This window comes from Theropithecus gelada, chromosome 15, assembly GCF_003255815.1.
Source record: "Theropithecus gelada isolate Dixy chromosome 15, Tgel_1.0, whole genome shotgun sequence".
NCBI classification, from domain to species: Eukaryota; Metazoa; Chordata; class Mammalia; order Primates; family Cercopithecidae; genus Theropithecus; species Theropithecus gelada.
In genome coordinates this window covers 107,453,196-107,597,374 of record NC_037683.1, presented here as the reverse complement: position 1 = coordinate 107,597,374, position 144,179 = coordinate 107,453,196, and the positions used below count along the sequence as shown (strand labels likewise).

General features: G+C 41.4%; 3 protein-coding genes, 1 non-coding gene and 1 pseudogene across 10 annotated transcripts in view; 4 read left to right on the top strand and 1 right to left on the bottom strand.

The window, feature by feature from the left end:
* The window catches only part of ZNF484 (zinc finger protein 484), a 32,625-nt gene extending 6,630 nt beyond the window's left edge, over positions 1-25,995 (top strand). For 2 of the 7 annotated variants that reach the window (XM_025360060.1, XM_025360059.1), the window contains exons 3-6: positions 9,216-9,241; positions 15,133-15,259; positions 15,549-15,641; positions 23,516-25,992. In XM_025360060.1, the coding sequence (XP_025215845.1) occupies positions 15,226-15,259; positions 15,549-15,641; positions 23,516-25,836 (2,448 nt within the window). In that variant the 5' untranslated portion in view covers positions 9,216-9,241; positions 15,133-15,225 and the 3' untranslated portion in view covers positions 25,837-25,992. Of the gene's footprint in view, positions 1-9,215; positions 9,242-15,132; positions 15,260-15,548; positions 15,642-17,839; positions 17,885-23,515 lie in introns of all 7 variants that reach the window. The other 5 variants (XM_025360058.1, XM_025360055.1, XM_025360057.1 and 2 more) reach the window with 4 other exon arrangements.
* Positions 25,996-33,718: 7,723 nt separating this feature from the next.
* LOC112607774 (elongation factor 1-delta-like) lies at positions 33,719-35,335 on the top strand. The gene is given in 3 exon segments (XM_025358893.1): positions 33,719-33,753; positions 34,371-35,054; positions 35,056-35,335. Coding segments are annotated over 3 exon segments (924 nt in total). The 3' UTR covers positions 35,261-35,335.
* A 21,707-nt stretch (positions 35,336-57,042) lies between these two features.
* LOC112607773 lies at positions 57,043-66,155 on the bottom strand (annotated as a pseudogene).
* Positions 66,156-68,002: 1,847 nt separating this feature from the next.
* ANKRD18A (ankyrin repeat domain 18A) lies at positions 68,003-119,146 on the top strand. Its single transcript, XM_025359519.1, has 17 exons — positions 68,003-68,110; positions 68,296-68,859; positions 72,591-72,705; positions 72,868-73,041; positions 77,545-77,651; positions 78,385-78,522; positions 81,118-81,185; positions 85,415-85,468; positions 87,433-87,506; positions 92,495-93,409; positions 94,996-95,145; positions 101,110-101,222; positions 103,433-103,562; positions 112,202-112,483; positions 113,083-113,294; positions 114,655-114,877; positions 118,445-119,146. The coding sequence occupies exons 2-17, from the start codon at positions 68,654-68,656 to the stop codon at positions 118,487-118,489; spliced, it is 3,006 nt and encodes a 1,001-aa protein (XP_025215304.1). The 5' UTR covers positions 68,003-68,110; positions 68,296-68,653; the 3' UTR covers positions 118,490-119,146.
* On the top strand, positions 79,891-79,994 carry LOC112608763. Its single transcript, XR_003116055.1, has one exon. It is a non-coding gene; the product is annotated as a U6 spliceosomal RNA (small nuclear RNA).
* Positions 119,147-144,179: the final 25,033 nt, after the last annotated feature.

The following is a 144,179-nucleotide window of genomic DNA, read 5'->3' as shown; positions in this document are numbered from 1 at the left end:
AACTCTGTTGACGGTCTGTGGGGAGAGAGACATCTCATTACTGCTAGTTGGGGTTGGCAGTTCAGGCTCCCCAGTAGACCTCTGGTGACATCACTTTGTCTGACAGGAGAGGGTACCTTGTTTCTGCTCTTCATGCTGTCTTCTCTGATATTGTTAGGTTGGATGGGGCCTCGTTACCTCTCAGAGGGATGGAGGTCTTGGATTTTCATCTGGCCTCCTCTCACACCATACCTGTGGTGATGGAAAGACTGTCGCTTTACTGCCAGGTAGGAATGGAAGTCCAGCCCTGATGTGGCTCCCACTGGCATGGCAGGAAAGCTACCCATTACCACTGTGCAGAGATGCAAGTCCCAGCTCCCCAGTTGGCTTTTTCTCGTACTACCCTATTGTAGTGGAGGGGCATCCCCGGACATCCAGGCAAATACAGGAGCCTAGGCTAACCACTGAGTCTTTGCTGATGACAGATGAATCAAGTCCACAGTTTTTTGTTGTTTTATTATCTGTGGTATTTGCTTGGAGTAGGTTTTGTCTAAAAGTTTTTTTTCTCTGTTGCCCCTTTCCTGGTCTTTTAGCTAGAGAGAGCACTTTTTTCCAGGTCTTTTTGTATGCACTTGTTGGTGTTCCTGGATTGCAGGTTTTTCGAACACCTGGTTAGGGCTATCTATATGAGGCCGAAAGACACAGAGAGCTCATTACTGTTTAGCTTCCTGGTTCCTGAGGCCCTTAGCCAGGGTGCCTATTTTTCTTTACCTTTCAGAGTCTCTGTATGTTAGTTTGATGGATAATGTCTATGGTTTGCAGATGAACTTAACAGGCTGAGTCGAGACAAGTGCATCTGCTGTATCTTTCCAGGACTGGAATCCAGTTTATTGATTTTGAACAGAGGACTTCATATATTAAGCATAGTCTTATACGTTTTGTTCAATTATAACTGCCTCTTTGTCCTTTGCATTTGAACTTTTAAAAATAAGTATTTCATTTTCAATGTCATGAACATTTTACCTATAGTTACTTAGTCAAATTGTTCTTTGTGGTTTCTTAGAATAAAACAGTTGTCATCTGCTCTCTTCACCCTCAAATTTCAGCTTCTCAAAGGTAATCACTTTGAACTCAGTTTACTGTCTTTTGCTGTTTACTTTCATATGTCTAAATAACATGTTCGTATTGGTATTTCTAGGCTTTCAGTCTTAAGCAGTTATCTACAGATAACACAATGGAAATAAGGAATTAGCTTTCTTTCAGACACTCAGGCCCTTGACACTCACGTACACATTTCTCATGTACCCTCCTTCTAATATGGGTATTTTATTTATTTATTTATTTAGTAGAGATGGGGTTTCACCATGTTGCCCAGGCTGGTCTTGAACTCCTGGGCTCAAGCGATCCGCCCACCTTAGCCTCCCAAAGTGCTGGAATTGTAGGTGTGAGCCACCGCGCCCAGCCTAATATGGGTATATCATAATTTGGTGTAAATCAGTAGGCTGCATTTTATTATGATGATGATTTTAACAATATTCACAAGTGAGCCATTTACTTTTTATGCAGTGCTTTTTGTTTTACCCGAAATTATAAGTCTCTGGCTTAATTATTTGTTTTGTTTTCCATACATACATATACAATATATATTATACATATCACTAATTCATCTCTAGTCTTCCCATGTATATAAATACCTTCTCAATATATTACAATATGTTAAATAATAACAGTAATATAAACATTAATACAGTGCTTACTATATGCTAGGCACTATAAGCATTCTCTATTAACTAATTCAGTCACAAACCCTATGAGTTATTACTGTGGTTTGGATATTTATCCTCTCCAAATCTCATGCTGAAATTTGATCCCTAGATGGTGGCTTGTGTGTAATCCCAGCTACTCAGGAAGCCAAGATAGGAGGATCACTTGAGGCCAGGAGTTTGAGATCAGCCTAGGTAATATGGCGAGACCCTGTCTCTTACAAAAATAAATAAATAAAAAGAAATTTTAAAAATAAAAGAGGGCTGGGCACAGTGGCTCATGCCTGTAATCCCAGCACTTTGGGAGGCTGAGACAGACAGATCACAAGGTCAGGAGATCGAGACCATCCTGGCTACCATGGTGAAACCCCGTCTCTACTAAAAATACAAAAAAAAAAATTAGCCGGGCATGGTGGTGGGCACCTGTAGTCCCAGCTACTCCGGAGGCTGAGGCAGGAGAATGGGGTGAACCAGGGAGGCGGAGCTTGCAGTGAGCCGAGAGTGCACCATTGCACTCCAGCCTGGGCAACAGAGCGAGACTCCATCTCAAATAAATAAATAAATAATAAAAGAGAAGTTTGATCCCAGTGTAGGAGGTAGGGCATAATGGGAAGTATTTTGGTCATGGGGACAGATCCCTCATGAATAGATTAATGCTGTCTCTGGGGAGGTGGTGAGTTCTCAATCTTATGAGTTCCATGAGAGTTGGTTGTTGAGAAGAGCCTGCTACCTCCCATTCTCTCTCTTTCTTCCTCTCTTGCCATATGATCTCTGCATACACCGGCTTCTCTTCCCCTTCTGCCATGAATGGAAGCAGCTTGAAGGCCCTCCCCAGATGCAGATGCTGATGCCATGCTTCTTGCACAGCCTGCAGAACCATGAGCCAAATAAACCTCTTTTCTTTATAAATTACCCAGGCTCAGGTAGTCCTTTATAGCAGCGGTAAACAAAGACAGCTATCAATAATAATTATTCTCATTTTACAGAGGAGGAAAACTGTTATACAGAGAAGTAATTTGCCCAAGATCACACAGCTCCTGAATGACGAAGCCAGGAAAATAAGACCCAGGCCGTTGGCTCTAGATTACATGCTATTCATTTCAGCTCTTTAAAGAAACTCCTCTTGGAGTTGTCGACCTGCTCATAGTTACTCTCTATCTGATACTCAGCTACTGGCATGGGCTGTCCCTTCCACATGATACTAGGAATTCTTATGTTTCTCAAATGTTAGATCTCTTGAGTCTCAAGAAGCTGGGTAAGACATAGAAATGGATTGTCCTGTAGAGTCTCCAGAACGAATGCAGCCCAGCAGGACCTACTTTGGACATATGACCTCCAGAACAGTGACAACTTTGTGTTATTTTAAGGCCAAAGAATACAGGTGACCTCTAGAAGCTAGAAAAATCAAGGAAATGGATATTCCCTTAGAACCTCCAGAAGCAATACAGCCCTATTGACACCCAGATACAAGCCCAAGTACAATTATTTAGGCGTCTCTAAGACTACCCTCACTTATGACAGAAACCGCAAGCTCAGGAATCTCCAAGACCACCCTCAGTTTCAATAATTCACGAGAAGGACTGACACAACTCAGGAAAGCCATTATACTCATGCTTATAGTTCATTGCAAAAAGAGGACGTGGATTAAAATCAGCCCAAGAAGAAGTGCTCTGTGCAGTATCATGGAAAGTTTCAGGTTACTGAGTTTCTCATTAGTATTGTATTTTTAATTTCAAGGACTCTTTTCTTCAGTTCTGAACGATCTTTCTAATATTAATGGGTGCGATATTTTCTTTTTTTAAAATTTTACAGGCCGGGCGCGGTGGCTCAAGCCTGTAATCCCAGCACTTTGGGAGGCCGAGACGGGCGGATCACGAGGTCAGGAGATCGAGACCATCCTGGCTAACACGGTGAAACCCCGTCTCTACTAAAAATACAAGAAAATTAGCCGGGCGAGGTGGTGGGCGCCTGTAGTCCCAGCTACTTGGGAGGCTGAGGCAGGAGAATGGCGTCAACCCGGGGGGGCGGAGCTTGCAGTGAGCCGAGATCGCGCCACTGCACTCCAGCCTGGGGCACAGAGCAAGACTCCGTCTCAAAAATAAAAAAAAAAAAAAAAAAAAATTTTACTTTAAGTTCCAGTATACATGTGCAGAACTTGCAGGTTTGTTACATAGGTATATGCGTGCCATGGTGGTTTGCTGCACCCATCAACCCATCATCTAGGCTTGTTTTTTTTTGTTATTGTTGTTTTGTTTTGTTTTGTTTTGCTTTGTTTTTTGAGATGGAGTTTCGCTCTTGTTGCCCAGGCTGGAGTGCAATGGTGCGATCTCGGTTCACCACAGCCTCCGCCTCCCAGGTTCAAGTGAATCTCCTGCTTCAGCCTCCCGAGTAGCTGGGACTACAGTCATCCGCCACCAGGCCTGGCTAATTTTTTGTGTTTTTTAGTGGAGACGGGGTTTCACCGTGTTAGCCAGGATGGTCTTTGACCTCGTGATCCACCTGCCTCGGCCTCCCAAAGTGATGAGATTACAGGTGTGAGCCACCGTGCCTGGCTAATTTTGTATTTTTAGTAGAGATGGGGTTTCTCCATGTTGGTTAGGCTGGTCTCAAACTCCCGACCTCAGGTGATCCACCAATCTTGGCCTCCCAAAGTGCTGGGATTACAGGTGTGAGCCACCACGCCCGGCCCCCATTATCTAGGTTTTAAGCCTGCTTGCATTAGCTATTTGTCCTAATGCTTTCTCTCCCCTTACCCCCCGACCCCTCGATAGGCCCTGGTGTGGCTTGTTCCCTGCCCTGTGTCTGTGTGTTCTCATTATTCAACTCCCACTTATAATAGAACATTCAGTGTTTGGATTTCTGTTCCTGTGTTAGTTTGCTGAGGATGATGGTTTCCAGCTTCATCCAGGTCCCTGCAAAGGATGTGATCTGATTCCTTTTTATGGCTACATAGTATTCCATGTTGTATATGTACCACATTTTCTTTATCCAGTCTATCATTGATGGGCATTTGGGTTGGTTCCATGTCTTTGCTATTGTAAATAGTGCTGCAATAAACATACGTGTGCATGTGTCTTTTAGTCGAATGATTTATATTCCTTTGGGTATATACCCAGTAATGGGATTGCTGGGTCAACTGGTATTTCTGGTTCTAGATCCTTGAGGAATTGCTACAGTGTCTTCCACAATGGTTGAACTAATTTACATTCCCACCAACAGTGTAAAAGCGTTCCTATTTCTCCACAGCCTCGCCAGCATCTGTTGTTTCCTGACTTTTTAATAATTGCCTTTCTGACTGGCGTGAGATGGTATCTCATTGTGGTTTTGATTTGCATTTCTCTAATGATCGGTGATGTTGAGCTTTTTTCATATAATTGTTGGCCACATAAATGTCTTCTTTTGAGAAATGTCTGCTCATATCCTTCGCCCACTTTTTGATGGGATTGTTTTTTTCTTGTAAATGTGCTTAAGTTCCCTGTAGAATCTGGATAGTAGACCTTTGTCAGATGGGTATTTTGAATAGGTAATACATGCATATGATTTAAAAGTAAGAAAATAAGTATATAGTGAAAAATCTCCCTCTTTCTTTTCCTATCAGCCCATGTCCTCAATCTGGATAACTAATTTTTTTAGTGTGTATTCAAAGTATCATTATATAGACAAAAACAAATAGGAAAAGTATTATGTTCTTTCCATAGAAGATGGTATACTGTATGTATTTCTGTACCATTATAATTTTATTTTCATTTATTTTTAAGCCTTTACTATTGAGAAATATAAAATGCATTATAAATATGCTCTTGTGAACATTTCTTTCAGAAGTTATTTCTATCCAAAGGCAAGGTCTTGCTCTGTCACCCAGGCTGAGTAGAGTGCATTGGTGTGATCCCAGCTCACTACAGCCTCAACTTTCAGGGCTTAAGTGATCCTGCTACCCCTGCCTCCCAAGTAGCTGGGACTATAGATGCGTGCCACTATGCCTGGCTAATTTTTTTTTTATTTTTGTAGAAATGGCATCTTGCTATGTTGCCCAGGCTGGTCTTGAACTCCTGGTCTCAAGCAATCCTCCTGCCTCAGCCTCCTAAAGTGCTAGGATTACAGGACTGAGCCACTGCACCTGGCCCCTCTCCAACTTTAGTATATGATGTTATACAGCTTTGCAAAGTTGTTATGCCAGTTTGTATTCCTACTAGTAGTGTGCAGATATGTTTAATACTTTGTGTCTTTACCAGTACTTGTTTTCAATCTTTACAATTTTAGCTGTCTTGGGGAGTTTGCAGATATCTCATTTTGGATTTAATTAGCATTTCCCTGGTTACTAATGTGATTGAACAGGTTTTCAGAATTTTATTGTCATGTACATTTCTTTTAAGAATTGCTTGATTCATTCCCCCCGGCTTTTTTTTAACTAAATTGTCTGTAGTTGGCAATGCTTTTTGTTGTTGTTGTTGTTTTGATTTTTTGTAGAGACAAGGTCTCACTATGTTGCTCAGTCTGGTCTCAAACTCGTGGACTCAAGCAATCCTCCTGCCTTGGCCTCCCAAAGTACTGGGATTACAGGCATGTGCCACCGCACCCAGCCTGTTTTTTAATTTATATTCTTTATACATTTTGTGTACTATCACATTGTCATTCATGTATGGTCCCCTAATATAATGATGAATATACTCTTTCTCTCTCTCTCGTTCTCTCTCTCTGTGCGTGCGTGTGTGTGTATGTGTGATTTCTATCTACATCACAAAAAGCTTATTTGTGTTGTTCAGCTATTCTGTATAATCCTTATTTTTTGACTATTGCATATTTGTTTTATGTATGAGATCTCATCTCCTTTGTAACTGGCTTGTCAATTTTCTTGCAGAAATTTTCCTATACGTGCCAAATTTTTGTTGCTCTATCTAATGATTAATGAATGTAATCTGGTTAAAATCTCCCAGAGTAGGGAGGGGGAGTCGGGAAGTCTCCCACTGTGTATGTAGATTTATCAATTTCTCCATGTAATTTTGTCAGCTTTTGTTTTATGTATTTTAGATTGTCATTCAAAATATGAATTATATTTTCCTGGAGTACTGGTCTTTTTGCTATTACATGGTACTGAAATTTTTGCTTAAAAGCTTAAGAGTCTGTAATCGCAACACAGTTTCTGTCTATTTTATTAGAATCGTTTGGCAAATTGCATTTTAGTATAACTGAAATCTAAAAATTACAGGCTTAAACACCTCAGAGTTTATTCTATCAAGCAAAAGAACTCTGAAAGTATTCATTCATGGCCTGGTGTCTTCACAAACTCATACACTGTTTTTTTCTGTTCTGTATGTCATTCTCATTTTGTGATTTTCAACCTCACATTACTTGATGGTTCCCGAGATTGGCTGTGGTGGCATTAACTGAGTCAGCGTTCCAGGCCAGCAGCATGAGGAGGTTGGGGAGGAAAGGGGCACTCACACCTTCTCCTTTAAAAAATGCCTTCTCAGAAGTATCACCTGTATCTTTGTGGCCAAAGCATAGTTTCCTGATTACATTTAAGGTAGGCTGGGAAAAGAGAGTCTTAGTGTACCCAGCTAAGAATTCATGTTCTGTTATTAGGGAAGAAAGGATGAGTGAATGTTGGAAGACAGCTAGCTATCACTGTCACATCTCCTAAATACAAAAGCCAAAATTTATTTGTTCTTTGCTTTTTTCATCTTGGCATTCAGCCCCATCAACTAATCCCCACATACATTCTAAGACGTTACTCTCTCCTGACTCTGTCTGATTTCTCAGTTTTTATTGCGGACACCTCTTCTTCAATACTGGTAATTGTTTCAGATTATTTTCTTTACGTTCTCCTTTATCAGGTGTCCTCTCAAGCAGTCTTATTTACTCAGATGATTTTAGTTATTAATTATCTACTGGTGACTTCCAAATCTTTATCTTCACTCTAGGCCTCTGCCTAACTTCCTGCCTAACTTCCTTCCTGTTAATTACAGGGATTAAACATGCCTGCCTACATGTTTAATCCCTGTAATCTCAATATGTGCAAAACGTAAGTGATTTTATCTGGTTCCCTTTCTCCAACCTTTTCCCACTCATCATCTCTACTTCAGTATATGACACCATAATCTCAGAGTATACAAAACGAATAATTGAGAATTTCACTTTAGTCCCTCCTTTTTCTTACTGCATCTATCAATTCTAATTACTATCTACACCAATTTCTTTTTCTATATTCCTGTTAAATAATATTTTCCCCCCAACTTAGGTGTTTTATTCTTTCACATGAAATATTGCCTGGACTTCCACTCTTGCTCATTCAAATGTATTTTCCATGCCATTTCTTGATAGTCTTTTTTTTATTTTTTATTTTAAGCTCTAGGGTACATGTGCGGGTTTGTTGCACAGGTAAACGTGTGTCATGATGGTTTGCTGCACCTATCAACCCATCACCTAGGTATTAAGCCCAGCATGCATTAGCTCTTTTCCCTAATGCTCTCCCACCCCCCACCCTTCCCTGATAGGCCCCAGTGAGTGTTGTTCCCCACCCTGTGTCCGTGTGTTCAGCTCCCACTTATAAGTGAGAACATCAAGTGTTTGGTTTTCTGTTCCTGCATTAGTTTGCTGAGGACAATGGCTTCCAGCTCCCTGCATATCCCTGCAAAGGACATGATCTCATTCCTTTTTACGGCTGCATAGTATTCCATGATGCATATATGCCACATTTTCTTTATCCAGTCTATCATTGATGGGCATTTGGGTTGATTCCATGTCTTTGCTATTGTGAATAGTGCCACAATGAACATATGCATGCATTTATCTTTATAATAGAATGATTTATATTTCTTTGGGTATATAACCAGTAATGGGATTGCTAGGTCAAATTCCACTTCTAAATCTTTGAGGAATCACCACACTGTCTTCCACAATGGTTGAACTAATTTACATTCCCACCAACAGTGTAAAAGCGTTCCTATTTCTCCACAACCTCACCAGCATCTTCTTGGCAGTTTTAAACACAAATTTAATCATCTTTTCTCATAAACACCTTTCCTTCACTGCATACAGACCTCTCATTATGCAGACTAATTTGTAGTTCCCTGAATTTATCATGTATTTTCCTGTCTTTATACCTTTGCTCATGCTGCTCCCTTCTAAAAATCACTTTACCCTACTCTGCTTGCATTAAACATGTCATCTCCCAAGACTAAGCTTAAGTTTCATCAACTCTACAGAACTTAGTCTTACACTCCATGTAGAATTTTCTTCTATTTGGGGTCATGCTATACTTTGCACATCTCTTATACCCTTTATAATCTCTGAGACAATTGTTGTAAGTTCTTTGATGTCTTGAAGCATATTGTGTAAAGTTGTGAAGATGTTCACAACATAAAGTTCTGAACATCTTGCTTAGTAAATATATGGCAGGTAATTCCTAAGAATTACCTAAGTAATTATGCTTCATAAATGTATGGCAGTTAATTCCTTTTTTATTTTTTTCAGACTTCTTTCTTAACTACCAATGGCAGGTAATTCCTCAGAATTAAGTTTAAGAGAATTTAAACAGAGCCTATTTTATTTTCACTGGATATTGAATTCAGTTTTGATAGCTCTTTCCCTTCAGCACTTGAAAAATATGGTGCCACTTCCTTTTGACATCTGTGGTTTTTAATGAGAAATTCACTCTTGTTCAAATTGCCCTTTCCCTACAGGTAATGTGTCATTTCTCTCTGACTGTTTTCAGGTTCTATTCTTGAATTTGGATTTTATAAATCTTACAATGTATCTAGACATGGATTTATTTGAGGTTTTCCTTTTGGAGATTTGGTCAGCTACTTGAATCTATACATTTATGCCTTTTACCAAATTTGGGAGGTTTTCAGCTATTATTTCTTCAAATCTTTTTCCGGTCTCCCATCCTACTTTTTCATTCCTTGTAGGACTGATGAAATGATTGTTGGCTGTTCTGTTATTGTCCCACTGGGTCCCTTAGGCTGAATACAGCCCAAGGGAATTGATGAAACAATCATTTCATCAATTATTTTTTCTATTGTTCAGATACGGATAATTTCTATTTATCTATCTTACAGGTAACTGAGGTAACTGATTGTTTTCTTTGGATCTCCATTCTGCTGTTGAGATCATCCAGTGAGGTTTTTAATTTCATTTATTGTATTTTTTGGTTCTAAAATTTTCATTTTGTTCTTCCTCATACCTTTTATTTCTTTGCTGATAATTTGTATATTTCTACTTGTTTCAAGACTATTTACAGCTGCTTGTTGCAACACTTTTAGTTAGCTACTTTAAATCCTTGACAAATAATTCCAACATCTGATTCATCTGAGTGTTGCTATCTGTTGATGCTCTTTTCTCATTTGAGTTGAGATTTTCTTGGTTCTTAAGATGATGAATAATTTTGGCTTTATTTAGGACATTCTAAATATCATGTTATGAGATTCTGTTTTCTCTTTAAATCCTCTATTTTAGCAGTTGTCAACACATTTAGGTTTAGAGTACCTGTCTTGGTCTATTTTTATGGGCTGTAGTTCAAATTCAACTTAAGTTTTGAAAGTCTTTGCAGTTCTACTTTGGTCTCCCTCATTTTTGTGCAACCCAGAAGACAATTTGAAACCTGGACAGTATCCCATACCCTAGTTCAGCCCTGAAAGCTTTTTCTATGTTGATTCTGATTGATTTTATACATGGGCTGCTCATAGGTGTGCCCAGGGCATCATACACATCTTTAAAGAACCCCTTTTTATAACTTTCTCCATAGTCCATCCTCCACTCTCTATTGGAAGGAGAAGGTAGGTATTTCTTTGCTGTCATTCACTTAATTTGGGGTAGGGTTAGCCAATACAGTATATATAATGCCTGCTGGAGAGGCAAGAGGGGTGCTACCTCTCTTTGAGCTAATGCAGTTGGGATGGTTGAGAGAGCTCCACCCCACCATCTTGGAGTCACATTGTTTGGTGAAGAAGGCAAAGGATGCATCTTTTGTAGTTTTCACCTCGAGTATACTGTTGTGCAGTAAAGAATTAACTTTGCCTAAAGAGAGGTTTGGCTTTTGCACTCAGCTCCTGGGAGGTAACCTCTAAATCTTTAGAATGTCTTGCAGGTCTTGCTTGGGCCATGCAAGATGGTATATAATGAAAATGCAATTACAGTGGGAGCTTTGGGCCACACTGAATATTCTATGCCAACATGTGGTTTATAGTGGGGTACCTTGGCCATGCAATATCAGCTCCAAAGGGGCTGGAGACTAAGATCAGCCACAATGGGAGTCATTCATGTCCACATGATCACGTCTCAGTAGAAACTCTGGACATCAAGACTCAAGTGAACTTCCCCAGTTGGCAATACTCCATGCATATTATCATCACACATCATCGCTGGGAGAAGTAAGTGCTGTCCATATGACTCCACTGGGAGAAAACCACTGGAAGCTCACACCTGGAACTCTCTTTGACCCTGTGTTAAGCACATCTTTCCTTGGCTGATTTTGATCTGTATCCTTTCATTGTAAAGCCACTGTATAACACCATAGCCATGAGTATAATGGCTTTTCTAATTTCTGTGAGTTCTTCCAGCGAATTATGGAAACTGAGGGTGGTCTTGGGACCCCTGACTTGGAACTGGTGTCAGAAGTACGGGTGATCCTGGGAAATCCCCCTGCTTGCAGTAGGTGTCAGAAGTGAGGGTGTTCTTGGGTACTTCTGAACTTTGCAGGTATGTGTAGTCAAAAGGGCCCATCCTGTAGTGCTGCCCTATTTCAAATTATTTGACTGGAAAATGTATGCTTTGGGGAGGCCTTTTTTGTCTGTGCTCACTGGTTCTTCCAGGCTGCAAGCTCCTCTAGTGCTCATTTTGCAGTACGTAGGAGCTCCCTCTCTCCCTCTAAGCAGTCCTAGGGAACTCACTACTGTGTTGTTTTTTAAGTCCTTAGGTTCTACTTTCTTTTCTCCACCAGTTAGTCTTCTGATAGATGCTTTATGTATTTTTCTAGATTTTAGGTAATTAGCAGGAGGAATGGGGTGGAATGCACTCTTTTTTTGTTTTGTTTTGTTTTTTAGAACCAGAAGTTTCAATCCTTGCTTTTAACTTGAATGTTTAAGGCATTTACACTTAATGTAATTACTAATGTACTTGAATTTATATATACTACCTTACTATTAGTTTTTATTTTTTAGTTTTTATTTATTTATTTATTTTTTTGAGATGGAGTCTCACTCTGTTGCCCAGGCTGGAGTGCAGTGGTGCAATCTTGGCTCACTGCAAGCTCCGCCTCCCGGGTTCACACCATTCTCCTGCCTCAGCCTCCCGAGTAGTTGGAACTACAGACGCCCACCACCACACCCGGCTAATTTTTTTGTATTTTTAGTAGAGACGGGGTTTCACCGTGTTAGCCAGGATGGTCTCGATCTACTGACCTCGTGATCCACCTGCCTCAGCCTCCCAAAGTGCTGAGATTACAGGCGTGAGCCACCGCGCCCAGCCTTTTTGATTTGAACTACCTATTTTTTCATTGCTTTCTTGACTTTTTATATTACATAATTTTGTACTCTTTAATTTTTTCCTTTGTTTACTTGTTATAATTCTTTTACTATTTATTTGTTACCCTAGATATTAAAACATCCATCTTGAGCTTACTATTTTATCTCCTTAATAATGCTAGGATACTAAAACATTTTAATTCTATTTGCTGCCTCCCACTTTTGCATTATTATTTCCATGAATTTAAATTCTGCATATATTTTAAACCTCCCAGAGAATAGTACTGTTATTGTTTTGCATAGTCAATATTTGCAGTTTTGTAAAGAGGTATTTGAAGAGCTTCTTGAATCCTAAGGGTTGATATTATTCATAGACATTACTTTCTTCAAATATTACTTCTTCCCTGCACTCTCCTCTTTAACTTCTCAGACTCTGATAGGTTATACCTTTTTACTATGTCACAAATATTCCTAATGCTCCTGTGGTTTTTTTTCTTTAAAAAAAAATCTCTGCTTCAGTTTGGATATTTTCTATTTACTTCTCTTCCATTTCAGAAATTCTGTATTTTGCTGTTAAACCTGTATAAGAACTTTTTTTTTTTTTTTTTTTTTGAGACAGAGTCTCGCTCTGCCGCCCAGGCTGGAGTGCAGTGGCCGAATCTCAGCTCACTGCAAGCTCCGCCTCCCGGGTTCATGCCATTCTCCTGCCTCACCCTCCCGAGTAGCTGGGACTACAGGCGCCCGCCACTGCGCCCGGCTAGTTTTTTGTATTTTTTAGTAGAGACGGGGTTTCACCGTGTTAGCCAGGATGGTCTCGATCTCCTGACCTCGTGATCCGCCCGTCTCGGCCTCCCAAAGTGCTGGGATTACAGGCTTGAGCCACCGCGCCCGGCCAGAACTTCTTAATTTTAGATATTAGATTTTTCAATTTTTGAATTTCCATTTGATTCTTTATTATAAAAACCAATTCTCTAAAGATAGTCATCTTTTCATCTAATTCCCGTTCTCTGTGTGACTGTTTCTATTGAATTTTTTCCTTCTCTGATTTTGGATATGTGGTCCTATCTTTTTGTTTGTTTGTTTGTTTGTTTGTTTGTTTGTTTTAAACACCGTGTATAAAAAGTTGTAGGCAGGGCTCATACCTGGGAGACTGAAGCAGGCGGATCACTTGAGCTCAAGAGTTCCAGACCAGCCTGGGCAACATGGCAAAACCTATCTCTACAAAAGATAGAGAAATTAGCTGGGCATGGTAGCATAAGCTTGTAGTCCCAGATACTTGCAGGGCTGAGACAGGAGGATTGCTTGAGCCCAGGTCGAGGCTGCAGCAAGCCGTGTTTGTGCCAGTGCACTTCAGCCTGGATGACAGAGCAAGACCCTGTCTAAGAAGAAAAAAAAGAAGAAAAGTTGAACAGGATCTGGATGGTGTTATCTTTCTCCACAGAGGATTCGTCTTTCCTTATGTCAGCAAAAGGAGGGAAGGGAGAACATGTACATCCAGTCAGGGACAGTGTTGAATCAAGGCTGGGTTGAAGCTCTGCTAAGACTCAGTTTACCTCTGGATAACCTTGGCTACTGAGAATTTTCAGCTGAGAGTCCTTTTGTCCTCTAAAGACCCTCCTCCTGATAGATGCCCAACTATTTTCTTAACAGATACTAGACTTTTGCTTTGCTCTTCAAAGGCTGTTTGCTTACAGTTTTAGTCTTCTGCCCTATATACCCTAGAATTCAGTAAATATCCTGAGGGGAAAATGGCCATGTGTTTGAGTTATGTTAGTTTCTGTGTTAACCAGCTGCAGCCTTCCACTGCATTCTCCAGTAGACAGGACAAAACGAGAATCCAGCTTTTGTCCACACCCAGAATTGGTAAATGCTCCCACTGTCCAAGTGACTGAATAAGTCAGCTTCAATCTTCAGTATTCTCTCCTCTCCAGTCTTAGCCCCTGTATTTCTTGTTACCTCAGCAGCTTTCCAGTGCTTTGAAACAGATGATTTCAAGTATTGCATCTGGCATTTACAGTTCATTCTTGAAAGAAGCACTGGACTGCCAAGCTACTGCATCCCATCTGGAAATGGCAGTGCCAAAAAAGAGCCCTCCCCTTCATACACCACACAGTTTACCATTTAAAGTGTACCATGTATTGATTTTTAGTATATTCACTCAGTTGTACAACCATCATTATAATCAATTTTAGACATTTTCTTTATCATCCTGATGGGTGTGAGGTAGTATTTGTAGTTTTAATTTGCATTTCCCTACTGATTAATGATGTTGAGCATCTTTTCATATGCTTGTTGACTATGTGTATATCTTCCTTGTAGAAATGTCTATTTAAGCTTTTTACCCATTTTTAAAATTATGTTGTTCATTGTCGTTGAGTTGTAGAGGTTCTTTATAGTATACTGTATATCACATACACTATGGAATACTTTGCAGCCATAAAAAAGGATGCGTTCATGTCCTTTGTAGGGACATAGATGAAGCTTGAAACCATCATTTTCAGCAAACTGTCACAGGGACAAAAAACCAAACACCGCATGTTCTCACTCATAGGTGGGAATTGAACAATGAGATCACTTGGACACAGGAAGGGGAACATCACAGACCGGGGCCTGTTGTGGGGTGGGGGAAGTGGGGAGGGATAGCATTAGGAGATATACCTAATGTAAATGATGAGTTAATGGGTGCAGCACACCAACATGGCACATGTATACATGTGTAACAAACCTGCATGTTGTGCACATGTACCCTAGAACTTAAAGTATAATTTAAAAAAAATAGTAAAACTAAGCTAAATGTAGAATAAAAGATATTCTAGACCTGCTCTAAAAATAAAAAAATAAAAAATAAGGTCCTGTCTTGTTTCCATTCTGTAATCTTGATCCTTCACATTGAAAGGGTTTTTTTTGTTTTTTTTTTTTTTTCACAGGAATCAGTGTCATTCAAGGACGTAACTGTAGACTTCAGTAGGGATGAGTGGCAACAATTAGACCTTGCTCAGAAAAGCCTGTACAGAGAAGTGATGCTGGAAAACTATTTCAACTTGATCTCAGTGGGTAAGCACAGCTCTGCTGGGTACACAGTAGACAGCACCTAATTGAGTATATATTTTTTTCTCAGTAGAATTGCTGAAGTCTGTGTTTTCTGAGGTATGTGGGACTTCTAAAGACTGCAGGACATCTAAAGTGTGTAATAGTTTTGTCCTTATTTTGTCCCATGTTCTTAATAATCTCTTTTGGGTCGTGTGAATATTCCTCTGTTCCCAGTGAACTTTTTTGGAAAACAAATGGAATGCTTCATTGTATGGCCTCTGAAACCAAGTCCTCTATCATCTCCTGTTAACAGGATGTCAAGTTCCCAAACCAGAAGTCATCTTCAGCTTGGAACAAGAAGAGCCATGTATGTTGGATGGTGAGATCTCCGGTCAGAGCCATCCAGGTGAGAAGGGAACCAAGAGCATGGCAGGCAGTATGACTCAGCTGTATTTGTACTGGGAGAGGCTGTGCACAACTTTGCACAACTTTGCTGTGTCATTAATATGACTTTTAGAACTGCTTGGATAGAGCAGTTATTAGACAAGGACCCTTGGATATCTAAATGCTAACCCCACTTAAGATCCCTTCTCATATCAATGCCTTCTTCTTTGCTTGGCTTTTTAGGAGGGAATGTGCTACAATTACTGGTTATTTGGATCATGTCTCACCCTACTTTCTAGGGTCCTGCTTTCTTGCTTTTTTCTCTCTTTCCCTAGAAAAGTTTTATTCTTTCTACCTCCATCAGGGTCTTAGATCATTTCCTTATGCATTCAAATACTTATAGATCTACCTTCTTAAAAAAATTACTGTGCATTACAACTTCAGTTCCTGTTGTTTCTTCTCATTTTGTCTCTTTCCCCTAAGTACCTCAGAATTGTCATCTAGAGATGGGCTTATCTGAAGTCCCCCCATGCCTCTTCTCTAACTGTTGATTTTGAGGGTACCATTGACATTTTATTCCTACTTGGCTAGTGCAACACAACACCGACTTGATCTTTCTAATTTATTTATTTTCATATCTTACAAAAAGTTTTTTTAATCTCATGTACAGGTATATCCTGTACAGAAGATTGAGTTAATAATTATAGCCTTAGTTTTTAGTCAATATCATCATCAGTGTGTTTAAGGCTCTCCTCTTATTTTATTTATTCTTTTTAATCCTCAGTCTCCATACTCATTTTTATCCTTCCAAGAGGCAACTGTTCTAATATATTTGACATGTTTTGCCATTTATCCTTAAATTTGTGGGATATTTGTAAAATCTGAGTTGTTAGCATTGTTAATTTGTAGAAATGGTAGGTACTATATTATATATCCTACTCAGTTTTTTTTTCTCAAATTGGTCCATGTTGCAATGCATTTTTCTAATTTCTACATATCATTCTGTAGTGCACATATATACCACATTTTACTTGTCCAGTTTTTCAGCTACTACAAACAGTACCGCAATACGTTTCTTCATGAATTATTCTTATTGGAAATGAGAATTTCTTTTTTTTTCCTTTTCTTTTTTTTTTTCTGAGATGGAGTCTTACTCTGACCCCCAGGCTGGAGTGCAGTGGCGCAATCTCGGCTCACTGCAAGCTCCGCCTCCCGGGTTCATACCATTCTCCTGCCTCAGCCTCCCGAGTAGCTGGGACTACAGGTGCCGCCACCACGCCTGGCTAATTTTTTGTATTTTTAGTAGAGATGGGGTTTCACCGTGTTCACCAGGATGGTCTCGATCTACTGACCTCGTGATCCGCCCACCTCGGCCTCCCAAAGTGCTGGGATTACAGGCGTGAGCCACCGCGTCCGGCCAGAAATGAGACTTTCTTAAGGAAGAGGAGTGGGATTGCTTTATCATTGGGCATACTAATACTTAATATGATGAGGTATAAGCACATTATTTTCCAGATTGGCTGTGTCACTCTGTAGTCCCTGGAACTTTGTACAAGGGTATTAGGTTTCCCACATCCCTATCCATACCTAGTGTTATCCAAATTTTTAATAATTTGGCTAATCTGATGGGTTTTAATTTCTAATTATTATTTAATTTATATTTCCTAATAAAATACTTTGAACATCTCATTCTGTATCTTTCATTTTTGATGTTCAACTGCTGACATTTTCTTTTCTTTTTTTTTTTTTAATACAGAGTCTCGCTCTGTTGCCCAGCCTGGAGTGCAGTGGTGCAGTCTCGGCTCACTGCAAGCTCTGCCTCCTGGGTGCACGCCATTCTCCTGCCTCAGCCTCCCGAGTAGCTGGGACTACAGGCGCCCGCCACCACGCCCGGCTAATTTTTTGTATTTTTAGTAGAGATGGAGTTTCACCGTGTTAGCCAGGATGGTCTCGATCTCCTGACCTTGTGATCTGCCCCCCTCGGCCTCCCAAAGTGCTGGGATTACAGGCGTGAGCCACCGCACCCAGCCTCAACTGCTGACATTTTCTAAGCCTCACCCCTCTCTCTTTTTTTCTCCCCACACCTGGACAAACTGAGAAAAAAGCCCATGTATTCTCTCCATTGGTGCTGGGAAATTCCAACTACATAAGGGAATCGTTAGCCTAGCCCCACCACCCCTGCTATAAACCCTAAGACAGTCCTTTCCTTGCTCACTCTAGCCCCATCTGGACCTGCTTGGAGCTGTCCCCAGAAAGCCTCATTATGTGAGTAATGAGTCTTTTTATACCCTCTTATTGTGTGTGTCTCATCATCACTCTTGACATCTGAACCAAGTTTGAGATGGGGTCCATTTCTCCTTGCAGGTCATTTACAGCTGGGGCAGTGAGCAGGATGTCAAGGCAATGATCACCCCCACAGGGGTCTTTCTTCTCTTCCCAACTGGTTATACTACCTGCTGGCAAGTATGCACTTTGCCTCTGTCCTATACATAACTAACCTACATTAGAAGTTATCATGGACATTTAGAGGCAGGTGTAAGGACTTTGGGTCCTCCTTAAAGTTTCCCAGGGCCATGTGTCTCAGCCCAGACCTATCTATGTCTCAGATTATGTGTCTCAGCTGCAGCATAAGCTCTGAGTGATAACTGGCTCATGGGAACAACTTTTACTCTAAAACTGTTATTTGTGTGTCTCAGTCAGGCATTGGCCCTGTTGTATACAGCACTCAGGGGAAAGACCAATACTGTCTGCATATAAGGGTCTGGCTGTTTGTGTGAAGGAAGACAAGATACAATGTAGCATGCCAAAAGCAGGTGGCTTGCCTTTCAAAATGTTGGCATCTTCTCTTGGGTTTTTACTTTTCCCTCTAATCCATCTCTCAGATAATTGATTCTGCTTTTCTAGTTATTTTTCTCATTTAGAAAAGCCTCTTTCTTACCTCCCAGTCATATCACCTACAACCATGTCTATATTTTCTCATGTCTCAATTATTCTAATCCTATTTGTGATAATCCCATTTTTTCTTTTTCACTATTTCATCTCAGATGCTGCTGATAGATTTCACTACTTAAAACATTGTGTGCTGTGTTTATCCTGTCACAGCTACATGGAACAAAACTAAAGTTACTACTTAATATCTAACATGTGACAGATTCTCCTCTCAGTAGGTTTGTAAGCTAGAGAAAGAATATGGCCTCCTATCTGCAATTCACATTTGTGCCTGTTTTCCATAACCATTTCTACCCCATGCTATTCTTTCATTCTCCGTCTTCATTGAGCCCTTTGATTATTATGTTATCTAGCTGCGTATTCAAATAATACACATATTTTGGCTGGGCACAGTGGTTCATGCCTGTAATCCCAGCACTTTGGGAGGCCGAGGTGGGTGGACCACCTGAGGTCAGGAGTTTGAGACCAATATGGCCAACATGGCGAAACCCCATCTCTACTAAAAGTGCGAAAATTAGCCAGGCAAGGTGGCAGGTGCCTATAATCCCAGCTACTCAGGAGGCTGAGGCAGGAGAATCACTTGAACCCGGGAGGTGGAGGTTGCAGTGAGCCGAGATGACGCCACTGCACTCCAGCCTGGGTGACAAGAACGACACTCCGTCTCAAAAAACAAAGCAAAAAAAGGCTTGGCGTGGGGGCTCATGCCTCTAATCCCAGCACTTTGGGAGGCCCAGGCAGGCGGATCACAAGGTCAGGAGATTGAGACCATCCTGGCTACACGGTGAAACCCCGTCTCTACTAAAAATACAAAAAAGAAAAAAAAATTAGCCGGACATAGTGGCAGGCGCCTGAAGTCCCAGCTACTCAGGAGGCTGAGGCAGGAGAATGGCGTGAACCCGGGAGGCGGAGCTTGCAGTGAGCTGAGAGCCCGCCACTGCACTCCAGCCTGGGTGACAGAGTGAGACTCCATCTCAATAATAATAATAATAATACACATATTTTGTGCTCAGCTTTCACTTACTCCTTGAATTGGACCTATTCAGAGAAACCTACATTAAATTATGTGATAACTGAGTATTTTACCCTTGTACATTAAAAAGCAAAGTTTCTGTAGAAAATAGTGAAATTAAACTCCTGAATTTGTGTTATAAGAAGAGGAGGTCGTTTTGCTCTATTTCAGAAAGACTTTAAAATTTTTCTTCTAGGAGCAATTCAAAGGGCTAGAAAAACTAATTCGAAAGAGAGGGTAACTGCATGAAATCTTGAAAATTTCAATCTTTGTGCATTACACATTTGTTAACATGCACATCTATGCCAATTCAAATATAAATATGAGCGGTTCAAAGTATCTTTTTGTTGTTTATTTTTAAGTTAAAAGAGAGCCTCTCTGGAGTTGTGGTGAAATTTGAAATTAGCGTTTAAAGCAGAGAACCCCAAATGATTAATGAAGAACAATGAATTTTGAATAGAAACAAAGGATCAGAAAAAGGAAGCTTAAATAGAGAAAACGAAAAGACTGTATGTTTGGGTTCATTGATAAAATAGACTGCAGTGACTAATGGAAAGATGTGTGTTAGTCCCTTTTCTGTGGCCATAACACTGGGCAACTCTGTTTCCATGGCCGTTCAGGAGGAAAGTTTCTAGAAAGTCATTGTACCACCATCCCCTAGGGCAAGGGCTGACAATTATTTGTAAAGGCACAAAAGTGAATAGGCTCTGTGGACCATATGGCTGCTGTCACAACAACTCATTTCTGCAGTTGTAGCCCCAAAGCAGCTATAGACAATGCATCAATGAATGGGTATGGCTGTGTTCCAATAAAAACTTTATGGACACTGAAATTTGAATTTCATATAATTTTCACGTTGTGAAGTAGTATTCTTCTTTCGATTAATTTTTTGACCATTTAAAAATGTAAAAGCTGGCCGGGCGCGGTGGCTCAAGCCTGTAATCCCAGCACTTTGGGAGGCCGAGACGGGCGGATCACGATGTCAGGAGATCGAGACCACCCTGGCTGACACGGTGAAACCCCGTCTCTACTAAAAAATACAAAAAACTAGCCGGGCGAGGTGGCGGGCGCCTGTAGTCCCCGCTACTCAGGAGGCTGAGGCAGGAGAATGGCGTAAACCTGGGAGGCGGAGCTTGCAGTGAGCCGAGATCACGCCACTGCACTCCAGCCTGGGAGACACAGCGAGACTCCGTCTCAAAAAAAAAAAAAAAAAAAAATGTAAAAGCCATTGTTAGCTTTTGGGTAGAGGCCTGGATTTGGCCCAAGGGCTTCAGTGTTCTGAACCCTGCCCTAGGGCATTGCCAGCTTCATAGAACTGGGTGCTGCCAAGTGAGAATATACTGGTGGGAAAAGAAGAGGTTTGTGGGAGACAAACCCACTTTCTTAAGACATTGGCCTTATCACTCCCACTGATTAGTGAAAAAGAGTTGCTCTGTCCCACCTAGTGACAAATGAAGCTGGACAAACCTAGTATTGTGAGGCAGCCATGTGCTTGGCTACAAGCTTGATATTGTGAAGGAAAGGCACAGGTTTGATGAACAGCTTTCAGTCTCCTCCTCTGACGTCTGGTTCTTTCCTGTTATGTCTTCTACCAGATGCATTTATCACATCAGTACCGCAAACCAGGGATGAAGAATTCAACTATAGGCCAGACACGGTGGCTCATACCTGTAAACCCAGCACTTTGGGAGGCTGAGGCGGGCAGATCACTTGAGGTCAGGAGTTTGAGACCACCCTGGCCAATATGGTGAAACCCCATCTCTACCAAAAATACAAAAATTTGTATTTCGACAAATACATGTATGGTGGCACATGCCTGTAGTCCCAGCTACTCATGTGGCTAAGGCAGGAGAATTGCTTGAACCCAGGAGGTGGAGGTTGCAGTGAGCCGAGATCGTGCCATTGCACTCCAGCCACTCCAGCCTGGGTGACAGAGTGAGGCTCCATCTCAAAAGAAAATAGACCAATTGTTACATAGAGTTGATTCAAGGCAAACACAGAGAAATGAGAGAGGCTATATAAATCTAACAAATGTATATAAATTTTACTGTTTGGCCAAGTTAGGAATACTAAGATATTGTAATTTTACTATAAACATAAACACATTGGTATTTAGGACACAGTGGATCATAGGGAAAAGAGAAAACGGGAAGATTGCGAGGATTTACGGATTAAGGATAAGAATCTAGACTCAGAAATACTTCTTTTCACAGAGTTTGTCACTTTGTTCTCCTGACACCTCACTCACCATGTAGTTCTACTACATTTGCACTGAATTGGAATCTCTTCTTCCCCAGTTACTAAACATTTGATTTGGGCAAATTACTAAACTCTTCTATGGCTCAGTGTCCTCATCTGTAAACTGGAAACAATAATAATACCAACAGCAAAGGGTTGTGATAAAGTGCTTTTTGTTTTTGTTTTTAAGAGACAGGGTCTCGGCTTGGCCTGCTGGCTCACGCCTGTAATCCCAACACTTTGGGAGGCCGAGGTGGACAGATACTTGAGGTCAGAAGTTCAAGACTAGCCTGGCCAACATGGTGAATCCCTGTCTCCACTAAAAATACAAAAATTAGCCAGGCCTGGTGGCACGTGCCTGTAGTTCCAGCCACTCATGAGGCTGAGGCATGAGAATCCCTTGAACTCAGGAGGTGGAGGTTGCAGTGAGCTCCGATCACGCCATTACACTCTAGCCTGAGCAACAGAGTGAGACTCGGTCTTAAAAAAGAAAAAAAAGAGAGAAAGACAGGGTCCCACTCTGTCACCCAGGCTGGAGTGTAATGGTGCAATCAGAGCTCACTACAGCTTCAAACACCTGGGCTCAAGTGATCCTCCTGCTTCAGCCTCCTGAGTAGCTGGGACTATAGGCATGTATCACTAGGCCCAGCTAATTTTTTTTTTTTTTTCTGTAGAGATGGGGGTCTCACTATGTTGCCTAGGCAGGTCTCAAACTCCTGCGCTCAAGCAATCCTTTCATTTTAGCCTCCTACAGTGCTGGGATTACAGGCATGAACCACTGCACCTGGCTGTGATAAAGTTTAAGTGAATTAATATAGAACTTAGAACAGCACATCTAAATGATATTGTTTATCATGTCATAAATGTAATGTATTAATGCTATTACTCTACATCATTGTATTACATATTATATACAAATGAGTTATTATACCTATATATTTATATATATTTAAAATACTTATGTATATTTGTTATATTTATATCGCCTCTCTCATTTCTCTGTGTTTGCCTTGAATCAACTGTTTTTAGTTTTTTTTGGTTTCTTTTTGGAGGTGGAGTTTCACTCTTGTTGCCCAGGCTGGAATGCAATGGCAAGCTCTCAGCTCACCGCAACCTCTGCCTCCTGGGTTCAAGTGATTCTCCTGCCTTGGCCTCCCAAGTAGCTGGGATTACAGGCATGCACCACCATGCCTGGCTAATTTTGTATTTTTAGTAGAGATGGGGTTTCTCCATGTTGGTCAGGCTGGTCTCGAACTCCCGACCTCAGGTGATCTGCCTGCTTTGGCCTCCCAAAGTGCTGGGATTACAGGCGTGAGCCACTGCACCCGGCCTGAATCAAAGGTCTATTGTATTTTTTTTTATTTATTTATTTATTTTGGAGACAGAGTCTTGCTCTGTCACCCAGAGTAGAGTGCAGTGGTGCAATTTCAGCTCACTGCAACCTCTACCTTCAAGCCATTCTCTTGCCTCAGCCACTTGAGCATGCCTGGCTAATTTTTAGTAGAGACAATATTTTTAGTGTTTTTAGCAGAGATAGAGTTTTGCTATGTTGGCCAGGCTGGTCTCAAACTCCTGGCCTCAAGTGATCTGCCCACCTCAGCCTCCCAAAGTGCTGGGATTACAGGCATGAGCCACTGCACCTGGCCTTATTTTCTGTTCATTGTTCTTTTTGTCAGTCTTATCTTTTCTTTCTTTTTTAGATGGGGACATTGGTTTTGGACCTTTACAACAGAGAATGTCTGAAGAAATTTCTTTCCAGTCTGAGATTAATATTAATCTCTTCAAAAGAGATGACCCATATTCCATTTTAGAAGAATTGTGGAAAGATGATGAACACACAAGAAAATGTGGAGAAAACCAGAACAAACCTTTAAGTCATGTTGCCTTCATTAACAAGAAAACACTAGCTAATGACAGGGTCTGTGAATATAAGGACATTGGGGAAATAGTTCATGTAAACACACACCTGGTTTCCTCAAGAAAAAGACTCCATAACTGTAACTCATTTGGAAAGAATTTGGAGCCTATTGTAACCTTATATAATAGAAACAATGCAACAGAAAATTCTGATAAGACTATTGGAGATGGTGACATTTTCACTTATATGAATTCTCATACGGAAGTGATGGCTTGTGAATGTAATCAGTGTAGGAAATCTCTGCATCATAAGCAAGCTCTCATTCAACATCAGAAAATTCATACTAGAGAGAGCCTCTATTTGTTTTCTGACTATGTAAATGTTTTCTCCCCGAAGTCACATGCCTTTGCACATGAGAGCATTTGTACTGAAGAAAAGCAGCATGAATGCCATGAACGTGAGGCAGTCTTCACTCAGAAGTCCCAGCTTGATGGCCGTCGGAGGATCTATGCAGGAATATGCACTGAATATGAGAAGGATTTTTCCCTCAAGTCAAACCATCAGAAAACTCCTGAGGGGAATTACTATAAATGCAGTGACTATGGAAGAGCCTTTATCCAGAAGTCAGATCTGTTCAGATGCCAGAGAATTCATTCTGGAGAAAAACCCTATGAGTACAGTGAATGTGAGAAAAACCTCTCTCAGAATTCAAACCTTAATATACATAAAAAAATTCATACTAGAGAGAAACACTTTGAATGTACTGAATGTGGAAAAGCTTTCACAAGGAAATCAACACTAAGTATGCATCAGAAAATCCATACAGGAGAAAAACCTTATGTGTGTACTGAATGTGGAAAGGCCTTTATCCGGAAGTCACATTTTATCACACATGAAAGAATTCATACTGGAGAAAAACCCTATGAATGCAGTGACTGTGGGAAATCCTTTATTAAAAAATCACAACTCCATGTGCATCAGCGAATTCACACAGGAGAGAATCCCTTTATATGTTCAGAATGTGGGAAGGTCTTCACTCACAAGACAAATCTCATTATACACCAGAAAATCCACACAGGAGAAAGACCCTATATATGTACTGTATGTGGTAAGGCCTTTACTGACAGGTCAAATCTCATTAAGCACCAAAAAATTCATACTGGAGAGAAACCTTATAAATGCAGCGACTGTGGAAAATCATTCACCTGGAAGTCACGGCTCAGGATACATCAGAAGTGTCATACTGGAGAGAGACATTATGAATGCAGTGAATGTGGGAAAGCCTTCATTCAGAAGTCAACACTAAGTATGCACCAGAGAATTCATAGAGGGGAAAAACCATATGTTTGCACTGAATGTGGTAAGGCCTTCTTCCACAAATCCCATTTTATTACACATGAGAGAATTCATACTGGAGAGAAACCCTATGAATGCAGTATTTGTGGGAAATCCTTCACTAAGAAATCACAACTCCATGTACATCAGCAGATTCACACAGGAGAGAAACCCTATAGATGTGCTGAGTGTGGAAAGGCTTTTACTGACAGATCAAATCTTTTTACACACCAGAAAATTCACACTGGAGAGAAACCTTATAAATGTAGTGACTGTGGGAAAGCCTTCACTCGGAAGTCCGGTCTCCACATACATCAGCAGTCCCATACTGGAGAAAGGCATTATGAGTGCAGTGAATGTGGGAAAGCCTTTGCAAGAAAATCAACACTAATTATGCATCAGAGAATTCATACCGGAGAGAAACCCTATATTTGTACTGAATGTGGGAAATCCTTCATCCAGAAGTCACACTTAAATAGACACAGGAGAATTCATACTGGAGAGAAACCCTATGAATGCAGTGACTGTGGGAAGTCTTTCATTAAGAAATCACAACTCCATGAGCATCATCGAATTCACACAGGAGAGAAACCATATATATGTGCTGAGTGTGGAAAGGCCTTCACCATCAGATCAAATCTTATTAAACACCAGAAAATTCATACTAAACAGAAACCCTATAAGTGCAGTGACTTGAGGAAAGCCTTAAACTGGAAGCCACAACTCAGTATGCCTCAGAAATCTGACACTGGGGAAGTAGAGTGCTCAATGCCACAATTATGGCGTGGGGACTCAGGAGGTGACCAAGGCCAACTTTCTTCTATCTAGTTAGAATTATGAACATCTGGATCATATAGCCGATGTGCAGTTATGCATATGGGGAGACACTTTTGAGAGTGTTTAAGCATTGTATAGTGGCCATCTTTGGTTATTTGATACTGGTGTTGTCAAGCTCCTGCAAATAATAGTAAATGTGCAAGGAGATGATTTGCAGTCTTTCTTGTTTCACTTTTTGAGCAAACAGTTTTATCAATTTAGGGCTGTTGAGTTTTTCATGTTCTGGGTACCAAAACTGTTCAATATTGACCCCAAAAAATTCATTAATGAGTAGAGTGATGAGATAATTTTACATTGTCTAAGCCGCCTAAGGACACTGAGATCAAGGCTAAAGGAGGGCAGTTCAGGTCTATAATGAAAATGAATCAGCAGTTTTTGTGAAAACACTAAAGACAGAAAGGAAGGACTCTACTTTTTAAAAATTTTCTTTGGGAAGTCACCATTATATATTGTTATATCTGTTGGCACATGCTGGGGCAGAAGTTAGCCAAGAGGTCTGAAATTACTCTTTGCCTATTTCTCAAAAGTCTATTTCCCCAGTGATGTAAGCAACAGCGCCCTAACTACTTATTACCTTAGAACTAGCGCTAAGATCATGGAACTTAGCTACAGGGACCCAGATCTAGATAGCAGCACTTTAGATCCTCAGCTTTGACCACAGAAACGTGCACTTTTTTGATGTTGTTGTTACCAACTCCTGTTTGAAAAATAGGACAAATTAAGAAAATGGATATCAAATCCTAAAATCTTTCCCACTAATTTTGTTAGTACAGTCTCTACATGTTTGTTACTTGCTAGATTACCATTTACTTAGAAGATAAAATGTAGTTGAACATTTGGAAGACTTCTCCTTTTATCTCCTCACAGTCTCTACAAACTAATCTTAATTTTGTTTTTCAAATTCTCTGTATTTGAGTAGACTATTTTTCTTCTATCAAATACTAAAAGAAGTGTGTTGTGATTTTACAAATAATTGTGAATTTGTCTCCTTTAGAGCTACTAATTTTTGCTTTATATATTTTGTCTTTGATTTTACATGCAATTTAGAATTGTTATAATCTTTGTTATAACCTTGTTATTTGTTAATTGACACATTATCATTACTAGATGTTTCTTTTTATCTCTAGTCATTTTTGCCTTAAATGTACTATGTCAGATACTAATATAATACACATACGGATTAAAAGCTAATGTAAATTAGTACTAACAACATTTCTGGACACGGGGAGAAGTTATAACATTAATTTCATTTATTTGTCTCTCATATGGTATTGATGATGTATATCTGGATTCTGTATATGGTGAACATAGCCAATCATTATTTGAGTCAATAGCCATTTAAACTAACCCACATATTTATCATTTTAATTACTTTTTTATTTTTCCTGTCCTTTAAGTTTTCCTCTAGAATTATTTTGCTTGTTACTGAAGAACACCCTTTAGTATTACTTTTACTGTGAGTTTGCTGGTGACAAATTGTTCTTTGTTTGTTGGCAGTGTTTTATTTTGCCTTCATTTTTGAAGGATACTTTTACTGAATATAGAATTCTAAGTTGAAAGTTGTTTTCTATTAGTATTTTGATGATATTTTATTTTGGTCTGTCTTTTATCGTTTTATTGAGAAGTAAGCTTTATATAATTACCTTTGCAGGCAATCTGCTTTTCTGTCTCCTTTGAAATTTATCTATTTGCCTTTGTTTTTTAACAGTTGCACATTGATATGCCTAGGTGTATTTATCTTCCTTGGGGTTTATAATATTTTTTAAATCTGTGGCTTAGTGGTTTTGGTGTGTGTGTGTGCGCGTGCGCACACACGTGCATTTGGGGAAATTCCTAGCTATTATCTATTCAAATTATGCATCTGCCTCATTCTTTTTCTCTGTTTCTTTTAGGGATAGCCTTATTACCTAGATCTCCTGTTGGCCTGTTTTCTTTTTTTTTTTTTTTTATTATTATAATTATACTTTAAGTTCTAGGGTATATGTGCATAATGTGCAGGTTTGTTACATATGTATACTTGTGCCATGTTGGTGTGCTGCACCCATCAACTCGTCAGCACCCATCAACTCGTCATTTACATCAGGTATAACTCCCAATGCAATCCCTCCCCCATCTCGGCCTGTTGTCTAATGGTTATTTTTCTTGAGTTTTGCTGATGTCGTGTGTCCTCATATGGTGATTTTTATATCACTTGCCAGACAATATATATTAAAATTGTAGAGGTAATAAGATGGTCTGGATAATATCTTCTTCCAGAGAGGATTTGCCATAGCTTCTAACATAGCTTCTTAGGCTAGGATCAGTAGTAATCCCTGATTGCCTTTATCCAGTCATATATTAAGATTATTTGAAACTGGGCTTGAGTCTCTGGAAGACTCATCTTATTATATGTTCAGAATGTGAACATATAAACGTTATTTCTAGGATACTTTTAGGACTTAGGATTTTGGGAGGTACGTCAGGCCCCTCCTCTTTGGAAAGACTTGAATTCTAGTATTTCTTCTTCGGTCACTTGAATTTGTCAAAAATTCTCTCCAGCCTCTCTTGCCCAGTATTTGCCTTCAGAATTAGCAAATACCTCTTGGTAATAAACAGTTTCAGACATTATGTCCCAAATTTCAGACATTATGTCTTATCTCCAATTTTATTCCTGCAATTTCTCATTGCCGTGGTAGCTTTCTTTATGCCTTCAGAAAATTAAATGTGTTTAATATTTTCATCCACCTTTTTTAGTTCTCAAAGGAAGTACTAGTCTGTACCACTTACTCTGCCACTGGCAGATGTTTTCAATTCGTTGAGATAGCTGTTTATATTTAAGAAGTATCAAGACCAAAAATATATTTTCTTACTTTCCAAAATTACTGACTTGTAAATGAAAATGCTTAGATGTGCAGCATTACTTTATTCCAATCTTTTTTTGCTAAAAGTCTTAAGGCATTCACTCATTTGTTAAAACCTTTACAAACTTTGATGCATAAGAGAAAATTACCTCTGGTGGTTTCAAATTTTATTTTGGTAGCTGCCAAATTTAGCAAATGGAAGAGATTCACTAAAAGCTTCTCAGATGTCTTTTTTAATACTATGGTTTTTCCTTTGTATAATTAATAGAAAATGGGGTTAATGAAGACTGGTATAGAGTCCCAGGGCTTGAAAAATTAACTTAGGAGGATTACCGAGATAGTGATTCTTAACCTTTATTCTCAAGCACATTTTTAAAAATAGAATGTTACACTCCCAAGAAAAAGAAAAAACTATAAAAGAGCTACTTGACCTTTTGTCAACAAAGTATTAATCTGTAGAAGAAAGAAAGACTTTCTTCTGTGGGATTTCTTGCATCTCAAGGGGCACTTGTGGACTGATTGAGGAATAAATGGTGGAAAACTGAGCGAATTGGGAGAGCTAAATGTTATGTAGAATTTAAAGGTCAGTATAGATTGGAGGCATGTGGAATATAGACCTTACTAGGGAGAATACTGTAGGTTCGTATCTCTTCTTTTTTTTTTTTTTTTTTTTTGAGACAGAGTCTTGCTCTGTCACCCAGGCTGGAGTGCAATGGCACGCAATCTTGGCTCACTGCAACCTCCACCTCCTAGGTTCGAGCGATTCTCATGCCTCAGCCTCCCAAGTAGCTGGGATTACAGGCATGCACCACCACGCCCAGCGAATTTTTGTATTTTTAGGCGAGACAGGGTTTCGCCATGTTGGCCAGGCTGGCCATCATGTTGGATGAAGTGATCCACCCACTTCATCCTCTCAAAGTTCTGGGATAACAGGCATGGCTCGGCCAGCCATTACCTTTTTATGCCAGCACGCTATTATAGTTCATTTGTATTTACAACAAACTATTTTAAGACAGTTTTACAGTTTGAATATTTTAATAAAAATGCATTTTATTCTATTTTATTAATTTTAATTTTTTTTTAGTGACAGGGTCTCACGCTGTCACCCCAGGTAGAGTTCAGTGGTATGATCATAGTTCACCACAGCCTTGAACTCCTTGGCTCAAGCAACCTTCCTGCCTTATCCTTCCAAGTAGCTCGGGCCACAGGCGTTTGTCAGCACACCTGGCTTTTTTTTTGTTTTTCTTGAGACAGAGTTTCCGGTTTTGTTGACCAGGCTGGAGTGCAATGGTGCAACCTTGGCTCACTGCAACCTCTGCCTCCCGGGTTCAGGCAATTCTCCTGCCTCAGCCTCCCAAGTAGCTGGGACTATAGGCATACACCACTACACCTTGCTAATTTTTTTTTGTATTTTTAGTAGAGACAGGGTTTCACCATGTTGGTCAGGCTGGTCTCGAACTCCTGACCTCAGGTGATCCGCCCGCCTCAGCCTCCCAAAGTGCTAGGATTACAGGTGTGAGCTACCGTGCCTGGCCCTTTTTTTTTTTTTTTTTTGGTAGAGATGAGGCCTCACTTTGCTTTGTTCCCCAGGCTGGTCTCAAACTCCTGGTTTCAAGCAGTCCTCCCACCTTGGCCTCCCAAGGTACTGGGATTACAGATGTGAGCCACTGCACCTAGCCAAAAATGCATTTTAAATTAATTTTTTAAAAGAGAATCATACTGTGTATTCAGAAAATAAAAGAAAACATACACTCAAACATTTACTTATGCATCAGATAATTCATAGGGGATAATAATTTTCTGTTTGTACTAAATGTGGGTAGGGTTTTCTTTACAAGTCATACTTCATTATATATCAGAAAATGAATGCTGGAGAGAAACTTTATGAATATGATGACTAGGAAGTCTTCCACCGAAAAGTTAGTGACGTGAACATACTAAATTCACACATGAGAAAAAAATAATAATTCAAATCCCATCATACACTCAAAACACCATTTGGAGAACAAAGCCTGTAAGAACACTAACTGGAAAACACTTCACCTGCAATTTATCAGAAAGTTTCTACCAGAAGGAGACAACGTTAAGAGCAAATGTGGGAGTAGCTTCACACACAAATCAGTTTTTAGTATTCTTCAGTATTTACACATGAGGGAAACTGTATTTCTTGAAAGTGAGAAAGCCTTTTCACAGAAGTCAGAACGAGTTTTAAATGACTCATACTACAGAGAAGCCCTGTGATTATTGTACATTATATATTGTATATGGAAAAATCTTTGTCCATGAGTCACACCTTACTGTATACCAGACAAGTAATTGATAAAAATACGTTTTGTAAGAATACATCATTTTATTAAATGCCATAACATTCAAGTAGAAAAGAAGCTCTATTTGTTACATTGGAAAAGGTCTTCCTATAGAAGCAGATTTTATAATAAATATAATTCATTTTGTTTACTGATTTAACTTTAAGCCCATGTCTCAAACCAGTGGAGAAAAACAAACCATGAAACACTTGCCTTTCTTTTTATTAAAATAGTTGCATACACACATATGTATATATATATAACATGGCATAAATGTGACTTTATTTACTTTAGAGACTGTTTCAATCTGTTGCCCAGGCACCCAGGTGGGAGTCCAGTGGCACAATCCTGGCTCACTGCAGCCTCGACTCCCAGGCTCAAGTGATCCTCCTGCCTTAGCCTGTTGAGTAGCTGGGAGTACAGCCACACGCCACCACACCTGCTAATTTTTCTAGTTTTTGTAGAGATGAGGTCTTGCTATGTTTCCCAGGTCAGTCTCAAACTCCTGGCCTCAAGCAGTCTTCCTGCCTAGCCTCCCAAAGTGCTGAGATTACCAGCGTGAGCCACCATGCCTGACCTAACTAACTTTTATAATGTATTTTATGTCTTCTTGATTCTTGTACTTCCATTCATAGCATTTCCAGGCACTACAACAGTCTGTCAACAGATAATGCTAATCAACTTGATATTTTTCTCTATATTCACAATCACGTACAGTCACATTAATATGTCATCTGTGTCATATATTAGTGTGTGTGACTTCATTGTCATACATAAGAGGGAGTGTATACTCATTTTTGTACCTTTTACACTTAACGATTTTTAGCTAGCTGAAAAGACTCCATGGTGTGGACGTACCATAATATTTTGACCATACTGCCATTAGTTATTCACATTTTTTCATTAGGAGAAATAATCTTTTATAACTATACTTGAGAGATTATTGGACAAGGACGGTCATGCCCTTACCTACTGGAGATTATTTTTTTCTGTAGCATCTGCTTGTAGGAGTGGGACTGATCAAATGGTATGTGTTATTTTATTTTAACAGATGTTGCCAAATTTCTTTGTCCCAAGACTAGCTTTTTATGTTTCCAGTACTAGTGTATAAATGTACCTCTTTCCCCCTACTAAAAGTAGCTGTTACTCTTTTTTTGTTTTTTGAGACCGAGTCTTGCTTTATCGCCAGACTGGAGTGCAGAGGTGCAATTTTGGCTCACTGCAACCTCTGCCTCCCGGGTTCAAGCGATTCTCGTGCCTCAGCTTCCCAAGTGGCTGGGATTACAAGCTCCTGCAACCACTTCCGGCTAATTTTTGTATTTTTAGTAGAGATGGATGTTGGCCAGGATGGTCTCAAACTCCTGACCTCAAATGATCCACCTGCCTTGGCCTCCCAAAGTGCTGGGATTACAGGCGTGAGCCACTGTGCCCAGCTATGGTTACTCTTTAACCTTGAGAAATTTTACAAGTTCCAAGTGATAACTAATTATAATTTGTATATTAATATGCCTCTAAATGTGTCTTGGCCATTTGAATTTACTATTCTATAAATTGCCTTTACAAAGCATTTGTTTATACATTTCTCTTTTTGGATTGTTTATCTTATTAACTTAAAACAGCTTTTTATGTTAAAGGGAGTAACTCTTTTTTTAAAAAACATCTATTCCTTGTCTCGACTTTGCATATGATATTATCCCATTCACATAATTTTATTTGCTACATGTTTATATGTGTATTCTTTTACAGTTTCTGAATTTTTAATCTTAAGACTTAAGCTTCACATATAATATTTTAAAGTGGTCTTCTGGATAGTTTGTGTATCTTTTGGGAAATTTTTGGAAAATGTTGCTTTGCTGAACCAGCATGCAATCCCCAAACTCCTCTCTTACGGCTTACTTTATCTGTTGTTGTTGTTGTTGTTGTTGTTTGTGAGACAGAGTCTCACTATGTCACCAGGCTGGAGTGCAGTGGCGCAATCTCGGCTCACTGCAACCTACGCCTCCCGGGTTCAAGTGATTCTCCTGCCTCAGCCTCCCAAGTAGCTGGGACTACAGGTGCCCGCCACCACGCCCGGCTAATTTTTTGTATTTTTAGTAGCGAAGGGGTTTCACCATGTTGGCCAGGATAGTCTCGATCTCTTGACCTTGTGATCTACCTGCCTCAGCCTCTCAAAGTGCTGAGATTATAGGCATGAGCCACCGCGCCCGGTCTACTTTATCTTTTTTTTTTAATTTAACTTTTAAGTTCAGTGGTACATGTGCAGGTTTGTTACACAGGTAAACCCATATCATGGGTGCTTGTTGTACAGATTATTTCATCACCCAGAACCCATCAGTTATTTTTCCTGATCCTCTCCTTCCTCCCACTCTTCACTCTCCAATAGGCCCTGGTGTGTGTTGTTTCCCTGTTGTGTGTCCATGTGTTCTCATCACTTAGCTCCTATTCATAAGTGAGAACATGTGGTGTTTGGTTATAAGTGAGAATATGTGATGTTTGGTTTTCTGTTCCTGCATTAGTTTGCTAAGGATAATGGCCATCAGCTCCATCCATATCCCTGCAAAGGACATGATCTCATTCTGTTTAGTGGCTGCATTGTATTCCATGATGTATATGTACCACATTTTCTTTATACAGTCTACTATTGATGAGCATTTAGGTTGATTCCATGTCTTTGCTATTGTGAATAGTGCTGTAACCTCATCACCTTCTGAAACTGGTAGCGGCCAAATGACCTGCCTCAGCCCAAGAGACGCAAAACACTGGTAGATGTATTCTGGGAAAACCTTTATTTCCTAAGAAAAGAGACCGACTTAGCTCTTCCTGCCTTGTACATTATGCCACCAGCAATGGTGATCTTTCAACCACCGGGGAAAGGCCAAAAGATTCACCAACACTGGTCCTGATGTTATTGACTCAAAAGTAGCAGCAACTTAACTACAGACTTTAGCTGTGTGATAAAAATAAACATGTTTGGCATAAACCATTCTATTTTATGTCTTTCTTATTGCACCCAAAACCATACCTAAACTTACTCAGGCAATGAAATTTATAAAATAATCCATCCTTTTCCTACTAAAATGAAAATATTTTAAAACATTAGTAAACTGAATACCTCACATAAACCCGAGTAAGGTAAAGAGATAAGAGCAAAATTATGTAAGATTTGTGATGAGTGAAAGGAGACATGGATATTGAATCAATTCGTAGGATCAGAAGAGAATACTACAGTAAATGGGTGATTTCCTAGTAAGATACAACTGATCAAAATTAATAAAATAAAAAAAACATAAAATAAGTTAAAAATATCGTTTTCAGAGTCATCATTTAAAATTTACCAGGACTATAGGAAAATATTTTTAAGGTAGTGCCCTTTCCTCAGGCATCCCACGTCCGCCGATTCCTCCTCCCTGGCCGCCGCATCCTTGGCTGGCGTCAGAAAACTGGCTACAAACTTCCTAGTACATGAGAAGATCTGGTTGGACAAGTTCAAACATGACGATGCAGAAAGGAGATTCTACGAGCAGATGAATGGGCCTGTGGCCGGTGCCTCCGGCCAGGAGAACTGCGCCAGCGTGATCCTCCGTGACAGTGCGAGAGCCAGAGAGAACATCCCGAAATCCCTGGCCGGAAACTCAGGCCCCGAGCCCTCCAGCGGCCCCTGCGCAGACCACAGCGAGCTCGTCGCCAGTCTGAAAGTGAAGAACCAGAGCCTGCGCGGCGTGGTACAGGAGCTGCAGCAGATCATCTCCAAGCTGCAGGCGCGGCTGAACGTGCTGGGGAAGAGCTCGCCTGGCCACCGGGCCATGGCCCCACAGACCCAGCACATGTCTTCCATGCGCCAAGTGGAGCCCCCGGCCAAGAAGCCAGCCACACCAGCAGGGGATGACGAGGATGATGCCATTGACATGTTTGGCAGCGACAATGAGGAGGGGGACAAGAAGGCGGCACAGCTGCGGGAGGAGCGGCTGCAGCAGTACGTGGAGAGGAAGGCCAAGAAGCCTGCACGGGTGGCCAAGTCCTCCATCCTGCTCGATGTCAAGCCTTGGGATGATAAGACGGACATGGCTGGAGGCCTGTGTGCGCTCCATCCAGCTGGACGGGCTGGTCTGGGGGGCCTCCAAGCTGGTGCCCGTGGGCTACGGTATCTGGAAGCTACAGATTCAGTGTGTGGTGGAGGACAAGGTGGTGACAGACTTGCTGGAGGATGAGATCACCAAGTTTGAGGAACACGTGCAAAGTGTCGATATCACAGCTTTCAACAAGATCTGAAGCCTGAGTGTGTGTGCGTGCGCGCGTGAGGCCCAGCCACAATTAAAGACTGAGACAGGCAAAAAAAAAAAAAAAGATTTTTAAGGTAGTACACGTAAATAATGAACTATAAAAGACAGAAATCATAATTTGTAATTTTCAAAATTAAAAACTCTTGTCCTTTGAAAGCACTTAAGGCGAGAAGGAAAGACTCAGAAGGGGAAGAAACAGTTGCAATAAATTTCTGACAAAAGATTTGTTTCCTGAAAATGTAAAGAAATGTATAACCGAATTGTAAAAGGACAACTTAATAAAAATGACAATATACTTCAACAGAGATAATTCATAAAATAAGATAGAAATGGTCAATAAGGCCAAGAAAGGATTTCAACATAAGCCACCAGGGAAATACAAATCAAAATCATAATGAGATACTTCTACACACTCATTAAAATTACTGAAATTAAAATGATTGACAGGACCAAGTGTGGGAAGATATTGAGCAACTGGAACTCATGTGTGGCAGGTAGGGATGTAAAACGACACAAAGACTTTGGAAAATACTTTGGCAAATTTTTAAAAAGTTAAACACATAGCTATCATACAACCCAACCATTCTACTCCAGTATTGAACCCAAGTGAAATGAAAACTTATGTCCAAACAAAGACTTGTACATGAATGTTGACAAGACCTTTATTCACAATAGCCTCAAACTGGAAACAACCTACATGTTTATCATCAAGTGAATAGACATAATGTGGTGTATCCATAACTAGAAAACTACTCAGCAATAAAAAGGAACAGACTAATGATAAATGTAACAACATGGATGAATTTCAGTCATTTTGAGTAAAAGATGCCAGACATGAAAGAGTGTTATGTACTATATGGTTGTATTTATATAAAATTCTAGAAATACAAACTAACAGTGAAGTAACAAAATTCGGATTAACAGTTGCCTGAAGCTAGGGCCAGAGACAGGGATGGCCAGCAAAGAGGTACAAGGAATCTTTTTGAGTTGATAAAAATGTTCTGTATTTTTATTGTGTTGGTAGTTTCATGGGTGCACACACTGTTAAAATGAACACTAAATAGGTACAATTATTGTATGTAAATAATATCTTGCTAAAGTTGATTTTTTAAAATACAGAAGATAAGCAGATAGATCCATATCTGAATGTAGTTCATATTTAAAGATCAGATCATTTTATTAATTGAAATCATTTCAAGTTATAGAGAAATATATACCAATATTTTATTTCTTGTAATTGCTTCATTGCAACTTTAAAATACATCATTACTCTTAGACCATCATAGTAAGTACAGGAAGAAAAAAACAAGAAATTATTGACTCGGGTCATTTATCACCACAGATGCAAAAATTCTAAATAACATTGTGGTGAATACAATATTTAAGTATATTTGAAAATTAGTAATGATTTTAATTCTAAAATTCGAAAGTGATAGACTATCAAGAAATTGAGGTTGGCCAGGCGCGGTGGCTCACACCTGTAATCCCAGCACTTTGGGAGGCCGAGGCGGGCGGATCATGAGGTCAAGAGATTGAGACCATCCTGGCTAACACAGTGAAACCCCGTCTCTACTAAGGATACAAAAAATTAGCCGGGCGTGGTGGCAGACACCTGTAGTCCCAGCTACTCGGGAGGCTGAGGCAGGAGAATGGCATGAATCTGAGAAGCGGAGCTTGCAGTGAGCCAAGATTGTGCCACTGCACTCCAGCCTGGGCGACAGAGCGAGACTCCATCTCAAAAAAAAAAACAAAAAACAAAAAACAATAAATTGAAATAATTTACTACTGTAAATTAAAAGAGAAGGTAATATATTTATATCAGTAATTACTGAAAGGTATTTTATTAATTCAGCATTCTTAATAAAATAGGCATGGTAGAAAACTACTTAAATATTATTTAAATGCAACAGCAAAATTTTTGAATTTTTTTAAATTGATGAATGACATTTGCACATATTTATGGGGAACATGTGATACTTTGTTACATACATAGAATGTATAATGATAAAGTCAGGGTATTTATGGAGTCCCTCACCTTGAATATTTATCATTTCTATGTATCGGGAACATATTAATACATGTTCTCTTCCAACAATTTTGAAATATACAATAAATTGTTGTTAAATATAGTCGCTCTACTCTGCCATTGAACATTAGAACTTATTCCTTCTAACTATATGTTTGCACTCATTAAACAATCTCCCTTCATACCTCCCCCAACCTGCACACCCTTCACATTCTCTAGTATCTCTAATTCACTCTCTACTCCATGAGATCAACTTTTTTAGCTCCTACATATGAGTGAGTATATGTGATATTTGTCTTTCTGTGTCTGACTTATTTTACTTAACATAATGACCTGTAGTTGCATTCATGTTGCTGCAAATGGCATGATTTCATTCTTTCTTATGGCCAAATAGTATTTCGTGGTAAATATATACATTTTATTTATCCATTTATCCATTGATGGACACTTAGGTTGACTCCATATCTTTGCTACTGTGAGTAGTGCTACAATAAACATGAGGATGCAGGCATCCTTTTGATACGCTGATTTCTTTTCCTTTGAATAAAACGCCATTAGTGAAACTGCAGGATGAGGGAGTCTGTCTTGCAGACCCTGACCCAATGACAGATGAATAAAGTACACTGACACACAGATATTCTGCTTTGCTACTTCAGCCTAACGTCCAGGCCACTTAGTCGCAGCCATGGCCTTTATCAGTTAGCAAGACTTGCATTTATTCAGTAAAGATTAATTGACAAAGGTCGTGAGTAAACACCACTAGAGGGTAAATGACATTGTGGACTTCCTGAATAGAAAGCAATTAAGCACCCTCAGTAGATCAAAGGTCAGTCTTAGGACCACATGAGTAAACAAGCTAGTTAGGTAAACTACTCTACCTTCCTTTGTACCCACTTTAAGCTATTTACTCAAGGTATGGATTAGGTTGCCTTCAGTCATAACCTTATCCTGAGACTTCTGCAAAAACCTTCAGGCCTTCCAAGTTTGTGGCTTATAATTTTCCCCACTGTCCTGATTAAACCCCTACAGCAGGACCGAATGTTAATTCTATTTTAGTTTACTATAGAAATCATGTTGTTTTCCTTAGTAGCTGTACTAATTTACACTGCCACCAACAGTATAAAGAGTTTCTTTTTCTCCACATCCTTGCCACATCTGCTATTTTTGTCTTTTTATTAATAGCCATTCTGGGGTAAGGTGATACCTTCTTGTGGTTTTGATTTGTATTTCCCTGATGGCTACTGGTGTTGAGCTTTTTTTTTGTTGTTTTTTTGAGATGGAGTCTCACTCTGTCACCCAGGCTGGAGTGCAGTGGCATGATCTCAGCTCACTGCAACCTCTGCCTCCTGAGTTCAAGCGATTCTCCTGCCTCAGCCTCCTGAGTAGCTGGAATTACAGGCATGCACCACCACACCCGGCTAATTTTAGTATTTTTAGTAGAGATGGAGTTTCACCAGGTTGGCTAGGCTGATTTCAAACTCCTGACCTCATGTGATTTGCCTGCCTTGGCCTCCCAAAGTGCTGGGATTACAGGCATGAGCCACCACACATGGAACTTTTTTTTTTTTGAGGTGCAGTTTCGCTCTTGTTGCCCAGGTTGGGGGGCAATGGCACAATCTCAGCTCACCACAACCTCCCCATCCTGGGTTCAAGTGATTCTCCTGTCTCAGCCTCCCTAGTAGCTGGGATTGCAGGCATGCACCACCATGCCTGGCTAATTTTTTATTTTTAGTAGAGACGGGATTTCTCCATGTTGGTCAGGCTGGTCTTAAATTCCCAACCTCAGGTGATCCGCCCACCTCGGCCTCCCAAAGTGCTGGGATTACAGGTGTGAGCCACCACGCCTGGCCTGAGCATTTTTGTTTCCTGTACTTTGAGGTCTTTGCCATTAAGTATTTGCCTAGGCCAAAATGTCCTGAAGTTTTTCTCCTGCGTTTTTTCTAGTAGTTTTACAGTTTCAGTTCTTAGACCCCCTTAAGTCTTTAATCCATTTTGATTTGATTTTTGTGTATGGTGAGAGATAGCAGCTAGTTTCATTCTTCTCCATATAGTTATTCAGTTTTTGCAGCACCGTTTATTGAAGATACTCTCCTTTCCCCCATGTATGTTCTTGGAGCCTTTCTTGAAAATGAGTTGGCTCTGAATATGAGGATTTATTTCTGGGTTCTCTATTCTATTCCACTGATCTTTTTGTCTGTTTTTATATCAATACCACGCTATTTTGGATACTCTAGCATTGTAATATGTTTTGAAGGTAAGTAGTGTGATGCCTCCAGCTTTGTTCTTTTTGTGCAAAATTGCTTTGGCTATTTGGGCTCTTTATTGGTTCCATACAAATTTTAGTAATTTTCCTATTTTAGTGAAAAAAAATACATTAGTATTTTTATAGAAATGGCATTGAATTTGTAGATTGCTTTGGGCAGTACAGTCATTGTAATAATATTAGTTCTTCCAATCCATGAGCATGGGATGTTTTTCCATTTGTTTGTGTCCTCTTCAATTTATTTTATCGGTGTCTTGTAGTTTTCCTTGCAGAGTCTTTAACCTCATTAGTTAAACTTATTCCTAGGTATTTTGTTTTTTGTATCTATTTGAAATGGGATTGCCTTCTTTATTTATTTCTGATCTATTTCATTGTTGGTGTATAGAAAGGCAACTGGTTTTTGTATGTTAATTTTATATCCTGCAACTTTACTAAATTTACTGATGTGATATAAGAGATTTTTGGTGGAGTCTTTAGATTTTTATAAATATAAGATCATATCATCTGCAAAAAAGGACAATTTGACTTCCTCATTTATTTTCAGTAACAGCAGATGTAAGCAGGTGGCTGGGGGATACATGTGTCAGCTCTAGGTGGTGGCTGCAGGTGGGGTAGCCAGCAGGGCACTTGTAAATCTGTGGTGACCCTGCTGCTTGTGGGTGTCAGGATTGCTGCTCGTAGCTTGCACTTCAGCTCTGATAGCAGTAGCCAGCAGTGGTAATGGCTGTAGACATGGGAGGTCAATAGATCTCTGGAGATGTGAAAATGCAGGGACTGTTGGACTCCAGAGCAGGATGCAGTCTGGTGATGGCTGGACTCTCAAAATGGCTCCTTAGAGCTCAGGAGATACATGCAATGCAGCGTGGGCTCCCTCTCCGGAGCAATGCCATCACACAGTCTCCAGGCAGCTCCCTATGTAAGTCTTAGGGCCCACGAGGGTCAAGGGGCTCTCCTGTGGCTAGAATTGCAGGAGTTTGTGGTGGGAGTGTAGACCAATGGGGGTCTCTTACTTACCTTTTTCCCACATTGTGGAGTCTCTTTGAAGTTCCCAGCCAACCGTAGCCAAGCAGGCTACCTGTCTTCCCCTCTCGTTCCTTGCCTGAGGTGTTTCCTGTTACTTCTCTGTTGAATTCCAGTGTTCTTTTTTAGATTATCTATTTGAAGTGTGATTACGCACTATTTTATTAAGGAAGTGAATCTGCTGAATTTTATGCCTGTTTTGCTTGATTCAGTTACCAATGTGGATTATTTCTTTCCAATGGGAAGCTATTTGAGTGCACATAATTACTACACCACATTTCTTATGTGGCCTCAGGCAATTTTCATCAGGAACAGCATTAAGCTAGTGAAGAGATAACAGTGTTCTTTTCATTGCCTTCCTCTGGGTAAACCGATTTGCTCGTGACTAAATGGTTTTCACTGGTTTCTCTATACAGACACTTTTCTACAAATTATGCATGATGCTAGGTATAGTCCAAAACCAGACAAAAGCAGCAGGCTATAATTTGTTCACTCATAATTTGCATTTCACTGCATAAAGTGATTTTAACTGCATCAACATTTTTTCATTCAGAGTGAACAACTAGATTCTCAAAGTTGAAATGCCTGAGCCCCTGACTCCAAGGAAATTTAACACCATTTCTTCAAGTTTCAATATTTTGACTTTTTTTGTCCTTAAGTCTTAAATAGCAACTTGATATGCTACAAAATAAGTGTTTGAAATGTATACCCACCAAAAACATACTGAAAGTATCTGAATTATGTCCAGTCTTTCTCCTCCACCCCTCATTTTCTATACCAAGGTAGCAACGTAAGGTGAGACTTTAAAGAACAAAAGAAATTGGACCAAGAAGAAAAGAAAAGGAAGCTGAATGCTTGAGTTTACTGTTTGTAAACCACATGTTACCCTAATTTGGTATTTGGCAAAAGCACATCGAAAGCCCATTTCATTTGGCTTTTTCCTTCCCTTGGTGCGTGGATAAGTCCACTTCCACCCGCAGGCTTTCTGTGTGTGTGTGCACGTGTGTGCACATGTGCTGGAACTTTGGCTTTTTTCTCTCTTTTGACTGATTTTTCTCTTCCTACTCTATTCATAACTTTTACTTCTTACAATTTTTAGTTCAGACACTAACAGAATAAGAAATCCTTGAAGATCTCTTAACTCAACCTTTTCATTTTGAAGATGAAAATATTGAATATTATTGACATGCCTGACTCAGTGAGAAATTTTCTTGATTTTTTTTCTAAAAGGCCAGTATCTGAAATGCTGCTCTGAATAGTACATTTCTCCCCTCATTGATTCACGAAGCTCCCTTTATCAAATATCCTAGTCTGTTTTAAAACTCTCCATCATGTTTTAATAAATTATCTATCTATCCTTGTTCCTTATCATACTGTTTTAACAATAACATTTTAATCACAGGAATCTTTTCCTCCAATCTTATCTGTGCAATTTATGCTTGCTGTTTACCTGGTGGTATATTTTCAAGTCAATTTTTCAAGTAGTGAAAAAAAGTCCAATTGAAATTATTATTGGAATCAAAATTACACATGTTTTTTTAAAGAAATTCAATATGGTCAGGCACGGTGGTGCATGCCTGTAATCCCAGCACTTTGGGAGGCTGAGGCAGACGATCACTTGAGGTCAGAAGTTCAAGACCAGCCTGCCCAACATGGTGAAACCCCGTCTCCACTAAAAATACAAAAATTAAGGCTTGGTGATGCATACCTGTAAACTCAGCTACTAGGGAAGTTAAGGTAGGAGAATTGCTTGAGCCCAGGAGGCAGAGTTTGCAGTGAGCAGAGATCATGCCACTGCACTCCAGCCTGGGTGACAGAGCGAGACTCCAGCTTAAAAAAAAAAAAAATCAATCTTTGCCATGTTTAGTTAGTTAGTGCTGAACTCTGGGGAAGGCAGACTCACATTTCCTCAAGGTTTTCTATTTGTCCCAGATGAACTCAGTGTCAAATATGAAAAGGTATCTTTCCAAGGGCTGTTAAGAGAGTCTCGTTTACTGTGTAAACAAGGACAGAAGGCATCAAAGCCAGAATGCCATTATTCCTTGGCTTCTGAACGTTGGAGTGGAACTGCTTGCCCCATGATTACTATTAGCATTAAAATATTGGTTGGATTGTCCCATGGACATGAAAGTTTACAGCAAAGAGTGATTTTTCCAGAAGAGGAGCTGCAACAGTATTTGAGTTCGGCTTCTACCTCCTTAATTTTCTGAGGTTTCCTCAGGGAAGACCCCAGTGATTGGCAGAGTGGGTGGGATTTAGAAGGCTTTTTCAGGGTTTTGATTAGTCTGAATTTTTTTTCCAGCTCCCTCAGAGATTTATTTTGAAGTGTCCCTGCCATGACTTTTCTGACTGCCTGTGTGGCTTTCAAAGCTGCCCACCAAGTGTTTAGGGGTGAGTCATTTCCCCACGGGTAGGAGGGTAAGAAGAGTCTCCAGCCCCCACGAGGAGGGTCAAGAGAGCGAACACGAGAGAGGACTTGGTCCTTACCAGAGGTGGCCTCCAGAAAAGTGAGGTGTTCCAGTGATCATTCCCTGACCGATGACTTCCTGAGCTAGCTATTTTCTCCAGTAAACAAAGTCTACATGAGATATCATAGGAAATGAATTTCAGACTTTCTTCCACCAAACATTTCTTTTATTGTTTTCCAGGAACATTTGCATTGTTTTACCCTGATCTCATCTGTTCACTATTTGTGATTTTTTTTCAAGCCTCAGTTCACCTTTTTTTTTTTTTGAATGGAGTCTCATTCTGCAGCCCAGGCTGGAGTGCAGTGTTGTGATCTCGGCTCACTGCAAACTCCGCCTCCCGGGTTCAAGCGATTGACCTGCCTCAGCCTCCTGAGAAGCTGGGATTACACCCGGCTAATTTTTGTATTTTTAGTAGAGACTAGGTTCCACCATGTTGGCCAGGCTGGTCTCGAATTCCTGACCTTGTGATCCGCCCACCTCGGCCTCCCAAAGTGTTGGGATTATAGGCATGAGCCACCATGCCTGGCCCACCATTTTTTCATGTCCCCTTCTAGTCCTTTGAGATAATGCTTTCAGAATTTTGCCATTCTGCTGTGAGACCTGTTGTCTATTTGCATGAGAATAATTCCATGTGGAGGAGGTGACGGCCCAGTTGTTTGGTTTGGAGAAGCCCATGACTGCTCATTCTTCTGAGGCCCTGCCTGCACCAGGTGTATGGAATACCTTCATGTGACATGTACAGCTCTTCCAGCTGAGCATAAAAGCAGGCACCTCACCCTTTTATCAAATAATCGACTCAGAACTTTAATCAAGACAGATACAAGTATCTTAAGACCTGAATTTATTTTCTTTAATTTATTAGGTGTTGTGTTTTGTTTTGTGTACTAATTGCAATGTATAATTAAGGAACAGCGTAGGGTTGGCTAACATAGAAGGTGGTTAAACTCTCGTGCAGAATACCCTCTCAGTAAACTTTTAAAGGGCATGGGTTGTTGTTGAGCGATATAGAGAAAAGTCCTGACCTTTGATTCCTATTACTGCTTCTCATCTCTTGCTCTTATTTACTGTTTTGGGCTCTTCATGAAAGGGATTTTTTTCTAGTCCTCCCCAACTCTTGCTCATGGATAATTCAATAATAGTTAAGTCCGAAATGTCTTAAATGAGAAAAGTTTATTCCTATTTAGATTTCTAATTACTCCACAGAATTTGAATTCCACATAATTTGAGATTGCTTTAAGAGTTCACTAATATCCAGTGCTGGAGTGCTCTCTCATCACTAGTTATAGGGCACTAAATGTCAAATGTTCATCTGGTAATTTATGTTCTTATTTCACAACTTTCCTTAATTGCTTTTTACATAAATCAGAGAAATGGTGATTAAAGTATTGCAGGCTTTGGCACATATCATCAGCTTGTAATATCTTCTGATACAGCGTTAAGTGCTTGGCTAACAGACCTACATCTGCATAGAGGTCTATGATAAATTTAAATTTTTCCAATACTCTTGATTTTTAAAGATTTCTTGGTGAATATTGACGCTTAGCTACAGGATATTTTAGCAACACTTTGTCCAATCATGCTCTCCCAATCCGATGGGGCTTTGATTTGAATTTAATCTTATTATAACGTCTTGCAACTTATTCAAGTCTACTTTTATTGGTGTCTGTAAAGGTTTATGGTTTATGTCATGAAAGCTCCTGTATTTTTTTTCTTTTGGATTTTTAGTTACTGTACTATTGCAAATGGGATTCACCACCAGCAGCATCTTGGTTTTTTAACCTGGCTTTGCTGTGACCAGCATCTAGTTATAGACATACAATAACGTATAAAAACCACGACCTGTTTCTATGTTTGAAACTTCTGTTTAAGCAATCAGCAAGCCAGAAAGTACCATGACTACTATTTGCTAAGAATCCTGTGCTAGGAGCAATGCCCAACATTTAAAACTTCCCTAAGGACACACTGAATCGAGGCTTAAGATCCCTGTTATCTCGCCCCAAGACCCCAAGAGCCATTGTCACATATGTGGGTCCTCCTGGAAAAGCAACCCAGGAAGGCAGTGAAAACCTGTCCAGTGGTTCCAGCCTGCCACTGACCATGACAGAGCTGCTTTCACCTTTACAGATCCCATGTGGTTACCCTAAACATGCAACTAGGAAACCATATGAATTCCTTGCTCACCAGGTACTTCATGCATGATCAGAACAGTCCAGCCGGCCAACTTGCTGCCCCTCCAACACAGGGAGAGAGAAATGAACAGAAATCTAGGCAAGAATCCGTGGCCACTCTTTTCTTTGGCTGGAGCCATGACAATATTGATAGTTTTGCTATAGCCATCAGGAAGGAGAAAAATTGCTTTAGCTTGTCCCCAGGTCGTAGCATGGAAAATAAAATAATTTTGAACCACAGAGGAGTGGACCGATTCAGGTCCTCACAATCTTTTACAGGTCAACATTTTCTTAAGAGGGAGACTCCTTCACTCATTTTTTTTTTTTTTTTTTTTTTTTGAGATGGTGTCTCACTCTGTCACCCAAGCTGGAGTGCAGTGGAATGATCTTAGCTAACTGCAACCTCTGTCTTCTGAGTTCAAGCGATTCTCCTGCCTCAGCTTCCTGAGTAGCTGGAATTACAGGCATGGGCCACCACACTGGGCGAATTTTTTTGTATTTTTGGTAGAGACGGGGTTTCACCATGTTGACCAGGCTGGTCTCAAACTCCTGACCTCAAGTGATCTGCCTGCCTTGATCTCCCAAAGTGCTGGGATTACAGGCATGAGCCACTGTGCCCAGCCCCTTCACTCATTCTTGAAATAAGACTATGGATTTCAGAATGGTCAGGCTCCTTCAGCAGTGTGAGAACTAGGCCTACGGGATGTCACTAGTCTCTTATTCTTCTGACTGGAACTATGAATGAGCCTGATGTTCTCATCAACCCCACAGCAAGTTCCACATAGATTTAGCTAGCAGGAAGAGCCATTTTATTCTGAAGGGGCTGGTCCAGTTTGCAAGTGTTTCCAAGCTTTCCAAAATTATCCTGTTTTACACTTATTACAGAAAACACTTCAAATGTTATTTATATATTGTTTTCTATTTCTGCAAATTTTCATACATACAGAAGCTTTTTAACACTGTTGACCAGTACCTGCACTCAGGGATTTTATTCGTAACTGTGTTTTTTAGTGACAAGTTTCCATCTCTTAACAAGGACCTCAAAGGAGGCAGAAAGAACCACTCCCCACTGACCTGAGGGACAAAAGGGAAAGAGAGAGAGAGAGAGGGAGGGAAATGACTCACAAAAAGCATGCTGGTGTCTCTTCACAACTATGTCTAAGCTCAACCATGTGGCTTTGCCTTTTTTTCTCGTAACAGTTTCTTTCACAGAGCAGAAGTTTTAATTTCGATTAAGTCCAGCTTACCTATTTTCTCCCCTCATGGATTATGCTTTCAATGTAGCATCAAAAACTCATCGTCAAATCAAATCCAAAATCATGTAAATTTTCCCCTATGTTATCTTCTGGAAGTTTTTTACTGTTATGTTTTACATTTAGATCTATGACCCATTTTGAGTTCAGTTTGTGAAGGGTGTAAGGTCTTTGTCTAGATCCTTTTTTTTTTTTTCATTTGCATGTGATATCCAGTTGTTCCACCACCATTTGTTAAAAAGACTGTACCTTTGGGCCAGGCACAGTGGCTCACACTTGCAATCCCAGCACTTTGGGAGGCCGAGGCGGGCTGATCACCTGAGGTCATGAGTTTAAGACAAGCCTGGCCAACAAGGTGAAACCCTATGTCTACTAAAAATACAAAAATTAGCCAGACATGGTGGCAGGAACCTGTAATTCCAGCTACTCAGGAGGCTGAGGCAGGAGAATTGTTCAAACCTGGAAGGTAGAGGTTGTAGTAACCTGAGACCATGCCATTGCACTATGGCCTGGGCAATAAGAGCAAAACTACATCTAAAAAAAAAAGAAAAGGAAAAAGAAAAAAAAGACTGTCCCTTTATCCATTGAACTGCGTTTCTTCTTTGTCAAAAATCAGGTGACTAGGCCAGATGTGGTGACTCACACCTGTAATCCCAGCAGTTTGGGTGGCTGAGGCAGGTGTATCCCGAGGTCAAGAGATCAAGACCATCCTGGCCAACATGGTGAAACCCCATCTCTACTAAAAATGCAAAAATTAGCTGGGCATGGTGGTGCATGCCTGTAATCCCAGCTACTCAAGAGGCTGAGATAGAAGAATTGCTTGAACCAGGGAGGCAGAGATTGCAGTGAGCCAAGATCATGCCACTACACTCCAGCCTGGTGATAGACTGAGACTGTGTCTCAAAAAAAAAAAAAAAAGAAAAGAAAAGAAGAAGAAAAAGTACATAATGTGCCTAGAAACAAAATGAGCACAAATAAATGTTAGTGCCTGCCCCTCATGGTAACGATATTTTTGGTGTGACAAATACTGGGGTGATTATGGGGACATTAGAGCAGTCTCCTTGAAGTCAAGGCTATTCTGGAATACTGGGGTCTCTGCAAACCCTTTCTGCTTTCTCCTCTCTCTGCTCTCAAGCTCTCTCTACAACACGAATAGCTTGATTTCTTTTACGTGCATAATTTCAAAATGTATTTCATTTCTCTACCTGCTCTGTTTGTTAGAGCCTTTTGCAAATGTAATCAACTTAAAAGAGGTCTGGCATGTGTCATCCTGGGCTGTATCCCATACAAATAACTCTCTTTGTGAAACTGTGAGCACCTCCAATCACCTGAATCTTATTCTCATGATCATCCTTTTAAACGCCCTGGCTGTGCTGCTGAAAATTGCAGCTCTGAAAGACATACTCAAAATCCCTGCCCAAGAAAACAGTGCATCATTGGGCTTGCACAAAATAAAATCTTTGGGTGCTGAACCCTTGCACTTAATATTCCTCAATAGCTGGCTGAAGGGAACACACCCAGAGGTAATTTGCATTTACCTCCTGAATAAACTTTCTAATCAAAAGTACTTTGGAATGAAGCATGTTGAAATACGCTGCATTTGCAGTGGGTGGGGTTGATTTATTCATCTTCCCATGCAGTGTATGTTGCTTATGCAGTGCTTTATGGCAATCACAGGTTTGACTGTTCTATTTTTCTCTAACCAATGCTCTAGTGGGCTGCTTGCTTTTTATTATCACAGTGCTCAGAGCTGCAGGGTTCACTGTTTCTATGATTGCTGTCTTGGGGATTAGAATGGCTTTTCTTTTGGTTATTAGTATTGCAGAAGAAACCAATTATCAAATATGAAGTAATCTTGTGGTGATCTTCTCAAATGCCAACCTCATGAAGACCTCAACTAGGAGGTCATTCCTAACACCACATGCAGATTTCCTCAACCTTTACCACTCAGAGGACCCATGACTCACACAACAGAGCATTGACTCATATGGGAGTGTGCTCTAAAGGCAGATTCACACGCCCCACCCAGGGCGACTGAAGTACAAGGTACATTTTACAGGATCTGCAGCTGCTTTGTGCACATTAATGCCCGAGTGGCACCATCCTCAGCCACCCTGGGGTTTGGGAGTCTTTTGAGGCCTTACTCCAGTGCTTCCACAAACAGGATCCCATTCAATACAGCAACCTAGTGGCAGCTGCTATCCTCATCTCACATGGTGGGAAAAGAAGGCTCAGCAAACCCATGTGAATGGTGGAGTTTGTTGGGAACAGGCCCCCCAGAATCTGGCCATTAACTGGCCCCAAACTGGCCATAAACAAAATCCCTGCAACACTGTGACATGTTCATGATGGCCATAATGCCCATGCTGGAAGGTTGTGGGTTTACTGGAATGAGGGCAAGGGACACCTGACCCACGCAGGGTGGAAAACCGCTTAAAGGTGTTCTTAAACCACAAACGATAGCATGAGCACTCTGTGCCTTAAGGACATGTTCCTCCTACAGATAACTAGCCAGAGCCTATTGCTTTATTTCAGCCCATCCCTTGGTTTCCCATAAGGGATACTTTTAGTTAATCTAATATCTAAAGAAACAATGCTAATGACTGACTTGCTGTTAATAAATATGTGGGTAAATCTCTGTTCGGAGCTCTCAGCTCTGAAGGCTGAGACCCCTGATTTCCCACTTCACACCTCTATATTTCTGTGTATGTGTCTTTAATTCCTCTAGCACTGCTGGGTTGGGGTCTCCCCAACTGAGCTGGTCTCAGCAAGTGGCGCCCAATGTGGGTCTCAAATCCAGGTAGAAGGGTTGCCATAGTGACAGTTGGAGAACTTGGAACTAAGCTGGAGGACACCCGAGTACTCTTAAAGCAATCCCTGTGTTGAGTAAGAGGGGGAGTTTGGAAGCATCAGGGTAACAACGGGACAAGTGTGGGTTCTGGTTTGTTCCACCTTGGAACTTTTTCACACTAATGATGAGGGGTAAGGAGAGTATAACAAAATAACAGAAGAGGTTACAGAGCAGGTTTATTTGCCAGCTAAAGCTAAAGCAGCAAAGGAGGGAGAGGTTCATCCCTACCCTTCTGCACCCCCTCATTATTATTTTGAAAAAAAAAAAAGAGTGGCCTGACCCTCCAGATCTTTCTTTTCTGGAGGACACTGGGGAAAAGTAGTGGCCCCAGTGACTGTTCAAGCAGTGCCTCAAGTGACTGCTCTCAGTTCTATTCAGGCAGGAATTCAGCAAGCTAGACACGAGGATGATTTAGAGGCTTGGCAGTTCACTGTTAGACTACACCCCCCAGATCAACAGGGACATGTTATAGCTACATTTGAGCCTTTTCCTTTTAAATTACTCAAAGAATTTAAACAAGCTATTAATCAGTATGGACAAGATTCTCCTTTTGTAATGGGACTGTTAAAGAATGTTGCTGTTTCCAGTTGGATGATTCCTACTGACTGGGATGCTCCTACTTGAGCTTGTCTAACTCCTTCTCGGTTTTTACAATTTAAAACTTGGTGGGCAGATGAAGCTTCCATTCAGGCTGCTTGCAATACCCAGGCCCAACCTCAAATTAATATAACTGCAAACCAACTTTTGGGGGTTGGTGGCTGGGCTGGTTTAGATGCACAAGTGGTCATGCAGGATGATGCCATAGAACAGCTTAGAGGAGTGTGCATTAGAGCTTGGGAAAAAATCACTTCATGTGGAGAACAATATCCTTCCTTTAGTGCTATAAATCAGAGACCAAAAGAGCCATACATGGATTTTATAGCTTGGTTACAGGAGTCTCTTAAAAAGGTGATTGCAGATTCGGCTGCTCAGGATATAGTATTGCAGTTATTAGCTTTCAACAATGCTAATCCTGATTGCCAGGCTGCTCTGCAACCTATCAGAGGGAAAGCACATTTAGTTGATTATATCAAGGCCTGTGATGGTATTGGAGATAATCTGCATAAGGCTACTCTGCTAGCACAGGCAATGGCAGGACTGAGAGTGGATAAAGGAAATACTCCATTACCTGGAGCTTGTTTTAACTGTGGGAAGCATGGTCATACTAAAAAAGAGTGTAGAAAAAAATCAGTGAGTCAGGCCGCCAGATAGGGGAGAAAAGAAAACTGCTGAGTCCGAAATATGTCCAATTTGTAAAAAAGGAAAACACTGGGCTAATCAGTGTCACTCTAAGTTTGATCAAGGTGGGGACCCAATTTCAGGAAATGCCATGAGGGATGTGTCCCAGGCCCCATTCCAAACAGGGGCATTTCCAGCTCAGACCATTCCCTCACCCCTGTACAATGTCTGTCCCCTGCCACAGTCAGTAGTGCCGCATCAGATTTATGTTGTGCAAAAACTGTGAGTCTTCTGCCTGGGGAACCTCCACGAAAGGTCCCAACAGGAGTCTGTGGACCCTTGCCAGTAGGGATGATAGGATTACTTTTAAGAAGGTCTAATTTAACTTTAAAAGAGGTACAAATACATACAGGAGTCATTGATTCAGATTATAATGGGGAAATTCGAATTGTTGTATCTACTTCTGTTCCCTGGAAGGCAGAGCCAGGAGAGCACATAGCACAGCTCCTGATTGTGCCATTATGTGGAAATGGGAAAAAGTGAAATTAAATGAACAGGAGGATTTGGAAGCACAAATAAACAAGACAAAGCAGCTTATCGGGTAAGTCAAACTACTGATAAATGTCCTACCTGTGAAATAACTATTCAGGGAAAGAAATTTAAAGGTTTGGTAGATATAGGAGCAGACATTTAGATCATTTCTCTATAGCACTAACCTTCTGCATGGCCAATTCAACCTGCTTAATTTAACATAGCTGGAGTTGGTAAAGCCCCTGAAGTATATCAAAGTAGCTATATTTTGCATTGTGAAGGGCCTGATAGACAACCTGGGACTCTTCAACCAATTATAACTTCTGTATCTATGAATTTATGGGGGAGAGATTTATTACAATAGTGGGGAGTACAAGTTCTAGTTCCAGAACAATTATATAGCCCTCAAAGTCAACATATAATGCATGAAATGGGGTATGTCCCTGGTATAGGACTAGAAAAAAATTTGCAAGCTTTGAAAGAACTGCCTCAAGCAGAAAGACAAAGTTCCTGCCAAAGATTAGAGTATCATTTTTGGTGGTGGCCATTGTTAAGCCTCCAGAACCTATACCTTTAAAATGGTTAACAGATAAGCCAATTTGGATAGAACAATGGCCACTAAGTAAAGAGAAACTGGAGGCTTTAGAGAAATTATTTCCTGAACAATTAGAAAATGGGCACATAGCTCCAACGTTTTCCCCTTGGAATTCTCCAGTTTTCATAATTAAGAAAAAAGTCAGGTAAATGGATAATGTTAACTGACTTAAAAGCCATCAATTCAGTTATAGAATCTATGGGAGCATTACAGCCAGGATTGCCTTCTCCTGCTATAATTCCAAAAAATTGGCCTTTAATAGTCATAGATTTAAAAGATTGTTTCTTTACTATCTCCTTAGTTGAGCAAGACTGTGAACGGTTTGCATTTACAATTCCTGTGGTAAACAACCTGCAGTCTGCTAAGCATTTTCATTGTTTTACAGATGGGTCTAGTAATGGTAAAGCTTCTTATTCTGCTTCGAAAGGTAAAGTTTTCCAGATGCCCTATACTTCAGCTCCAAAAGCAGAACTTGTAGCTGTAATTGAGGTATTGACTGCTTTTGATATGCCTTTTAATGTGATTTCTGATTCTTCATATGTGGTTCATTCCACACAGTTAATTTAAAATGCTCAGTTACTATTTCATACAGATAAATAACTAATGACAAAAACAAAAAAGGGGGAGAATAGGGATTATGGGACAGCCCATACACAACTGAATCTAGCATTATTAACTTTAAATTTTTTGAGCCTGCCCAAAGGCCAGATGTTATCAGCAGCTGAACAGCATCTACAGAAACCAGCTGCAAAGACAGAAGCAGAACAACTGGGTTGGTGGAGAGATCCGATAACAAAAAGTTGGGAAATAGGTAAAATAATAACTTGGGGTAGAGGTTATGCTTGTTTCTCCAGGCCAAAATCAACAACCAATTTGGATATCATCAAGACACCTGAAACCTTATTATGAGCCAGATGCTGAGGAAGAGATTCCAGGAGGATCCCAAGGACCCCCTGGTTGAAGCCATGTTGAGACTGATGCTGAGGAGGACCCCAACTGCCACGACCAACACCCATTGAACACAGCCACCCACCTGGGGTCAGATCAAGAAGCTATCACAGATGGCAGAAGAAAACCTGAGGAAAGCGGGACAACCAGTCACAATGAGTAATTGAATGGTAGCTATGATAGCGGTGATCACCACTGCCATGAGTATTCCTTCAACAAGGGCTGACACAGAGAGCAATGATACTCGTTGGGCATATTTATCAATCTTGGCTGGTAATAATGCCTGGATGTAATCACTCTATGACACAGTTACACATGTTTTCCGATCTCAGTATGTACTATAACAAATCTGCTCCTATAATTGAGGCATACCACCCTCAAAAACCTATTTGTAAACAAAATTGAACCTGGCCAGAAAGAATGAACATATTTGTTTAGGAGGATTGCATTGCAGAACAGGCAGAGGTGCTGCACAATGATTCCTATGGAATCATTAATTGATCCCCTAAGGGGATGGTTAGCTTGAATTGCACCTCTCAGTCTGCATGCCATGGCCACACTATGTTCAGATGATCTGAACAAAACGGTCAGATGGTAGAAATGATAAGAAGTACGGCAAGAGTTCCTATTATCTGGAACTACGGAGCTATAGTGGCACCTCAACCTCAAATGATATGGCCCGCTCTAGAAGCTAAACACAAGGATTTGTAGAAACTATTAATAGTTCTTAATAAGATCAAAATTCGGGAAAGAATAAAAAAGCATCTAGAAAGACACTCTACAAACTTGTTTTTGGATATTGCAAAATTAAAAGAACAAATATTTAAAGCATCCCAGGCACACCTGACTTTAATGCCAGGGACTGGAGTGCTTAAAAGAGCTGCAGACAGATTAGCAGCTAGTAACCCAGTAAAATGGATAAACACACTTGGAAGTTCTGTGATTTCAATGATGATTGTGCTTTTAATCTGTGTTGTCTTTGTATAGTCTGCAGATGCAGATCCTGACTCCTGCGAGAAGTAGCTCACTATGACAAAGCTGCCTTTGCTTTTATCACTTTGAAAATCAAAGAAGAGGGAGGAGTTCATTGGCTTTGGTCAAAGACTAGGATCACCTACAAAAGGCGGACCCCTTGCCGCTGGATTAACATGGTTCCATTGTGACATGTTTTCAGAATCCTGCACATTGCCATTATGGAGGGTTGCTGTGTCTATCACTGCGAGAATTTGGTTACCATCTTTCTCCCCAACCATACTAGAACCCTATGAGCCCCAGGGTTCAAACTCCAGGGTGGCTGAGAACCCTAGCCGTACGGGGTGGCAGCACTGACTCTGGGAGGAATCGGAATTCAGCCCAGGCCTCTGAGGGACTCTCCATCCTGCCTGTGCACCAGAAAAAAAAAAACCCTGATTGTTTTAAATCAGTTGCTTAGTTCCCTTTGACCCACTGACTTAGAATCTCCTGGGCCCACGGTCCTGGTGCCTGTTTTGTTATAAAGTTCCCAGCCTTATGCAGCCAGGCTAGGGGCCTGCGTGCAAAACAGTCACCCCATCCAGCCACTCACTGGGCCCTAGGAAAAAATGAGATGTCAAGCAGCTGCTAACGTTGATTTGGCAGCTAACACTGTGGCTGTGCTCTGTAAGTGTCTTAGGTTGCTTGTGCATGATTTCAATGCCAGTCCCTTCAAGATGGAACCCCTGATCTTTCCCCATTAACCTGATCCTCGTCTCATGGTCCTTGACTCTGCAAATGGCACCAGCCTATGCAGTGTGGAAGACAGACACCTAAGAATGCTCTGTAATGTTCTCTTCCTTTTCTCTCATATTCAACCCATCTCTAAGCTACTACCTGTCAATTTTACCTCCTAAGTGTCTCTCCAACATATCCACCTGGTGTCCATCATCACCATAGCTACTGACCTCTTCCAGGCTACAATCTACAATCCTCTTGTTTGGACTCCTGCAGGAGCCTTTGAATTCTCTCTACATTCATTCTGACCCCTCCAATCCATTCTCCACACTGCGGTAGGCAGCATCTCCGCTGGCACCCAGACATTCCCACCCCCTGGCATTCACTCCCTGGTACAATCTCCTCCTGAGTGTGGGCCGCATCAGGTGACTTGTTTCTATGAATAGAATATTGTAAAAGTGACAGAATGCCACATTTCAGATTAGGTTACAAAAAGAATGTTTTCTCTCTCTCCTGCCTTCCCCATTCTGGGGGAATCAAATTGCCATGTTGTGAGAAGCCTTAGGGAGAGGCCCATGAGACAATGAAGAAATGCCTCCAGCTGGCAGTGAGCAAAGGCCTGAGGTCTGCCAACAGCCACTTGGTGACCTTGGATATGAATCCTCTCCCCAGGCAATCCTTGAGATAGCTGCAGCTCCCACTGACACTGGATTGTAACCTTGTGGGAGACCGAGAGTCAGAGGACCCAGCTAAGCCATGACCAAGTTCCTAGCCCAAAGAACCGTGAGATGATAATATAAGTTGTTCTATGCCACTACCCTTTGGGGTAATTTGTTACACAGCAATAGAGAACTGATACACCTATTATACCACACTCTTCTTTACTTCAAGACCACCCAGCCTTTAAGAATAAAGACTAAAACCCTTGACACCTAAGGGCCTTTGTGACCTGGACTCTGCTGACCTCTGCACCTCACCTGGCACAAGGCTCCCCTACTTTCAGGGTTCCAGACATCTCATCTTCTGGCAGGTCCTTGAAGAAGTTTAGCTTCCTCTGGACAGAGGGCCTTTGCACAGGTCCCTCTGCTTCAGATCCCTTCGACCCAATTTCAGGAAACGCCATGAGGGGTGTGTCCCAGGCCCCATTCCAAACAGGGCCATTTCCAGCTCAGACCATTCCCTCACCCCTGTACAGTGTCTGTCCACTGCCACAGTCAGTAGTGCCGCATCAGATTTATGCTGTGCAAAAACTGTGAGTCTTCTGCCTGGGGAACTTCCACAAAAGGTCCCAACAGGAGTCTGTGGACCCTTGCCAGCAGGGACGATAGGATTACTTTTAAGAAGGTTAATTTAACTTTAAAAGAGGTACAAATACATACAGGAGTCATTGATTCAGATTATAATGGGGAAGACCCTGTCTCAAAAATAAATAAATAATAAATAATAAAAACCCCAAGCTAGGAAGAACCTGGAGACTGAATACTCCTCAAGTGAAACACAATCTCTACAGAACATTCTTCTTCTTCTTCTTCTTTTTTTTTTTTTGGAGACAAGGTATTGCAATGTTGCCCATGCGGGAGTGCAGTGGCTATTCACAGGTGCGACCACAGGACACTATGGCTTTAAACTCCTGGGCTCAGGTGATCCTCCTGCCTCAGCCTCCCAAGTATTTGGAACAACAGGCATGCACCACCATGCCTGACTCAGAACCTTATTCTTAAAGGTATTATCCAGGAATATGGGGCAAAGACATGTGGGGGAAGGGACTTCTGTGCTATAATGAGGGTGGCTAACACTCAGTAAATCCTGTGTATCCGCTGGGGTTCTGAGCAATTTGTATGCATTATCTCATTAAACTCCTCCAGATATATATGTGTGTGTGTGTGTGTGTATGTATATATATGTGTGTATGTGTGTATATATATGTGTATGTGTATATATACATATATGCCAGGAAACAGACAAGAACATTCCTAAAACACACAGCATTTTTTTTAGCTCAGTGTTAACAATGAAAAATAATTCCACTATTGAGGCACAAGTTGCAAATCAGTAACATATTCCTATTGCTGTAGAAAAGGGGGTTAAGTCAGGTGTGTCATATGAGCACTAGAACTTTTCATGGTGTCACAAGCCAGTTGTCTGTCACAAAGAGTTTCAACTTCAGGATTTGCATTTCCTCAGAGGAAGACGCTGTGGACGTTTGTGGTCATGAACTTTTGAGTGGCAATAGCCCAAACAGGTCCAGTGTCTGTAAGCTCTTAACAGGCAGCATCACTGTGAATTATCATTAAACCTGAATGCCAAATGCGGGTGTCTCACTCCACATCCCAGCAACACAACACAACCTCTATAACTTTCTGTACAACTTTACAATGGAATTGTATTTCAGTGACTATTTTGATACTGGATTAAACTTTGCAAAGAGTTACACAACATTCAGGTCTATTTTTCCTATCAGAAAGAATTATGCTGAATTTCAAAACCCATCACCACAGTGTTCAGCTTTAAGAAAATTAAACACACAGTAATCTTGCCAACGTCAATCAAAACCAAAACTTCAGAATGCCGTGGTGTTTATGCAGCCAATCTGGGTTTTAGATACCAATGCCAGCTGTTTATCCCACGAACCATTCTTGCTAGGCTGAGGCTGTGAAAAATCACAAGATGATGTACAATTGTTTTTTTTCTTAATCTCACAAAGGGATTTATGTGGATGGTACAGGGTGACACTGAACAGATCACGAGGCATGGCAGACATAGTCCTGTCCCTCCCCAGCATCTCCCGTGTCTCCCTGGTTTCCCAATGTCCACAGTGAGACTGTCCCAAAGTCACTGCATGATGGGAGTGCTGTCTTTATAAGACACTTCACTCAGTGTATCCAACTCAGGAATTGCTTCATCAAATGCCGTGTTTACCAGGCTGCAGGCCTTTTCAGGAGAGTTTAGAATCCCATAGCAAAAGGCTGAGAAATTAAGTGCCAGGCCTAGTCGAATTGGGTGTGTGGGCTGCATATATTTCTTACTAATTTCAGATGCTTCCTGGTAAGCCTGCTGGGAGTTTATCGGGAGAACCCGCTCCCGATGTGTAACATGGGTTTTTTTCTATTTCCTAAGTGTCTCGGCTCGGTTGAGAAATGAAGGAAAAGAGCACAAGAGAGAGAAATTTAAAGCTGGGTGTCCGGGGGAGACATCACATGTCGGCAGGATCCGTGATGTTCCCTGAGCCGTAAAACCAGCAAGTTTTTATTAGTGATTTTCAAAAGGGGAGGGAGTGCACGAATAGAGTGTGGGTCACAGAGATCACATACTTCACAAGGTAATAAAATATCACAAAGCAAATGGAGGCAGGGCGAGATCACAGGACCACCGGATGAGGAAAAATTAAAATTGCTAATGAAGTTTTGGGCACGCATTGTCATTGATAACATCTTATCAGGAAATAGTGTTTGAGAGCAGGTAACCTGTATGACCACAATTTATTAGGTGGGAATTTTCCCATCCTAGTAAGCCTGGGAGCACTATAGGAGACCAGGGCTTGTTTCATCCCATCGGCTTCGACCATAAAAGACAGGATGCCTTAAAAAGGGGCCATCTATAGGCTTACCTTCAGGGCGCATTCTCTTTCTCAGGGATGTTCCTTGCTGAGAGAAAGAATGCAGTGATATTTCTCCTATTTGCTTATGAAAGAGGAGGAATATAGCTCTGTTCCGTCCGGCTCACCGGCGGCCAGTTCAAAGTTACCTCTCTTGTTCCTTGAACATCGCTGTTATCCTGTTCTTTTTTAAAGATACCCAGATTTCATATTCAAACACACATGCTGTACAAACAATTTGTGCAGTTGACACAATCACAGGGTCCTGAGGCAACATTCATCCTCCTCAGCTTACAAAGAAGATGACGGGATTAAGAGATTAAAGTAAAGACGGGCATAGGAAATCGCAAGGATATTCACTGGGGAAGTGATAAGTGTCCATGAAATCTTCATAATTTATGTTCAGAGATTACAGTAAAGACAGGTGTAAGAAATTATAAAAGTATTAATTTGGGGAACTAATAAATGTCCATGAAATCTTCACAATTTATGTTCTTCTGCCGTGGCTTTGGCTGGTCCCTCCGTTTGGGGTCCCTGACTTCCCACAACAGGAGTTCAACAGAGCGGTTTGTTTATTGTCTCCAGACGACACCCAGAAAGATACCTGCAATGATCTCCTTTCATTTCCAAGCAGAACACCTTGCTTTCAGGGTGCGTAGCATGGGGAGTGAGAGACCTGCCCAACCGCTCTGGAACCTCATTGCCGATGTCCAGCAGCTCTGTCTCTGTCTTCCACGGTACTCTTTGCCCATTTGCTGCTTCTCATTCCTCCCTGTTCCCTGCTCAGTGCTGGAGATGAGAATCCAGGAAGAACGGTGGGCACCCGCCATGTTCCTGTAGGCGGCAGAGGGCAGATTGCTGTCTTCAGTTGGGGGTGCATGCCCTTGTGGCATGGCTGCCTTCCCAGCTGCAGCCGCATCATCACCGCACTCAGCCTGCTCAGCGGTCTTGGCTTTCTGTACCAGCACACTGTTTGTCACTTCCAAGCACAGCTCTGAGCATGGTGACCACCACCTTCCCAAACTGACTCCTTAGGCCGCTGCAGTGGCGGTGGCAGTGGTAGCTACCCCAGCTCCAAAACCAGCGGCAGCTGTTCCACTTCCCCAAAACAGCCTCTCTTTGATGAGCTACTATCATGTCCTGCCTGGATCACAACACCTGTAAAAAAACTAAATAAAAATGAGCAGAAATAAATGAGCCCCAAGTTGCCAACTCTCTGGAAAATTCTGAAGACTGCCAGCAGGTGTAATTTCCAGGTGTGAGAAAAATAGAGGTGTCTGAAAAAGGACAGGGTGCAGCAATGAGGATGGTGAACTCAAAGGGAGCCAAGGTTTGCCAGAGCGGCCGGTAGCCATCGCAGGGCGAGAGTGTGGATGGTTCCTGTGTTCCTCTGAGTCCCTGTCTCACCAACAGACCACACAGGATGGTCTACCTCCAAATTTTAATCTCGAGGTGACCAGAGTGGCATTCGGATATCAGAGCATCGATGGTGGGCTGTTTTCTGCAAGCCCCACTCACCCCTACATCCAACAAGCCCCATGGCTCTGGGCTGATGGTCATTCCTGAGAGTGATCCCAGCTCACCACAGGGAAGGGGTCCACACTCCATCTGTCCTGGAATAGCTGCCATCTCTTGGGCAGCCCAGGCTGGGAACACTCCGCCAGAGTGGGCATGTCTGACTGTATCATAGTTTGTCATAGTAGGAATAATTGAACTAGCTTTCCTTGGGCCTTTTTTGGATTTTCAGAAAGGTTAGGACATTCCAAGTTTTTATTTCCTCCTTTCCCATTTCTTGCATCTGAAATTCAATTCTCCACCCCATGCAGTGTGAATCGTATAATGCAAGCCAATAGCCCCATCTAGTGTACTCGTCTCCAACTTCCGCAAAATGACTCTGTGGCCAGTCCTCCCGGACAAGGAGAGGTGCCAGATGTGTGCTTTTATCCCCCTGTCAATCAGACATAAGAAATGTGAGGGGAGACGGGAGGATCGCTTGAGCCAAGGAGGTCAAGGCTGCAGTAAGCCATGATTATGCCATTGCACTCCAGCCTGGACGACAGAGTGAGACCTTGCCTGGAAAAAAAAGAAAAGAAAGAAGAGAAGCATGAGGACCTAATTCATTTTTCAGTGTTAGAATAAATTACATTTATTTTCTGATAAAATTGCACATAACCCTTGACCTATACATGCCCCATGTACCCTTTGTTTCCACAGTTATCACAAGCGGTGGCGGACCGTGCCTGTTCCGTCCTGAGGCACATCAGGCATTCCCCAGAGCCCCCAGTTCCAGGAGGTGGGTCACAGGGGCCATGCGCAAGGTCTGAGCTCTGAGAGAGAAAATCCCCCTGGGGAAGATCATGATTGACCCAAATCCCCATCGCGCTCAGCTCAGAATACGTTTGAGAGTTCAAGGAGGCACTTTGGGCTAAAGTGAAAGATCCACACTGGAGCCGGATCAAGTCGAAGAGGGACTTTTGTGTCAAGATCCAAGCATGCCTCACTGGGCCTGGCGATACTGCTCTGAAGTTATGCTCACTTTCTTATCTCCATGTGCTGGCTTTACTTCTCTTTCTTTGTCTCTTGGCTGGCAGAATTTCTGTGCTTCCTGGGCCACAAAGGAGAGCTGGCTTTTCACAGCTCCGGGGTTCCCCAGGGCTCTGTTCTAGGACGTGAACCCAGGGGCACGAGCAGGGAGATAATAGCAAAGGCACGATGTTAGGTAGCCAGAGCACTGCGGAACTCAGCAGAGTGCTAGTCCGGTCTGTTTTCTCTCTCCTTTCACCCCTTAGAGACTCCCACTCCTGGGAACATCACACACCAGGGCCTGTCAGGGGGTAGGAAAAAGGGGGAAAGAGAGCATTAAGACGAATACCTAATGCCTGTGGGGCTAAAACCTAGATGATGGGTTGACAGGTACAGCAAACCACCATGGCACATGTATACCTATGTAACAAACCTGCATGTTCAGCACATGTATCCCAGAACTTAAAGGAAAAAAAAGAAAAAATAAAATAAAAAAAGACCAGCTCCTGCCATAAAGAGTTCCTGCAGTCCACAGGCATGTAAAGTCGGTGCTTCCTCGGTCCTCTGAGTTTTCCTTTCCTCAGTACCGACTTCATTTATTCCTAAGGCCACTGGGCTTCCCCATCAGAGGGGAAGGTGACCACTCTGATGCCAGATCCAACGCCTCCAAACTCTTGAACCCCCGCAGAAAGGAAAGATGGCCAGAAGGCAAGTGGAAAGCAGGCTTCTTTGGATGCGCTTCAGTTTTACAGAAATCTTTTTGTTTTTTCTTTTTCTTTTCTTTTTTTTTTTTTTTTTTTTTTTTTTTTTTTTTTTTTTTTTTTTTTTTGAGATGGAGTCTCCCTCTGTCGCCCAGGCTGGAGTGCAGTGGCTTTGATCTCAGCTCAGTGCAAGCTCCGCCTCCCAGGTTCACACCATTCTTCTGCCTCAGACTCCTGAGTAGTTGGGACTACAGGTGCCCACCACCATGCCTCGCTAATTTTTTGTATTTTTAGTAGAGACAGGGTTTCACCATGTTAGCCAGAGTGGTCTCCATCTCCTGACCTCATGATCCCCCCGCCTCTGGCCTCCCAAAGTGCTGGGATCACAGGCGTGAGACACTGCACCCAGCCCAGAAATCTTATTTTTAAATAATATTTCACATTAATCTGAAAGCATAGACTTATACAGCATCAGGAGAATCATAAGATTTTTCTTACTTTGAAAACTAAAAACAGGCAACATACAAAACTGGCCAATCAGAGGAGGCTTAAAGAAACTAAATACATCCTGGCTACAGACAAAAAGAATCCCCAAAGTATCTCTCTCTTTCTGGTCTGAGGGGAAGGAAAATGAGCCCCTACAGGTGAGAAAGAGGAGGATGAATTCCCTACTCTCTTTCTGCTTTCCTTTCTTTATAACCTAAGCAATACTGTGGTGGTGATTCAGTGGTTGCAGCTGGGCTAAGAGCAACAGCTACCAACAGGAAGCACCTTCAACTCTGAAGGAAGGAAACTCTTCTCTCTAACCCAAGAATCTGTGGTTCCAGGAGTTCGGAGTGAATCTTCACTGCTCGCTTTCTCTGTGTGCTTGTGCCACATGGCTCTGAACCAACAATAGAACTACAGCCCATTGGAGGAATTTGCGTATTGAATCTGACCTAGCTGATTGCCGTTTAAAACAACAGCAAAGCACATTGTCCTGATGTTTTAAACAAAACCCAGAGTCTCATAAGATGATATCCAAAATATCCAAGATATACTCCAAAATGATTCAGCATATAACGAACAAGGAAAATCTCAACCTGCAAATGAAAAGACAGTTATGCTTCAGAACTAAAAATACAAACACTGAAATTAAAAATTCACAAGATGACCTCAACAGCAGAATAGAAATGACAAAGGAAAAAGTCCACGAACTTAAAGATAGATCAATAAGAAGTATTCAATATAAACAATAGAGAAGAAAAATGATTGAAGAAAAATGAGCATAGCCTTAAGGATCTGTGTAACAATACAAAAAAGCCTAACATTTGTGTCACTGAAGTTCTTTAGAGAGAAGCATAAGAACAGAGTAAAAATATGAAGCCATGCATCTCTTAATGACAGTACTACATTCTGAGACATGTGTCATTACGCAATTTCATCACTGTGTGAACCACAGAGTGCACTTCCTCAAACCTAGATGATAAAGCCTACTACACACCTATGCTACATGGTATATCCTGTAGCTCTGAGGCCACATGCCTGTATAGCATGTTACTATACAGAATACTTCTGGCAATTGTATTACAATGGTAAGTGCTTGTATATCCAAACAGAGAAAAGGTGTAGTAAAAATACGGTAGAAAAGACAAAAAATGGTACACCTACATAGGGCACTTACCATGAATGGAGCTTGCAGGACTGGAAGTTGCTCTGGGTGAGCCAGTGTGTGAGTGGTGAGTAAATATGAAGGCCTAGGACATTAATGTACACTATTGCTGACTTTATAAACACAGTACCCTTGGACTACACTGAATTTATTTTATTTTATTTTTTTATTCAGGCTGGGTTAAAAAAATTGACAAAACCATTAATGGAGGTCCCCAAGTACTGGGAAAGTGTTTCAGGAAGTGCAAGCATATGATAGTTAAAAGATATGGTAGTGTGGACAGAAAGATGGGTTAAGTGCCTAAGATTTTTATGATAAAGTGTAAGAAGTTGCAAGATATGACCAGTGATTTCATGACTTGCACCTTGATGTTATACCTTGCAGTGGAGTGGAGAGAAAAGTTATTGGGTTAAAAAAAGTCGAAGACCCATGAGTCACTTTCCAAGAATTATCAGCCTGCCCATGGGGAGCAGTGATTAGAAGCCGGCGACTACAGGAAGGGAAAGGACTATGATGGACATCGGTAGAGTCATGTTGCGTGGTGGCAGGAGTCTCAAAGTCAAAGGCGTGTAACAAGGGAGAAGCGAGTGGAAGTGGAGAACACAGATCAGAAGGGCACTGACACCACCAATAAGCTCGAAAGGAGAAAGGAAAAGGACAGTCTTTCCCTAATTCCACATGTGACCCAGGTGCCACATATACATTACCATGTAGGGAAAAATCAATGGCTATGCACACCTTCTTCTTTAACTGTATAATAAAACAATACGTTTTCTTTTCTTTTCTTTTTGTCTTTTTTTTTAGACAGACTCTCGCTCTGTCACCCAGGCTAGAGTGCAGTGGGATGATGTGGGCTCACTGCAACCTCCGCCTCCCAGGTTCAAGACAGTCTTCTGCTTCAGCTTCCCAAGTATCTGGGACTATAGGCACATGCCACCATGCCTGGATAGTTTTTGTACTTTTAGTAGAGACGGGGTTTCACCATATTGGCCAGGCTGGTCTCGAACTCCTAACCTGGAGATCTGCCCGCCTTGGCCTCCCAAAGTGCTGGGATTACAGGTGTGAGCATTTTACCAGCGAATTGTATGAAACATTTAAGGAAGAAAAGATAACAATTATTCACAATCGCTACCAGAAAACAGAAGCAAAAGGAAAATATCCCAATTCATTCTATGAAGTTCTTATACTAAAAGCAGAAAAAGACATTTAAAGAAAAACAAATATTCAGACAAATATCTCTCATCAAAAATTCTCAACAAAATATTAGCATGCTAAATCTAACAATACATTGTTGAATTACACACCAAGAGCAAGTGAGATTTATTCCAGGTATGCAAGCCTGCCTTAACACAAAATAGTTAAGGCAATCTATCACATAACTAGCTAAAGAAGAAAAGTTATTTGATTGTATTAATAGATCAAGAAAGCATTTTATAGAATCCAAAGCCCATTCATGGTTAAAACTCTCAGCAAATTAGAAATAGAAGGGAAATTCCTCAACTGATAAAGAACATATACCAAAAGAACACCCCACAGACAATATCATACATAATGTGAAAAATGGGATGTTTTACACAAAAGATAAGAAGCAAGGAAAGGTTATCCTCTCTCACTGCTCCTATTCAACATCATACTAAAATCCTAGCTAATGCAACAAGACAAGAAAATAAAATAAAAAGCATACAGATTGGAAAGGGAGCATTAAAATGCCCTTTACTCGCTGATAAATTGATTTTCTATGTAGAAAATCTCAAAAGTATCAGCCAAAAACCCTTCTGGATTATAGCAAGGTTGCACAGTATAAGGTTAATATACAAAATCAATTGCTGTCCTACATCCAGCAATGAACAACAAGAATTTGAAATTAAAAGCCCAATATCATTTTCATTAACATCAAGAAAATGAAACAGACACAATCTAGCAAAATGTGGCAGGCTCTATGTGAGGAAAACTATAAAATCTGTTGAAAGGAATTAAAGATCTAAATAAATGAAGAGATATTGTGTTCACAAAATAAGACTCAGTGTTGTTAAGATGTCAGTTCTCTTCAATGTGATTTATAAATTCAATACAACTCTGGTGAAAACATGAACAAATTATTGTGTGGAAATTGACAAACCAATTCTAAAGTTTATATAGAAAGACAAACTAACCAGAATAGCCAACAATATTGTAGGGGAGGAACAAAGTTCAAGGACTTGCAAAGTGATCAATGGAACAGAATAGAGAAATAAGAGCCCACAAACACAGTCAATTGATCTTTTACAAAAAGTTAAAGGCAGTTCAAAGGAGAAAGGGTAGCTTTTTCAAAACCAGTGATGAATCCATTGCATGTATGTATATATACGTATATGCAAAAAAAAAAAAAAAAAAAAAAGAATTGAGACACAGACCTTGCTCCTCAAAAATTAACTCAGAGGACTCGTTTAAGTTAATAATGTTTGAAATTGTCAAACCATAATCGCATACATTTATGGGGTACAGTGTGATGCTTGGATATGTGTATAAAACAAGAATGACTACATCGAGGATAAAATATCCATCACCTCAATTTTATTTTCTGTGGTTAGACATTTGAAATTTACTTTTTGTTATTTTGAAATATACAGTACATTATTATTGACTATAGTCATACTGCTGTGCAATAGATTTCAAAATGAATTTCTCCTGCTTAACTGAATCTTTGCACGTGTGAACAACTTCCCATTTTCTCTCCAGCAACACAGCCTCTGGTAATCATCATTCGACTCCTACTTTTATGAGTTCAATTTGTAGACCTAAATTTAAATCCAAAAGCTGTAAAACTTCTGTAAAATAACAAAAGGAATAGATATTTAGGTAACTTTGGGTTTGGCAATTACTTTGTAGATACATCACTACAGTACATAAAAGACAAATTTCTACCATGAAAGAAGATATTGGAAAAGAAAGAAAGAAAGAAGATATTGATATGACTTCGTGCTCTGGGAAAGAAAATATTAAGAGAATGGAGAAACAAGCCACAGACAGGGAGAAAATATTTGCCAAATACCTGTCTGGCATCCAGACCATTAAAAACCACTTACAACTCAACAATAAGAAATCAAACAACCCAATTAGTAAATGGACAAAAGATCTAAAAAGGCTCCCATCAGAGATGGCATATAGAAGGGAAAAGCTTATGAAAAGATGTTCGCCTTCCCAGGGCGTTTCCCTCCCTGCGTCCGTTTCTCCCCTACACACCCTCCGCTGCAGCGAGAGTGGGAGCGGGTCAGGGTCGCTGAGCTGTGACGATGACGTGCTGTCACTCTGGCGAGGCGTGAGATTTAAGCGCATTACAAGCCGTGGGTCCCGGGGAATCCCGAGAGGCTGCGCTTGGAGCCCAGACTGACCCGCCTCTCTCATGGTCCCGGCCCGCTGCCCTGCAGAACCCGCCTTACTCTTCCTCTCTTCAGGCCTACTAGCCGCGGCAGGCCTTGGCTCCCCGGATCCTGGTGGACCCACAAGGAGCTGCGTCCAGGAGGAGCCGCTGCCAGGGAACAAGCTGCCCGCGGGCCCTGGGGAGAATCGCCCCTCCGATGAGCTCGGCTGAGCGTGCACGCAGTGTCGAAATCAAGGACGCCTGGATGCTTTTCGTGGCAGAGTGACAAAGGTTTAACAACAAGAAGAGGAGCAGGGGCCAAGACAAGAAGCTGAAGTTCTGCCTGCCAGGACCCCCGGGTCCCAGCATCCCACCTGAGGCGCTGCTGCAGGAATTCCAGCTGCTGCTGAAAGGTGCGGTGCCGCAGGGCCAGCGTGCGGGACCCTGAGCCCAGGATGCCAGTCCTCGCGGGGCCGATCGCTGCGAGCCTCGCTCAAGTCCAGTCGCCTCCAGGGAGGACTAATGTCCACGAGACGCGGGGGGTGAGGGCGGTGCTGGCAGCACCCCTGGTCCTGGGGCCGCAGGAGCCGTGCGAGGAGGCCGCCTTCCACTGCCGCCTGCGCCGGGACGGGTTGCTGCAGGGGTGCAGCTGCAGGAGCTCCGCGCCTGCTGCTTCTCCGACGCCAGGGCGCCACCAGGATGGCAGGTGCAGGCGGCTGCGGCTGTGGGCAGATGCGGCTTCCAGCCCCAGGTCCCGGCGGCCCCTGGCTTCCCAGCCCGCTGTCCTGCGGGCAAGAAGATGAAGAAAGCCACCACATCAGCAGGTCAGCTGCCCCGCCTGGCAGCACAGCCGGACAAAGGCAACCCGAAGTTCATCCTCTCTGAGGTGACTTCATGCGGGCAGCGGACCCGCGCCCAGGATGCTGGGGAGCCCTGTGCGCCGGAGGCCGGCCCCTGGGGCCCAGAGGCGTCACAGGGCGAGAAGGCACCCGCCTCCCAGCGATTTCACCCTCCGGCCCGCCCGGCCCGCGAGGTGTCCCAGAGGCTGCGGACAAGCCAGGCATTCTGCTCGGCGGCGGCTGCACAGGGGCGAGAACTGAGAACCCCCGATCAACCCCAATCGGGGTGACTGCCAAGTGCCCATGCCAGCGACCCCGATCTCCCTCCTGTGGAGGAGTGGGGCGGGAGGCATGGCCGGGGGCCTCAGGCTGGGCGCGCTGGCGATCCCGAGGCAGACCAGGTCATGCACCTCCAGCCCGCCTGGGCACCCAAGCTACAGCCGGCTTCTGTGTGCAGGCAGCAGGCTCCAGGCAATCCCCGAGCCCGCCCGCACTCCCCATATCTCAGAACCGGGGCCAGACGTCCCAGTGGCTGTGGCCAAGCCAGGCGGTCTGCCCTGCAGCGGCAGCACAGGGGCGGGAACCGGCCCTCAGCCCCATCCCCGGTGGCTGCAGAGGGCCCCCGGCTAGAGGTCCCGAGCTCCGGCAGAGCAGGAGCTGGCGGGGGCAGGGCCTGGCAGGCTCTCAGGCCAGGTGCACTCGCGATCCAGAGGCCGCCCAGGCCATGCTCCACCACCTGGGCGCCCAAGCTGCAGGCGCCCTCTACCTGCTGGCGACAGCTGCCTGGCAACTCCCAAGCTGGTTGGCGCTCCCAGCCTCGCAGAACCGGGGCTAGATGTCGCCTTGTCTGCTGCCAAGTCAGGCGGTTTGCCCGGCGGCCGCTGCACCAGGGCGGGAATCGGATCCCAGCCCCATCCCTGGTGGCTGCGGAGGGCTCCCGTCAGCTGCCGCGATCTCTCTTCGGAGGAGGAGCCGGCGGGAGTCACGGCCACACGGACCCTCAGGCCCGACGGGCTTCGCGCCTGCGATTCCGGGACGTCCAGCGCGAGCCTAGGAGAACCCGCAAGCCAGCGGCGCCTGAGCTCAAGCTGCAGCCGCCCCCTTCCGGTCACGCGGACTTGGGAGAGGCTTCCGGAGTCCCGGCGGGCGCTGAGCTGCAGGTGCGCGCGTAACGCTTGGCGGGACTCACTCGGTCTGAGAGGTCTGAACGCTGAACTGCAGGCGGGTGCCTAACGGCTTCGTGGGGCTCCCGCGGTCTGAGAGGTCGGAGCGCTAAGTTGCAGGCACGCGCCTAACTGCTTCGCGGGGCTCGCTCGGTCTGAGAGGTCGGAGCGCGGAGCTGCAGGCACGCGCCTAACGGCTTCGCAGGGCTCACGCGGTCTGAGAGGTCGGAGGGCTGAACTGCAGGCGCGCGCGTAACCGCTTCGCGGGGCTCACTCGGTCTGAGAGGTCGGAGGCTGCGAGTGTCGCTGCTGAAGGCTGTGGTGGACCGGGCTGGATCGCGGATTCTGAGCTACATCGCGGGTTTGGGGACGGATCTTGGATTTGGGGGTGGATCGCGGGTTTGGGGGTGGATCTTGGATTTGGGGGTGGATCGCGGGTTTGGGGGTGGATCGCGGATTTGGGACTGGGTGGGGGTGGAAAGGCCACGAGGGGCCGCGGCGGCTCAGGAGCGGGTTGTGGGCGTCTGAGAAGTCGCCACCATGAGGAAGCTCTTCAGCTTCGGGAGACGCCTGGGCCAGGCGCTCCTGAGCTCCAGGGACAAAGAGTACGCGGGTCCCGGGTACCACATCCGGGACTGGGAACTGCGGAAGATCCACAGGGCGGCCATCAAGGGCGACGCCGCGGAGGTGGAGCGCTGCCTGAAGCGCAGATTCTGGGACGTGGACGCCCGCGACAGAAAGGACAGGTAGCGGGGGCTCAGCCCGCGGTGGGAGGGGGGCCCCAGGCCTGGTTTCACCGCAGCCCCTGAGGCGGGGGCCTTGGAGGGCGCCGGCACCCTCGGAGCCGAGGAGCCAAACGGAGCCTCAGCTGCTTTCCGTCGCTGGCAATTCCCTTACTGCAGCGCGTGGTGGAGAATTTGAGTGATTTAACTCACGAAGTTAAGCATATACACGTTTAAAACATGGGGTCATATACATGATAGGGAGATGCCTAATGAGAACTCATTCGCATGTCAAAAATACCAGGAGCCATTTTCAGTAGGCGAAGAGTTCTCAGATAAAACCCTATGTCGGTTGGTTTTACATCCGAATCCACCTAGGTAGATAGGTTCTTTACTGTGGCTTCTTAGAGGGACACTTGGAAGTGGGACGTGGGTTCCTTGAATGGGAAGACTCAGTTTTCTCAAAATGTGAGCTCTTTCTATGTTTATCAGTTTTACATAAACCGAATGAAAATATCGAGATTTTATGATTTGTGCATGACACTTGCTGTCTGTCTTACTATTGTGATGACTTTTAAAAATGTTTATAATGGAGTAAAAAGACTTGCTCCTCTAGATACCAAAATGTGCTATTAATTCCCACAATTAATTATTTACTAACAGCTGTAAACACAAATAAATGGAACAGAATAGGAAATCCAAAAACTCTGAAATATATGCAAGATACATGCATAGGGATTGATAATGGTAACCTTTCAGATGAGTAGGAAAGGATGTTATTAATAATATGCCTGCTGTGTGAAGAAAACTAATGAAACTTTATGTCACAAAAGTGAGTTCCTGATGGAATTTAGACTGAAATTTTTACATATGCAAAATGAGAAAAGTACCAGAACAAAACACAAAGACTTATTTATACAGGTACGTTTTATGGTAACAAAGGCCTTCCTAAGAATGACCTCGCAAGCAGGCTTTCTGAAAGTTGATTTAGCAAACTAAAAATTAAAATCCCCTGTGTATCAGAGAAAAATTAACAAAAGATAACACACTTGAAAAAATTTACTGTATATATTTTTACTAATATATAAAAATATATATTCAACTGAAAAGTGTATCTTCATCCTACAGGGAATTTATTCTTTATAATATGATATTTAATGATTATATATAAAACATTTACTGATTTTATATATATAACAAATTGTATATATTACTAATATAATATGTTATATATATAGATCAGTTATATATATACAGATAAAAAAACACATCTTTATTTTACAGGGAATTCTTTCCAATCAAATCCACAAGAAAAGAACTCTAAAAGTGAGCAAAGTACTTTTTTGCAGATCCACAAGTTACTTATGTACATAGGAAAAAATCCTTAGTGTTTCTCATAAGAGAATTTAAGTTGAAAGAGGAATGCGACTGTTTTCTATCCACAATGTTTGTGAGAATAAAGAGCAGTGGTACTTATACTGCTGCTTGAAGTTTAAGTTGCTGATGACTTTTCAAGTGGTAATTTGGAGATAATTACCACATTTTAAAAATGTATATGCCCTTTACCCATCAATTCCATTGCATTAAAATACCTTTAGAAAATAGAGATACATGCACTTTGTTTTTCTCAGCATTTATATTAAGAACCGATAGAATGGATATGTGGCCATTGAAGGTGGCAGTAGGTCAAGAAGTATGTTGATGTGTGAAGATGTATTTTGTTATAGCCAGTGAGGAAAAAAAAATCAGTTTGCTTGCACATACACACAAACATACTATGGTCTTGTGTTAGCCAAAATTATGTACAAAATAGGATAAAATTTGTAACTTCTGAGCATTTGTATTTTAAAGTCTTTTGTTCCTTTTTCTTACCTTTGATTTCTGAAGTGAGCATTTAAGAAACTTCTAGTAAAAATTTATTATTAATGGAATAATATTTGGGAAGAGAGAAATATGAATCTTGTATAGATAAAAATAATTTCTCACTGTTTTATATTATTATTGAGAGTTATCTTGTTTGAACTTTTAGCTTCAGAAATAAAAAGGGAATCTTTTTATCTGTGCTTGCAGATTTTATTATGTATATATTTTTATGTATATATGTTTTTCTTATGTATAGATTCATTACATATGTGCATATGCAAACAATGATAGATTAATCATTTCATTATAGTTGTAGTCTTATAAAAATAACAAACAGCAAATATTATTACTATCACGAAAATATTGGTTTATAGAAGTTGTATTTAAAAATACTGGGATCCCCAACTGTATTCTATCAATCCATTTATTCATCAAACATAACCTGAAAACCTGTTATGTAGCAGACATTTTGCACTATCTCTCAGGACCCTTCCATACTTAAAACCTTTATGTTTACCTGTTCTACCTGAGCAAGATGAGAGATTTAAAATGGGAATAGTAGGACTTAATCTCACTGAAGCTTTTCCTCCCACCTTTCAAGCAAAAGCATTTCTGAAGGTAGAAAACAGTAAGAGATAACCTTTAACTGCCCTTTTGAAAATTTATCAGTCTTAAATTCTATTATTAATAATTGGAAAGTCTGATTTGCATATATTCTGTAAATCTAAGTGTTGACTAAAATGAGCCATACCTGTTCATCTCAATCATTAGTTTTCTTTAGCTTCATGTTTTTAAAAATCAAAGTAAGAAGTAATTTGTTTAAAAAATATGTTGTTACTTCAGTGATCGTTCCCCATGGTACTTTTACGAATTAAAATGTATTTAAGTGTCAATTAGATGCCTAGAACTGCCCTAGACCTGCTGTGTATACCGTATTCTACTTAATGTAAGGCCTCATGGATTGTGTAATACCCTACTATTTTCTATATTAATAAGATGATTTTTTAAATGCTACCAATTATAAAAAATTATGAATTATAAATGCCATTCCAATATCAGATATGCTAAAATATGACCTAACCTTTAAATCATCCTGCAAAATAGCAATAATTGTATCATTTTACTTAATTAAAATGTTTTTGTTAAGTAGTAGTAATAGTAATAATTATAACATCTGGCTGGGTGTGTGGCTCACACCTGTCATTCCAGAACTTTGGAAGCCTGAGGTGGGAAGTTCCCATGATGCCAGGAGTTTGAGACCAGACTGGGCAACAAAGTGACATTCCTACTCTACACAAAATTTTTAAAAATTTGCTGATTATGCTGGTGCGCTCCTGTGGTCCCAGCTACTCAGGAGGCTAGGACAGGAGGATTGCTTGAGCCTACGAATTTCAGGCTGCAGTGAGGCATAAATACACCATTGCACTCCAGCCTGGACAACAGGGCAAGACCCTGTCTCAACAAACAAAAATCTAACAGTTATTGAGTTGTTGCTTGTTCTGGAAATGGTTCTAAATGCTTTACATAGATTTTCATTTAAGCATCATAATGGTGTCCTGTGAGCTAGCTACTGTTGTCGTCTTTATTTTATTAATGTGGAAATTGAGGCACAGAAAGGTTAAGCAATAGCTGGTATGTGACCGAGTTCAAAGTAGAACTCAAGCCCTAGTTGAACTGAATCCAAGCACCAAGCTCATTCTATCCAAATAGGCTGCTGTTTCATTAAGGTAGGGAGCAGTAAGAGCTAATAAATACTGTACTTTCTTCAAAAGAAAATTATTTGTTTTGAAGGCAGAGGAATAACTGCCATTCATTGTTTACAATTACATGAACCATTGTAGGTTTTGAGATATTGCACTACAATTTCCTGAAATCTCCTCTTACTCTCCTAGGACTGTTCTACATTTGGCCTGTGCCCATGGCCGTGTGGAAGTGGTCACTCTCTTGCTGAGCAGAAGTTGCCAGATCGACATCTGTGACAGACTAAACAGGACACCGTTAATGAAGGTATGTAGTAGCCAACTCTTTCAGCATGAAATGAATTTGATTTAAATACATAGAGTTAAAATTAATTTATCTCATTTAAATATAACTAGTTGGTGAAACCTGTGGAATACGTATTTTGAATTCTTAGAATTTATAGTCTAATTTTTTACCTAACACGAATAGGCTGTACATTGCCAGGAAGAGGCTTGTGCAATTATTCTCCTGGAACATGGCGCCAATCCAAACATTAAGGATATCTACGGCAACACTGCTCTCCATTATGCTATGTATAACAAGGGGACTTCGCTGGCAGAAAAACTGCTTTCCCACCGTGCAAATATTGAAGCACTAAATGAGGTATAGATCGATCAACTTTCTTTTCAAAATGTTTGTTTTAACATTGACATAGGTAAGAGTCAGTTTTTCATATTTGGAACTCAAGTATTTCTGAATAAAAATATTTTGAAATAATTGTCTAAAATTTTATTTTAAATATACTTTTAAAGAAGCATTAGAGGGCACAGCTTTTTTAGTGCACTTATGGGAAATATTTGTGAATTTGTTAAGGTAAAACTTCTTTTCAAATATTTGTTTCCTACCCCAGGTGTGTTTTTTTTTTCTAATTAGTATTTTAAAAATCACAGGAAAAAAATTACCCTGGAAACAGGTTTTATCTTAAAACTCAAAGCTAAAGCAACTTACAATAAATGTAAATCTTGCTGCTGCTGACAGTTTTCTAAAAAAAAGGATGTATCTTTCATTGGTAAGGTTTAAGAGGGAAAAATGGGAAGGGAAAAGGGGAGCAATCAAAAACATGCAGGTCACTTGGAAATTAGGTAATGAGGGAAAATGCCAAGAAGAGGTTTTGTTTTTCAGTTTGTTGTTTTCCCAGTTGATGTATTGAGACAAAGTGCTCTTCAGCTTTGGGGTAATCGTTTTTGGTTTGGTAAATAGAGTGATTGAAACTTGCCTAAAGATTAATTTTTAGAGGACTCTGAGGAAACCAGATTGGCAGTGAGTAGATGGTGATGAGGTGAGAAACACTTCAGCAAAGGGTGGAACAAATTAGTAACTGACTTATTACCCATCCTGGCAAAAACAGTCACTTAGATAAGAGTCTAAACTCTCAAATCTAGAATATCTTGGTGGGAAGGTGGGAGATGAGGAACTTATAAATAGCAAAATCAACTGGGATTTTGAGTTTACTTGTCCCTGTTATACCCACACCCAGGAAAATTAACTGGAGTTTTAACAAAAAACTCTATCTCATACTGTTCTCTTTCTGGCCACATCCCAACTGGTAAAGGATACTGGCCGTGTGGGTGAGAGATGAAACGGAAGTGATTGTCTGCTGCAGTAATTCTCAGCTAGAATTGCGCATTACAGTGACCTGGGGAAATTTTGTTAAAAATCTACAGGTGTAGGCTTTCCCCTGATGTTTTTGATGTAATAGATCTAATAAGTTCTGAACATGTATGGTTAATAATATTTTCTTGAAGTCATACACAATGACATGTACCTGCAGTCCCAGCTACTTAGGAGGCTGAGGGGGGAGGATTGCTTCAGCCCAGGAGTTTGAGTCCAGCCTGAGAAACATAGTAATTTTTGTTTGTTTGTTTTGAGACAGAGTCTCACCTTGTTGCCCAGGCTGGAGTGCAGTGGCATGATCTCCCCTCAATGCAAGCTCCACCTCCCAGGTTTACACCATTCTCCTGCCTCAGCCTCCCAAGTAGCTGGGACTACAGGTGCCCGCCACCATACCTGGCTAATTTTTTGTATTTTTAGTAGAGTCAGGGTTTTACCATGTTAGCCAGGATGGTCTGGATCTCCTGATCTCGTGATCCGCCTGCCCCTTAGAATCTATAGTCTAATTTTTTTATCTTACACGAATAGGCTGTACATTGCCAGGAAGAGGCTTGTGCAATTATTCTCCTGTAACATGGCGCCAATCCAAAAATCTTGTCTTTTACAACAAGAGCAAAAACAAATACCTCAGCATTCAAATACACTCCTGATGAAGAAGCACAGAATAGATAAGTGCAGTATATAAATTCCCATATCTCAAAGACATAAGAAATCTCTAAAAGAGTTGGCATTTGATAGGTGCTACTTTCTTCAAAGGTCTCCTTTCCAATAACATTAGCCTGACTTATCTGTCTTTCTCTACGTTTGTGACTGGGAAGTGAAAGGAAATATCATTGGCAACAGCTCTCAGCTTACAAAATAACACCCTTTCCTTCCCACCATGAATCATTCACTGTCATTCAGAGAGTCTTCAGCAATTTGCTTGTGGGTAATCTTTCGATAAGTAGAGGCTGACCCTTTCACAATTTCATGTTCCTCTGTCACCATTCTAGTGATTATGTGTCAACAAATGTTCATTACAAGTGAGATTTTCTCAATTAGATTAGTAGCTAATCCTGAACCTTTTTTTTTTCAGTTGAAGTTGTGTTAGGGACTATCTCAGTGTGTCTGTTAAGTTTATAGAGCTTTGGCATAATCAGGATGTCAGTTTTAAACACTGAAATCCTTGAAGTCAGTGAGAATACAATAGAAATTCTTTTAATAATTCAGTTTCCGCAGTCCTATGAACTAATTATCTATTTGGTTAACAATCTGGGAAAATGATATACACATAGATTGCAAATGAATAAATGTTGGGAAAATTCTTGAGGTGGGTATTATGAGTCTTAACAGCAATTTTTATTATGTATATTTCAGGGCCTGAGTTTTTTTATTAAACATATGATACTAGAGAAGGAAAAAGTTCCACATGCAAATACTTGGTTTATACACAATTTAGTAACACATTCATAGCAAATATAAAAACACAAGGGTTATAGTCTACATGTGGCACATAGATTTGTTCTTTGCCTCTTTAAATTGAGTCAACATGTAAAATTTAGTAGACTCCTGCAGAAATCTGTACCTCAGGCTTAAGAATCAAATCTAGTGTCCCCTGAACTGCATCAGTGCTTAGTCTGCTGTGCAGAGGTTGCCCTGTGTAGGAGGCACATATTCTCCAGTTTGCTACTGTGCACACCTGAGTACTTCGCTTACTTAGGTAACCTCCTTCATCCTTACAAGTATTTGAGTTTACAACTCCTTTTTTATAGTATATTTTCATAAAGATATCAAGTTTTTCAAGACAGCATATATTGGTTCATAATATATAGTCTATAGTTTATATAAATCCCTCAATTATAGAGTTGGATTTTAGAATTCAGACGTTTAACTCTTTTTTTATATCTATACCACAAATAGTCATCTTCTCATAAGAATGCCTAGAAGCCTTTTTTTAGGTTATGCCTGCTGAGAAGTGGATAGATTATGAATATTGCAGACATTATATCTTTCTTCTCAGCAATGTCCCTTAAAAATGCAAGTGACGACTGGGCACGGTGGCTCACACCTGTAATCCCAGCACTTTGGGAGGCCGAGGCAGGTAGATCACGAGGTCAGGAGATCCAGACCATCCTGGCTAACATGGTGAAACCCTGTCTCTACTAAAAATACAAAAAATTAGCTGGCAACTGTAGTCCCAGCTACTTGGGAGGCTGAGGCAGGAGAATGGCGTGAACCCAGGAGGCAGAGCTTGCATTGAGGGGAGATCATGCCACCACTGCACTGCAGCCTGGGCGACAGGGTGAGACTCCGTCTCAAAACAAACAACAAAAAAGCAAGTAACTTACTGGCTTTTGTTATGCTAGAAATAAGCCCTATACATCAGCATTAGAACTTTTATTGAGAAGCCATTGTATTTTTATTTCTGATTCATATTTTGCCTAAAGTAAAAAAATAATGTTAAATAGCAATTTAAATGGAAACCAATACAAATGGATTTAAAAAGTAAAGTTGCATTAGCATCCCAGGATTATCATTATAATTGAGAATAAAATTTCTTACTGAGCTTTGCTTTTTAATATTTATTTTCAAAAATTTTTAACTGGTCTGTATTACACAGAACATACTGAACTTTCTAAGTTAAGATAAAAATCTATCCTCTTGTATTAGGAAAAATCCCATGCACTATTTAATAGTAAGGAAAATAAGTGCATTTGAAGCCAATCTCTCTTAATTCAGAGCTCATTTCTTTAGTAGCCCCTTTGCATCAGGAGTGCCTGACATTGACATCCTGACACCATTGATGCAAGTGAATCAAGCAAGTTTGTACCACCCAGAGGAAACCTACACTTGTATTGCAAAGCTCTGACAACTGTGTCCCTGAAACTCTAGTTCCTAAAGTGTTAATGTTTGCCACAAAAAGTATTGTCAAATTGAGATTAGGCAAAGTTCAAGGGATTTCTAGATTTTTGGCCATGTAATACAGTTTTGTAATACTTCTCAAATGCAGATGATCATGGAACCTTTTCGTTGGGGTACAGTTCTTCTGGTAAAACAAATATTCTTTGAAATGTAGTTTAAGAAACACTGCTCTAGAGATAATTTAAATCATTAATTTATTTTAAAAACTTAAAGCATTTGCTATTATGTCTTAGGTTTTAGGGTTATAGAGAAAAAAGATAGAGCCCTTGCCCTCAAGAAGCTCTTGGTTTCAGTGGGAAACAATGAAATAATTACAATATACTGTGCTAAATGCTGAGATAGAAGCAAGGATTTTTGGGACTGGTAAATAAAGTGAGTTTTGGAGATGACCGAAGTTAATGTGGGGAGGCAGAGGAGGGGTGTTTGCAAGGCAGTGTGTGGGAAAGCACAGAGGAGTGAAAAGGAAGGGACTGCTTTGCATTTACTTTCTTTCTATATTGTAAGTTTAAGTTCATAGCATCTTATAGAAGATTTTTAGTTCAGTTGAGAAATATGTAATTTTGTGAATTATAAATTGTTTTTGCTTTCTTACAGGAGGGAAACACTCCACTTTTGTTTGCTATAAATTCTAGGAGACAGCAAATGGTGGAATTTTTGTTGAAGAACCAGGCAAATATACATGCCGTTGACAATTTCAGAAGGTGCAATAGTTTTTGGGTTTTTTTGTTGTTTTTTGTTTATTTCCTAAAAACCTGAGTGTTCTGGAGTAGTAACTCAAGTAAGAAATGTTAATAAGATTCACTTATAATTATTGACATATAGTAAAAAATAATACAAATAATCAGTTAGGTAGAAAAGCAGTTATTTGGACTGAGCAACATCAAAAACAGTATATAGTAGGATTCATCTTTTCTTATAGACTGTTATTTGTAATCTGATGTTTTTGGTCCTGTAATCATAATAACTAAAGGGGTTTTGTATTTTCTTAATTTTATAAAGCATAGACTTTAACTTTCAGTTTACAACAACTACTATCACTATTATTGTTGTTGTTGCTGTTGTTTTCAGCCTGCAGATAGCTCTTACTTGTTTGATCCCTAGCTGACTTTGAATTACAATATATCAGACTAGGAAAGCAATGGGGAAATCTTCATCTGAATCTTTGCCTACTTTAGATAAGTGACCTTAGCACAGTTTCTTGGCCATCAAAGGATTATAAATTAAGAGCTTGTATTATGTCATATCCCAGTGGGACAAGAAGCTTCCTTGTTGTCCCTGCCTTCTAGAGATGCTTATACACATAAGCTAGTACATGTAAATGGTTATTATGTCTATCCTGAGAGGCAAGATATGAAATCGGTAAAGTGTATCCAATTTGCTAATTAAATATCTTTATTAAAGTTCTTGAGTGCTGTTATTTCTTTGTTATTTTAGAACAGCCCTCATGCTTGCTGTGCAGCATAGCTCATCAAGTATCGTCAGCCTCCTCCTTCAGCAAAATATAAATATCTTTTCTCAAGACATGTTTGGCCAAACTGCTGAGGATTATGCTGTTTGTTGTGATTTGAGAAGGTATATGCTTATATTAGGTTAATACTACATTAAGGTTTAAAATAATTACAAATATTGCATCTTATACATTAGGTGAGAGTTCATAGTTTGGTTGAAGTAGTTTGGAATGGCAACAAGTTAGTCCACTTTTTAGCCAGAAATCAAACAGAAAGCTAGACTAGTTAGAAGTAGCAATGAGTGCAAGATTCTTTCAGAATCTTTGAAGACCTTTATCCCTAGGGATCTCAGTGTTGTTCATTTCATTCCAAGTATTACCCTTGTATGTGAGACATAAATAATGTCACATCTTTTACTTTCTTTTTTTCTTTCTTCTTTCTTCTTCTTTTTTTTAAACAAAGTCTCACTATGTTGCCCATGTTCCTGAGCTCAAGTGATTCTCCTGCCTCGGCCTCGCAAAGGCCACCGTGGCTGGCCTGACTTTCCAAATTAGTTGTTGGGTCTTGAAATGTCCAGTTTAGCAGAAAATCTTGTATTTATTCCCTGGGGCTATCTCTTATGCCTTCCTGCTTTGGATTTTTCAAAAAGCTAAGGGGTTCCCTAAGTCCAAGGAAGACAATCTTGCTTTACAAGTCAGAAGAAGGGGGGAAAAGGCCATTCTAGTCATTCTGTTGTTTCCATTGATTCACTTCCTGTATTGCTGCCATTGTAACTTGTCCTGCAATCTGGTAATGATTGACTTTTGGCACCAGGATGCCCTTACTGATTCAGATCCCTCTGTCTTCATGATGACTCATACACAGTGTCCACAGCTACAGTGTTTTTTAGTTCATGTACATAGATAGGCTCAGCCATTGTTCCCAGCACCCTGCTCTGGCAGAAAGGCCTCCTAGCTTTACCCACACACGTAGTGAGTAAATTGACCTTCTCCCTAATACTAAAAGCCTTATTTGTAGCCCACGTCTTAGCTTGGCCTAGCCTATACCTTCATGGTATGTTATCCTTTGAGACCAGTGTCCATCTGTTCTCTAGCAAACATTAGTTGGATTGTACTCAACAGTCAGGGATGTTCAAATAATGTTGCAGGAAGAGAGCAGAGGTCCCTTTGCCTTTTGTTGTCACATCTGTACCTTGAACCTTTTTTCTGTCCCGTGTAGCCTTTTGTTAGATAGCAGAATGTTCCACATTATCCTTCAATAGAGTAATGAGCACCAACTTGGAGTTGGCCCCTCAAGTAATGTGTTTCCATAATAATGAAAACCTGTCAGGCTCTTTGCATCTCCACCTCAAGTTTTTAAAATATTTTAAAATTCTACCTCACAGGAAGTCATTCAACAGAATTCTCTGTATCTAAAGTAGGTAATTTGGATTTAACAGAGCTAAGCCTCATCCATGACTTTTGAGTATCCGTGTATAAAACAGGGCTTTATACTGGTTTCAGCAGCACATATTCTAAAATTGGATCAATACAGAACAGATAAGCATGCCTGCTGCCTAAGGATGGCACACAAATTCAGAAAGCATTCCACATGTTGCATGGTCCCCAGAAGGTCATTTGACTATTTGTTAACTAGCTTCAAGGAAATGTGAGTCAAACCAAAACAGGAGTCACCCAATATGGAAATTGTTATTATGATCATTATAGAAGTATTCATGTAAGGTGATCTGTGAAATGAGAGCAGAGGTGAGTGGCATATGGGATGTTACATGCAAATATGTTGTTAGTACATGACTTGGAAATGAAGAAACATCAACTTGCATCTCTTTCATGGAACTGAAAAACAATACAAGCAAGGCTTTGTCTTGTGTGTCAGTCGGAGAGGACCCAGAAGATGCAGCCTCTGACACAGACCTGCTGGCTCTGAGTTTGAGGAGGTAGAGAAGGAATGGTAGTTGTCCCAGCCAGGTTTTGACATCTATTAGTTTTCTGCCCTTGGTGTGATTGATGAGCTCAGTAATAGGGGACAATTAGGTTATATGTTTTAATGAGACAATAATATATTTATATATAAATTTAGTTATAAGTTATGAGCTAGCTAAAATGCTCTGAACTATAAGCCACAATGAATAGAACTAATAACCAAAATTAACACTTAATAATAATCTCTGAAAACTGTGACATTCAAGTATTAGAACCTATGAAAAAACACTCATCAGGTTTTATTTGAGATTCCAAAATTGTTCCAGCAATGCAGCTCAAGAATAAATTTTCCCATTGCTTTACTATTTCTCTGAACATTTAAACATTTTACCTCATTACATCCTCCTAACAACCTAGTGAAGTCAAGTAGTAAAATCTTTGTTTTTTAGAAGAAGCCGTGGAGCCTAAGAGAAGCAACTGGTCTGAAAACAAAATACCTATTGGTCACAGAGCGAGGACTTACTCTGAGTGCAGGACAGTTTCCAGGCTGTTAAGCTAACTAGAATTAACTTACTGAGCTATGTTTTTCTCAGTTTATGAGTACTTCCTGTTTTTCTTCTTTAATTAGAAGCTTAATAAGTTTATACAGCTTAAAATTTTAAAGTGTATTGGACATTAGAGTTCTGATATTAGCTCTGATATTGTCTGAAATGCTTTAAGAATTTAATATGTTTGGTAAATATTTTTCATATCACTATTAAAATACTAATTTCATTTATTACATTTATTATGCATAGCATTCAACAACAAATTTTGGAACATAAAAATAAGATGCTTAAAAATCATCTTCGAAATGACAATCAAGGTAAGACTTCTGATAGTAAATTTCTCATTTCTCTTGGTGGTCTTACTGATTTTAAAAAGCAAAATTACAGGCCAGGCGTGGTGGCTCAAACATGTAATCCCAGCTCTTTGGGAGGCCAAGGCGGGTGGATCACCTGAGGTCAGGATTTTGAGACCAGCCTGGCTAACATGGTGAAACCCCATCTCTACTAAAAATACAAAAATTAGCTGGGCATGGTGGCGGGCGCCTGTAATCCCAGCTACTTGGGAGGCTGAGGCAGGAGAATCACTTGAACCCAGGAAGTGGAGGTTGCAGTGAGCTGAGATGGCACCACTGCACTCTAGCCTGGATGAAAGAGCGAGACTCTATCTCCAAAAAAAACCAAAAAAAGTCAGATTACGTATTTTTAATCATAAAAGAGCAGTTTAAAATATGTATATTTATGTATAAATTAATTTTTTAAATTTCTTTAGTTTAGAATTCAGTTATTTAAGAAGTTAGTTCTCAATCTCAAACAGTATTCTCTGAAAAAAATTCGTTTATGATCCCTGAAATTCTACATTATATTTCTGTATTAATATAAATAAGAAATTAGATTTTTAAGTTAACATGTTGCATTTTCCTCTATAATTACATTGTTACAAATTGCACTTGTTATGCAAATGGATCTTCTATTTAACTTTTATAGTAAATGGTTTATATTTAGTAAATAAATGTTAATTACAGTTGATTCTTGAATGTTGTGGGGGTTAGGGACTCTGATCCCTGTGCAGTTGAAAATCTGAGTATAACTTTGACTCCTTCCAAACATAACTACTAATAGCCTACCATTGACTGGAAACTTTACTGATAACATAAACAGTCGATGAACACATAGTTGGTATGTGTTGCATTATTATATACTATGCTTTTAGAATAAAATAAGCTAGAGAAATGAAGCTGTTACAAAGAAAATCATAGAAAAGAAAAAAACATACCTACTATTCATAAACATAAGTGAATCCTCCCAAAGGTCTTCATCTTCATCATCTTCAGGTTAATTAGGCTGAGGAGGAAGAAAATGGTTGGTTTTGCTGTCTCTTGGTTGCAGAAGCAGAAGAAAAATCTGCATATAAGTGGACCCCTGCAGTTCAAACTCTTATTGTTCAGGGTCAAGTGTATTACACAGGAATTTGTGTCACTAAGAAAGTAACTGTCTTTAGAACTGGGAATTCAACAATCCCTTTCTGATACCATAAACTAAATGGCAATAAGAACCATAAAACTGAGCCATTGTGCACCTATACAAATAGGAGATTATTTCTGAAGATACCTACTGAATGCAGAAGACAGAAAAGTAATTCCTTCCCAAGAAGCAGAAATTATGTTACATATTCTTATACAAACAAGGTCTACTTTTAATTTATTCACCATAAGTTGGAACCTCATGAGATAAATTCACTTCTTAGAACAAGCTATGTTGTTTTATGTGCTGGTTAATTATCATAATAATAGTAATTTTGTTGGAACAAGATAATCTGTTACCAGGCTGGGCGTGGTGGCTCATGCATGTAATCCCAGCACATGGGAGGCCAAGGAAGGCAAATCACTTGAGGTCAGGATTTTGAGGCCAGGCTGGCCAACATGGTGAAACCCTATCTCTACTAAAAGTACAAAAATTAGCCAGGCATGGGGGTGGGCACCTGTTATCCCAACTACTCAGAAGGCTGAGGCAGGAGAATTGCTTGAACCCAGGAGGTGGAGATTGCAGTGAGCCAAGAATGTGCCACTGCACTCCAGCCTGGGTGACAGAGCAAGATTCTATCTCAAAAAAAAGAAAAGATTAGATACTCTGTTAACCATTAGGCAAGGGATGATCATAATAAATATTCCAATAGCCAAACTCTAGGCTCAAAAAATTATAATAAAATTATAAAAATGGTTCACAATAACACAAATATAACACCTAATGCATTGTACAATCTGAACTGTATAAAGACACTGTTAATTTCATACATGTTTATCAAACCACTTCTATAAGTTAGGTTTGGCAAATTGCAGGAGACAAAGATGGAATTGACATAGTTTTTGTCTTTAAGGTGCTCATAATAGAATATAGATAACTAGTTAATTTTTGTGTTTTTTCAACAGAATTTTAAAAATATTTTAATTCATTCATATACTTATCCACTTAAAAAATAACTATCATTTATCTTTTCTAGACTAAGCATTTTTCCAATGTTACAAAATACATTTAAAAAATACAGTTAGGAGATTGTTATTACCACTGTTATTTATTTACCACCTTAAATAGTGCTTACTGTATGTCCAATGTCACCTGGGAGCTTATAGTTATTATTTATTACATATGTATCATGTTCAGTATGTGCCAAGCACGTTTATGTTTGTGGTAATGAATGCAAGCTTCTAAAATGTGGGTAGGATTTCGGGGAAGCATGCAGAGTGGGTGGAACTTTGCCAGGTAAGGAGGCAGAGGGATGATGCTTGACAGAAGGAGTATCTAACGAGCTTGCATGTTTGACAGAAGCAGCAGCCACGAGGAATGAAAGTTTTAAAACACGAGGAGCAAGTTCAAAAGATAGGACACTTGAGTGAACTTTGTAGAGTTTATGAGCAGCTCAAATTTACTAGTGCAAAAAAATATATATGGAGAGCTTGTTAATGAGGTGAAAATAGCTTACAGTTATTATTTATTACGTATTTATCGTGTTTAGTATGTGTCAGTGAAGGCAGGCTTAGGAGAGACTTTGTTGTTGGTTTACCTGTGTCTAGAAACAAGTCCAGTAAAAGAGTTTTAATAGTATAGAACTGAGTAGATCTTATCCTGTAGGCCAGGGGAAACTTCTGAGGTAGAATGCTTTTGGCTGCAGATACTAGAGGACATAACAGTGGCCAAACCATAAGAACCAGACTTGTTTTGGTTGTCTGGTGATATTATTGGATCCCACTTGTTCCTCTTTCAGCTATGCTGTTGACAGTGTCTTGTTCATGTCTCCTTTCATGGTTGGCTACTTAGCAACAGCTCCAAACATCATGTTCTCACAAGACAGTATCTAAAGGCTGGAAGGGCTGCTTTTCTTCACATGTGTCTTTTAAATTGGGAGAAAACTCAGAACCTTGCAGGGGACTTTTTGTAATTTTTTTTTTTTTTGGCGGGGGGATGTAGTCTCTCTCTGTCGCCAGTCTGGAGTCCAGTGGCACGATCTCGGCTCACTGCAGCCTCCACCTCCCAAGGTCAAGCAATTCTCCTGCCTCAGCCTCCCGAGGAGCTGGGACAACAGGCACGTGTAACCAAGCCCAGGTAATTTTTCTATGTTTAGTAGAGACGGGGTTTCACCTTGTTGTCTAGGATGGTCTCGGTCTCTTGACCTTGTGATCCGCCTGTCTCGGCCACCCAAAGTGCTGGGGTTACAGGCATGAGCCACCGTGCTCAGCCCTTTTTGTAAAATTTTATTAGCTGGATCACACCACATACTCATTCCTAAACCAGGCACTGGGAAAGCAAATGTGGTTATGTGATTAGCTTTGAATAATCACTTACCTTTTGAAGCTGGAGAGGAGTATTGAGATAATAAATATCCAAATAGATTTGTGATTCTCCAGCAAGAAACGACAAGGAACTGCTCTTGGGTAGGGAGCCAGCAGTGTTTGCTCTAGAAATTCATTGGAAAATTGTGAGCAGGGGAGGCATTAGATTCAATTTGAGAATTAGGGCATTCTGTTCAGGGTATAAAGCAGGGATTGGCAAACTTTTTCTGTAAAGGGCCAAATAGGAAATATTTTAGGCCATGTGGTCTCTCTTTCTCTCTCTCTCTCTCTTTCAAGAACGATTTAAGCAGCTGAAGGCCATGTGATCTCTGTCGTAGCTACTCAACCCTGCCATTGTAGTGTGAAAGCAGTCATAGGCAGCATGTCAGTGAATAGGCATGACTGTACTCTCATAAAACTTTACTGAGAAAAAACTTACGGTAGGCAGGATTTGGCGTGTGGTCTGCAGTGTGCTGACCCATTTTGTAGAGGGTAGATGGAGGATAGGTGTCACCTGGGAGCATATAGTTATTATTTACTAGAAATTTATTATGTTCATTAGATGCCATGCACTTTTAAATTTGTGGTGATGACTGCAAGCTTCTAAAAAAATGGGTAGGATTTAGGGGAAGCATGCAGAATGAGTGAAACTTTGCCAGGTAAGGAGGCAGAGGGATGATGTTTTCTAGAAGGAATATCTAACAAGCTTGCATGTTTGGCAGAAACAGCAGCTGTGAAGCCTGCACATTTGAAAAAAAGGAAAGAAGGTGCAAAAGGTAAGACACTTGAGTGTCTCTGCTCTTAACCATGTGAAGAGACTGGGAGACAAGGGAAGCTTCAGCCATAGTTAATGCTATAGTTTCCTTGTCACAAATCCATGGAGTCCATGAGTCTATTACAAGGTTTTCACCCATCCATGATAAAATAAAATGATGGAGCTCCAGTTTATTCATTTGAAAGTATTGGTGTTGCCAGGGATGGTGGCTCCTCCCTGTGATCTTGTCAGTGTTGGAGGCTGAGATAGAAGCATCCCTTGAGGCTAGGAGGTCCAGCAGCCTGGGCAACATCGCCAAATCTTGTGTCTATTTTTTAAAAATCTGTAGCTGGGTGTGGTGTTCTGCCCCTGTGATCTCAGTTACTTGGGAGGCTAAAGCAGGAAAATTACTTGAGCCTAGAAGTTTGATCCTGCAGTTAGTTATGATAGCAACCTTACACTGTAGCCTAGGTGGCAGAGTGAGACCCCATCTCTAAGAAAAATCAAGTCAAATAGGATAAGATACAATAAAGTAAAATGTTGGTCTTTTTCTTGGAATTATGCGTTTCTAATTTGTTTTGCTTTTTTTATAAATTTAAGAAACAACAGTAATAGTTGGTTTATATAAGGCTTTCAGAAACTGGCTTCTGCCCAAATCTCCATCTGCAGCCCTTTCTCTGTCTGCCTCTTTTTCTGGCATTACTGAGCTGCTGGTGATGCCCCCGTCACCATCCCTCTCATGTAGACAAATACATACACTCTAGGAAACTTCTCTCCCTCTCTTGCCACTGCCTGGCATGTACTATCTTTCCTGCCCTCTGCCTCTTTTAATCTGGTGAACCTCACTGTCTAAGTCTCAGCCCATGCATGATCTCTAGAAAAACCATCCCTGACAGCTTTTATTCTCATTCTTTAAACCCCAGTGCCTACCACTTAGCAGGAACTCAATTAAACATTTAGTAAAATAAAGACTTTATACAAAGATGATTGCTACAGTCTAGCAACAAAGGGGATAGACGTGCAAAAACATGATGCGCAGTTCAGATGGTGAAGTGACACTAGAAAAATGGACACTAGAAAAATGGACTAAGGGAGCCCCAAGGACAGAGAGCCTGTGTATGTGGAGAAAGATAGCCAGATTCAAGGAGGACTTCATATAGCATTTTGAGCCTTTTTTCCTTTTTTCTTTTTCTGTTTTTGGAAACAAGTTCTTACTGTGTCATCCAGGGTAGAGTGCAGTGGCATGATCGAGACTCACTGCAAACTGAAACTCCTGGGCTTAAGGGATCCTCTTGCCTCAACCTCTTGAGTAGCTGGGACTACAGGCACACACCACCATACCTGGCAAATTTTCTGTAGAGTCAGGATTTCACTATGGTCTCCAGACTGGCCTTAAACTCCTGGCTTTAAGCAGTTATCCCACCTGGACCTTCCAAAGTGATGGGATTACAGGTGTGAGCTACTGTGCCCAGCCTACATTCTGAGTCTTACAACACAAAAATACATTTATCAGAATAGTAGAGGAAAACATTTCAGATGTAAAAAACAGGGTGTACATTATAAAGGTGTAACAGTAACAAAAATTTTGCAAATTATTAGTAAATAACAACTTAGCATGTTGTTTAAAAGATACTATTATGAAGTAGAGAATGGTAAAGTGTTACTTTATATGTTTTCACTGTATTTTAAAATTTTGTTTTGTTTCCAGCAGTTTTGTTTATTTACATTGGGTGGAATAATTTGTGGGTGACCCTGAGACTTTTGCATGTCTTGAACCTGCTGATATCTAGTGTCTCCCCAAGTGGTTTGTTAAAGTTTTAGGTAATTAGAAGTGCTTCTTAAAAATGTAAATATTCCAATAAACATTTAGCTTCATTTAAACTCTCAATTTATAAAATAAAAGTATGTTATTTTGTATCCATTTTAATAAAGATTATAGTCTTTATTCTAAGTCATTCATTTTAACTGAACATATGGATTTGTCAGCAGAACACAACTTAAAAGTGGCTTCAGAGGAAAAGCAAGAAAGGCTTGAAAGAAGTGGAAATAAACAGCCACAGGTATATAGCAATTTAAATTTCTGGTTTACTATTGGTTTGTTTGTTTGTTTTTCTTTAATACCATAGCATAGTCCAAATGAAGTGACCTTATAGGCTATCCTTTTAGAATCCAACAGAGCGTAATTTCATATTGAATTTTAAAACATTTTAGCCAGTTATAAAATTTAAAATATTCTTACAGTCTGTAGTAACTCATAGCTATCTGTACCCTTGGAATTGAGGCCAGAAATTTCCAGAAGTCGCTTTGCTCTTTTATTTTTATAACCTTCTTCATGATAAAGAAGGTAACATCAGAAATGGAGTTGTATTACTAAGCAAGAGAAATTATGAACAATTGGACAGTGATGGCCCCTGAGTTCACCTCATGTTAAAGGAGTGGTTCCCAGTGGTTCGAACTTTGCAGTTTTATGTTGCTGGTCACCAGTGCTGAGGTTAAAGACTTCGTCTGTTTTTTGGTTTCTGGTTGCCTTCAGTGTCTATGTTTAGGGAGAGGATGGGTTCATAAAATCAGCCCAACTGCCTATTGAGAGAATCATGCCTTCCAGAAAGGGACTTTGGTGTCAAGGTACAAACAATAACTTTCTTGTTTTAACATAAATAGAAAATGCCATTAAAATTTTTTAACCCACTGTCACTAGTGGAGCTTAGAATATATTAGACCTGGATATAAGCAGATAACTTTCTAGATAACACTGTCATATTACAGTACAATATTTGAAGTAGAATCTAAAAATTTTCTTGTCTTTCTGATTGGTATTCATTTTGGCTTCTAATAATTTAGCATTTGCCAACTCTTTAGTTAATCCTCAGAGATATTAATTCACTGTAGGGGTTCACTATTTAGGGTATGCTGAGGTAAAAATCCTTTGAAGAGAGAAAGCCTGTGGAATACTACATATCATCTGTGAACCCATTTCTGTCAGATTTAATTCATAATGAATTAAGTTTATTCCAAACAAACAGAGTTAAGCTTCCTGACTCATGTTTTTCTCCTATATTAAGCCAAGGCAAATTATTTTTTACTTCTTAGTTATAATCCAGTAACTTAGGGGTAGTAAAACATAGATTAAGTTTCACAGTTCAATTTTAATTATTTTCTATTTTTTCTTTGTTCATACTTAATTGAGACTAGAGTTAATTTTAAAACATGCACCCTGTCAGAAAAGACATCTGAGAAACAAAAGAAGCAAATTAATTTTCACTTTTGCACCTGCAAAAAAAAAAAAAAGTCTCAAGAACCAGAACTGGGTAAAAATTGTAATAAAGACGATATATCTGTATATTCAGGACTTCCTTTAAAATTCATTACAAAGACTCACACCTGTAATGCCAGCACTGTGGGAGGCCTAGGCGGGCGGATCACCTGAGGTTGAGAGTTTGAGACCAGCCTGACCAACGTGGAGAAACCCCGTCTCTACTAACAATACAAAATTAGCCAGATGTGGTGGCACATGCCTGCAATCCCAGCTACTCGGGAGGCTGAGGCAGGAGAATCGCTTGAACCTGGGAGGCAGAGGTTGTGTTGAGCCAAGATCATGCCATTGCACTCCAGCCTGGGCAACAAGAGTGAAAGTCCATCTCAAAAAAAAAATTCATTACAAAAAAGTTCAACTGAAGATTGTTGAAAGTTTTGAAAAATCCAAAATTACTGTTTGTCCTGAGGAAGAGCTTTTACATTGTAAACCTAAAGAGGGACAAAGTTAAAGGGAGTGCCCTGTAATCTGATGAATCATATCCCTGATAATATCCCTGAGGAAGCAGATACACCTGGAGTGTCTTAACTCTCTAGTATTCCAGGCATTGCCTGAACAGAACGAGTCCATCTCACTCAGGTCTTGTCATTGCATTTACACTCGGAGTCCCTGAAACACACTTGCCAGTCGTCTTCTAAGCTTTATTCAAATGAAAATAAATCAGACTGTAAAAACTGTAACAAACCAGACGTCGCCATTTCTCACAGAGATGAAGAAGAAAGAGAATTGTTGTAATGATACAGAAATTGAAAAATTAAGGAACCCAGTAGTTATGGCTGAAATGAAAGAAGACCAAGAGTTTGATATTCAAATGACAAGAAAATACAACCCAAAATACCACAGATTGGAAATTAGACATTAGACATTGGCCTCAGTCTAGAGATGCAAAAAGTCTTTTTGGTTTGTGGTTTGCTCACTTCAAAGAATTGAAGCATGTAATATGGATAGAAAGCTACAGTATTTCTGCTGTTACAGACACTTACAAAAACCGAAAACCAATACAGCGCTTGTTCCACAAGCCATATGGAACTTAGAAGCTCTTCTAAAGCTTAGAAGATGACTGGCAAGTGTGTTTCAGGGACCCACATGTGACAGTCCCACTGCTAATATCTATAAAAGCATGAAACCCGAATTAGAAAATGTGAGTTATTCTCCACCACATAGTGACAGAACATCAAAAGCATATCTAGAAGAAGACTTACAGCAAGATATGCAAAGGCTTAAGCATGAGGTGAGCTTGTTACAAGTAGAGGTCCTGGCTTTGAAGAAAAGAAGTTCAACTATAAAAAGAAAGAGGTTCCCTTGCTGCTTCTCTTATTATAAGTTATCTGATTCTTTCTGGTTCTCTACTCAAGAAAATCTCATGTATATAGTTACAGTGGGGTTATCTAAATGTGTAGTTACGTGTCAAAGTAGATTAGTGCGGCTATCTAAATAACAGTTCTGGAAAAAATTCCCATAATCTTTGCTCATTCATCAACTTAAGTCTCACTATGAGTCTTCCAAGTGGCATATGCGCTGGGAAAATTATTTAACCATATACCATGTGACCTTCTGAACTAGATAAGCATAAGGGAAATTGCTAAAGAAATAATGTCTAGATTCTTTTTTCTATATTCATTTTAATATGAGTTACATTTATTTAAATGATAAAATGGTAATACAATGGGAGGGAAGCAATGACTGAGAAGAGACATGAAAATGTGTCTGACCTTGAGAGTTGCAACAAATATTTCCAGCCAAAGACGTCTGTTTAACGTGCTTCATGCATGCAGGTTTATCTGTTTGACTCAAACTGTTTAAACTTATAATTCCATCATGGCCACTTTAAATAATTTCGGAAACAAATATATATACTTTCACATATTTAAAAAAATCATCACTCTCCAATGTTTCTGTTGAATCAGACTTTTACATGATGTTGTTTCATAAAATATGGTAGGTTTTGAGATGTATGATTTTATCATAAGTACCATAACTCCTCAGCCAAAAATTTAGCATTTGACTCTGTAGTAGAAGGCTGAGTTCTGTACATTGTGTTCTAAAGATAGACAAAAATCTAGAGATTTTCTTTCAAAGTAAAAGCAGATGAGGCCTCCCACCACCCTCTGAGCCATTAAATTGCTTTGCCAAAGTCACACCTTTAATTTATTTGATGAATTTAATGCATTTATCTGGTAATTTATGTAATTCAGCAACATGTAATTGTATCTTCCCTTTTGGTGCCACGAAATGCTAGGTAATGCCACCTTAGGAGCGTTGAGTGAGTTACTTAATATTTCTTGGTTTTACTTCCCTTATCAAGTAGATAATGGGGCTAGAGTGGACAACTATACTGTATATCTTCCAGCTATAAACTTTTGTGGTAAGTGAATGTAAATTTGAGGAACATCTCATTTTCCAGGATTCCGCACTAGCAACTCAGCAGTTTGACTCGGCTCCTTGTGTTGTGGCAAACTTTGGTTCCTCATTTCAGTGAGCACCTTCACTTTTTTGGTATCCCAGGATCCAAATGAAAAAATAAGGAGAACAAGCAGTGGGGAAAAGAATAGCTTAGTGCTGAAAAGGGAAAGCTTCTTTTCTGTTTCTGAAGCCCTACATGTCACATCCTCTCAATCTGGCTATTTCATGGAGAATCCAGGTGACAAAGACAGAAGACACATTTTATGCCTGTGTCTTTTTGTTTCTGTTTTTGTGTTGATACATTTACACCACAGAAGTACCTGTGATCTGATGGAGAACTAGAAGTAGAATCAGAAGCCCTGAGGAAAATCCTGCAGCTTGCTTATATTTTTAACCTCTCTTCTTTAAGGATTGTGATGATTAAATAAGTTCATCAATGTTTGTATGTAGAAGTGCTTAGTACAATGTCTAGATTTATGATTTAGTAAATGTAATTCTTACAACTGACTAAAAAATGTTGAGTCAAATCACAATAGAATATGATCAGAGAAACAGAACTTTTAAAACTTTGAGAGATTTTATCTGTCCAAATAGATGTGGAGGTAAAGCTCTTGGGTTAGATATCAGAGTATAAATGCAATTTTCTTTTTTCAAGATTTTAGTCAAAATTTTTAACATTTAACTTTATGCTTTGAGTTTGTTGTAATTCAGAGAAAGGTTTTTCCAATTCTGATATTCTTAAAAATTCTCTAGAGTGTGTGTGTGTGTGTGTGTGTGTGTGTGTGTGTGTGTGTGTTTTATGGATTCATTGACATCAAATAAATTTAATTTTTTTTTTTTTTTTTTTTTTTTTGAGACGGAGTCTCGCTCTGCCGCCCAGGCTGGAGTGCAGTGGCCGAATCTCAGCTCACTGCAAGCTCCGCCTCCCGGGTTCACGCCATTCTCCTGCCTCACCCTCCCGAGTAGCTGGGACTACAGGCGCCCACCACTGCGCCCGGCTAGTTTTTTGTATTTTTTAGTAGAGACGGGGTTTCACCGTGTTCACCAGGATGGTCTCAATCTCCTGACCTCGTGATCCGCCCATCTCAGCCTCCCAAAGTGCTGGGATTACAGGCTTGAGCCACCGCGCCCGGCCTGACATCAAATAAATTTTTGAACTTTTTGAAATGTATGCTAAGGTTCAAGGTTTTACTTCAACTTTTTCTCCAGTTTGATATCCACTTACAGCAACTTTTAATTCCATGAATGTACAGGTTGTTCTTTCACTTCAGAAATAACCATGATATGTTATTTTGTTGAGTGCTAGCTAAAAATTTGTTTTGTTTTATTTAGGATTCTCAAAGTTATGGAAGAAAGAAGGATGTGATGTATGGAAATTACATGTTGAAGAGAGACATTGCCATGCTCAAACAGGAATTATACACAATAAAAAATGACAGTCTCAGAAAGGAAAAAGAATATATTCAGGAAATTAAAAGTATTACAGAAATGAATGCTAACTTTGAAAAGAGTGTAAGACTCAATGACGAAATGATAACAACAACGGCCCAGTATTCGCAACAGCTTAATGAACTGAAAGCTGAGAATACAAGGCTGAATTCAAAATTGGAGAAGGAAAAACACAGCAAAGAAAGACTAGAAGCTGAAGTTGAATCCCTCCATTCTAGCCTGGCCACTGCTATAAATGAGTACAATGAAATTTTGGAAAGAAAAGACCTGGAACTAGTTTTATGGAGAGCAGATTATGTTTCTGTACATGAAAAAATGGATTCCAATATTTCTCAATTAACAGATAAGAATGAGTTGCTTACCAAACAACTTTCTAAAGCTCGGGTGAAGTTCAATACCTTAGAAGGTAAGCTTCATGAGACAAGAGATGCTCTCAGGGAAAAGACACTGGCTTTAGAAAGTGTACAGATGGACCTAAAGCAAGCGCAGTATCGATTAAAGGAAATGAAGCAGATGCATCCAAATGAGGAAGCTAAAGAAAGTCAATCCTTTGGAAAGCAGAACTCTTTAGAGGAGAGAATACATCAACAAGAACTTGAAAATCTATTGCTTGAACAACAACTAAAGGATGCTTATAAGGAAGGCAATAATAAAGAGATAGTCATTAATATCCAAGAAGACTGTCTTGAGAATGGAAAGGAAGATCTTACAGAAGAAAAAAATATGGAATTAATGAATGAATATAATTATTTAAAAGAAAAACTGTTTCAGTATGAAAAAGAAGAAGCAGAAGGAGAAGTAAGTATGAAGAAAACTGTTTTTAACCTTCTGGAAAGAAATTTAAGCATTTCATTTTGGCTGTATGTTGAACCTAGTTCAATATAAAAATAAATAGATGAAAATGTGTTTACCATACTGTATAATTCCATTTACATGAATCATCCAGGAAATACATGTATAGGAACAGAAAGAAGATTAATGTTTGTGTAGGGCTGGGGCTGGAAATGGGTGGTGACTGCTAATGGGCATGAGGGATTGTCCTGGAGTGATGAAAATGTTCTAAAGTTGGATTGTAGAGATGGTTGCACGACACAGTAAATTTACTAAAAATCTTTGAACTGTTTGTTAAAACAGATAAATTCTATAAATCATATTTCAACAAAGCTGTTTTAATAAAAATCATATTTCCACAAAGCTGTTTTAATACAAAACCAAAAAAATATGTTTACTGTATCAGCTTGGAAACATACTTTGTTTCCAGAAAATAAAAGGTAGAACTGGCAGATGCTTTCCTTTGAGTAAAGACATTATGTCACCTATGAAATTTTAGTAGATACAGAGCAATGTTGATAAGGGAGGTAGTCTTATACTACTGAAATAATAAATTTAATGTCTTTATATTGCCACATTCTAAGACCATAATGAAGCAGGTAAATGGAAATGCTTGTACCTGAAATGTGTATTTTGAAATTAAGATTCAATTAAGTGAGCCGCTTTGACACTTTTAATTCTAGATTTCCCAGATGAAGTGAAGTTTGTTGCTGTGTCTTGTGATGCTTTTCCTTTAGTGACTCTCTCTTTTATGTATTTTGGTTGGTATAACTTTGTTTTGATTCATACCAATGTGACTTAAGTCTAAAAATATGTCAGTCTCACATTATGTGTTTTTCTGACCACTTAGAATTTTAAAGACATCTACTTGTTATAAAATCACAATTTGGAATAAATGTCACAAATTTTAGCAAAAAAAATTCGATATAGTGTTCCCACTGGTAGGTATTTATAATTTATTGTGAATATTTTATGAATAATTAGCTCATAATTTACATTTTAAGTCTCAATGGCTATCATTTAGATATAACTCTTTCCCGTACAAGGATACTTGTAGCTGTCTGTGATTTATGAGTTTGACATTGAATCCCCATTTTCAGACTAATAAGGAGTGGCAGAGTTCATGGAGAATGGGATGGAAGTGAGTACGGGACACAGATGTAGGAGCTGAGGTCAGGGAGGGAGTTAGAGGCCATGTTACCTAGCGCCTTGAAGGCTATTGGAATTTTACTTTTATTCTGAGATAGGAATCTGTTGGAAGGATTTCAATAGGTGACTGAATATGTGAGGAACTCAGGTTGAGTTGAGGATCTAAGATGAATGAATAGTGGGCTAAATCCATCTGTCATGTAAGAGAATGATTTGGCAGGAAGATAACACCTTCTGTGCCCCTCACTGAATTCAGTAATAAAGAAGAATGTGTACATATGAGGAAAAGAAAGTGAATCTGTGTGTGTGGTAATAATTTTCAAAGCATGTATGCTAGAGTTAAATATTAACATAATTTAATAATAAGGCACTTTATAAAATTGGTAACAAAAATATTTTATCAGGTGATTGTGAGACAACTTCAAGAAGAACTGGCTGATCACCTTAACAAATTTTCTATGTCAGAATCTCCACTGGAAGGTACATCACATTGTCATATTAATTTGGATGACACACGGGCTTCAAAGAAGAAATTATTTCAAGTAGGAAGTCAAGTATGTATGGAATTTAACATGTAGACCATTAATCTGTAGCTGGTTGAATAATATAAAGTGTTTTAGGATACTAATTTCAGTGGACAGCCTGTTTTTGTAATTTCATTATAATTGATTATTACCATTTTATTATCTTTATAACGTACTTATTTCTTCAACTCTGGCCCTTGTTCTGACATTTTGAAAAATAGTTGCATATGTTTTCTCTTACAATGTTTACTCTTGGGAAAGTTGAGAATGATAAATCACTCCTCACAGAAAATTGACTTTTTTCCTGTTAAACAGTATTTTTAGATAATTTCCTTATTGTCTTGGTGAGGCAAGCCAGATTGAGTCAGAGGAGAATGTTTTTTTTTTTTTTTTTGAGACTGAGTCTGGCTCTGTCGCCCAGGCTGGAGTGCAGTGGCCGGATCTCAGCTCACTGCAAGCTCCGCCTCCCGGGTTCACGCCATTCTCCTGCCTCAGCCTCCCGAGTAGCTGGGACCACAGGCGCCCGCCACTTCGCCCGGCTAGTTTTTGTATTTTTTAGTAGAGACGGGGTTTCACCGTGTTAGCCAGGATGGTCTCGATCTCCTGACCTCGTGATCCGCCCGTCTCGGCCTCCCAAAGTGCTGGGATTACAGGCTTGAGCCACCGCGCCCGGCCAGGAGAATGTTTAATGGAATATTGTAGAAAGTTGTCTTATTTCTTCACTTTTGTGAATGGACACAGAAGCTGTGCCTATTCATTTCATGGATTCTAGGTTAACTTGTACAGAAAGGTCATCATACTGTTCTTTGAAATGCACACGTTTTAGATTAATTCACAAACTACTTGAAAAGTTAGGCATTGCCTTCATCTTCCTTTCATTTAAAATATACTGTAATGGCATAAAAATATTCAGATCTGATAGAGCATATACATCCAAAATAGAGAGCTGAGAAAATTATCTTGATCCTACCATGAGATTTTTAAAACAATTTCACTGAGAGATAATTCACATGTCAGACAGTTCAACCATTTAAAATGTACAACTCGGCCGGGCGCGGTGGCTCAAGCCTGTAATCCCAGCACTTTGGGAGGCCGAGGCGGGTGGATCACGAGGTCAGGAGATCGAGACCATCCTGGCTAACATGGTGAAACCCCGTCTCTACTAAAAATACAAAAAACTAGCCGGGCGCGGTAGCGGGCGCCTGTAGTCCCAGCTACTCGGAGGCTGAGGCGGGAGAATGGCCTGAACCCGGGAGGCGGAGCTTGCAGTGAGCCGAGATCGCGCCACTGCACTCCAGCCTGGGCGACAGAGCGAGACTCCGTCTCAAAAAAAAAAAAAAATAAAATAAAAATAAAAATAAAATGTACAACTCAGTGTCTGTTAGTATATTCGCAGCATTGTGTAATCATCAGCACAATCAATGCTAGAACATTTTCGCCACTCTGAAAAGCAACCCCACATCTCTTAGCCATGACTGCAACCCCTCTCCACGTCTCTCCACCTACCCCTACCCCATGTCTCTCCACCTACCCCAGTTATAGGCAACCACTGTCCACTTTTGTCTCCATAGATGTGTATGGTCTGCATATTTTATATACACAGAGTCATACAATATGAAGTCCTTTCTGACTGGCTCTTTCACTTAGCAGAATGTTTTCAGAATTTTATCCATGTTGTAGCACGTATCAGTAGTTTATTCCTTCTTATTGTCTCATAATAGTCTATTTCATGGCTATACGAGTTTTCCATTCATTTGTCAGCTGATGGACCTTTAGGTTGTTTCCACTTTTTGGCTATTATGAAAACAGCTGTTGTGAACATTCATTTACAGGTTATTGTATGGATGTATGTTTTTATTTCTCTGCCATTGGACTTTATCCTAGCGTTAATTGGGCAGATGTCAGCCCCAGTTTTACCCATGCTGTCCTTCCTGCCTTCTCAGTTCCTGCTCATCTAGCCTCATTCATTCAGACCTGGCAGGCAATTTCCTCTTCATGAAGCTTTCTCTGACTGTTCTTATTCTCACTGACCTTACATCTCAGCACTTGTTGCCCAGTCTGCAGAATAACTTAGCCCTTAATTTGACATGGCTTTTATTTTTAATGGAAGATAATTTTGTCTCATCATAAATTTGCTTAAAGGGAAAATAATATCTGACATGCATGTCACCTATCCTTGTATAAATTGAAAATATTTTAGCTTGGCAGCTTTTAGCATAGAACAAAATATACCATACCAGTTATTTCTTCTTTGAGACATTAACACAGTAAGTCTTTTATTCTAAGTGTATTTTTAGCAATTAAATATGAAATTAAAACCAATTAGTCTAATAAAGGAGAATTGTTCAATCAAATGCTCATGTTTTTCTCAGTATGAAAAAAGAATCTAAATTTGCCTTCCTTCACTATGTAGCCAAAACTGTATTTCTGGATGGTTGCCAGTTTGTCAGCTGAACAGTTCTGGCTGCAGCTTGTCTGATGAATGATAGCACAGCCCCTTAATCCGAGCGCTCAGCGGAGTACTCGTGAAAGCAGTGCCACAGCAACAGCTTCTGGGAGGGAATTGATTCAGAAGCCTTGATTTAGCAATAGAGTCCAGGGTTTTCAGCTCCGTGGCTCAGCCTGTCTCTGCTGCTCATGTCGGTTATGTACTACTCAATCCAGGAGGTGCTGTTTACATTGTACTACGTACATGACTGTTGCCCACTGAGTCATATGGAGAGAAAAGTAAGCTATAAATTATGCGCTCCCCATTTGCTGCCACTTTCAGTGGTGTGAAGAATGATTCAGTGCAGCTATAGGAGACTACTCCCATTGGAATGCCACCTGCCTAACGTGTACAATTGTCAAGATATAAAAAAGTAAAAATTACCATGCTAATAGCAAATCTTATCTGTAGTTCACTATGTACATGGACTCTTCTAAGTGCTTCTAAGCAAATCTTATCTGTAGCTCGCCATGCACCATGTACTCTTCTAAGTGCTTCATGTCAGTCCCCGGTTTAATCTTCCCAACATCCCAGTGAAGTAGATGGTATTATTCTCTCCATTTCATAGATAAAGAACCAGAGACACAGAAAATTAATTTTCTCAAGTTCACACAGCTAGTATCTGGTAGAGCTGGGATTCAGACCCAGGCCTTCTGGCTTCTGTGTAGAACTGCTTCTCAAACCATTGCATGGAACACCTGGTTGGTGAGGTGGTTAATGCCAGTAATTCTAGCACTTTGGGAGGCTAAGGCAAGAACAGTGCTTGAGCCCAGGAATTTGAGACTAGCCAGAGCAATATAAGTGAGACCCTGACTCTACCAAAAAAAATTTTTTTTAACAGATGAGGCATGGTGGTGCATGCCTGTAATCCCAGCTACATTGGAAGGCTGTGGTGGGCGGATCGCTTGAGCTCAGAATATCAAGGCTGCAGTGAGCGGTAATCAAGCCATCGCACTCCAGCCTGGGTAGCAGAGCAAGACTCTGTCTCATAAATAAAATGTTTTTTATAGATTCGCATAGAGTTGATTTAGACATCAGGCATAGAATTATTAGCCACTGTGATGTCTGCCTTGGGAGTAAAACATATAATAAGGGACAGCTTTAAACCATCTCAGTCAATAGCTTCTAACTTCTCCAGAAGGTTCTTACTTCATGAGTTCCTAAGCAAGAGACTACCTGGATAAGACATTTGATGGACACCATTTTGAGATGAAGAATCTCGATTAGGAAGAAGGGAGATCTCTACTTGACTGGAGCTTCCCAATGATATAGTTGAGTGTCCCCAGAAAGAAACTGTAGAACAAGATGTTCATCATGCCATATCTCTATGGAAAAGGAAATTCTTTAGAAGGAAACAAAGGCAAACAATTGATAATCTGATTCTCATGGGAAAGTTTTATTATACAAGAAAAAAAGGGCTGGGTGCCATGGCTCATGCCTGTAATCCCAACACTTTGGGAGACTGAGGTGGGTGGATTGCCTGAGGCCGGAAGTACAAGAACAGCCTGGCCAACATGGCAAACCCCTGTCTCTACTGAAAATACAAAAATTAGCTTGGTGTAGTGGTGTGCAACTGTAGTCCCAGCTACTTAGGAGGCTGAGGCAGGAGAATCATTTGAACCCAGGAGATGGAAGTTGCAGTGAGCCGACGTGACACCACTGCACTCCAGCCTGGATAAGAGACTGTGACTCTATCTCAACAAAAAAGAAAGAAAAAGAAAAAAAGGACAAAGTATAGTGGTCAAAAAAAGAAGAAAGAGATATGAAAGAAAGAGAAGGAAGGAAGGAAGGAAGGAAAGAAGGAAGGAAGAAGAAAGAAAGGAAAGAAAGAAAGGAAAGAAAGAAAAAGGGAAAGAAAGAAAGAGAAAAGAAAGGAAGGAAGGAAGGACAAAGTATACTGGTCAATATCCAAAGAAAAAGGAAAAAAAAAGAAAAGAAAAGAAGGAAAAAGTACAAAGTATACTGGTCAATATCCTCAGGGTGAGACAGCCCCCCTTCAAGATTAGAAAATAATACTATATTCAAAGTAACATCAATAAGAATCAACATAAAACAGACAAGATTCACTATCTACAAAAGTAATCTGCACCAGGTAGCAATGTATGAGTGTGTGGTTGAAAATATTGTCTACAATATGTGTACTAGAAGGAAGAAGCCTCAGTAAAAAGGTCAGAGTTGGAAATATATATTAGGGAATCCAGGTTAACCTTTGGAGATTTTAGGAGTTCTGAGAGAATTTAAAAAGAGGAGTAGCAGCCGGGCATGGTGGCTCATGCCTGTAATCCCAGCACTTTGAGAGACCGAGGTGGGCGGATCATGAGGTCAGGAGTTCAAGACCTGCCTGGCCAACATAGTGAAACCCCATCTCTACTAAAAATACAAACAATTAGCTGGGTGAGGTGGTGGGCACCTGTAATCCCAGCTACTCGGGAGGCTGAGACAGGATAATCACGTGAACCCGAGAGGTGGAGGTTGCAGTGAGTGGAGATTGCGCTGTTGTGGAATCAGGAGGACCAGAGACAGACTTTGAGGTATATACGGGAGGATATCTTTATTGAGTGTATTCAGGTCCAGTGGACTCAACTTTTGACAAACTGGGCCCAGAACAAAGACAGCACTTGACTTTTTTTATGCACACTTCAAAAAGAGGGTGGGCTAGCTTGAAGCAGGCTTACAGTTAGAGTGGTGTGAAAGCACGGATACAGAGCAGAACAATTAATTAAATTGTGACAGGTTCATAACTCAGGATTACACATGACGTTTGCCAAGCAACCCAGATGTCTGTTATCTAGGTTTTGCTCTAAAGAGCCATACACTGGTTTATCTCAAGTTTCAGTATACAAAGTGATGAAAAGTAGATCTCTGGATGAGACCATGTGTCATAGAGTCCAATGGAAGGGGAGAAACAGGATAATAGAAAAGCCACAAAAACTAGACAAAAGTTATTGTTTATTATAGAAAAAATAAACTTTGTTTAAAGAGAAATGGTAAAGAGACATGGAAAGACTAAAACCCACAGGTGAATACGTACAGAGGATGACAGTATTTAGCTTAGCCTGAAGATAGATGAGGATCAAAAATGTAATGGGAACTAGTAAGAGTTTTCTAAAAATCATCTTAATAAGATGTAATTTAACTTGGAATATCTTAAACTATTAATGACAATGTTTCTAGAGCATCTTTAAAAACTAAAATGTAAATATAGCTACCTTTATTTTTTTTTTTACTAACCCTTAGTATTTTATGTGTAAAAATTCTCATTTTTAACAAACATTTTTGGCAGTTTAAATTTCAGAAAAGATAATGATGAAAGTGTGAATCATTTTTAGCTGTTTTAAGAAAATGACTATTTTTGAAATCTGTCCTTATTGGCATCAGGTTTATAAAACGCACTTTATATACCTGCCTAAATACATATTATTCGTCAACTTATGAGAAATAATATTTTTAAGATAAAAGAGGGGTCTAGATTTTGCAAAAATAATTTTAACCCCTTTGTTTTCAAGCCTGAAGAAAAACATGAAGAATTCAGAAAACTTTTTGAGTTAATATCATCACTGTACTATAATGTGGATCAAATAAGAAAGAAAAATCATAAATTAGAAGAAGAGACAACTGGGTATGGTTTTCATATTGTAGGACATTTTAACCATTTATTAATTGATTTAACTCTAACTTTACTTGACTAAAACCTAGATACAAATTCATTTTATGTCTGCATTTTCATAATTAAACGAATTGTATTTTAAAATGTATTTCAGAAACTTACAACACAACTTTATAGGCATGTGAGCAGGGGTCCATGACCCTTGCACTTTTTTGTTGGAATTATTAAAAAATCAAATTTCAGTATAAAAACACAATAACTGATGAAAAATAGATCTCTGGATGAGACCATGTGTCACAGAGTCCAATGGAAGGGGAGAAACGGGGCAGAAGTCAGCTAAGTGCTATGGCGAAGTTGGGATGAAAACATTCATATTAAAAATATGTGAAAAAAAAGAAACAATGCAATCTCCAAATTTTTTTGAATGCCGAAACATTACACTTATTTATTTATTTATTTTTTGAGACAGAGTCGGGCTCTGTCACCCAGGCTGGAGTGCAATGACACGATCTCGGCTCACTGCAACCTCCACCTCCTGGGTTCAAGTGATTCTCTTGCCCGAGCCTCCTGAGTAGCTGTGATTACAGGAGTGCACCACCCTGCCCGGCGAATTTTTATATTTTTAGTAGAGACAGTGTTTCACCATGTTGGTCACGCTGGTCTCGAACTCCTAACCTCATGATCCACCTGCCTCGGCCTCCCAAAGTGAGGCATGAGCCATTGTGCTTGGCAACGTATTCTTTAATGGTTTTGAAAACAATAATGACAATGCTTTGGGCATGTGATGTCAAGTGCACTCTTCATGACCTAGTTTGAATTTTTATTTCTGAAGATATTTTTGCTGTATTTGGTCATCTTTTCTTCCTTTTACAGTGTTCTTCTCTGCTACATTCAAATTTTTTTAAGACCTATTTGTGTCATTCTTTAACATCAAAATTTATCTTGATATATAGCTTGTATTTGGTTTCTGCTTCTTTCTTTTGCTTTTAGATATAAAACATATCATGGAAATTTACTCATTTTACATGCGTACCTCCATTGTATACATGAAGTATACATCTTATTAAACTTTTGTTTTACAGAAATAAATTATACATATGTATAAATATATGTATAACCTAAAGAAAAAGAGTAAAAGAGCATTCATGTTTTGATCACAGATTTAAAAAAAAAAAATGGAATGTGTCTTTGAAGTCCTGAACACAGCTAGTTTTCTATTTATTTACTGAGCACTTAAGTTGGTTCTCTGATTCTATTCAACATTTTTCTGTCATTGCCTTTCTCTACATGGTTTTGTATCTCTTTCATTTTGTTGGATTATGTCAGTAAAGATCTCTAGATCTCTTCTTCAAAATCTTTAAATCATCACATATCTGTCTCCACCTTTCCTTTTTTCTAAAACTGCCTGTTTTCTTTTTCTCCTCAACTCAGATATTAAAGATGTTTCCTTACTTCTCTTTCTCTACATTGAATGACCTTCTTGATGCTTTTTGTGTGTACTTTTTTTTCTTGTTATAGACTGTGGTCAACAGATATCAAAATGTATTTTTGTGTCTTTTTCAAACATGTATGTGTTTTACTTTTTTTTATCTTGGTTACTCATCTCTGGGTTATGGCGTATATTTACTAATAGGTCATTTTATCTTAGCATACCAAAATGGATGTGAATAGTTTATTTATAAAAAACTGTATGGTTAGGCCAGGTGTGGTGGCTCATGCCTGTAATCCCAGCAATTTGGGAGGCCAAGGCAGGTAGATCATTTGAGGTCAGGAGTCCAAAACCAGCCTGACCAAAATGGTGAACCTCATCTCTACTAAAAATACAAAATTAGCCAGGGATGGTGGCACATGCCTGTAATCCCAGCTACTTGGGAGGCTGAGACAAGAGAATCACTTGAACCTAGGAAGCAGAAGTTGCAGTGAGCCGTCATCACGCCATCGCACTTCAGCCTGAGCAACAAGAGTGAAATTCCATCTCAAAAAAAACTATGGCTATTGTATCACTTTACCTGCTATGTATGCCATAAAATTGTTGTTCATATTATTTATCTAAGATTATAATTTCATATAGAATATTTTCAAACTATGTTCAGTTGAAACTGAGAGGATCATAGTTTATAGATTTGTTTCTTTGATATGCCATAACATAATATCTGTTTAAACAATTATTAAATATTTACTCTTACAAATACTTGACTTACTACTTCTGTACATTTCTGCAGATATAAGAAATGCCTAGAAATGACAATAAATATGTTAAATGTATTTGGAAATGAAGACTTCAGTTGCCATGGAGACTTAAATACAGATCAACTGAAAATGGATATTCTGTTTAAGAAGCTAAAACAGAAGGTAATTAAAAATAATTATTTTATCTTAAGGTCTAGATTACATGTGCGAGACGTGCAGGTTTGTTACATAGGTAAACGTGTGCCATGATGGTTTGCTGCACCTATCAATCCATCACCTATGTATTAAGCCCCGCAGGTGTTAGCTATTAATATTGATGCTCTCCCTCCTGACCCAAACAGGCCCAGGTGTTTGTTGTTCCCCACCCCAAGTGCATGTGTTCTCATCATTCAGCTCCTACTTATAAGTGAGAGGATGAAGTGTTTGGTTTTTTGTTCCTGAGTTAGTTTGCTGAGGATAACAGCTTCAAGTTCATCCATGTCTTGCAAGGAGCATGATCTCATTTGTATGGCTCCATAGTATTCCATAACGTATATATACCACATTTTTTTTATCCTGTCTATCATTGATGGACATCTGGGTTGACTCCATGTCTTTGCTATTGTGAATAGTGCTGCAATGAACATACAAATACATGTATCTTTGTAATAGGATAATTTATATTCCAACATAAGGTAATTTTAAATCAGTTTGGGGATTAAAATTATGTAATTTGGGGAAATATTAATGATGGATAAACCCAAATTCAGCCATAATATGTTTAAGGAGGTTGATTCTGAGCCAATATGGTGACTGTGGCCCTGGATTACTGAATCTCAAGAGCTCTTGAGAATGTTTCATGAGACAGTCAGATTACAGTTTGGTTTTGGTTTTGTACATTTCCAGCAGACAGAAGGTATAGGGAAAATCATAAATCAATATGAGGAAGGCAGACATTGGCTCAGCCTAAAAGTGGGACATCAAAAAGGAGGGGCTAACAAGTCATAGGTGGGTTTTGGGGATTCTTTAGGTGACAATTGGTAAAGAAAATCTGTTGTCTAAAACTGGAAATAGGTAGAAAGGAAGGCCTTAATTAAGATAAGGTGGTTACGGAGGTTAAGGTTCTTATTATGTAGACAAAGCCTCATAGCTGGCAGCCCTCAGAGAAAATAGAGGGTAAAAATATCTTTTCAGACTTTAAATGCATCAGGCTCTTAGTTAATCTTCCCTAGATCTGGGAAGACCTAGAACGGGAGAGATTGGACTACATTAATGAAGACTTCTTACAGATGCAGTTTCCCCCACAGAAGACAGCTTTGTACGGTCATTTCAATTTCTTGGTCCTGCAATAGCCATTTCAAAATATGTCAAAAATATATATATCTGGGGGTAAAATACTTTGATTTTTTTCAGCTTCTTCTCTCTGTGATGCTGTACCAGAATCACGTTAGAAAGTAAGCCACATCATAAGAGTTAATAAAACCTGTCTGATGAGATTTGATAATTTGAAGGGTGTGATTCCCAGACCCTTTAGATAGAAACTGGGGCAAAAGAATACAAGGTCTTTCTCCTCAATATAAATCTCTCAGTGCTTTAAGCAGTGAAAGATTTTTCATTTAATTTTACAGACTTGATGCTAATAAAAAGGATACTTTAAAATATATATATATATATATATATTCTATACATCTTATAAGACATGCTGTTGATTCTCTTATGTCTTGAACCCTGGCCAGTGATCTGAAACCAAGCAGCCCATGTCTCCAGATCACTAGTATCAAATAAATTTTGGGGTGCAACAGGTTTATTGAGAAATAATTAACACACCGTGCAATTCACTCATTTAAAATATACAAGTCATTGACTTTTCGTATTTTCAGAGAGTTATGCAATCATCATTACAATCAATTTTAGAACATTTTCATCACCTTAAAAACAAACCCCACATCATTTAGCCATCTTCTCTAGTTTTCCCTTCCTCCTTCAGCCCTAGGGAACAACCCACCTTCTTTGTATAGATTTGCCTATAAGCCTCTGAAATAAAAAGCAAGTGGTCTACTGTGACTGGCTTATTTCACTCAGCATAATTTTTCATGATGCATCTGTGCTATAGCAGGTATTGATGCAGGGTTTTTGCTCCTTAATTCAGCTAAATCTGGGTTCTTCTCTCATGATCAGGAAAAATTAGGCACGTGGACACATTGAAGGGTGAGGAGGACAGAATTTATTAAGTGAAAGGGAAGCTCTCAGCAAAGAGAAGGGTCCTGCAATCAGATTTCCACCTCACAGTTGAATACCAGGACCAGCACACATGAGCTGAAAAGGCCAGGCTCCTCCTCTGCATAAGGCGTGAATTCCTGGTGGCTCCACCCCAACCCCCCAGTGCATGTGGGCCTCTGGTCCGCTGCTGGCATGTCCAGGCAAAACCCTGTGCAGGTTCCCTTATCTGCACCAAATGTTTTGTCTGGTGTAGACACTTGTGGGCCTGGTTGGAGATTCTCTGGGGACTGTGCTGTATCTGCCTAGGCATTTTGCTGTCTCCTGCTTCTATCAGTATCAGTACTTAATTTCTTCTTATTGCTGAGTAATATTCCACTGTATGGATACATTAAACATTTTATGTATCCATTCATGAGGTGATGGACCTTTGGGTTCTTTCCACTTCTTGACTTTATTAATAATGCTGCTGTATAAGTTTTTGTGCTTGCATATGTTTTTATTTTTCTGGAGTATATAATTAATGACTGGAATTTCTGGGTCATATGATAACTTCATGCTTAACTTTTTGAGGAGCTACCAGTTTTCCAAAGTGACTGCACCACTTTACATTCCCAGCAGCATTGGATAAGGGTTTTAATTTCTTTACATTTTTCCTAACACTTATTTTCTCTTTTTTATTGAACAAAGATTTCATCCTGTGGTGTGAAGTGGTACCACAAGGTGGTTGTGATTTACATTTTCCTAATGACTAATTACATTAAGCATCTATTAATGTGCTTATTATCCATCTTTATATCTTCTTTGCAGAAATATCTATTCAAAATCTTTGCCCATTTTTAAAATTGGGTTATTTTATTATTTATGAATTCTATATCCTATATATGTAAGTCCCTTATTAGATATATGCTTTTCAAATACTTTCTTCTACTCAGTGTCTTACCTTTTCACTTCTTGATACTGTCTTCTCAGGCCCAGCAGTTTTCAATTTTGAAGTCCATTGAATCCATTTTTGCTTTGGAGTCAAGGCTAAGAAAACTGCCAAATGCAGTCACAAAGATTTATACCAATGTTTTTTTCTGAGAGTTTTACAGTTTTAGCTGTTACAGTTAACTGTTTTATTTTGAGTTAATTTTTAGATACGGTATTAGGTGAGAGTCCAACTTTATATATATATTTTTTGCACATGTATACCCAGTTGTTCCAACACCATTTATTGAAAAGACTATTCTTTTCCCATTCTGTTTTTTTGTTAACCTTGTATAAAATCAATTGTAAATGTGCAGGCTTATTTTTAGATTATCAATTCTTAGTTTGTTTATGTCTATTCTTATACTAGGACCAAATCAAATTTAATGAAAAGGTTTTTTTCAATCATGTTGCATATTACCAGTTGTCTTATAATAAAAATTAAATGTAGTGAAATATCTTTAACTTCACCTTTTGTGTCTCAAAGGAGTCTGTGGTCAGCTTATACCTTACTTACTCTAAGACACAATGGCAAGTCAGGCTTACAAGACACACTTTCTTTCTTTTTTTTCTCCATTTAAACCTTTAGTCTCTTATCCAGTGCCTCCCTCTATAGTTTCGTTTTCAGTAAATTTTGGTCACAGGATCTGCAGACATAGTCTACTGTTTAGTGCATTATGTTTTACTAATTCATTATAATTCATAGAATCATCCATAGATATTTACCATCCAGGAAGGAGAAGTTTAAGTCTGAGCTGCCAGCTTTCCTCAGTGGAAACCAAGTGAAGTCATCATCTTCCAGTTCGCAGATCCTCTTGCCACGTGGTAGCTGGTTCTCTTGAGTAGCACTGTGGCTAATCCTTTTCTTGGTGCAGATCTTGCATTCTCAGAAACCACAGTTTCTGTATTGACCTCCTTTGACTGAAACAGAGATGCACAGCTCTGCTTTCTAGCTTACTAGAGGATTCTTGGAATAAAAAGTTTAACTCATTCCAAGAAAAGTTTTAGGAGCACAGCAGTTAAAAATCAGGTAATATTCAGCAATTTATCAGAGACAAATGGTAGATTGGTATTTTGAATTTCAAAATATCAGAGCCAAGTTGTGTGCTATAGAGAAGCATTGTGGTATAACATAGAGATGGGATTGTCTTAACTTCTCCGTACAAACAAGCTTGGAGTAAGGTAAAGGAGAAATTGCATTTGATGTCTTAACACTCAAACCTCACTATGTTTATTTTACTTCTGTGAAGTCTAAAAATCATTCCATAATGTTCTCCTTATTTCCTCCTCATTGAGAAAAAGGAAAATGAAAATTGAATACTAGATTGATTAATAAATACTCAAAGCTTCTTCTCTTTTTTGTTTTTTCTTTTTTTTTTTTTTAGATGGAGCCCTGCTCTGTCACCCAGGCTGGAGTGCAATGGCGCCATCTCGGCTCACTGCAAGCTCCGCCTCCCGGGTTTGCGCCATTCTCCTGCCTCAGCCTCCTGAGTAGCTGGGACTACAGGCGCCCGCCACCACGCCCGGCTAATGTTTTGTATTTTTAGTAGAGATGGGGTTTGACCCTGTTAGCCAGGATGGTCTTGATCTCCTGACCTCGTGATCCGCCCGCCTTGGCCTCCCAAGCTGGGATTACAGGCGTGAGCCACCGTGCCCGGATCAAAGCTTCTTTTAGAACTTTCGTTAATTGAAATCACATAAATATCTGATTTTGGTTATGTAACCAGGTATTTCTAGTTGTTTTTCAAATCATATGTCTTCTTGCTTCGCAGTCTATAACTTGAGGGGAAATTGTAAGGAGACACCCTTGCCTTATTATCAGAGTTCGTAATTGAAGGGGGTTTTAGGAAAAGTTCCTCTTCAGCAGCTTATGTCTCTTTCCTGGTAATCTGCTGCTTCTCAATAATGTTTGTCATCAATAAATTAATCTCAACATTTATTAGATCCTACTTTAAAGGAGAGTCTTTTCTGCTGTATAAGTTATGTTTCTTGTTGTCTTTTTTAAAAACTTACTTTTCTAACAATTACCCAGAGATTTTTAGCTTAAAAGAAAAACATTTATTTAGTTCATGAACCTGTGGTTTGGAAAAAGCTTGGCTGGGACAGCTTGCCTCTGCTCCCCTCAGCTTCCCTAGGAACAGCTGATCATTTGGGGAAATGGCATCATCTGAAGCTTTGCTCACCCATGCGTTTGATGGTTGATGCTGGCCATTTGCTGGAACCTTGCTTGGGGCAGGCAGCATGAACACTGACACTGGCACTCCCAGGCTGTCTTTGTGGTCTGATCTCTCTCACAATCTGGGGGCTGAGTTTGAAGGGAAAGCAGTCTGAGATAGGGAAGCCACATGGTATCCCTTTTACTGCATTCTATTCATTAGAAGGAAGTCAGTAAGGATGGCCCATATTCTATTCTTTTGATGGGATAAATATAGCTTCTCTTTTGTTTTAATTGACATGTATATACATAATTTTGGGCTATAGAGTGACATTTTGATACACGTATATAGTGCGTAATGATCAAGCCAACTAGCATATTTACTACTTCAACCATTTCTCATTTCTTTGAATTGTGAACATTCAAAATCTTCTAGCTTTTTAAAAATATACAATAAATCATAGTTAACCATATTTGCCTACAATGCCACAGACCACCAGAACTCATTCCTCTTATCTAACTGTAATTCTGTATCCATTAACCAGACTCCCATCCCCTATCTTTATGAGCTTTTTTATTGTTGTTAAGAGACGAGGTCTTGCTAGTGAAGTCTGGTCTCCGGGCAACTGTAGTCACCCAGACTAGAGACAGTGATTTGATCATAGCTCACTGCAGCCTCAAACTCTTGGGCTCATGTGATCCTCCCACCTCAGCCTCCTGAGCAGCTAGGATTGTGGACATGCACCATTGCACTTGTCTGATTTTTCACTTTGTAGAGATGTCTCTCTGTGTTACTCAGCCTGCTCTGGAGCTTTTGGTCTCCAGTGATTCTCCTGCCTTGGTCTTTCAAAGTGCTAGGAAATTACAGGCATCAGCCGTGTCGCCCAGCCCTCAATTATTCTTTTCTTTTTTTTTTTGAGATGGAGTTTTGCTCTGTTGCCCAGGCTGGAGTGCAGTGGTGCGATCACAGCTCACTGCAAACTCCACCTCCTGGGTTTGCGCCGTTCTCCTGCCTCAGCCTCCCGAGTAGCTGGGACTACAGGCGCCCGCCACCACGCCCAGCTAATTTTTTGTATTTTTAGTAGAGACGGGGTTTCACCATGTTAGCCAGGATGGTCTTGATTTCCTGACCTCATGATCCACCTGCCTCAGCCTCCCAAAGTGCTGGGATTACAGGTGTGAGCCACCATGCCCAGCCTCAATTTTTCTTTAGCTTCCACACATGAGTGCGAATGTACGGTATGTATCTTTCTGTGTCTGCACTTAATATAATATCCTCCAGACTGATCCAAATGGCCACAAATAAGAGGATTTCATTTTTTTACATGGTGAATAGTGTTCCATTGTGTATGTGTACCACGATTTTTGGTCCATTCATTTGTTGATAGACATGCAGGTTGATTTATTACATCAGTTGTTGTGAATAGTGCTACAATGAACATATGAGGACAGGTATCTTTGTGATCTATTGGTTTTTTTCTATTGCCTGAATACCCGGTAGTGGGGTTGCTGGATCCCTCGACAGTTCCATTATTAGTTTTTTGAGAAATCCTCATGTTGTTTTCTAAGTGGCTTCACTAATTTACCTTCCCACCAACACCATGTAAGAGTTTACTGTTCTCTGAAACCTCACCAGCATTTGTTATTTTTTGTCTTTTCTATGATAGCCATTTATTCGAAATGGAGCAAGAGTATATCACATTTTAGGTTTGATTTGTATTTCCCTGATGATTAGTGATACTGAACATTTTAAAATGTATTTATTGGCCATTTGTATTTCTTTTTTTCTTAAAAAAAGAAAAGCTAATCAGATCTTTTGCGCAGTTTTGAACTCAGATTATTTTTTATACTGTGAGGGTGTTTGAGTTCCTTGTATATTTTGGATATTTACCTTTTATTAGATGAATAGCTTGAAAATATTTTCTTCCATTCTATAGGTTTTCACTTCACTCAGTTGTAGTACTGTTTGTCTATCGTTTGTTTTTTGCCTGGGCTTCTGATGTCTTACCCATAGAAATCTTTGTGCAGACTAATGTCCTGAAGCATTTTCCCTATCTTTACTTATAGTAGTTTGATAATTTTCCCTATCTTTACTTATAGTAGTTTGATAATTTTGGGCCTTACACTTCAGTCATCAATTGATTCTGAGTTTATTTTGCTATATGGTGCTAGATAGGAAGCTAGTGTCATTCTCCATATGGATAGTTTTCCCAGTGCCTTTCATTTGAAGAGGGTGTCCTTTCCCTAATGTATGTTCGTGGCGCCTTAGTCCAAAATCAGTTGGCTGTAAATATGTGGATTTATTTCTAGGTGCTGTATTCTATGGCCTTTACCCCAAGAATCATTACCTCTTAAAATGCAATTCAAATTAGCATGAAATATTTGCAGTTTAGGAAAAGGCTTATGGCATCAGAATCCTTATTTACAGGATTCATTATTTTGTGGTTTTTTGAGATATGGTCTTTGTCTGTCATCCAGACAGAAGTGCAGGGATGTGTTCATAATTCACTGCAGCCCTGAACTCTGAGTACAAGCCATCCTTTTGCCTCAGGCTCCCAACTAGCTGGGTCTACAGGCCTGAGCCACCATGCCTGGCTAATTTTAAAAAATTGTTTTGTAGAGATGAGTGTCTCACTATGTTGCTCTGGCTGATCTCAAATTCCTGGCCTCCAGTGATCTTTCTGCCACAGCCTCCTAAAGTGCTAGGATTACAGGCATGAGCCACCAGGCCTAGCCTAGAGTATCATATTATTTTCAAAGTCTTATTCTGAGAGCAATTTATTGACTTTGGCCTAAATAACTCAATGTGATAGCTCTGAAACTTTTTTTGACAAATTTTGGGGAGTGGCTGTGAGGGAAGGGGTTAGACACTTTTCACTAGGAGATCACTTTGGCCTAAATAACAATGTGATAGCTCTGAAACTTTTTTTGACAAATTTTGGGGAGTGGCCATGAGGGAAGGGGTTGGACACTTTTCACTAGGGGATCACTTTGGCCTAAATAACAATGTGATAGCTCTGAAACTTTTTTTGACAAATTTTGGGGAGTGGCCGTGACGGAAGGGGTTGGACACTTTTCACTAAGAAACCACTTTGGCCTAAATAACGATGTGATAGCTCTGAAACTTTTCTTGACAAATTTTGGGGAGTGGCCGTGAGGAAGGGGTTGGACACTTCACTGAGAGACCCACTCAGTGCCGTTTCAGGAGGAACAAAAACAAATCGTCGGAAAAATGAAAAGATCAAGCGCAGGCGTTCTGTGGCAAAGATGATGATAGTAGAGCGTGTATTTTTGTGACTCATGGTAGCTTTAACTTCGCTCTTAAAATTCTGAGTAATTTAAGGGTTCACATTTGAAGACTGTGCTACATTATTGATAACATGTTATTGCAAGTAAATGCATTTCAAAATTTGTTACTGGTTTTGTATTAGATTATTCGCAGCCTGCTTCACTATCAAGCTCTATTATTTTATTCATGCAGTTTGATGATCTTACGGCCGAGAAGGAAGCTGTGTCTTCAAAATGTGTCAATTTGGCTAAAGACAATCAAGTTCTTCAACAGGAGTTTTTATCTATGAGAAAAATACAAGAGAAATGTGAAAAACTTGAGGAAGATAAAAAGATGTTGGAAGAAGAAGTATTAACTCTTAAGACACATATGGAAAACAATATGGTAGAACTTGGTAAAGTACAAGAATATAAATCAGAGCTAGATGAAAGGACAATGCAGATAATAGAAAAATTAGAAGAAATCCATTTACAGGTTAGTTTTTAAAGTCAGGTAAGTTTATCTGTACTGTGCTTTCATTTGTTTCACTGCAAATTATATTTTGGATATGTATATATTGTGTTTCCTCTGCCTCCCTTAGAGCAATTTGCTTTGTAGAATTCTAGAAAACAAGTGGCATCTTTTTTTTCTTTTAAATATTTAAATTTACATTATTATTATAACAAAATCAGTATTTCAAAGTAATGATTCTCACTATAGAGTCATTTGATGATTAAGACCAACTGGCATAAGATAAAACTGTGATTTACAAATTATGTGATACTTTTGGATTGGTCTTAAGCTACGTTGTTCATTGTTCACTTTTTAAAATTATAAATGGATTCTATTACTTTTTATAGGACCAGATTATATTAATACTAACATAATTATGATTTCAAATTTTTATAAATCAGATTTAATTCTGAATTCAGTTATTAGTTTTGTTGATATTGCTGATAAATATTTTAAGTTTCAGCCTCTTTTTAACATATTCAAAATTGCTCTTTGAATCACTGACTCAAAATGAAAGGCAGCAAACATATGGTAATTAGGTTATAATTGTTTTAAAAGTGTATTCTTTTCATTTGTTTTAGGAACAAGCAAAATATGAAAAACAATTAGAGCAGTTAAACAAGGATAATACAGCTTCACTGAATAAGAAGGAACTCACACTTACAGATGTGGAATGTAAATTCTCCGAAATGAAAACTGCTTATGAAGAGGTTATAACCGAATTAGCAGAATATAAGGAAGCCTTTGCAGTAGCATTGAAAGCTAACAATTCCATGTCAAAAAATTTAATGAAGTAAGTCAAAACACACTAACAGAAAATGAATTAAGCTCATTAATTTGTTTTGAAAGTATAATTTTTAGTGAGATGGCTTCAGGAGATCAGTAGGAAGTGACTGCTAATCTGATAATGTAATTTTGGAAAACAATGTTAGTAAATAATCTTACCTTTAAAATGTTCTTCAAGGATAGTTTCTGTCTCTATGCTCTCTCTCTTTTTTTTTTTTTTTTTTTTTGCTTTTGATGGCTTTTTTCCCCGAAGTCTCATGTAGTTAACCTGACCTGTTAGTTTTTTTCACTAAGTATTTTTGAAGCTTTATAATTAATAAAGTGATCTTGTTATAAAATTGCCAGAATTTCCCTAAATAGAAATATTAAAGAGTTTATTTTTTGGTAGATCACAACCTAAACCCAAAGTGTCGAGTTGTGCTTCTACTCTGGGCACATACTGGCACTGAGGCAAGAACTGTTTTTGATTGTGATCTTTAGTATTATCACTAGAGGGTGCCTCAAGAAAGACTATTTGTGTAACATTTTCAAGGAGTTACAGCAAGTTGTCCTTGTGAAATAGGGAATAATTATCACAGGAATGAAAAGAAGTGTAATCCACAAGGTGGTTAAAAGAAAAACACCATGTTCAGCCTGAAGGGGTATGTGGAAGGCAGAAAGAACAAGCCCCACCTGCAGTGCCTTGGTCACAGTGCTGGGGGCTAATTGCCTTCAGAGATGCTTTAGTTCTCTTTGATCACCAACCAACCAATCTGGTTCTCCCCCAGGAGTTGTTGCTCTGAGTTATTCCTCAGTGCCAAATACTTAAGTGTTCTTGGATAATGGGTGAAATGTACAAGGGTGAAACCTGAAACTGGTTTACAAAACACAAGTATTTCTAGATTATTTTTGTTCATTTTAGTTTTCTTAATCTACATTCTTTAAGGAGTACAACATGATGTTTTGATATAATTATTTATAGTGAAGTCGTTCTTATAGTCAAGCAAATTAACATATTCATTTTCCCATATAGTTACCCTTCAAATACAAGTATTTCTAAAGGAATCTGTAGAATCTTACAAGTAGAGCTATTTTAGAAGGCAGCTGGGTTACCTGTTGAGCTGTACATCGCTGATAACCATTTCTCTTCCCTGTCGACTTTGAACTTCTTGCTCAGTAGAAATCACTTTAGAAGCAATATACTTATTTAGAATGATTTTAAAATTAAAGTTGCTTACAAGAGGTAGGCTCTCACACATCTTCTTGTGAAAACAGTGTTTAGTGGGTAATTTGGTTTACTCTCGGGCAACTGTTTTAAAAATGCAAGTCGTTAAGAATCATTCAAGGAAAAATGAAATACTAAGCATTTGTCTTTGCTGTCTTTACAGATCGAATAAGAAAATAGCAGTGATCAGCACGAAGCTCCTTATGGAGAAAGAGCGGATGAAATATTTTCTCAGCACTCTTCCTGTAAGGCCAGACCCAGAGTTACCTTGTATTGAAAATCTTAATAGTATAGGACTCAACAGAAAAGATATTTCCAAAACACCCGTAAGAATTCCTACTTCAAACCCACAGACTTCAAATAACTGCGAGAACTCCTTGACTGAGGTTAGTTATATGACCATTTCTCTTTTGGGTTTCATTTCTTTAATATAATTCTTGTTTATAATTTGGTAAAATACTGAGTTGTTCTGTTGACTTATGCATGTTAAGTGAAGATTATAATTACCTGTGTTCACACAGAAAGGAAATGGGAACTTTACATTTTTTAATTCCCTGGAGCTCTCATTTTCAAGAGATACCCATTTGCTAAGTTTATTCAATAAATGTGACTAAACTGACACATTTAAAATTTCTTTAAAAGCTGCATTTAAGTTAGGTTTTAGAAATTGCATGTTATTGCCTACTAACTGACGGTATACTTTGAGATGCTTTGTCTTACTCTACTTGATTGTAGTTTGTCTGTGGTTCACATCACCCTTTTTTTTTTTTTTTTTTTTTTGAGAAGGAATCTTGCTCTGTTGCCTAGGCTAGAGTGCAGTGGCATGATCTCAGCTCATTGCAACCTCCGCCTCCCGGGTTCAAGTGACTCTCCTGCCTCAGCCTCCCGAGTAGCTGGGACTACAGGTGCCCACCACCACACCTAGCTAATTTTTGTATTTTTAGTAAGGATGGGATTTCACCATATTGGCCAGGCTGATCTCAAGCTCCTGACCTTGTGCTCCACCCACCTCAGCCTCCCAAAGTGCTGGGATTACAGGGTGAGCCACCATGCCCAGCCCATACCACTTTTAAAGTTTCTTTGCACCATCTTAACTCTTCCCACCCATAATCACAAGTGAATGACTGGCAACCAAACACTTAACCAAACATAGATATTTATTATTTAATAGAATCCAAAATAAGTGCATTTTATGAATTAAATAAGACACTGAAAGATTCATTTCCATTTTTCTGTTAAAAGATTTGTGCTTGGCCAGGTGCGGTGGCTCACGCCTGTAATCCCAGCATTTTGGGAGGCCGAGGCAGATGGATCACCTGAAACCAGGAGTTTGAGACCAGCCTGGCCAACATGATGAAACCCTGTCTCTACTAAAACTATAAAAATTAGCCAGGCGTGGTGGCAGGCACATGTAATCCCACATGCAGCAACCCCATTACTATACTAGGGGTATACCTGAAGGAAAATAAATCATTGTAACAAAAAGATGCATGCACCTGTATGTTCATTGCAGCACTGTTCACAATAGAAAGACATGGAGTCAATCCAGGTGCACCCAAGGATTGGGTGATTGAAAATCCAAGGTAGATTGGAAAATTCCATATACATCATGGATTACTATGCAGTCATGAAAAGAACAAAGTCATGTCCTTTGCAGCAACATGGATACAGCTGGAATCCACTATCCTGAGGAAACTAAGGCAGAAACAGAAACCGAATATCTTGTTTTCACTCATATGTGGGAGCTACACATTAGGTGCACATTGGCGTGAACATGGGAACAGTAGACACTGGGAAATAAGAACGGGGAGGGACAGAGTGGGCCAGGATTGAAAAACTACTTCTTGGGTCCTATGCTCACTACCTGTGTGATGGGTTCAATTGTACTCCAAACCTCAGCATCCCTCAATATACCTTTGGAAGAAACTTACACCGGTACCACTTTAATTTAGCATACAAACTAGAAAAAAAAAAAAAAGCAAGAAAAATTTACTATAAAAATTTTTTTCTATAAGTAAAGAATATAAATTTCTTTTTAAGAAAAAATTTATTGAAGTAAAAAATTGGATTGAACTTTTATAAAGGACAGAGTTTTGCTAAGAATTTCAAAGCAATGCGTTCATTGCAAAATATGACTTTAATTGTTTAACTTTTTTTCCTTTCTTTTTTGAGATGGAGTCTCGCTGTGTCACTAGGCTGGAGTGCAGTGGCACGATCTCGGCTCACTGCAACCTCCGCCTCCTGGGTTCAAACGATTTTCCTGCCTCAGCCTCCCAAGTAGCTGGGATTATAGGCACGTACCACCATGCCCAGCTAATTTTTGTATTTTTAGTAGAAATAGGGTTTCACCATGTTGGCCAGGATGGGTCTTGATCTCTTGACCTTGTGATCTGCCCACCTTTGTCTCCCAAAGTGCTGGGATTACAGGCATGAGCTGTCATGCCCTGCCATTGTTTAACCTTTGTACTAATAAAACACCACCTTTCTAAAATTATGTATATCCAACAGACCAATATTATCTATTTTTGTCAGATTACTCTAAACAGCATTACACAGATACATCCCCTATTATCTAAACTTAAGTAGAAATTTTACTTTATTATGTGATTATTTTTCTATTTAAGCAAACTTCTTGTTATGTCTAGTCACTAAAAATACTAAAGGCCACATTTTGTAAGTGATTTATTATTCTCATGATACTGTCTCTTGTTTAATTTAAACATTTTTTTTTTTTACTTATTTTAGGTGGAGCCGGACTGTGTAGAACAAATAATTAGAGAAACAAAGAAAAGTATGTTGCCAAAATTTATTAATTAAATTTAGGTTTATTTTAGTAATAAAGTGTAAATAGCAGATGGCATTCCTTTTCATTGTGGGTTAGTAGATACTATGTTCAGTATCTTTTTCTTACACACATCTAATGAAAGATGTGAAAACAAAAACTTTCACAGTGAAGAGTATACTTATGCACCATTAATTCATCATGTTCCATAGCTTAAAAAATTCCCAAGAAGTATATCCATCTTTTTTTCACTGACTCTACAATTTCTTCACTTTTGCCATCCTCATGGAACTGTCAGCCAGCACACTGAAAGGATTCTCCGAAAACAAAGGCATCATCAAGTTCTCAGGGTTTTGGTGGAGATTGAAGGCCAACAGACCTCAGACTCATTTAGAAATACTTAACTGAGCAATAACCCTTCATAAGCAGTCGCTTGACAGGTGATATTTTAAATCTCCTGTCGTTTACTGTGTCATTGACTTACATCTGTTCTCAAGAAAAGTTCCAAAATTTTCACCATGAAATAAAAACACCCATGTCAATGTAATTCTTGTCAAGTTACTCAGCCTTGTCTCTCACCACTTACCGCACTCTGCCCTTTGCTCTAGCACCAAAGTGGATGGAGTAGAACTCCACCGGGCTGTTGGTCACCTCAGGCTCTTTGCCTTTGCCTTTTCCCTCTATCTGGCAAGCTTTTCCTTGTCCTTTAGGCATCAACCTATGGATCTCCTCCACCAGAAAGCCCATGATATTGACACAAAAGTGGGATAGGTGTCCCTTCTGTGTGTTCCAGTAGTGCCCTGCTGTATACCTGTCATGGTGTCTGTGACTCTATATGGACATTGCCTGCCTGTTTTTTAAGTTATAGCATATGACTGTTGAGAGGTGGACCATGCCATCTTCATCTTGTAATTCCAGTGCTAGTTTCAGTACCTTAGAACGTGGCTGTTGAGTACATGAATGAAGAATGAAAAAGCTGTGATATTTAACCACAGTTAGAATTTATGCTATGTGTAGATTATTTAGTAGTAATTTTGGATTGTAATTGTACATACATATTTCTCATTCTTATTAACTCTGATAATGTTCTCAACTCTTTACATTTTAAACTCACACTTAGTTAACTGAAATGTATTAGGTAAAGAACATAATTCTTTCTTTTTCTTTCCAGCTTTTGCTGTGTTGGGCACTTGCTCCCATCTACTTTCTTCTCTAGAATCCACTGGTAAGCCACATCTAATGAAGAGAATATTTAACCAGAAAATCTTAAGGAAAAGTTGTATGATTTAAAAGATAATAAAACTTTATTACTGGGCTATTTACATGAAATTTTAATTGTTTCTCATAAAATATATAACATCACAATCTTTACTAAATTTTTCAGGTACTAGAATATTTCTGTGTCATATGTATGTTGAAAATTTATATGGTATTTTAAATGACATTTTTTAGCCTTCTTAAGTTTTAAGTGGATCTTGCAAATGAACACCAGTATTATTGGGTTGGGCATACTCAAATTGCCCAAATGTCAGCTGTTTAAACAGCCAAACAACCAAGTCATCATTGATACTTTAGTAAAGGTCATCAAAGGCTTATTTGCATTTTACAGTTTTTATTACTCTATATAGTAGGAGACTTAAAGAGTACCTGCCAGGTTTGTCCATACTAATGTTATGATTTTCAATGTGTAGTTCAACCATATTTTGTGTGGAAATACTTTGAGGCTCTGTAAATATCTGGTTACTCCTCAAAACCCATTAGATTTAGCATTTCGTGGGTGACTTGTGTTTGAACAAGTATTACTATGATGGTTGCCAGATGATTTTCTTGTTCTCTTCTTTGTTCTACATGGAGAAATAACACCAATAAATAAGACCGGGTGCAGTGGCTCACAACTGTGATCCCAGCACTTTGGGAGGCCAAGCCAGGCAGATCACGAGGTCAGGAGATCGAGACCATCCTGGCTAACAAAGTGAAACCCCGTCTCTTACTAAAAATACAAAAATTAGCCAGGCATGGTGGCGGACGCCTGTAGTCCCAGCTACTCGGGAGGCTGAGGCAGGAGAATGGCGTGAACCTGGGAGGTGGAGCTTGCAGTGAGCCGAGATTGTGCCATTGTACTCCAGCCTGGGCAACAGAGCGAGACTCCATCTCAAAAACAAACAAAAACAATAAATAAAGGAGAAGGGAAAGCTTGTGATTCTTGTGCTCCAATTCCCCAAGATTAGGTCAGTAGTAGACATTTCAAGCTGACTTTGTGTCTTTTTGATTTGTCCCTGTTACTCTGTCAGCACTTTTTAACTTTCTGGCATAAAATGTTCTAAGCTAATCTTGTATTTTCTCTGCCCCAGGGCCGGAATGAGTGATTTTTCTTAGAAGCAGAGTTGGAGCCACCGAGGAAACACAGGTGAGCGCTCCCCAGCACACACTTACCAGTCCCCAACAGAAGAACCACTGCTGCATCCACTGAGGTACCAAGAAACTAGCGAAGGGCCTTCTAGCTGTCTGGGGACAATCCTCATGTGGTCTCTGGCTCAGCCTCAAGGGTTCTGGATTAGTCTCTCTGCAACCTCTGTGCTGTGTCTCTAGATCGGGGCTCTGCGGGAAGGGCCTGGGAGACCCAGAAGAACAGGGTGTCTTTCCTGCCAAATGTCCCTTCCTTCTTCCCACTCTGACACTCAGGAATAGGCTACATGGCATGTTCAGGCAGTGCCAGGCCATCTCACTATCTCCTTTGAGATGGGCCCAGAGGGCCTTGGGGGGCAAGTGTGAAGCTCGGTACCTGGAGCCTGAGGCTGACTGTCCCTCCCTGTGTCTTGGAGGAGAGGCCTTGGGGCCCAAGAAAACCCCCAAGGCCTGACTTCTGGGCACACATGCAGGGAGGGAGGGTCTGTGGGCTGATGGGGGCATTGTAATGAGACTTTGAGCACCACTGCTCAGGGGCCTCATCAGTGGACCATGGTCAGAGATGACCTGGTCATCAGGACCTGGTCAGTTGGGACCTGATCAGCAGGGACCTGGTTAGCAGTGGCCTCCTCAGTGAAGGCCTCACCAGTGGGGATCTGGTGACCTAGTCATTGGAAGCCTAGCCAGTAGAGACCTGGTCAGTGGTGGCCTTATTAGTGGGGCCTGATCGGTTGAAACATAAACTATAAAAAACTGGTTGGTGGGGTCAACTCAGTATATTAGGGGCCTGGTCAGTGTGGGGCCTTAGTGGCTTGGAGCCTGGTCAGTGAGCGCCTGGTCAGAGAGGGCTTGGTCAGCTGGGCACTGATCCATGGAGAGCTGTTCAGTGGGGTTGGGGTGAGCGGCAACCTGGTAAATTGTGGTCTTGTCAGTGGGAACCCAGTCAATGGGGACCAGATCAGTGGGAAATTGGTCAGTGGGGTCTGGTCCATGAGGCCTATTAATGGGGGCCTAGTTAGAGAGACATGGTCAGTGGGGACTTGGTCAGTGGGACCTGGTCAATGGAGAAGTGGTCATTAGGGGCCTCATCATTGGGGACCTGGTTGGGGGCACCTGGTCAGTAGGAACCTGGCCAGTTGGCCGTTGTGTGACCTCAGGCAGGGGGTTTGTCTGTGGAGCCTTCTTGCCTCCATCTGTAGGGAAGCTGAGTTAGGACACCCTGGAGGGTTGCTGGAAAGAGAATGTGAGAAGATGTGTTGAATACAGACAGACCTACAACTTTACACACGACCTGGGTTCCACCTAGAGAGGGTGCCAGCCCTCTCTGCTCTGCCCGGTGCCCTTCCTCTGTCTGCATCCCCAGGACAACCCTCAGTGGGGAGGGTAGAGTTTGGGGAGCACCTGTGGAGGCTCTAATCCTGGCCCTGGGCCCTGGTAGTGACAGTGATGAGGACGTGGGTGCACCTGTGAGTGGAGCAGCTAGGCCTGGCCAGAGAAGCAAGACAAACAAACACACCCATATGTACACACACACACAGATGCACAAACACATTGCATGCACACATGTCAGTTCAGTGGATAGAGGACACTGACTCTGGGCCCTCTTGACCCAAGCAGGCTCCAGTTGTGGTGGGTTGTGTCACCCCACGATGTCACTGTTGCTGAGCCCCCATTGCCTCTGTGTTGTGGAGCAGTTAGAGACACACAGCAGTATCCGTGAGTGGCTCTGCATGAAGAACTGTTTTCTAGGTGAAAGGCACATCTAAGCACAGCTGACTGATCAGACTCAGGTGAGTGGAACCTGCTCTGTTCTCTTCCTCCTGGCTTAGGGACAGTAGCTATCAGGTGGGTGGTTTTGGCCTCTGGGCAGCTACTGAGGGTAATCCCTGAGCACTCACCAGGTGCCTGTTCTGTGCTGACAGTCATCTTATTTATCCTCACAGCAATTCCATTCTGCATCTCCTCTGGACCCCCCCCCCCCAAGGACCACCAGGACAACCCCATCAGGGCCCTATCACCAGGCCCAGTCTGGCTCCATGATAGCCAAGAAGCAGATCCAGAGACAACTGCCCTGCATGGTGCCTGCATCTGACCCCCCTTGATGGGTAGTGATGAGCACAACATGGAAGAAGCCAGGGCAGCATGTGGACAGCTGCCCTGCAGCCCCAGATGGCACCTGGGCCTTGGGAAGTCATTCTCAAAGGGGAAGCTGGAAACTTTGATGTCCCTGGAGGAAAGGGTAAACGTGGCCTCCCAACAACCCTAGCAGCCAGCAGCATGCCATACATCTTCTCACCCAACCTGTGGGACAGAGGCCCCCTCCTAGAGAACAAGATCCATATCTAAGGGGTCTTGACCCAGTTGGGCCTCATCCTGGGCCCTGGGAGGGGAGAGGCACTGTGGGCCCTCCAGCAGCAGCCAGGATTACCACCCAGGGGACTCAGCCTTCTGTGGCCCTGGCCAGACTTAGAATTTGGCACAAGACAGGACAAGCTCACTCAGCGCAGCTTGTTAATACCCAGGGCCTGTGCATGCCAGGCAAGGCCAAGCTGACTCAAAGAGCAACCAGCCACCTCTGCAAGGGTGTGCCTGGAGCAGGTAGACCAGCCACCAGCCTCACCCACTCAAGGAAGCAGGGGTGGCCAGGTCCCGCAGCCTGAGTAGCTGCCACCTGATGGCTGATGGAGCAGAGGCCTGAGGAAAAGCAGATGGCACTGGGGCCCTACCTCCAGGGCAGAATTACTGATTTACCCTGAGGGCAGCGAGTGAGGTTGGTGGCTGGTCCACCTGCTCCTGGCATATCCTTGCAGAGGTGGCTGGTTGCTCTTTGAGCCAGTTTGGCCTTGCCTGGCATGCACAGGCCTCAGTGCAACAACTGTGCTACAAATGGAGCCACATAGAGAAAATGAGCAGCAGGCTCAGGAGCAGGGTGTGTGCTGTCCTTGGGGCCCCAGTCCATGCTTCAGGGCTCCTACAGCACTGTGGGCTTCTTGGGTGCCAAGAGGCAGACCACAGGCCATCTTGAGGAGGACTCTGCTCAAGTACAGAAAGGGCCCAATCTAGTGGATGAACCGCACGGCCAGCTTCTGGGTGTGGGCACAGTGCCACATCTTCCATCACTTCCTGATGTGCCCCACCAGCACTGAAGAGCCTGGAGACAGGGCAAGAGGTAGGCTGAGAAGGATGAGATGGTGAATTCCAGCTTCTTCCTGACCCTGAGCCCACCCCCAGGATGACCCTTAACCTTTAGAAGTGGGAGAGCAGGATTGACAGCTTCGAGTGATTCACCAAGAAGATGGACAGCAGGACGCTCAGCTCAACTTCACAGCCAGTGAGTTGACATGCAAGCAGATGACAGTGACAGGCTTTAAGAAAGAGCATCAGAAGGCAGCCAGTTCTTCAGCCTCGGCCAGGTCTTGGAGCTGGAACAGGCCATCATTTCACCAGAGATGCCTTCAACACCGTCAGTGAGCTCTTTGCCAGTCAACCCAGGCAGGACCTGGACCCAGTCATGGACCTGTTAGGGCTGTCTCAGGGACACCAGGCCAACATCCTAGACATCATCCACATACACAAGGAAGCTTTTCCAATGTCACGAAAAGCAGGCAATGTGGGGCAGAAGGGAAGACAGAGGTGCAGAGGCCGATGACATCAGAATCACAGGAACAGGATTTCTTGGGACACTGTGGCTGAAATTCACCACTTTCATCCAATTTGAGTGAGAAACATGGACTCACAGATGCAGCATTTCTTGCAACAAGAGATACTATTTTTTCAAAAAGTCACCCAGGAATTGATAGTGTTAAATGACTAGATACTCCTTTGTGGACTGTTTCCAGTTCAAGGATACTTTCTACAGCAGAATAATAACACTAAAAAAGAGCTAATGCCAGCTGTTCGTGGTAGGACAAGGATGCTTTTGTTCTCAGTTGAAACTCAGCTGAATATAGAATTGTGTAGGAAACAGTTAATATGGTGATAGAATAGAAAAAGTAGCAAAGATGAACTAAATCATGCTATGATTGCCTACACTACCAGTGTAACTTTTGGAAGAAAGATACCACTTACTTTATTGCTTTTTAAAGTATGAATATTTTAGTATATATGCTGTAGACTTCAAACCGTGTGAAGAGTCTCAAAGAAGCTGGCTGTATAAAGCCTGATGTGGATGTCTTTATACTCAAAGACTGATGATGCAATTCGAATATATGTCCCCACCAAATCTCATGTTGAATTATATTTCCTAATGTTGAAGGTAGATCCTGGTCTAAGGTGATTGAATCCTGAAGGCAAATTTCTCATGAATGGTTTAGCACCATCCTCTTGCTACTGTCCTCACAATCATGAGTGACTTCTCATAAGACCTGGTCATTGAAAACTCTATGTCACCTCCCTACTCTGCATGTTTTCCTCTTGCCATGTGAGACAATTCTCTTTCTTCACCTTGCACGAAGATTGAAAGATTTCTGAGGCCTCCCAGAAGCAGAAGCCAGTGTGCTTCCTGTCCACCCTGCAGAACCATAAGCCAATTAAACCTCTTTTTCAAAATGAATCATACAGAAAATGGCAAATAAGGACTGGAGCATTGCTATAAAGATACCTGAAAATGTGGAAGCAGCTTTGGAACTAGGTAATGGACAGACATTTAAAGAGTTTGGAGGGCTCAAAAGAAGACAGATAGATGAGAAAATGTTTGGACCATCTTAGAGACTGGTTAAATGGTTGTGACAAAAATCCTGACAGAAACATGGACCGTGAAGGCCAGGCTGAGGAGGCCTCAGATAGAAATAAGAAGCTTTCTGGGAAATGTCTTCCTTTTGGATATGGAAAGCTTACACAATGCCTGTACCATCATTGTACCTTAGAAGCAGTGAGCTTGCTTTTTATTTCAGAGACTCATAGGAAAAAAGAGACTGGAGCCTTAACTTAGATGAGACTTTGGACTTTGTAACTTTGAGTTAATGCTGAAATGAGTTAAGACTCATGCTGGCAAGGCATGATTGTATTTTGCAATGTGAGAAGGACATGAAGTTCGTAGGGTCAGGGACAGAATAATATGGTTTGTCGCTATGTCCCTTTCAAAACTCATGTGGAATTATACTCCCTAATGTTAGAGGTGGGGCCTAGGTGGAAAAAGATTTAGTCCTAAAATGGTGCGGGTAGATCCTTCACGAATGATACAGGACCATCCCCTTGATGCTGTCCTGATAGTGAGTTCTCATGTGATCTGGTTGTTTAACAGGCTGTGGAACCTCTTTCCTCTGTCTTGCTCCTACTTCTGCCATGGGAGACAGCTCATTGTTCCTTGGCCTTCTGGTATAATTAGGAGGCTTCCTGACTCCTCCCTGAAACAAAAGACACTATGCTTCCTTCACAGCCTGCAGAATCCCGAGTCAGTTAAACCTCTTTTATTTACGATAATACAGAAAATTAGAACTGCAGAGAGGAGCTGTGAAATGTCTTGAAGGCCTTTTTCCATTTGTCTTGGCTAATTTGCACAGGGCTTTTGTATATGCAAGTTTCTGAAGTCTTGAATTTTCCCCCCTTATATCAGGTTTTGTGTTATTACTACATAGCCAACCCCACTCTAGAGATACCTGAAAAAGTAGAAGCAGGTGCCAAGTGGGTAACAAACAAAGACTGAGAGGGTTTGGAGGGATTGGAGAATGACAGAAGGAAGAGGGCCTGGCGGGAGTGATTTAATCATGGATGGGAGGCAGGTCGGGTGGAAGGAAAAAGGGGTGGGTAGGGTGAGGAGGAGTAGGCTGGCTGTAGGCTGGTGGAAGGGTGGGGTGTATTGGGAGTAGGGAGTCGCCTGCTGCAGAGGCACAGCCTCATGGACAACCTCTACTAGGGCAGTGCACCTGTGACTTTGCAAGTTTTAGCCCCCGTGGCTGCTCTTATGGACTGGCCTAGTGTTGAGTGCCTGCAGCTTTTCCACACTGAGGGTGCAAGCTGTTGTTGGGTCTATGAATCTGGTTCTGCCTGTGCAGCAGGCTTCTGCCTGGAGACAGTGGGAAGTGGAGGTGGAGGTGGGGATAGAGGGGTGGATCCTTCACCAGTGGTTACGCACCATCTTCTTGATGCTGACCTTGTGATATGGAGTTCTCATGAGATCTGGTTGTATAATAGGGTGTGGCACCTCTTCTCTCAGTCTTGCCCCTACTCCTGCCATATGAAGCATCTCGGTGCCCCTTGGCCTTCTGATATGATTGGGAGGCTTCCTGAGTCCTCCTAGAAGCAGAAGCCACTATGCTTCCTTTACAGCCTGCAGAACCGTGAGCCAATTAAACCTCTTTTCTTTATGATTATACACAAAATTAGTGCTGTGAAGTGGAGCTATGAAATGCCTTCAAGGCCTTTTCCCCACTGTCTTGGCAACCAGCACCCACATTCTTTTCATGAAAATATCTGAAAGCCTTCGTGAATTTTCCCCTGAAAATGGACTTTTCTTCTTTTACCACATTACCAGGCTGTGACAAAGATAGCTGAGAATGTAGAAGCAGGTTCAGAAGTGGGTAAAAGACAGAGGTCGGGAGAGTTGGGAACGCGTAGAAGACAGCAAGATGAGGAAAAGTTTGGACCACTGAAAAGAATTGTTAAATACTTGTGATGAGAAGGCTGACAGAAGGATGGACAGCGAAGGCTGGACTTAAAAGGTCTCAGATGAAAATGAGGAATTTCCTGTGAACAGGAGCCAAGGTTACATTTGATTGGCGTTAGCCCTGGAGATCTGTGAAACTATAAACATGGGGGTGATGATTTAGGATGTATCTGGTGGAATGAACATCTTGGCAGCATAGCTCAAGAGGTGTCCTCTTCGTTCAACAGCCTGTATTCTTATGTGCAACCTAAGAAATGACCTCAAGTTGCAACTTCTATTTAAATGGGAAGTGGAGCTCAAAAATTTGAAGAATTTGCAGCCTAGCCAAGTGGTCACAAAGAGAAGCTGATTTTCAGGGGGAAAAATTCAAGAACACTTAGAGTATTTGCATAAAAAAGAGCCGAGTGCAAATAGCCAAGACTATGGGGAAAAAACCTTGATGGCATTTCAGAGACCTTTGCAACAGCCCTTGCTGTCACAGGCCCTGGGGCCTAGGAGAGAATGGTTTCCTGGGCCAGCTCCATGGCCTCGCTGCTGTGTGCATCCTCAGGACACTGCTGCCTGCATCCCTGCAGCTCCAGCTCCAGCCATGGCTGAAAGATAGATACACAGGTACAGCTTGGGTCACTACTTCAGCGGTGGCTCCAAGCCTTGATGGCTTCCACATAGTGTTAAGCCAGGAGGTGCACAGAGCAAGAGACTAGAGGCTTGGGAGCCTCCGTCTATAGTCCAGAGGATGTACAGAAAAGCCTGGGTGTCCAGGGAGAAGCCTTTCCAAGACGCAGAGCCTCATGGGAAACCTTTACTAGGGCAGGAAAGAAGGGATATATCAAGTTGAAGCCCTCACACAGGGAGGCAACATCCTTCAAATCCCAGATTCATGGACCCACCAACAGCTTGCCCCCTCAGTGTGGAAAAGCTACAGGCACTCAACACCAGCCCTGTCCATGAGGGCAGCCCCAGGAGCTGATCACTGCAAACCCACAGGTGGAGATCTGCCCAAAGCCTTGGGAGCCCAGCCCTTACACCCCTCTGCCGTGGATGTGGGACAAGTATTCCAAAAGGATGATTTTGGAGCTGTAGGATTAAATGACTGGCCTGCTGGGTTTTGGAGGTTCATGTATCCTGTGAATCCCATCGGTGTTTTGTTTTTCTTTCTAACAATTTTTCTTCTGTTGGCTGGGAATGCTTACCTGTTGCCTGTATAATCATTGTACCTTGGAAATAGTTAACTTGTTTTATAATTCAGAGGCTCATGGGCAGAAGGGACTGTATCCTTGTCTCAGATGAAACTTTGGGCTTTACACATTTGAGTAAATGCTGGAATGAGTTAAGATTTGGGGGACTGTAGGGAAGGCATCATTGTATTTTGCAATGTGAGAAAGACATGAGATTGGTGGGGGCAGGGACAGAATAATATGATTTGGTTCTGTGTCCCACTGATGTGGAATTGTCATGGGAGATGTTAAAGGTAGGGGCTGGTGGAAGGTGATTTAATCATGGTGGAGAGTGGAGGTTGGAAGGTAGGGGTGGTGGGGAGAATTGGGGGGAATTATGGTGGGAAAAGGCAGGGGTTGGGGGCAGATCCTTCACAAATGGTTAAACACCATAATGCTGTCCTTCTGATAGTTCTCTTCATGATTTTGTAGCTGTGAGTTTGAATGAATACTGGTCTGCTGGGTTTTGGATGTGCATTGGGCCTGTGGTCCCATTTGTGATATTTTTCTGGGAAATTTCTTCCCTTTGGATTGAGAAAGCTTACCCAATACCTGTATCATCATTGTACCTTTGAAGAAAAGCACTCCGTTTTAACTTCAGGGGGTCATAGGCAGAAGAGACTGTAGCCTTGTCTTGGATGAGACTTTGAACTTTTTATATTTGAGTTAATGCTAGAATGAGTTAAGGCTTTTGGAAACTTTTGAAAAGGCATGATTGTATTTTACCCTGTGAGAAGGACATGAGATTTAGAAGGGTCAAGGTCGGAATAATATGGTTAGGCTGTTTTTCCCTAGAAAAACTCATATGGAACTGTAATCCCAAATTTTGGAGGTGAAGGCTGGTGGGAGGTGATTTAATCATGGATGGGAGGAGGGTGGGGGAGTAAGGAAAAAGGGGTGGGGAGGAGTAGACTGGCCATAGGGTGGTGGGAGGGTGGTGGGTAGTAGGAGGGAGGAGTAGCCTGCTGCAGAGGCAGAGGCTCATGGAAAACTACTAAGGCAGTGCACCTGTGGCTTTGCAGGCTTTAGCCCCGTGGCTGCTCTCATGGGCTGGGCTGGTGTTGAGTACCTGTAGCTTTTCCATATTGAGGGTGTGGGCTGTTGGTTGGTCTATGAATCTGGGGTCTGGAGGATGGTGGTATCCTGCATGGGGACTCCAAGCCCATATTTTCCTTCTGCACTGCCCTAGTAGGGGTTTTCCAAGAGGCTCTGCCTCTGCATCAGGCTTCTGCCTGGAAACAGTAGGGGGTGGAGGTGTGTTGCGGGGTAGATCCTTCACCAATGGTTAAGTTCCATCTTCTTGATGCTGACCTTGTGATACTGAGTTCTCATGAGATCTGGTTGTATAACAGGATGTGACACCTCTTTCCTCTCTGTGTTGCTCCTACTCCTGCCATATGCAACATTTTATTGCTGCTTGTCCTTCTGGTATAATTGAGAGGCTTCCTGAGTCCTCCTAGAAGCAGAAGTTACTATGCTTTCTTTACAGCCTACAGAACCATGAGCCCCTTTTTGTTATGATCATACAGAAATTTAGTACTGCAAAATGAAGCTATGAAATACCTTCAATGACTTTTCCCTTTTCCCCATTGTATTGGCTATTAGCACTGGTCTTTTTAATGCAAAGATCTGCAGCCTTCTTGAAGTTTGCCCTGAAAATTGACTTTTTTTTTCCTTCTACATTGCCAGGCTGTGAAAAAGATAGCTGAAAATGTAAAAGCAGGTTCAAAGTGGCTAACAGCAAGAGGTTGGAGAGTTTGGAGGACTTGAAAGAAGACAGGAAGATGAGGGAAAGTTTGGACCATTGTAGAGACTTGTTAAATAGTTGTGATTAAAATGCTGACAGAAGGAGAGACAGTGAAGGCCAGGCTTATGAGGTCTCAGATGAAAATGAGGAACTTACTGGGAACAGGAGCCAAGAGCCAAGGTTACTTTTGTTTTGCTGTAGGAAAGAACATGGCTGCAGGGTGACCTTGCCCTAGAGATCTGTGAAACTTGGAACTTGAGAGTGATGATTCAGTGAGGGTGATGATATCTGGTGGAATGAACTTCTAGGCAGCAAATCTCAAGAGGTGTCCTGTCTGTGTCAAACAGCCTGTGCTCTTTTGTGTGACCGAGGAAATGACCTTAAGTTGGAACTTATATTTAAATGACAAGCAGAGCTCAAAAGTTTGGAATATTTGCAGCCTGGCCAAGTGGTCAAAACAAAAGCTGATTTTCAGAGGGAAAATTCATGATGGCTTCAAAAATTTGCATAAAATGAAGGCCAGTGCTAATAGCCAAGACAATGGGGGAGAAAGCCTTGGAGGCATTTCAGAGATGTTTGCAGCAGCCCTTGCTGTCACAGGCCCTGGGGAGAAAAGAATGGTTTCCTGGGCCAGCCTCATGGTCCTGCTGCTGTGTGCAGCAGGGATGCAGGCAGCACTGTAGCTCCCTGCAGCTCCAGCTCCTGCTCTGGCCTTGTCTCAAAGATGCAAAGGTACAGCTTGGGTCACTGCTTCAGAGGGTGCAAGCTATGAGCCTTGGTGGCTTCCACATAGTGTTAAGCCACTGGGTGCACAAAGCACTAGTCCAGAGGCTTGAGATCCTCCACACACATTTCAGAAGATGTATGAAAGTGCCTGGTGTCCAGTCAGAAGGCTGCCAAAAAGGCAGAGCCTCATGAGAAACCTCTACTAGAGCAGTGCAGAAGGAAAATATGGTGTTAGAGCCCCCACAATGGAGGCCACCATCATGCAGACCCCAGATTCATAGACCCACCAAGTTCTTTGTACCCTTTATGGGTAAAAACTACAGACACTCAACACCAGCACAGCCCATGAGGGCAGCTGCGGGGGCTGAACACTGCAAAGCCACAGGTGCAGAGCTTCCCAAGGCCTTGGGAGCCCAGCCCTCACACCCTTGTGCCCTGGATGTGGGACAAGGATTAAAAAAGGGTGACTTTGGAGCTGTGGGTTTGAATAATTGGCCTGCTGGGTTTTGGACTTTAATGGGACCTGTAAGTCCCATTTGTGTTTTGTTCTTCTCTCTGGCAAAAATGCTCCTTTTGGCTGAGAATTCTTACTCAATGCCTGGACAATCATTATACCTTGGAGGTAGTTAACTTGTTTGTATTTCAGAGGCTCAGGGGCAGAAGAGACTGCCTTGTCTCACATACAACTTTGGACTTCGGACATTTGAGTAAATGCTGGAATGAGTTAAGACCACGGGGACTGTAGGTAAGGCATTGTTGTATTTTGCAAATTGAGAAGGACTTGAGATTGGGGGAGGCAGGGACAGAATAAGATTCGGCTGTGTGTCCCTACAGAAACTTAGGTGGAACTATAATCAGAAACGTTAGAAGTGGGACAGGTGGAAGGTGATTTAATCATGGAGAGCAGTGGGTGTTGGAAGGTGAGAATTGGGGAGAATGAGGGGATTATGGTGGGGGTGAGGGGTAAAAGGTGGGTGTTGGGGGAGGATCTCGCACAAATGGTTAAACACCATCTCCTTAATGCTTTCCTCATGATGGTGAGTTCTCGTGATGATTCTGGAGCTGTAAGATTAAACGGATACCGTCCTGCTGGGTTTTGGACTTGCACTGGGCCTGTGATCCCATTTGTGTTATTTTCCTGACAAATCTCTTCCCTTTGGATTGAGAAAACTTATCCAATGTCTGTACCATCATTGTACCTTGAAAGAAAAGAACTCCCTTTTAAATTCAGGGACTCACAGGCAAAAGGGACTGTAGCCTTTTCTCAGATGAGATGTTGAACCTTTTACATTTGTGTTAATGCTGGAATGAGTTAAGACTTTTGGCACCTTTTGAAAAGGCATGAATGTATTTTACTCAGTGAGAAGGATACGCTATTCGGGGAATCAGGGTCAGAATAATATGGTTTGGCTCTGTGTCCCTACCAAAACACATGGGAAACTGTAATTCCAAATGTAGCAGGTGGGGCCTGGTGGAAGGTGATTTATTCATGTACTTGAGAGGGGTGGTGTTGGAAGTAAAAAGAAGTGGGTAAGGTGGGGAGGAGTAGGCTGGCAGTACAGTGGTGCAAGGGCGGTGGGTAGTAGGAATGGGGAGTAACCTGCTACAGAAGCAGAGGCTCATGGAAAACCTCTACTAGGGCAGTGCACCTGTGGCTTTGCAGGCTTTAGCCCCCATGGCTGCTTTCATGGGCTGGGCTGCTGTTGAGTGCCTGTAGCTTTTCCACACTGAGTGTGGGAGCTTTTGGTGGGTCTATGATTCTGGAGTCTGGAGGATGGTGGTATCCTGTATGGGGGCTCCAGGCCCATATTTTCCTTCTGTACTGCCCTAGTAGAGGTTTTCCAAGAGGCTCTGCCTCTGCCTCAGGTTTCTGTTTGGAAACAGTACAGGGTGGGTGAAGGGTATTGGGTGGATCCTTCACCGATAGTTAAGCATCACCTTCTTGATGCTGATCTCCTGACACTTGAGTTCTCAGGAGATCTTGTTGTGTAAGAGGATGTGGTGTTATGCCGAGACCGTTTGTTCCCCAAAGAAGACCACCAGAGTCCAGAGTCAAAGCCAAGCGGCAAGGATCTTTTACTGCAAGTTCGAACTTGGTCCCTCCATTCCACAGCATCCGAACAATGCGAGTGCTTGCCTTTTTATAGCCTGATGTAAACAGGATATGTAAAGTTACAGAGGAACAAGGGAATTCTTTTGGTTACAGCCCTATAATTGGTTAACACTATGCATTTAGCATTTTTTATTGATTCCCGCTGTGTCCTTATCGGAGATTTCCCAGTTGTTTTTCTAAAGTTGAGAGACATATGGAGGAATGTGTTTGTGCTGGGCTCAGGGAGTTGGGAGATATATGGAGGAATGTGTTTGTGCTGGGCTCAGGGAGTTGGGAGATATATGGAGGAATGTGTCTGGTTTCTTTCATTCCCCCCTTTTCTTAGGTACCTCTAGAGCCAATCTTGGGTCTTATAAGTCTGATTCTGTTTCAGCGTTTACAGGTTGGTATTGGGCTCTGAGGACCATGAGCTGTACGGTGTCAAATCTTTCCCTGACAAATTGTAAAATTCTGTTAACAACACAAGGTCCTACGGTAAACAGAAATAGTAGACTTAGCAGGGGTCCAAGGAAGGGGGCTAACAGGGAAAACACAGAGGAATTCCACCATTGGTCTGCAGCTGAAGCAAACTGCCGTGTTTTTACTTCTGTGCTTAGCTTGCGTAACTGTTGGACCCAGTCCTCTACAAGCCCTGATTCATTTATGTAGAAACAACAGTCTTCTTTTAGAAACATACATGTACCACCTTTTTCAGCAGTGAGTAGGTCTAGGGCCCTCCGGTTCAGCAAGGTTACCTGAGCTAGGGACGTGAGCTGCCGCTGAAGGGAGGCAAGGGACTCAGCCGACTCCTCCATAGCAACGGCAAATTGTTGGTACAACTTGTTGCTTTCTATGAGGGTGTGACCTAGGGCTCCCCCCGCCAGTCCGGCTGCAATGAGGGATGCGGTGAGGGAGATTCCCGCAATGAGGGGGAGAAATATGGCTCGTGCAGGTCTCGGTCTAGGGACTGGGTGAATAGCAGTACTAGTCCAGTTACCGGTGTACCCTAGGAACTCGCCGGCAGTTAGTAGAGCCAACCGGGGAACTAATGTGACAGGAAGACACAGTAGGTTGGTAACAGAGGGACTAGATAGGTTCTTAGATAATGTTCCATTACACCAGAAGAATATGCCCGGCGGAGCCCTTAGGGTGATATTAGGGGGCATTGCAGTGATGCTGCAGAGGCTGGAATTGGTTCCTGAGAAACAGTAGGGAAACTTCTCCTGACTGGGGTTTAGGTATAGGGGTACGTTAAGGATAGGGGCATATGAGAGGTTTCGGAGGTTGTTAGCTTGGGCAGAGGTAGAGGATCCCCATGGCAGAGGGACAGCGGTTAGCGGTGGACGCCCTAGAGTGGCACACAGAAAGCAGCCAGACAGGCTGTGAAGTCCTGTAAGGTTAGCAAGTTCTAGTCCTTCTTGTAATAATTTTAACCAGGAGAAAGGACGTAAGTCTTGTGTTAGTCTGTTTTCTTGTCGTTGGATATTTCCATGGACCAGAGGCAGTACCTGCACTAGACCTCGCCACAGATAGAGGTGACTGCTAGGCCATGTGGAGGAGGGGGAGTAGTATACAGCCCCATGTTGAGGCGTGGTCCAGTGGGAGTTCCAGGGGTCTCTAACTATCCATGTATATGAAAAGTCTCCATCCCGTCTACGATGGAAGGGCCACTTAGGGTCTAACTGTTCTTTCTCTCCCCAGTAATGGGATCTATGGATGTTACAATAGTTATAAGGACAGCCGGCATTTTGGTGCCACTAATAGTGTTTACAATTGTATTTAGTCTGATCAAACTCAAAGCATATTATTGGTGTCATAGGTTTGGCTATTTGAAAACCAGTAAAATTTAGTAGAATTGGGCTATTGTACCCTGAGGAGGGGCAATCAGCACTGGCCAATAATTTCCCGGGCTTTTGAGGTTGCCCAGGGTGGGTTCGGTTTTCATAAAGCCAGAATCTCCAGACAAAGGGATTAAGAGCTGGTTTTGTGATTTCCCCAGCAGCCACTAGGGCGACTAACGTTGGGGTTAGACTACCTAACTGCATGTTTGCAGTGAGCTATGCTGCCGGCGCAGGGTGAGTTTTAAGGGGTTGTTCTTAGCTCTGTCCACAATCCACGTGGCCGGTGCTTCAGCCGCCACCGTGATTGGTCCCAGAAGGTCGGAGGTTGGGTCCACTGGCTTGACGTGGGTGTAGTGGATCCACGACGCGATGCCTTCTACCTTCAGGGCGGTGGGTGTGGTTAGGAGTACCTGGAGTGGTCCCTTCCAACTGGGTTCTAGGGTCTTTTGTCGGTGTCGCTTAACCAGGACCCAGTCTCCTGGCTGGTACGGATGGGGTGTCGGCAGGGGACCAGTCTCATATAGTTCCTTCAGCTTGGGCCAGATTTCTTGATGAATTTTCTGCAAGGCTTGTAGGGAAAATAAGAGTTCAGAGACATTTTCTGTTTCAGACTTGAGCAGATCATCTTTTAGGCTGGGAACCAGGGGTGGGGGTTTGCCACACATGATTTCATAAGGGGTAAGGCCCAGTCTGTAAGGGGTATTACAGGCCCGGAAGAGAGCGTAGGGGAGAAGGACCACCCAATTAGTGCCAGTCTCCATAGTCAATTTAGTTAAGGTCTCCTTTAAGGTCCGATTCATCCTCTCTACCTGTCCTGAACTCTGGGGCCTGTAAGCGCAATGTAGTTTCTAATTTGCCCCAAGGATGGAAGCCAAATCCTGACTTACCTTAGCGACGAAGGCCGGCCCATTATCTGACCCTATCTGGACGGGGAAGCCATACCTGGGGAGGATATCTTCCAGGATTTTCTTTGCTACAACCTGAGCAGTTTCCCTTTTGGTTGGGAATGCTTTAGTCCATCCTGAAAAAGTATCTACAAAGACAAGTAAGTACCGATACCCGTACTTTCCTGGCTTTATTTCAGTAAAATCTACTTCCCAGTAGATACCGGGCCTGGTTCCCCTGAGCCTTGTTCCCGTTGCAGCCTGGGATTGGGGGTAGGCGTTGTTAAGCTGGCAGACTTTGCAACTTGTCACGTTGCTGCTGGCCGTCTCGGCTATATGTCTGATTTTGAGCTTGGAGCGTCTGATCAGGTCTATCATCCGCTGGGCACCCAGGTGGGTGGTTCGGTGGATGTGTTCTAACACTTGGTGTCCTAATTTTTCTGGTAGGATGGTTTGGTCATTATTATCAGTCCACCACCCATTCTGGATCTGTTTCAGGGGAAGTTTGTCGATCCACTGGAGATCTTGTTCTGAATAATCAGGGAGATATGGCAAGTCCTGGGGGCCCGGATCAGGGAGCTGGAGTGCAAGGAGTTGGCTGGGAGCCTTTGCCACACTCCTTGCAGTTTGGTCTGCCAGAAAGTTGCCTTGAGCAATTGGAGTGGTTGGTTTCTGATGCCCTGGGCAATGTACAATGGCCAATTTTTCTGGTCTCCACAGGGCTGTTAACAGGGCTAGGATCTCTTGCTTGTTTTTTTATCTCTTTTCCTTCAGCCGTTAGTAACCCTTGCTCCCTGTAAATGGCCCCATGTATGTGCACCGTAGCAAAAGCATATCGGCTGTCTGTGTATACTGTCAGTTTCCCTGCCCCTAAGGTAAGAGCTTGGGTGAGCGCTATCAGTTTGGCCTTCTGGGCCGATGTTCCCGGGGGCAGGGGTTCCGCCCAGATTACCTCAGTCTCTGAAGTCACCACCGCTCCAGCGTACCTCTGGCCTTGGTGTACGAAGCTGCTCCCATCAGTGAACCAGACTAGGTCAGCGTCAGGAAGTGGGCGGTCCTGCAGGTCCTCTCGAACTCCGTGCACCTGAGCTAGTATCTCGGTGCAATCATGGAGCGGGGCGTCCAGGTCTGGGTTGGGCAGCAGCGAGGCAGGGTTTAAGGTTGTTGGGGGCAGGAAAGTTATCCTGAGAGGATTCAGTAGTAGTCCTTAGTAGTGGGTGAGCCGGGCGTTACTTATCCATCGATTAGGTGGCTGTTTGAGTACACCCTCGATGGCATGTGGGGTAACGACCCGTAATTCTTGACCCATGACAAATTTATCAGCATCTTGTACCATCAGGGCCGTGGCCGCAATCATTCAGAGACAAGGGGGCCACCCGGCAGCCACTGGGTCTAATTTCTTTGACAGGTAGGCAACCGGCCTCCGCCAGGGGCCAAGTTCTGAGTTATTACCGCCTTGGCGACACCCTTGCTCTCGTCCACGTATAAGTGGAAGGGCTTGGTGACATCAGGTAGTCCCAGTGCAGGCGCAGAGAGTAGGGCGGTTTTGATCTGTTGGAAAGCCGACTCGGCTTCCTCTGTCCAATTAAATGGCTGCTGCCCCCGCGTTGCCTGATATAAGGGTTTAGCCAGTTCTGCGAACCCAGGTATCCATAGTCTACAAAATCCTGCCGACCCCAGGAATTCCCTTACTTGTCGGGTGGATTGTGGCCTGGGGATCTGCAGGACAGTCTGCTTCCGGGCATCTGTTAACCAGCGCTGCCCTCCTTTTAGCAGGTACCCCAGATATGTTACTTCTGGTTTACAGATTTGAGCTTTCTTTGCCGAGGCTCGGTAGCCTAGGTTCCCTAGAGTTTGTAAGAGACTCTTGGTCCCTTGAGTATAAGCTTCCTGGGTCTCAGCAGCAATCAGGAGATCATCAACATACTGTAGTAAGGTTATTTCAGGGTGTTTGTGTCGGTACTCACCTAGGTCTTCATGGAGGGCTTCATCGAACAGGGTAGGAGAGATTTTGAATCCCTGCAGCAGCCTGGTCCATGTCAGTTGGCCACTTATGCCCCTCCCAGGGTCAGTCCACTCGAAGGCAAAGAGCTTTTGGCTCTGAGGGGCTAAAGGCAAACTGGAGAAAGCATCTTTCAAATCTAAAACAGTGTACCATTGATGTTTAGGATTTAAGGTACTCAGGAGGGTGTACGGGTTAGGCACAGTTGGATGTATGTCCATAACCCTCGTATTGACTTCTCTCAAGTCTTGTACAGGTCTGTATTCTCCGCTACTAGGTTTTCGTACCGGCAACAATGGAGTATTCCAGGGCGAGTGACATAGGCGAAGGACCCCTTGGTTGAGGAGCCGGCGAATATGTGGCGCAATCCCTTCTTTGGCCTCTAGGGGCATCGGGTATTGGCGTACCCGAACGGGGTCTGTCCCAGGCTTGAGTTCAACAAACAAGGCAGGACGGTGTTTTGCTAGTCCTAAGCCCCCCGTTTCCGCCCAAGCTCCTGGATATTGCTGGAGCAAGGTTGCTATGTCCTGGTCAGGGGCCGCTCGCTCCTGGTGGAGCCGGTACTCATCTTCTAGGGTTATAGTCAGGACGGACATGGGCTGATTTTGGGAGTTGGTCACGACGGGCCCCTCGGGGAGGAAATGGATCTGTGCTCCCATTTTAGTTAGCAGGTCTCTCCCTAATAGGGGACAGGGTCTCTCAGGGATGACCAGGAAGGAATGGGTTACATTCCTGGTTCCGAGGTTTAATGTTCTTTGTGTTGTCCAGGGGTATTTCTTAATTCCTGTGGCCCCTTGTACCCACGAGGACTTGGAGGATAATTTTCCCTTAGTTTTAACTAGGACTGAGTGCTGTGCTCCCATATCGACCAAGAACTGGACTGGGGACCCCTCCACTTGCAAAGTTACCCTAGGTTCGGGGAGGGGGTCCAAACCCCGTCTTCCCTAGTCTTCGTCTTGAGTGACTAGTATGGGTGTAGACCTAGGGGGTCCCTGTCCTCGTTGTTTCTTTTTGGGGCAGTCTCTTACCCAGTGGCCAGCTTCCTTACAGTATGCGCATTGGTCTTTGCTCAGATTATCATGTCTGGGGGACCGCCTAGGTTGGGTGTTCTCTGGCTGTAGATGCTCTTTCTGTACTACTGCTGCCAGGACCTTGGTCATTTTTTCAGTGGCCTTAAATTGCCTTTCTTCTGGAGTATCTCTGTTATTGTAAACCCGCTGGGCTATCTGAAGGAGGTCCTGAATCTGCTTTCCCTCTAAGTCTTCTAATTTCTGGAGTTTCCTTTTAATGTCTGGGGCTGCCTGATTTACAAAAGACATTACAACAGCTGCCTGACTTCCTGGAGCCTCTGGGTCTATGGGGGTGTACTGTCTAAAAGCTTCCATTAATCTTTCTAAGTAGGTAGCTGGGCTTTCTGCCTTCCCCTGCAGAACAGAGTATACTTTAGCCAAATTAGTGGGCTTGCGAGCAGCTGCCCGGAGACCCGCCATTAGAGTCTGGCGATAAAGGTGTAGCCGTCCCCTACCTTCTGCCGTGTTGTAGTCCCACACCGGCCTGGTCAGAGGAAAAGTCGCATTTATGAGGTCAGGGTTGGCAGTCGGTTGACCGTCGTCCCCCGGGACCAGCTTTCTACCTTCTACCTGTATTCTCTCTCGCTCCTCCATTGTGAACAAGATTCGGAGGAGCTGCTGGCAATCATCCCAAATGGGCTGGTGGGTGAACATGACACTATCCAGTAAAGCCATTAAATCTTTGGGGTTGTCTGAGAACCGAGCACTCTGAGTCTTCCAGTTATACAGATCACTGGTGGAGAATGGCCAATACTGGAGCCTGGGGATTCCCGTGTCATCTGGGGGTCCTATTTCCCAAAGGGGTAGAGCCACTGTGGAGTCAGGCGGCTGGGGGGAGCTAGCCCGCAAAGTGCGCCCTCGCGTCCGCCCCGCCGGCCCTTCAAAGTTACTTTCACTTTCAGCGGGTCCGGGTGTGTCGGCCGCCTCCCGTCCGCCTGCTCCTTCCCGCGGCTCAGCCCGGGGGGCTGGGGCCTGGGGCCCGGAGGGGTACGGAGGGGGTTCTGTGGACAGTGGGTTCCCGCTATCAGGTAGAACAGGATGGGGGGGGCCGGTCGGTTGCTTGGGTTTTAGCGGCCAAGCAACCAGCGCCTTACAGGGTTCAGGGGGGCTAATTGGAAAGGGGACAGCCAAGGAGGCGGGTTCTCAACAAGGTCCTGCCATATGAGGATATATGGGATTTGATCCGAGTGGCCCACACGCCCAGGTAGGAAAATCTTGGACTTTACTCTAGTGGTGACAGGAAGTCAGAACGTCCCTTCAGGTGGCCACCCCACATCAAAGGCAGGCCATTCGGAGCAGCACAGAGTAATTAGCTTTCCCTTCCTGATTTCCATACTAAGATCATGGCTCCTTGCTCTATCATCCTTGAAATTACTTGTAAGGAGAGATAGGGGAGTACTCTGGGTATTACCCATCCTGTATTAATTTGTAGTCTCTTCCTGCAAAAGAATATGGGTTAGAATTCCTGTAAAGGAAATCTGGCATATTAATAATATCTAGCCGCAAGCGCGCTCCAGAAACCCGGGTCAGAATCAGTTCAGATAAAAACCTAGATCAGACGAGAGCCAGGGGACGTCTCCCATCGGTCTCCGCTGGCCATCCTATAGCGCGTCCGCCAGGACTACGTCAGCTTCAGTTTCAGACCTCGCGAGTCACAGATACAGGTTCAGAACAGACACAGACAGACAAACAGAGATGAGCCGGCTCACCTATCAGCAGATCGATCCTGGTAGATCCATTGACCAGGGGTCTGGTGGGCTTGGGAAATCCCGGACGAGCCCCCAGATGTTACGCCCAGACCGTTTGTTCCCCAAAGAAGACCACCAGAGTCCAGAGTCAAAGCCAAGCGGCAAGGATCTTTTACTGCAAGTTCGAACTTGGTCCCTCCATTCCACAGCATACAAGAGGGCCCCGAACAATGCGAGTGCTTGCCTTTTTATAGCCTGATATAAACAGGATATGTAAAGTTACAGAGGAACAAGGGAATTCTTTTGGTTACAGCCCTATAATTGGTTAACACTATGCATTTAGCATTTTTTAATTGATTCCCGCTGTGTCCTTATCGGAGATTTCCCAGGTGTTGTTTTTCTAAAGTTGAGAGACATATGGAGGAATGTGTTTGTGCTGGGCTCAGGGAGTTGGGAGATATATGGAGGAATGTGTCTGGTTTCTTTCAGTGGCACCTCTTTCCTCTCTCTGTCTTGCTTCTACTCCTGGAATATGAAACATTTCATTGCCACTTGGCCTTCTGGTATAAATGGGAGGCTTCTGGAGTCCTCCTAAAAGCAGAAACCACTATGCTTTCCTTACAGCCTGCAGAATTGTGAGTCAATTAAACCTCTTTTCTTTCTGTACAAACAGAAAATACTGCAAAGTGAAGCTATGAAATACCTTCAAGGCTTTCCCCAATCTCTTGGTTGTTAGCACTGGGCTTTTTTAATGCAAATATCTAAAACCTTCTTGAAGTACCCCCATAATGGACTTTTCTCCTTTTACCACATTGACAGGCTGTGACAAAGATAGCTGAAAATGTAGAAGCAGGTTCAGAATTGGGTAATGGTCAGAGGTTAGAGAGTTTGGAGAGCTTGGAAGACGACAGGAAGATGAGGGAAAGTTTGGACCATTGTAATGACTTGTTAAATAGTTGTGATTAAAAGGCTGACAGAAGGATGGACAGTGAATGCCAGGCTTAGACGGTCTCAGATGAAAATGAGGAACTTACTGGAAACAAGAGCCAAGGTTTTTTTGTTTTGCCTTAGCAAAGAATTTATCTGCACAGTGTCCTTGCTCTGGAGATCTCTGAAACTTTGAACTTGAGGCTGAAGATTTAGGGTGTATCTGGCGGAATGAACTTCTAAGCAGCAAAGCTCAAGAGTTGTCCTGCCTACGTCGAACAGCTTTGTGGGTATTATGTGTGACCAAAGAAATAGACCTTAAGTTGGAACTTACATTTAAATGAGAAGCAGAGCTTAATCCTTTGTAAAATTTGCCACCTAGTCAAGTGGTCAAAAAGAAAAGCTGATGTTCAGGGGAAAAATTCAAGAAGGCTTCGGGTATTTCCATAAAAAAGGAGCCCAGTGCTAATAATTCAAGACATTGGGAAAAAGGCCTTGAAGGCATTTCAGAGACCTTTGTAGCAGCCCTTGTTTTCGCTAGCCCTGGGTCTTAGGAAAAAAGAATGTTTTTTGGGCCAGCCCCATGGCCCAAATGCTGTGTGCAGCCTCAGGACACTGCTGCCTGCACCCCTACACCTTCATCTCCAGCTCCAGCCATGGCTGAAAGATGCACAGGTGTAGCTTGAGTCACTGCTTCAGGGGTGCAAGCTCCAAGCCTTGGTGGCTTCCACATAGTGTTAAGCCAGCAGGTACACACAGCACAAAACTAGAGGCTTTGGAGCCTTTGTCTAGACTGTATGTATGGGAAAGCCTGGGTGTCCAGACAGAACCTTTTCCAAAAGGCAGAGCCTCATGCTAAACCTCTACTCAGGCATTGCAGAACAAGCATATAGGGTTGGAGCCCCCATACAGGGAGGCACCATTTTCCAGACTCCAGATTCATAGACACACCAACAGCTTACACCCTTAGTGTTGAAAAGCTACTGGCACTCAACAGCAGCCCAGCCCATGAGGGCAGCTGTGGGGAAAGACCCTGCCATGCCACAGGTACAGAGCTGCCCAAGACCTTGGGAGCCCAGCCATCACACCACACTGTGCTCTGGATGTGGGACGTAGATTCAAAAGATGATGATTTGGAGCTGTAGGATGGAATGACTGGCCTGCTGGATTTTTGACTTGCATGGAGTCTGTAAGTCCTATCTGTGTTTTGTGCTTGTTTCTAGCAAATTTCTTTTTGGCTAGGGATAGTTACCCAATGCCTGTACAAGCATTGTACCTTGGAAGTAGTTAATTTGTTTTGTATTTCAGAGGCTCAGGGCCAGAAGGGACTGTAGCCTTGTCTCAGATGAGACTTTGGGCTTTAGACATTTGAGTAAATGCTGGAATGAGTTAAGACTTTGGGGGACTGTAGAGAAGACATCATTGTATTTTGCAGTGTGAGAACGACATGAGATTTCGGGGGCCAGGGGCAGAATAATATGATCTGGCTCTGTGTCCCTACCAAAACTCATGTATAATTGTAATGGGGGAATGTTAAAGGTGGGGCTTGGTGGAAGGTGATTTAATCATGGTGAACAGTGGGGGTTGGAAGTGTGGGTGTGGGAAGAATGGGGGTTCATGGTGGGGGTGGTCGTGAAGCATGGAGACAGGGACAGATCCTTCACAAATGGTTAAATACTATCTCCTTAATGCTGTCTGTGTGATAATGAGTTCTTGTGATAAATGAATTCTCTCCTGCTGGCTTTTGGGCTTGCATTGGGCCTGTGTCCCAATTGTGTTATTTTTCTGGGAAAAATCTTCCCTTTGGATTGAGAAAGCTTACCCAGTGCCTGTACCATCATTGTAAATTGAAGGAAAAGAACTTCCTTTTACATTCAGGGACTCGTAAGCAGAAGGGAACTGCAGCCTCGTGTTGGATGAGATTTGAACTTATTACATTTGATTTACTGCTGGAATGAGTTAAGACTTTTGGAAACTTTTCAAAAGGCATGTTTGTATTTTCCTCTGTGAGAAGGACATGAGATTTGGGGGTGTCAGAATTAGAATAATATGGTTTGGCTGTGTTTACCTACAAAAACTCATGGGGAATTGTATTTCCGAATGTTGGAGGTGGGGCCTGGTGGGAGGTGATTTAATCATAAATGGGAGACTGGTGGGGGTAGAAGGAAAAACACGTATGTAGGGTGGGAGGTGCGGGCTGGCAGTAGGGAGGTGGGAGGGTGGTGGGCAGTAGGAAGGGGGAGTAACCTGCTTCAGAGGTACAGCCTCAAGGAGAACTTCTACTAGGGCAGTGCACCTGTGGCTTTGCAGGCTTTAGCCCCATGGCTGCTCTCATGGGCTGGGTTGATCTTGAGTGCCTGTAGCTTTTCCACACTGAGAATGTGAGCTGGTGGTGGGTCTATGAATCTGGGGTCTGGAGGATGGTGACCCCCCCACATGGGGGCTCCAAGTCCATATTTTCCTTCTGCACTGCCCTTTCCAAGAGGCTCTGCCTCTGCAACAGGCTTCTGCCTACAATCCGTGGGGGGTGGTTATGTGGTGGGGGTGGATCTTTCACCAACCGTTAAGCACCATCTTCTTGATGCTGACCTTGTGATACTGAGTTGTCATGAGATCTGGTTGTATAACAGTGTGGCACCTTCTCCTCTCTCTGTCTTGCTCCTACTTCTGCCATACAAAATATCCCGTTGCCACTTGGTCTTCTGGTATGATTGGGAGGCTTCCTGATTCCTCCCAGGAGCAGAAGCCTCTATGATTCCTTTAAAGCCTGCAGAACCATGAGCCAGTTCAAGCTCTTTTCTTTATGATCATACAGAAAATTAGTGCTCTGAAGTGGAGCTATGAAATGCCTTCAAGATCTTTTCCTTCTTTTCTTGGCAATCAGCACTCATTTTCTTTTCATGCGAATATCTGTAGCCTGCATGAATTTCCCCCCTGAAAATGGACTTCTTTTACCACATTGACCGGCTGCAACAAAGAGAGCTAAAAATGTAGAAGCAGGTGGAGAAGTGTGTAATGGCTAGAGGTTGGAAAGTTTGGAGGGCTTGGAAGATGACAGGAAGATGAGGGAAGGTTTGGACCATTGTACAGACTTGTTAAATAGTTATAATTAAAAGAATGACAGAAGGATAAACAGTGAAGGCCAAGCTTTAAGGTCTCAGATGAAAATGAGGAGTTTACTGGGAACAGGAGCCAAGGTTACATTTGTTTTGCCTTAGCAAAGAATATCGCTGCATGATGCCCCTAACCTGGAGACCTGTGAAACTTTGAACTTGAGGGGTGATGGTTTCGGTTGTGTCTGGCGGAATGACCTTTTGGCAGCAAAGCTCAACAGGTATCCTCTCTGTGTCCTGGTCTTCTGTGTGACCAAATAAATGACCTCAAGTAGAAATTTATATTTAAAAGAGAAGCAGAGCTTGAAAGTTTGGAAAATTTGCAGCCTGGCCAAGTGGTCAAAAAGAAAAGCTGATTTTCAGTGGGAAAATTCAAGACAGCTTCAGAAATTTGTATTAAATGGAGTCCAGTGCTAATAGCCAAGATAATGGGAAAAAGGCCTTGAAGGCATTTCAGAGACCTTTGCAGCAGCCCTTGCTGTCACAGGCCCTGAAGCCTAGGACAGAAAAATGGTTTTCTAGGACATAATGGTTCCTGGCCCAGCCCCATTGTCCTCTTCTGTGTGCAGCTTTAGGATACTGCTGCCTG

Coding starts and splice junctions, on each gene's coding strand:
- ANKRD18A (XM_025359519.1), top strand. CDS start 68,654: ATGAGGAAGCTCTTCAGCTTCGGGAGACGCCTGGGCCAGGCGCTCCTG. Junction 85,469..87,432: donor AAGGAAAGAAGGTGCAAAAG/GTAAGACACTTG, acceptor TGGATTTGTCAG/CAGAACACAACTTAAAAGTG. Junction 112,484..113,082: donor TAGAAGAAATCCATTTACAG/GTTAGTTTTTAA, acceptor CATTTGTTTTAG/GAACAAGCAAAATATGAAAA.